General features: G+C 46.3%; 6 protein-coding genes and 1 long non-coding RNA gene across 15 annotated transcripts; 4 read left to right on the plus strand and 3 right to left on the minus strand.

Moving 5' to 3' along the window:
- The first annotated feature begins 4116 nt into the window (after window positions 1-4116).
- On the plus strand, window positions 4117-11211 carry ppm1ba (protein phosphatase, Mg2+/Mn2+ dependent, 1Ba). Of its 5 annotated transcripts, XM_061286071.1 has the most exons (7): window positions 4117-4488; window positions 6658-7586; window positions 7672-7789; window positions 8330-8444; window positions 8944-9001; window positions 9708-9724; window positions 10260-11211. In XM_061286071.1, coding segments are annotated over exons 2-7 (1209 nt in total). In that variant the 5' UTR covers window positions 4117-4488; window positions 6658-6686; the 3' UTR covers window positions 10261-11211. The 5 variants fall into 5 exon arrangements, 4 of the variants coding, with proteins under 4 accessions (XP_061142055.1, XP_061142054.1, XP_061142053.1 ...); XR_009715271.1 differs by having other exon boundaries at window positions 8944-9724; XM_061286070.1 differs by having other exon boundaries at window positions 9708-11211.
- A 1236-nt stretch (window positions 11212-12447) lies between these two features.
- Window positions 12448-17493, plus strand: slc3a1 (solute carrier family 3 member 1). 2 transcript variants are annotated; one of them, XM_061286057.1, is made up of 10 exons: window positions 12448-12585; window positions 13479-13957; window positions 14033-14212; window positions 14281-14426; window positions 14547-14672; window positions 14975-15094; window positions 15956-16080; window positions 16154-16355; window positions 16416-16598; window positions 16820-17493. In XM_061286057.1, exons 2-10 carry the CDS (start codon window positions 13495-13497, stop codon window positions 17432-17434), a joined length of 2160 nt encoding a protein of 719 aa, XP_061142041.1. In that variant the 5' UTR covers window positions 12448-12585; window positions 13479-13494; the 3' UTR covers window positions 17435-17493. The 2 variants fall into 2 exon arrangements, with proteins under 2 accessions (XP_061142041.1, XP_061142042.1); XM_061286058.1 differs by lacking the exon at window positions 12448-12585 and having other exon boundaries at window positions 12606-13957; window positions 16820-16924; window positions 17003-17493.
- prepl (prolyl endopeptidase like) lies at window positions 16592-22385 on the minus strand. 2 transcript variants are annotated; one of them, XM_061286056.1, is made up of 15 exons: window positions 22200-22385; window positions 21983-22102; window positions 21842-21908; window positions 21353-21500; window positions 21211-21272; window positions 21016-21142; window positions 20730-20946; window positions 20438-20629; window positions 20174-20377; window positions 19805-19974; window positions 19528-19744; window positions 19279-19428; window positions 18841-18967; window positions 18074-18156; window positions 16592-17613 (listed from the first exon to the last, which is right to left on the minus strand). In XM_061286056.1, the coding sequence occupies exons 1-15, from the start codon at window positions 22353-22355 to the stop codon at window positions 17521-17523; spliced, it is 2133 nt and encodes a 710-aa protein (XP_061142040.1). In that variant the 5' UTR covers window positions 22356-22385; the 3' UTR covers window positions 16592-17520. The 2 variants fall into 2 exon arrangements, with proteins under 2 accessions (XP_061142040.1, XP_061142039.1); XM_061286055.1 differs by having other exon boundaries at window positions 20174-20629.
- A 46-nt stretch (window positions 22386-22431) lies between these two features.
- Window positions 22432-70505, plus strand: camkmt (calmodulin-lysine N-methyltransferase). Of its 3 annotated transcripts, none has more exons than XM_061286087.1 (12): window positions 22432-22546; window positions 22662-22789; window positions 23198-23367; window positions 23436-23500; window positions 55075-55135; window positions 55549-55600; window positions 57064-57127; window positions 59928-59994; window positions 60769-60843; window positions 64196-64259; window positions 65826-65957; window positions 69471-70505. In XM_061286087.1, the coding sequence occupies exons 2-12, from the start codon at window positions 22694-22696 to the stop codon at window positions 69555-69557; spliced, it is 933 nt and encodes a 310-aa protein (XP_061142071.1). In that variant the 5' UTR covers window positions 22432-22546; window positions 22662-22693; the 3' UTR covers window positions 69558-70505. The 3 variants fall into 3 exon arrangements, with proteins under 3 accessions (XP_061142071.1, XP_061142072.1, XP_061142070.1); XM_061286088.1 differs by having other exon boundaries at window positions 22517-22789; window positions 69471-69558; window positions 69667-70505; XM_061286086.1 differs by having other exon boundaries at window positions 22517-22789.
- A 48964-nt stretch (window positions 70506-119469) lies between these two features.
- On the plus strand, window positions 119470-122570 carry six3a (SIX homeobox 3a). The gene is made up of 2 exons (XM_061286089.1): window positions 119470-120253; window positions 121576-122570. Exons 1-2 carry the CDS (start codon window positions 119562-119564, stop codon window positions 121766-121768), a joined length of 885 nt encoding a protein of 294 aa, XP_061142073.1. The 5' UTR covers window positions 119470-119561; the 3' UTR covers window positions 121769-122570.
- Window positions 122571-129539: 6969 nt separating this feature from the next.
- six2a (SIX homeobox 2a) lies at window positions 129540-135905 on the minus strand. Its single transcript, XM_061286083.1, has 2 exons — window positions 134932-135905; window positions 129540-132501 (listed from the first exon to the last, which is right to left on the minus strand). The coding sequence occupies exons 1-2, from the start codon at window positions 135489-135491 to the stop codon at window positions 132072-132074; spliced, it is 990 nt and encodes a 329-aa protein (XP_061142067.1). The 5' UTR covers window positions 135492-135905; the 3' UTR covers window positions 129540-132071.
- A 695-nt stretch (window positions 135906-136600) lies between these two features.
- LOC133158721 (uncharacterized) lies at window positions 136601-141433 on the minus strand. Its single transcript, XR_009715274.1, has 3 exons — window positions 141199-141433; window positions 137851-137932; window positions 136601-137736 (listed from the first exon to the last, which is right to left on the minus strand). It is a non-coding gene; the product is annotated as an uncharacterized LOC133158721 (long non-coding RNA).
- Between the last annotated feature and the right edge of the window lie 1351 nt (window positions 141434-142784).

Genomic DNA, 142784 nt, shown 5'->3' on the forward strand with positions numbered 1-142784 from the left:
ATCTGCGTATCTGTCTCCTGTCTGGCCTCAAGTCGCTCCGTCCCTAACCTATGTCTGCTACTCCAATCTGTCCGTCGCTCTCGTCTTCATCCTCTGGCCTGCTGTCGACGCGTGTGGCTACAAACATTCGCTCTATCTGTGTGTGTGTGTGCGTGCGCGTGTGTGTGTGTGCGTATAAAAGAGGAGGGGGTGTGAAGACAGCTGTCACGCTGTCTCAGGATCATATGATGGCTGTCAGACATGCTGTAAAGAAACTGGCATCCTACTATTCCCCCCACCCCTCCCTTCTTTTTCCCAGTAGTGTGTACACTTGTTCATACCATACACACATAAAGGCATCACTTTTTGTTTTTAGATCATTATTTAAAATGATCATTGTTATTTTAGATTAAAAGTATGTTTATGGATTGACTCATTTGTTGTGTTTTCTCACTGCCAGTCCAAGTGGCATTGGGTGAGCACAAACCTGGAGATATGAATAAGTGACGAGGCTGCGTATTGGACTCGTGTTGGATGTCGAGAGGAAAAGAAAAACACAACTGAGTGCTCGTTTGGCTTGACATATGCGCACAAGCGCATAGTGTATGGAAGACCTGCTGCCTTTCACACTGAGCTTCTAATTAGACACGCTCACGCACACAGACACACACACACACACAGGTAGGTCGCTGTGTAGGTAGATTAGAAGATTGGACGGTAGTTATAGGCAAGTACTGTAGTTGTGTCAGAAGGTCTGCAGGTCGGTAGGTGGGTGAGCAGAAAGGAAGTTTGGTCGCCCAGGTTATAGGTGGATGGATGAGCTTTGACCCCAGCGGGACTTTGAAGGACTAATAAAGTTAAAGTTATTAATAAGGCAAAAGAATGTCACTCTTGAACATTCCATTAGGAGCACATCATTAGCAAGCAAAACAAACATTCTTTCCCTCGAGTATGACTGACCGAACGCCACCAGCTCAAGCGTGAGTGAACAGAGCAAGACCACGAGCAAGAGGAAGACACGCTGGCCTTCTCCATGCCCGCTCAGGGAGAAGATCGTCCTTGCTTTGTTAAATGATTTCTTCCGGCTGAAGCGTTCCTCTCCCCGATATCGTTTGGGGACTGATTGCTTGTCCTGTACCGGTATTCCTCGGGTCACCTTGGCCTACAGGGCCCGGGCAGTCATCCAATCGATGCCCTTTATTGCCATCTGACTTGCCATTCAGGTTGTTCTTGTCACAAGAGATTGTGCAGAGTACGGCTTGAGTTGCTCTTCGACTTTGAATCAAAATAAACACATTAAAAGCCACTTGGTACAGTGAGAGTCTTAACTGAAATTAAAATGATCAACAGTCTTGTGCAATGAATTGACCTTTTAATAGTTGAATTTTAAAATTTCTGTTATCATAAACTGATTGTGTATTTCCCACTTTCAACTGTCTTGATATTTTGCATAAATATTTTACTTTTAAAATCAAATGTGGCCTTTGAGCACATCCTTGGTTCAAAAAAACGCCACAGTAAAACTGCACTCCTGCCTCAGAAAAAGCCAAGTTGCAGTACTGTTTATTGACACTAGGGGGTAGTGTGGCCCCACTTTTCCAAGCAAGCGGCCACCCTGTGACCCCTGCCCAGTGGGTGCACGAAAGCAGGACTGTTTATTTACCAAGTCAGGGCGACCTCTCTATGGCGGTGTATTTGATAGCAGCAGTGTAATGCACTTGAACCTGTATGGGGTTGCCTATGATAGGAAGGCTTGAAGACACTGCACACTCTGCCAGGATGCGTGAAATCTTGGAAGGAGAAGCACTGACGCACAAGACAAAGTAGGTAAAGGAAGGCTATTGCCGTTATTTTTCTAACAGAAGCTGAGGGTGTTTTGTTATCACTACAGAGAAGAAAACAGTACTTTATATATGAGGTTATATCATGGGGGTCAAATACAAGGTCGGTAGGTCATTAATGCGGGGTCGGTCCGGACAGGCCAAACATGTAAATACGTGCAGGTGTCGGTCATCGCTTGTACAGACAATATTGGCGTGCCTGCAAAGGGAGGCAGTAATCCACACAGCAGCTGCACTTCATTCATGTTCGCCCCTGAGGCACTTTGAGGCCATCCCGTTGATGAGGGATCAGAGAGTGAGAGAGACAGACAGACAGAAAGAGAGAGAGAGAGGGGGGGGTGACCTCTTGCATTCAGTAAACAGTTGGTTAATGATTCTAATCCCATTAAGAGGGAGGAGCTTGGCCCCTTCACATAACATGCCCTAATATGTATGTTACCTCGTTTTTTTTTCAAGCAAATAAGCAAGACATAAAAGATTTGCCCTCTCACACAGAAAAATACCAGTTAAGAGTCCTCCAATAGAGCAAGAACAAAAAAAAACAATACATACAGGAAAACAAATGGCATGCAAATGAAATGAACGTGGTACGTTTGCGGGCACAATTTGTTAACAATTATTGTTTTGACCCGTCTCCTCGGCGGACAAAAGCAAGGCGAGCCATTCGAGGAGGCAGGAAATCAGCTTCTCAAGAGCTCTTGTACTTGAAGAGCGAAAGGGCAAGGTGAGGCGGCGTGATTGCTCGGTGATTAGGCCCTGGAGGAAGGGAAGACTCACCATGGCATGTTCCTCACACACACACACTCACAGGCAGACTGGATGATAAACAAAGAAGCCCCACTTGACTCTCTGTTGAGCCACTCGATTGTTTTAGAGAAACATCATTAAGAAAATTGATCTGGCAGCCATTTTGCAGCCTGCTTCTGCACCCCGCGGTTCATTATAGCAAAGCAATGCAATGAGTAGTCAGTATTTAAATATTATAAAAATGCAATAGCAGGATTAGATAAATTCTAGCAGATTGGTTACCGCTACAACATAAAGGTTACAAACACATTTGGATGCCGCAAAAACAAATGGTGATGATGGACGATAATCAATAACATATTTTTGACAGTGTTATTATTTTGAAATTCTTGTGTTAATATTTGTGAAATCAATGTCTGGCACATTTGTGGCTTGCTGGAAGATTTTTTTTTTAGTTAGTTTATTGTTTAGCACATATTATTATATCAATAACTGTGCAAGGAGGGAGACGAAGCCTAGGGCTTGTAAAGAGCTCCACTCCAAGATTTAAGCGATATAATATATAGTGAACCACCGTTTTCTATTATTGATGCTCGCTCTACTTAGTGTTGCAAACAAGACACAAAGGCGCCAACAGGTAGATCCGCTCCGATGATGGCCGTATACTCTGATGTCAGTCAACGATCTGAGCATCACATAAGTGAAGGTTTATGACCGTGAGTGGGGAGCATAACTGTATTGCTGGAGCGGACCATTATTTTATGTGCGCTTGTTATCTGTCAGTCATCTCGCTCACGCAGAGAGATCCACTTATACCTTCCTTCCCGGTCGACCAAGAATAGCTCCATAGGCTTTAGATGAGGGATCTCACTTATCTTCTAAGTATTACAGGCTGACTGAAATAGAAAATGGAATATACTGTCATCTAAATAATGCAACAGATGGAAACATTTACACATGTGCATTTAGGGAAACACGGTTTAGCTATACACAGGCACTGCCCACGACAGTAGGTACACCTGCGCAATGAGGTCCAATAAAAGGAGCTTATTATTTCCAACAATTATATGAGGACCTTACATTGAGGGTGCCTCCCTGCCTGTCTATCTGTATACACACAAATATACGGGTATACTGCATATACAAATAAACAATATTGCTTGATTCTGTTTGATTCCTGCTGTATATCCTATTTGCTTTCAAAAAATAAATATTGTGCGACTGTATTTTGCCTATTGGCCTATTATACTGTGTCCGATAGCTATATATAGCTGTATATTGAAACACTGTGGGTCCATTGTGTAAAAAGTGCTATATCAACGACTTACCACTTAAAATTATAATATATCTTTTTAAACCGTTTTTTTATCTGATCTACAGTAGTTTGTGTACGTGTACCTAATGAATTGGACAGCCGGCCGAACACGCCAGCTGTGGAGTGTTTACAGTATCTACGTCAGACGACTAATGAGCGACATCCCAACCGGCCAATCAGAACGCGAGCCCAAATCAGTGCTTGTGCAATCAGAGACACTGCCCAAGCAGCTGGCAACGCCTCCCCTCTGGACGTTGAAAAAGAACGTCATCTGCTTCATACATTTAACTTAGCTTTAGCCAACATTAGCATACAGTTTACGTTGCGTCCAAATAATTATGTTTCCCGTAAACCGATAGTTCGTCTGCATTCACCTGACACTCCTTTCAAACATGACTTTGAAAGCCCTACGCCGACGCGGAGACGGGTGGAGAGGGAAACTGAGTGGATAGCTTTCAATACGTGCTAGGTGGCTAGCGGCCGATGGACGACAGAGGCTAATGTTTCAAGAGCCCTAAGCCTATCACAACAAGCCCGGCTCCTTAAACACAACCTGTCGCCGAAGTCACACGAACAAGGACTCGAAGACACCCCACATCTTTATCAGTAAGTACACGGACGGAGAAAACTCCCCGACATTACTGTAGGCAACATTCGTTAATATTTTTTTTGTGTACAATTTGACAACTGTCAAGTTAGCTACGTCTTAATTGGTGTCAGTTTCAGCCAGGGCTTAATTAGCCTGACATCATAACAGCTTTGCCCACAGCCATTGCTACGCCTAGTATAACGCTCCCTTGACAGAATTGTCCAAAAATTCGGTGGTTAAAGTAGTTATGTGTATGAGTGGCAGTCTCTTTCATACTTGTTAGTGTTGGCACGTTGAAATGAAATTCATGCAACCGTAGTAAAAGTCTGTGGCCATGTCTTAAAAGGCCTTTTATGTATTTGCATTTGGTTTCGTCTGTAGTCTCTATAAACTCACGTCATTAGTGGCAAAGGCAAGAGTAGGAAAGGGGGCTTGTTGATAGCTACCAACAAGACAATTCAGCAACACTGGCTAACCTCTAATACTGCTCCCACTGGAAATGGTGGCCATTGAAGTCATCTATCAAAGCCCTTGTAGAGTGAAAAGAAATGACTTTGAAACACCACAAATAAGTAGTTTTAACAAAGTCCTGCCAAATGCGAATGATTTAAAAAAGAAAAAGGCACATAAGTTTAGGGAAAGTCAAACACAGAACACAAAAAACACATAAAAAAAAGAAGAATCTGCTAATATTGGACATCACACCTGTCCTGTTAAATTGCCAAATACTACTTAATTTTTTGACTTAGTGATCCATACCCACTTTTTTAAATACATATATTGAGGCAATCTAGTTATTGTGCTTAGTGTTTTCTTGTTGCCACCAATTTTATTCACGCACGGTAAAGCAATTCAGGGAGAAAAACATGGCTGGTGCACAGGGTATCTGGACAGGAAGTATCCAGTCGCTAACCACTCACCCCGGTCCAAAAGAGGACAACACATTTGCCGCTCCCTTCCTATGGCCAGCTAGACTCCCGTCTCGCCGCATTTGACGTTTCCGACAGCGCTGAGCTAACGGAAGACTGACAATGTCCGTTCAAAGTGCTGCTCTTCCAGGAAATTGACCACTTCTGATGGAACTTCTGATGAGTCATCAACCAAGGATGGTTTAAGACATCCCTGGCGAGCTCTCCGTGCTTGTAAAAGCATTCAATATATACATTGATTTGATTATTTGTCCTGTGCCGAAGCCGAGATGTAAAGCTGGCTCCAGTCCAATTTGCCGGCACTTTAATGTAATGTACTTTTAATGGCGGCAAACATGCGTGAGAGCTGAGCTGGTGTAAGTGAACGCCCGTGTGCTTGGCAGGCTGATCCCGGCCGGCGCGCATCCCATCAGATGCTAACCGCTAAATTGACTTAGCTCGTTAAAACGACCCCGCTCGTCTGAATCCACCGACCCTTCTCGATCTGGCTCACCCGACTTTCAATCAAAGCCAGGCCTTTCATGACACTTTGCAGCGCTTACAAGGGCACGGTTGTCCGAGATTAGCCGAGAGTCAACTCCGACGTGTCCACCTGAAACAAATCACGGTAATCCCTCTCAGCTGCCACTCCAACCTGCGTTTCTATGGAGACGTTGGGCTCGGACTGCCGGGACACTTCTTCCGTAACTCTTCAGTCGATATTGGAAGTAGAGACTGAGGTGAAAAAGTGACGGCTCCCAAGGCTTTATTTTTGGACAGTTGCTGGTCTCGCAGTTAGAAAGCAAAGCGTCTCCCTCGCTTTGGGAAACCCGATGACGTTCATTCAGCTAATGCAGGTACGCAATGAACGGAGCAACGAGAAATCCAATGCTCGGTACTGAATGTTTCTGGCAACCAACGGTGCCAGGGAAGCTCTTAAGCTTGAGCGTAAACCAAAGTGACTCATCTGTTTCTGCTCATGTAGAGTAATTAGCGCCGCGGCTGTGTTCTGTTATTTCTTTGGTGTTGTTAAAATAACTGCTAAAAAAAAAAAAAATGTGTCGCTAAAGCAATATGAATCTGGGAACGGTGCTTTTAAAGCCGTTAGCGCTACTTTGAAATGTCTAGCCAAGTTGAGGAAGAACAAAAACCCGCAAGTCGTCAGTACAATTGAGCTTTTTTAAAAAACGAATGCCCATTTCGTTTAAGTAGCATACGTGGTTAAATTTGAGTTTCACGTTCAGGTTGTTTCACTGTCTTGCGTGTCCTCTCCTGCAGGCAGCCGCGGGTCTCCGCAGCGCAGAGTCATGGGTGCCTTCCTGGACAAGCCCAAAACGGAGAAGCACAATGCCCACGGCGAAGGCAACGGCATCCGCTACGGGCTGAGCTCCATGCAGGGCTGGCGAGTGGAGATGGAAGACGCCCACAGTGCCGCGCTGGGACTGGCCGTGCCCGGACTGAGCGACTGGTCCTTTTTTGCCGTCTACGACGGCCACGCGGGCTCCAGGGTGGCCAACTACTGCTCCAAGCACCTCCTGGAACACATCATCAGCGCCAGTTTCGGGGTGGTGGGGCAGCAGAGCTCGACGGACGCCTCGACGGGCACCTCGGAGAGCGCCTCCGACGCCCCTCCGGCCGAGTTCCCCCGTTCAGTGGAGGCAGTGAAGACAGGCATCCGGGAGGGCTTCCTGAGGATCGACGAGCACATGCGCAGCTTCTCAGACCTGCGCAACGGCATGGACCGGAGCGGCTCCACGGCCGTAGGTGTGCTCCTGTCACCCGAGCATTTCTATTTCATGAACTGCGGCGATTCACGAGCCGTCTTGTACCGCAATTTCGAAGTGTGCTTCTCCACGCACGACCACAAGCCGTGCAACCCGCGCGAGCGGGAGCGTATCCAGAACGCCGGCGGATCTGTCATGATCCAGAGGGTGAATGGGTCACTGGCTGTCTCCCGGGCCTTGGGGGACTATGACTACAAGTGCGTGGTCGGCCGGGGCCCCACCGAGCAGCTGGTCAGCCCCGAGCCGGAGGTTGTCGAGATGCTTCGGACACCCGAGCAGGATCAGTTTGTCATCCTGGCCTGCGACGGAATCTGGGACGTCATGTCCAACGAGGAGCTGTGCGAGTTTGTCAAATCCCGCCTGGAAGTGTCCGACGACCTGGAGAGAGTTTGCAATGAAGTGGTGGACACCTGTCTGCACAAGGTTTGCGTGGAAGGAGGGGCAGATCTTGGCACAAAGGCACCGACTGCGTTCTCACCCGTTTACTCTTTCCCGCCGTCTGCCTTAGGGGAGCCGGGATAACATGAGCGTCGTCTTGGTGTGTTTGCCCAACACTCCCAAAGTGTCACCGGAAGCCGTGAGCAGAGACGCCGAGCTCAACCACTACCTGGAGTCCCGCGTGGAAGGTGAGTTTGACCCAAAGCCCCCCCCACCCGCTTTTTTTTTTTTTCTTCAGTCTTTGCCCCTCTATTGTCTAACCGCCTCCAACCGAGTTAAACCTCATTCAATCCAGTGACCTCCCTTTCCATTTCAGCAAACATCTTTCTTCCCCCTCGCGGCCCTCCGACATGTTTTTCTCGTCTCCCTCGCTCAGACATGCAGCGTCTTCTCTGCTCTCCCCCGTCGGCCCCCTCTGTCTCTCGTCCCTCTCGAGGGCCATAAAGCCTTTTTAATTTGCTCGTTTGCTCTTTTCCGCGGCAACGAGGACTCTCCAACTGTTTGACATTATGGTCAAATCATCCATATAGATGTTCACCGAATGGATTTATCGGTGTCTTGGCGCGGAATGAAGTCTTTTAGCATTGCTTGCTAATGTAAATGTTTTGGCTTATTGGGCAGTTTCCTGCTGGTAGACCCCAAAAGAGAAAAAGGGAGAGGAATGTTTTGGCTGAACATTTGATTGGCAACTTGCCACCACAGTCAACTTTTCTCCACGTTATTTTCAGCGATGCTGTCGGGGCCGGCCGACGAGGGCTTTCCCGACCTGGCGACGGTGATGCGGAACCTGTCGGCTGACGGCGGCATGCCGGCTCTGCCGCCAGGGGGAGGCCTTGCCAGCAAGTAAGAGCCCCCCTCGCCGCCACCATAAGGTGTTTTCTTTTTGGGCAAACCTCAACACGCCAACACTTAAAGGAGACATAGCATGCGAAAAGCGTGACTTTTGAATTGCTTGGTTACAAAGAGTTAAGTCTTCTTTAAACAGACAGTTGAGATTATTCTGTTATTCTTCAGTAGTTAAGGTAGGATATTTTTTATTTTATTTTAGAAATGTTTGGGGGGGGGGGGGGCGTGGTGGGGGGGCGTTGCCTTTAAATGATGGCTCAAGTAATCTATTATTAACGGACATTCTCCATAACAATGGTTAGACTCTTTGGGACGCCATCTTAGTCAATTAAATTGTTGGTGCCTTTAACATCCTACTGATGTTGCCAAGCAGCCTGAGAAGAGCCTAACCTAAAAGTTTCTTCCCTTGATGTTTCTATGGAGTTGTTAACTATAATACTCAAAATGTGTCTCTTTTGGCTCGTCGTTTGAATTAATTGCACTGTTCTTCTTGCAGACAAAGCGTTATCGAAGCGATCTACAACAGTCTAAATCCGTACAGAGAAGAAGAAGGGGTCAGTATCCGCCGTGCTATCCACGAATTTGTGTCTTCATCATTTGACAAGTCCAAATGACTGCTGCGGAGGGCGGCGCTGTGTTCACGAGTGTGTTTTTGCAAGTGTCCCGTTGTCGCTTGAAGCAGTTTGTTTGTTCAGCGCCTCCATGATTGTAATGTCATTGTTTCAGAAGACCTTTTCTTTGATACTCAGGCTTTGAGCACGTTGCCGTATTGGACTAAGTTCCCCGGTGTATACTTACGGGCAACGTGTCACTCTTTGGACCGCTAACCAGGTCAAAATACTGAATTTGCACCCTCTTCCCCTTGCCACATTAAACTTAAGGACTTCTAAATGTTATGGTCCACAATTTTGCCCTTCTGACACGTTTTGTTTGTTTCTGCATAACCAATATAATACTTTTGTCAATCCATTTCAAATGTGAAAGACATGAAACGGGCCACGTGCGCAGATGCCCGAGTTGGGTTTCCGTAGCGTCACAAATGTCAACAGTGTGCAGTGGCAGCACACGAAACACAATAAATAAATAAATTGATAGAAGTATTTGAAGTTGGTCTAGGCTGACCCATCCCGGTTGATTGACGTGTGGATTACCTCCACGGAAAAATCAAATGCAAATTGGCGCTTGAAGTTGCTGTGCACGTGAAGCCATAGCAGGATGGAAAACGCGTGTCTAACTGTCTTCACCCTCTGATTAACGCAGCCCTCCTGTTTCATTTGGTAAGTGATGACCTAAATAATCGCACCGCCCGGCCCTCGACTTCCTCTTTTCCCGCCACTTGCTCTCACCTCTACGCATACGACCTCACGTAGTCTCGCAGGCATGTCGAAGGGCCGACCCACCTTTTCTGTCCACCTCCCCTCCGCGTCCACTCGACGCTAGCATGCGGAGGCGCGCTTTGTGTGCCGACAATGGACTGACCCCTTTATGTCAAACATGCATGCACCTACCAGACACCCCCCCCCCCCCGCCCTTATGGCAGCCTCTTCTTCAACCGCACGCAACAGCAGCAGTAGTTGCTGTCCGTCACTTCCTGTCAACAAGTCCTTCAAGTTCTTGCGCAGCCCTGAGAGAATAGAAATTGTGTCCCGCTTGCTTTCACTTTTATTTTGTGTTCAGGGTGCTCACTGGAAGCGTCTTTACATTATAACCACTTTCTCTTTTCCTCCCTCTGTCCATAATGTGACCCCGTCCTGTCCTCCTCCTCCTCCTCCTCCTTCTTCTCTCTTGGCGGGATGACTGTCCTCCCTTCAGAGCGGTGCCAACTTGGAGTGTCACTGGTAGAAGTTCCTGATCTGCCTGGAGGACTTAAAACAGACACTCTTACTAAAAAAAGATCCAGGATTGAAACTTTCTTTTTTTTTCCCCTCCATCTTCTATTTCTTTACATTTTCCTCCACTGAGAATTCACTCGTGGTTGAAATTGGGAAGATTATGATGGAGGCAAAAAGAAAGCGCACTTGTTTTGTGCTGCGTAACTGCCTCGCTCTTCCCTTCCCCCATTTCTCAAGGACCATAAAAGACGAGAGAACCTCACATGTTGCTCAACCATTTCCAATGCTTCCGAGTTCTCCCGACTCGTCTGATGCTCTCCACTTGCTTGAAACACTCAACGTCGTTTTGCCTCAAAGCCACTTCATCATTTTTTTCTTGTTTTGCCGCGATGTCCAAAGATCGCCACACCTGAACACCTCAAAGCCTCCTCCTCCGCAGTCCCTTTTGGGCAGCTGTGTTTGAAATGCTGCCGAATCCTTTTTTTTTTTTTTTTTTTTTTGCACGCGCTTCCTCAACTTGCCACTTGGTTGATCGTCATTGGACCCAACTCGCTTTGTTGCCATATGTAGAAAAACTGTCCAGAATAATTTATATCTGAATAATATACAGAGATATTTATATTTTCAGTTGCTTTTTCTTCAAACCCAGTCTTGTGCCCGAATCTGACCTGTGCGGGAGTGTGATCTGTCTTTGCCCATACGTCGTGCTGCACTAGTTGTGTGGTGGAACACAAACGCACAAGGCCGTGCTCAGTATTCCAAAACCATAATGTTCCAAAGAGTGTGTGTGTGTGTGTGTGTGTGTGTGTGTGTTTGTCTGTCGAAAAGGGAGATCCAGTCTCACCTTTTTGACACACACTGGATCCCATTTGTGCTGCCACTTCCCTTTTGTGATTTGTTAAATCAATAAACAAACAATTAGTTGAACATGAGTTGACTTCCTAAAAGCCTGTTTTAATTGTCGGTTGATGGGAAGCTGTTGATTAGTTGAATGCGTACTTCCAGTTCAAGCCTGGATGCTTTTTTAAACCGAAGTTTTTTTTTAATTTTTTTTTTTTTTATTAAATAAAGTTCTGGTGCATATACCTCATGACATTGAGCAGTTTTACGAGGAACCAAGACTGCGTTTAGAGAACTTGCTTGTAACGAGTAATACTTTTTACATTTGAGTACTTGACACATTCCCAGAAATGAGCTCAGATTCTGTAATGCCGTCGTCCAAAGAAAAACATGCATTTAAAACTTTTGTGGTCTTTTTCGCTGTCACCTTTTGAAGACAAAATTTGGAGACGCATGCTTTTCAACGGACAGTTACGAAAAACAAAACAAAAAATTCCCACCTAACAATGCACTGGTTTTTGTTTCCTATCTAAGAGTTATTTATGAGCAATGTGAAAATAAATGTTCTCGTCCTCAGAAGTGTTTTTGTTTTAGGCGGCGACGATGCCCATACAAAAGCAAATGAAGCACAATATGTACTGTACAGGTTGTTTTCTTTTCACCGCCAAATTTGTGTTGTTGACGTGAATCTCGGGATATGTTGTTTTCGAAGTCACTCGTCATCACTCGTCATCACTTTCAATTATCCTGAGATGACCGGTGGTCAAAAGATGCATGCTTGTTTAAATATTAGTGAGTTTTCATCAGTGAGAGATGTGACCACCAACCCCCACCCCCCCACATTTGACACCTGGATCCTTTATGCTAAAAGAAAGGTTTATAAGTAGCAGTCTTGGTTGCGCAACGCCAATCCAACACCGGGTCATCCGAGTCAGAGTGTACTATACGTTGTGACCGGATACATTAATAAAAAGAATTTCAACGTTAATAAAAATAGTTTCAAACCCAGCGGCGCAGCCACCGCTTTCTTTGTTGTAATGTAACAAAATGCACTTGCGTTGCCGCCATCTTGGACATGATGGCCCATAGTTACCATTTGTTTGTTTAGTCTGAACACAGAAGTCAAGTTTACAAGTTCCAGTGCATCCTCCTGTACTTTTGACCGAAAACATCAATAAAATTTGTTGTTTAAACCCTTTGAAAGAGCCTATTGTTTTGGGGGGGGGCGCTGTTCTCCTTTGTCAATGGTCCTGTAAAAACAATTTTGACTGTGAATATATATATATATATATATATATATATATATATATATATATATATAAAAAAGAAGTAATTTTAAACCCAGTAGGACTTTAGTTTATTGCCAAGAATTGTGTGTGCTGCTTGTTTGCTGTGTTCTCTGTGCACAGATGTCACAGACCATACCACGCAGTTGCCACCACGGCAAGTAGACAAGCACAAGACAGGTAAATGGAACAACATTGATCTTACACAATTACTCAATTTCTTTTGCTGTTAGAAATTACACACTGGGTAGCACATCCGCCTCACAGTTAGGAGGGTGCGGGTTCGATTCCACCTCCGGCCCTTCCTGTGTGGAGTTTGCATGTTCTCCCCGGGCCCGCGTGGGTTTTCTTCGGGCACTCCGGTTTCCTCCCACATCCCAAAAACATGCTTGGTAGGCCGATTGAGCATTCCAAATTGTCCCTAGGTGTGAGTGCAAATGGTTGTTTGTCTCTGTGTGCCCTGCGATTGGCTGGCAAGCGGTTCAGGGTGTCCCCCCCCCTACTGCCCGATGACTGCTGGGATAGGCTCCAGCACACCCGCGACCCCCGTGGGGACTAAGTGGTACAGAAAATGGATGGATGGATGGAAATTACAAAAACATATAGCTGCCAGAGCAGAATAAAATAGTCCAGAATAATTTAAAATTCCTAATGATTTACCTTAACTAGTTAGAATGTGAATCTTATCACATTGGGGTTAAATACAGTTTCATCCATGAATCGTAATCGAATCGTGTATCGAATCGTCTTTCATGAGAGATGCACAGCAGGTTTGATGGTTGTTATATGTTGTTTCTTTGGATTTAATCAATTTGAATAGTTTGGTTTTGTAATCCTACTGAATTAACCAAATTGCGTATTGTATCCCATGTATCGAGAGCTCTGTATCAAATAGTCTTATTGACACATGCTGTAGTGTGAACTTTTATCCCTGTTGTGGCAGGAATAGGCTTCCATAAAATAATTTTATATCAGTGCTCAGTTTGGATTCGTAAAGGCCAAGAACCTCCCATGAGTTTTTTCTGCAGGGATTGACCAAGCTAATCTCTAACTATTGCCCCGACATTCCTCAGGTTGGACTATCTGCGCATGTGTGTGGGAGAGATAAAACCAAAGGAAAGCATGCCGACCTCCACACTGATAAAAGACGGAGCACCTAAACCAAGTTTAGCGACGAGCATGGAGCTGTCGAAGCGCAATCCGGCCTTCCAGGATGTGGAAGGTAGCAAGCCCGTGGAGGACATCACCGCCGTGGAGCCAGAAGGCAAGTTGGCAGCGGACCCCCCCGATGAGGAGTACACGCAAATCAAGCCGTACGCCGGCATGCCCAAGGAGGTGCTGCTGCTTTACTCGTCGCAGGCTCGCTACCGAGTCCCGCGAGAAGTCCTGTTCTGGCTGATAGTGGCTTGCACGCTGACGCTGGTGGCCCTCACCATCAGCGTGGTGGTGCTGTCACCCCGCTGCCTCAGCTGGTGGCAGGTCTCCCCCATCTACCAGGTGTACACCCGCTCCTTCAGGGACTCCGACGGGGATGGAGTGGGAGACCTCAAAGGTGAGTCCCCATCAATTTCATTCCGAGATGGACGTGTGGATGTTGATGTCTCGTTGGCACGTTCGTCCTCGGCAGGCATTCGGGAGAAGTTGGCCCATTTCGAGTACTTGAACATCAAGTCGGTTTGGGTCAGCACCTTCTACCGCTCTCCCATGAAGGACTCGGGCTACGACGTGGAAGATTTCCGGGCCGTCGACCCGCTTTTCGGGACTATGCAGGACTTTGATGAGCTTTTGGCTGAGATGCACAAATTAGGTGAAGCTCTCAAGCAGTTCTTGGCGGTGGACCGCTTGGCGGCATGTGACCGTGTTTGCTTCCCCCAGGTTTGAAGCTCGTCATGGACTTTATTCCCAATCACACCAGTGACAAGCATCGCTGGTTCAACATGAGTCGTGGCAGAGATCCGCACTACCACGACTACTACGTGTGGGCTGACTGCAATGCGACAGGACCTAAACCCAACAACTGGGTAGGCTGAAGTCTAGTTGGCCCGTTACAAACATCAGTCACCCGTGGTTCGCCAGATTAGCAATGCACATTATCACAAAATTTGTTTTCCCTTTAAATGTTCCTGCTCCACTTCTGGCAGGTGAGCGTCTTTGGGAACTCATCGTGGACGTACGATGCTGTTCGAGGGCAGTGTTACCTGCACCAGTTCCTCAAGGAACAACCTGACCTGAACTTCAGAAACCCTCTTGTCCGACAGGAAATGCTTGTAAGATGGCGTGTGAATCTCTCATGTCTGTGTATGTGTGTGTGGGTGTGTTTTGATAATGCGGGACTTTTGAAAATATTGTAAAGACATTTTTTTGCTGTGACTTTCAGCAACTTTTGGCATCATGAATTTTCATAAAACACCAGGTCTCTCCTGGCAAAACCACTTTACGGCCTTTGTCAACTGCTGAGACATCCACTTGATATTACACATTAACTTGAGTTTGTAGGCTTTTAACTGCTTTCATGCAGCTCAAAGTGCAAGTGAAGATTGTCCCTCTTTGCATTTTTTTTTAATTACAGGATATCATCCAATTCTGGCTGGACAAGGGCGTGGACGGCTTCCGGATAGATGCGGTGAAGCACCTGCTTGAGGCCGCGCATTTGAGGGACGAGCCCCAGGTGGACCCCGACAAGCCACCTGTGAGTTTGAACACCATCTGCGTGAGAACATTGGCTCTCAGCTAGCAAATCAGTTTTTGGGGGATATTGTTATTCTACACTAAAAACTTTATTATTATCTACTGGTGGAATTCACTCACGTCACGAAAATTCGGAGCTAAACTGCACTTCAGTGGCGTGTAACACAACAGGCAGTATGTGTGTGTGTCTTCCAGCCAATCAGAGGCGGGCTATTATCTGTTATCATCACACTTTATAGCAGGCTGCTTTATTCTGAGCCAAATTAAGCTACAGCGTTCCAATTGCGGCGTCACACAGAACCCAAACAAGTTTCCTTAATGATCTATTTTTTTGCAGGCACATGCACTTGCGCATTTAATGTGATCCAATACTCGACCTTCATCAAACAAACATAAAACATTACAAAATGTCCCTGCTAAAATCTCAACACAACTTTAAGACCTTTATCTTTATGACTACCTGCTGCCTTTCCCTCAATCTTATTATACGTATTTGTGTAATAACAGAGTAAGTAAAACTAAATATAATAATAAAGTCTCTAAATAAGTAACAGAAATAACTAATTGTTGTGAACCAAAGAGGAAAGAAGGAACATTACCAAGGTTCGATGTGTAGCTCTTTACCTTGTAGGATTTTGAGGTTTTAGGTGGGAAAACAAAACAGATTTATTTGTCTGAAAGTATGACATCTCCACATGCTTGCCTGGGCTCTCTGGGTAATTTGTTACCTCATAAAAACTGCGTTTTGTGAGTATGTTCTGGGATTGACTGGTGACCAGCATGCACCTCTCACCGCAAAGTCAACTGTCCTTCCCTCCGCAACACACCACAGTAGCTGACAGTATGCTCCATTTCATTCCAGGAGTCCGTGACTTCCGAGCGGGACCTCCACCACGATTTCACCACCACGCAGCTTGGCCTGCATGATCTGCTGAGGGAGTGGAGGGCTCACATGGATGTCTTCAGCCGGGAACCGGGCAGATACAGGTACAGTTCCCCCCCATATTGCTGTTCAACTGGAAATGCAATTGTTCCATTTTGAGTCGTGTCTGCGCTTTAGGTTAATGGTGAGCGAGTCGTACGATAAGCCAGAGGTGGAAAAGACCATGATGTACTACGGGACATCTCTGGTGAAAGAGAGCGACCTGCCCTTCAACTTGTACTTTCTGGACTTGCCTCTCAATGCCAGTGGCCTGTGGGCCAGATATCTGGTGCATCTCTGGATGGCCAACATGCCCATCGGACGCTGGCCCAACTGGATGGTGAGTCGCATCGCTGCATTACTATTGTTCCACACTCACTGTCCATTGTCCTCGGACCAGGTCGGGAACCACAACACGCCTCGTGTGGCCTCGAGGGCCGGTCGGCACTACACACGGGTCATCAACATGCTGCTGCTGACGCTTCCCGGTACGCCGACCACCTATTACGGCGAGGAGATCGGCATGGAGAGCATCAACATGACCGAGAGTGCGATTAATGATCCGGCGAGCGGACGTAGTGCGGTAAAACATATTTCATTGTATTTCTTTTACAGTACATTACCAACAGGTTTGAAATCATGTTGAAGAAAATGAATGCTTTTACGGTAAAATAAAATAAATGCTTTTACGGGAGCAATACGTTGGACAGTCTCAAATTAAGGTTGCTCCAAATATTCACACTTGATCATTTTTGTATGACCTCAGGAGGTTATTGTCCCTTGAAGTTTGTTTTGTTTCCTCAGCGTTCTCCGATGCAGTGGAGTGGTGCCGCCAACGCGGGCTTCAGCGACAAGAGTAATGTGACGTGGTTGCCCGTGCACCCCAATTACAGCGACGTCAACGTGGAGGTACGCAGCGCCCCTCCAAAATCACTTTTTTTATTTCAACCGCACATTGATTCGACCATGCCGCACGTCGCCGTCCAGGTCCAGCGGCGAGACGAAGACTCGGTGCTGTTTCAGTACCACCGTCTGAGCGAGCTTCGTCTGTCGGAGCTGCCTCTCCAACGGGGCTGGTTCTGCCACGTCTACGCTGACCGCAATGTCTTGGCCTATCTGCGAGAGCTGGACGGGATGGAGCGCGCCTTCCTCTTGGTGCTCAACGTGGGCCGCAGCTCGGCCGTCACTGACCTGTCGACAGTGGCGGAGCTGCCCGAGCAGATGCGAATTCTGATGAGCACCGACCGGGCCAACGACGGAAAGGCGGTCACCAAGTCAGCGATCGCTACAGAGGCGGGAGAGGGTTTGACCATTGAGTTTTGGTCGCACGCTCGCTTTAATGCCAACCACCCGAGCCAGTGTTACATCTCGGAGAAGGCCTGTTATTTAAGCGCTTTGGACATTCTCTACACATGCTAACGTGCATATTGTTTCTCATCACATGCGCATGACGCTAAAAGAAATCAACCCTGCAGTCACATGGCCTCTTGTCTTGTCTTCTGCTGTCATCCACACAAGTTTGTTCTCTTCCTCCTGCGTGGAGGATGAGGAGGTTCCATGCCCAACTCCTTGTAGAGAAACGCAATCTGGAAGGCTTCCTGGGTCAGGTAGGAAAGACAGTTTGTCACATTTAGTCCTTTTTGGAGATCAGTGAAAACCTAAGCAGATATGAAGGTCTAAGTGGTGGGGACAGTCACAAATAAAAACAAGAAGGAAAATAAAATTGAGTCCAAGTGGGCAGGAAGGTTGTTGGTTTGACTGCTCTACGTGGCAAGCCAGCTAAAATGTTTTGGGTACGTTTTGTAAAGTGCTTACATTGTGTATGGATGTGTCATTTAACACAAGGACACTCAAAAGCCAAGTCGCAGATGATGATTTTGCCAATGTGTCAAACTTCTACAGTATTATATAGTATGTATATATAGCTAGATATGTATGTATGCATGCCGTCAGTGTTATTGGCTGGTATCAGCAGCCTCCACAGGCACCCGGCACCTTAGAATACGGCTGGTGTTAGACGCCCATCCCTCTATTGTCCCACTCAATTTGTGTTTTTACCTCCTCCAGCATGGAGTCCCAGTCAACTGGTCCCACGTGATTGGCTCCAGGTTGAATATTCACAACTAGATTTGGTTCAGGGTCTGGAAGAAAGTAAAGGGGAAGGAAGCAAAAGCCAATGTTAACAAGTTTCTCCTCCCTGGTTGTCCATTTCAGCTTCTATCCAGCTCTCACTCTCTGCTGTGCTCGTCCATCCGCTTTGAATTCAGATGATCTTTCCCCCCCGGTGCCCTGACCCCCACCTCGCCATCTCGGCGGTTGCGCCTGTTTCACAAGCGCGGTCTTGACCTTGACAGCTCCCAGTCTGTGGCGTCTAATCTCCCACTCTGATACACTATCTCTTTACCATGCTAATGGGCCTCCGCCGCCCGCCCTCCGCGCCATCAGCACTTTATCAAATAGACTCCGGAGAGCTGAGATTATGCGCGCGTACGCAGACAACCCAACCCCCACCCACTCTGCCTTGCGCCGCTGTGGGCGTATGAACAAGTGAAGCTGGGCGATGCGATGAGGTCCGATTAGAAGCGAGAGGGGGAAAGAGCCTTTCTGCGAGGAGATGAGCTCAATTAGCGAGCACACGCACGCAAACCAGACTGCAAGGTGACCCTGACTGTACGACGCTGGTGAACTTCAATTCCTCACGTGACGGACGGCTGACAGGCGCCGAACGGAACCGTGACTGTTTCTGACAGGAGCACAACTACCCATTCAAAGTACACAACGGCTCAATACCCACGTTAGCGTCGCATCTCTGTGTGTGAATGTACCCAATATGGCTGCCACGCTCAAGTGACTTTGCACCGCTTCCTTGAGCTTTTCGGTGTACTTGAGGACACCGGCCAAAGGCGCCCTGTTGTCGTCGGCGTGAGCCGTCAGCAGCATGGACGGGTAGCACTATAAGAGAGTTGGGAAAGGAGGACCTGCTTTAAAACACAAACTGCATCATAAAGTGGGTCTGTTAACACAGTCAACTCTTTCTGGTCCCATTTTGTAGTTCCAATCTGATTTTTTTGCCTGAAAAATAACCAATTAGACGCCGGCGGCGGGAACGCTCATCAAGTCCCACGGACTTTGTGGAAACTCGTTGACGCAGGATTAGCAACTCTACTCGACAAGTAAGTTCATCACCTCTCTTTTGCTCATTATCAAGAGATTGTACAGTCCAAGAAAAAAAAAAAAGAAATCAAACCCATCAGCGCTTCCACCTGAGGAGTGATGTTGTGAACTGGGCAATAGGAGGCGATGGCGAGCCTATGTTGGCGATTTCCCAGGGGGTCTCCCCACTCCTCCCTGTCCTCCATCGTGAGAGGCATTTTGGGGTCCTCCATTGTTCCCAGCACATCCAGGTAAGGACTCTGTCAAATGGTGGGAAAAGATTGAAGAGTCATTCAAGATTGCTGTGACGTGTGGAGTCCACTACCGCCGTACAGCGCGACTATCTCGAGTTTGCGTACCTGCAGCACGACCGCCCGCATCATGTTTGGCCGTGTGTTGCACAGCGCCCCCACTGGCACGGCCCCGGCGCTGCGCGCGGTCAGTGCGCTCCTTGAAGGGCTTGAGACCCCCGAGGAGAAGAGGTGATGGAGGCAGGCCTGAAGGTCCTCCACTCCTCTGTGCTTCCCCTGGACGCGAGCTTGCCTCTGCCACGCCAGCCCGCGCTCTCCTCCGCCTCTGCGCCACACATCTGTCTCTATGAACGTTTCTACTACTGGTGACGTCGGTGGATGTTACCTTATATGGCAGTAGGCCAGAGCCCAGCCCTGCTCCAGCAGAAACCTTTTCTCCGGGCAGAATTGCATGTCGACGTCCCGGCCGTAAGCCCCGTAGACGTGCGCCAGCAGAGGCATGTCTTTTGTACATGCCCCGGCGTGAAAAAGTGTAACAGGCACCAAGGTGCCGTCCTACCGTGGAGGCAATTTTAAAAACTATAATACAAAAAATACCAAGTACAGTCCCGGTTGATGCAATCAAAATATTAGAAACAACTCATAAAGTGTACTTAATGCGTTTGTAACTGAACCTTTATAGAGTTGTTGCAGTAGAGCATTAAAACGTAACTTTTTTTTTTAACAGTGAGCTTGTGCCTTCAATTATCCGTACCTGGCTGCGGGCCTTCAATCGCGCAGTGATAAAACTTTCCCGAGAGGGCCCGTCTCCCGTGTTGGATGAAAGGAAACCTCCCTCGGGGTGAAGACGGTAGGACACTGGGGGGCTGACCGGAGAGGAGATCAGGAACTGCAGTGTGCTGCGTTGCTCTGCAAGGCCCGGACGCTCGGTGTCGACGGCGCACGCCCAGGACGGCAGCTTCACGTGTAAATCATATGGATTATGGTCACCAATATTCGCCACTTTTTTTTTTTTTACCTGCAGGGTGTAAGCTTCCCTCGGTCGGGAAAGCGGCACGACGATCAGCTCAAGCTCATTGCTCGTCGTCAAGGCAACCAGTATGCAGTGGTCCCCGACCACGTCCATGTCTTTGAGCACAGTGCCGGGACACGGGGTGAATATGGTGTCCCATGACATCATGGAGGGCTCAGAGAGGGAGGCCTTCACCACCTTTTTTTAATCAATAAAAACTATCATGAGAAATTGCAAACTTTTATCGCGCATCAGAGGTACAAGCTTCAAATCATCCACATTTTCATCGATTGGGTACCTGATATTCCTGTCCAGGCCCCGTGTTGGCGAGTATGATCAAGTTGCGCCTCCAGTGTTCCACGTGGTACAGCAGCTCCGGCTGGCGCGCCTGAACCAAGACGGGCTCCAGATGGGGGTCGGAGACATCCACGAGCGACACCTCAGAGCTGCTCCTGCTGCTGCAGGTGATGTTCAGCATGTGGCCGTCTCTCGAGAGGGACACCTCTACAAAAACACTGAGGCGTGGAAAAAAAAAAAAAAAAAAATTACCTTAATGTCAGAATTGCTGGAGTCTTTATACTCACTCCGGCTGCGATTCCTCGTACACAGAGCGTATTTTGCTGGAATTTGGTGTCAGGTCCATGCGATATACACTTTGGCACTTCAGACCTTCCTGGATGGTGTAAAACAACACCTCATCTGTGGCCCATTCTTACAAGACACAAACATCACATTATACATGTGTTGCCATTGTTATCAAAACGATTCAAAGTGGTTACCAAAGCTGAAGACGTCGTCCAGTGTGAGTATGTTTCTTTGGTCAAGGTTCACGACCACGCACCTGGATTAGATGTCACGTGACCTCATGGATTCGTTCGAACAACAGACAAATGTGTCAGTATTCTCCTTTACGGTAATGACCTTGTTATTTCTGTATTGTGCTTCTTCACAGTGGCCGCAAGATGCTTCTCGTGAGGGGAAAGTCGTATTCTCTGCACAGTCCACTCTTGTGCCTCCTCACCCGCACAGATGCATCCCAGGTCGAGAACTCGCTCTGGTTCCGACTTGCCTGAGAAAACGCTGATTTTATTAGCAATAGAGATGAAATTCTATGAATTGAATTTCACATCAGTGAACGAAATAGTCACAGTTAACAGCGTTGTCATGATATCACTTCAGGAATCATGTCGGGGATTTACTAATTGGAGCCTCAAAAGTCAGAACATGCCTTGCGTCATCTGACAATAATGCTAAAGCATAAGCACAGGTATAGAAAAAATATACAACGATTAACGAAAATACAAACTTGAGTCTTACTAAATCATGACAAAAGATTATAATACATCAAATATAGACAGAAGTAGATACTTTTGATCCCCTGAAAATTGGCTGCAATTGTCAATATTATACCTTTTTTCTTTTCCGTTCTGTAGATGGCGTTTCCTTCCATAAAATAAACATGGTGACGACCGTACACCTGTGTCAAGACAGATCACATGCCATTGGAGATACGTTGAACTTTCTTGGAAGACCTTCAGGTACAATGATTACCGCTGAGTGGTCCGGTACGTTTGAGAACTTTCGGTAAGTTGCCTTCAGGTGTCTCTTGAAACACACCTTCAAGTCCCTGTAGCGCTCGAGATCACGACAGTGATGGTCCAGTGATCTTTCCTGAAAACAGAAAACAACTTCAAACTAGAACAAAACCGGTCTTGTTCCAGCTTCCAAGTGGTCCTTAAACGCAGCATCACTTTTGGGCCACACTTACTTTTGTATAGTAACGACAACGGGCACGCCTCGTGACACAAACATTCAGAAAATGTGAACGCAATGTCCCAAAACGTGCAGCTAAACGTTGTGCAGCAGGAAAAGCCATTGCACTATTTTGCAATTTATCCGCCGTTCTGTCCTGCAGGAAACTCATCGACGGACATGCTTCCTGAAACAGAGCCGGCTGGAGATGACGTAGTAGGGAAACTTCCAGACAATACTAATCGAAACCAGAATTGATGGTTAGCTTGTTTCTTTGTTGAAATCGAGGTTGACCGCTCCGAAAGCTACTAATATGTCTCAAATATGCAAAGTGTACGGAAGTGGTGTGGATTCTGATTCCAGGTGACTCCCCAATGCAGCTTAGGATAGTCGCGTCGGTGTACTTTTTATAAACAAGTCCTATTTTTTATATGATTGCGCCGCTGCCTTTATCTGACAATCCTACATCTTAATTTAGAAACGTTCCAACGCCGCTTTGAGAGGAGAACTATGAACGAGGACGAGTCTGGTGCTGCTAATTCCCAAACGTCTCACGACGGTGTTACTACAGATGTCGCCCGAGCCAGGTGGACCCTCCTCAGACAGGTAATGGCGACCTTTCAAACGCTGCCATAACCGTATAGAAATAAAGCTTTTTGTGTGGAGTGGAACTGTATTAATATTCCCTCTCAACGAGGACATTTTATTATTATAGTCGACATCTTAATTGAAAACAATTCTCTGCCTTGTGCATCAATTGTGAGCATTTGCACCTGGGCTCACTATTTTATGTGCCTATGCGTGTTTTAAACTCAGTGTACAAACAATAAAAAGTGCATTTGTTATAAAATGTTCAATTTCTGATATTACAGCTTATATATATATGTATACCTATAGCAACTTACCATGCATTTTAATTTTTTCTGGAATAGTTTTATTCTTTGTAATTGTGCTTCTCAGCTAAGCTAAAAATAGTCATTTTGAATAAGGCGTTCACTTTTTCTTCCGTCTCAGGTTTTGCGTCAGAAGCAGGTGGACAACCCAGAGGTCAAACAGGTGTCAGTGCGTAGGTTTGCCACTTTTGACCTTTTTGACCGGACGAGGCCCGCGGCTGGTGACCCCGCGGAGGAGCAGTGGGTGGAGTACAGGAGTGTGTTTTTTCCAGAGTACAGTGCCTTTCTCAGGTACACGTCAACGTACATCTCAATTGAACCGTGAGCGCACTGACATTCTTTTCGGTTTTGTTTATTAGAGACAACATGGGTCCTCTCCGAGTTAACGAAGTGCTGAGCAGTTTCGACAACACCGGCAATGTCTGTGAGTACCCTTTGACTTGCTTACTTGACAATGTGCGTTGCGCTCTCACATGCTATTATCCATCCTGACACACACTGTCCAAAGCCCAACGCTAAGTGAGCCTCACGCTGAGTTCAGCTAAGCAAATGATTGACGCTTTGATGTTGTTTGGCATATCATGTGCTCGCCTTCAAATGCCCTTCACATGGAAGTGGACAGGAGTTGCTTCTTATTGCTTGAGTGCACTGTTAGGATGAATGATTTGGATGCAAACAAGGAAGCCCTGCAAAGAGTGAGAGCGCCGTTTATAGACCTGGGTCCTTTTTGGCATTTCTGAAAAAAAATCACTTTGATTTTCAAACTTAGAATTTTGTTTACTGTTATCGTCTAACTGTGTCGCTACTTGCGATTAATACTGCACTTATATTGTGAGGCATTCTTTAGTTCATGCGTGTCAGACGTACGACCTGCGGAACAGAATTGGCCAGTCAGTGGATCTAACTGGACTTGTGGAGACAGAGCACATGAACTGGAATGAGGTATGAATTGTATCTGACAAAGATCCAGGCTAGTTTGAGGGTTAATTTTGGTACTTTAAGGTGCACCCTTGGTGAACTTCCATTGACGTCCAAGGGCAAGTGCACTTGACAGACTCCCTCCCCGTCCGTCCTTGCGATCCATTCATCAAGAGCCTCCATGTGTGCCCAGCCACGCTTGAAAGCCATGCCCTGTCGAAGATTATAGGTTAGCGTTCACCAGACAGATGGCACGGCAGGAGTCTGGGTCAAGGGTGAAGGTCGTGGCCAGAGGCGACTTCACCCATGCGGACGACACCAACAGTTCGCTCTTGTATGCCTAAACTTCGCTAAGGAGACACTAGCATCGGATAAAAAGACAAGAGTCGCCTTGCCTCATAGTGGTTGTTGGGACTTCTTAGAGTATCGTCTCGCTTGGAGTCTTCCCCCGTGTTTGTACTTTCCTCTCAGCTGGAGTCATGCTTGGCCAGATGGGTAAGTGAGTTCCTGACTCGACTGGTGGATTAGCACAGCCGGAGATGAGAGCATCTATTGAGCAGGGGGGAGGAAGTCCTGGGACGTTTGTCACGGCAGAGGTGATTTGCCTGTCTTTCTTTACCTCTGCATGGACGCGTCGTTATAGTCAAGTCATTTACAGATCAGCTTAAAAAGTGATTTGCTTGAGAGCACCCCTATTGCGCAACACACTTGAAATTGAACTCAGTGTATGCATAGTAGCAGATTGGCGAGATGTTCTCTCCATGGCAACAATCTTTGAGGATTCGCTGTGAAAAAGGAGGTTGCCTCTGCGGCATCATACCACGAGAGAAAGCAGAGTGGGCCATTTTTACGGGGCCATGTTGAAGCCACTCCTCCTGAGATTGCGCTGAAGGTAATGCACCAAGCTAAGGACGCTCCTCACACCTAACTGCCCATGTGTGCATTTGCGTGGAGATCTTGTTCCTCAGACAATGAGCCGCCCCCTCCTCCGCCGCTGCTCTCCATCCCATGTTTGGAACTAGCAATGCGTGAGATCAATTAGGACTGGTTGAGAGGAGCCTCTGAAAGGACCAGAGGTGACCCTGTCACAGCCCTGGGGTCTGCTTGTGTTTCTGCTGCAAATGGGAGAGGATCCCTTCTAAGTACACACATACCAACTGATGCGCTACCCTCCCAATGACATGCTACCTCCCCCATTCCACCCCCGTAAAAGTGTTACACATCCGCCAGTGCATCTGGTGTACCTTGGCCACCTTTCCCTCGCTATCTCGCTAATCCCTCACCCCTGAGGTGTGGACAAGCCCGCATCCTTAGGGGTCCCTTGTCCTGTTCAATGGCTGACTAAAAAGCCCGGCCGGATTAGCCCGCTAGCCCTAAAACGCCGACTCAGCTTTAAATTACTACCCCCCCTGTCGACATGACCCCGGTCTCTCTCTTTCTCTCCCCTCTGCGCTTTTGTGTTTGCGCTGCCGCCAAGCGTGTATGCGAACAATATGTGACGTCTTAGGCGACAATAGGCGAGCGGACGAGGAGTCGCATTCAAAGGCGACGGCGAGTGGGACGGCTCAATTCCACTTTAGTTGCCATATCCGATGCTTTGACTGTTTACACGACCGACCTGTCTCGGCTACCGGGTGTTAAATGTAGTGATTCATTTCGAGCCATGTGTTTTTTTTTTTTCCTTGACACACACACACACTGCACTAGATCACTGGATGGCACGAGAATTACTCAGAACTGTTGGTCGGGTCCGTAAGATGCGTCACTTGTTCTCAAATTCTTGGTGACTTCTCTGCCGTATGTGCAATTACATTTGGAGCTCATTACGTGTGAGCAGCTGGAGTTTTTCTTTTTTTCCACTGCATTTATCACATTGAACTTTTTGAACTCTGACCTCTCGGTCTCCCCTTGGCTTCTCTACCCCCCCGTCGGAGAGAGCTTGTTGTTGTGATGAGTGGTGGGGATTTGTCCTGGGTGTTTTTTGAGAGCTCGTTTCCTGCGAGCGATCGGGGTTTTTGCTAAACAGTTGTCTGGACCTGAGGTTTCGGCACACTAAGAATACACCTGAGGTGTGTTTTTGCAGGGTGTTAGCTTTGTTGACACGGCGAGGCTTTTGGAGGAGAGGACCTCAGCGGGGCTTTGGGGTGACTTCAGTCAAAGATCACACGCATGAATGTTGCCATGTTGAAATCGCTCACAGTAATCCATTGATGCCTTTATGCTCATTTAGTTTTGTCTTTCCGTCTGAAAGCATTCTAATAGACCCGTATTCGCCGCAGCTGCTATGTCCAAACGGACGTCTTTGTCCTGAGCGTAGGTGCCCTCATGCCCTTGCAAGAGGGCAAGGAGAGACATCCGTTTTGCACGGAAGTCTGGCAAGACGACTTTTAGTTAAGAGGTTTCGGAAGCAATAGTTTGTCATTCAAGAAGAAAAGGCTCAGTTTGGCGCACGTTGCACAGTTGGACGAAACGGCCATTGTGCACTTGAAGTGAGGCTCTGGAGTGCGCCGTGGCGGCTCCAGGGCACATTGAGAAACAGTTGGCCCAGTTGACTTAATTGAAAGTAATTGATTTCCTCCTCCTTACCGGGGGCCAAAAACATGTCGCCGCCGCGTTGTCCTCATACACTCGGGGATGTTAGCGGTTTAGCGCTGAATGTAACCTGAAGCCATGATACCACGCACGCACACACACACACACGCACGCACGCACGCACGCACGCACGCACACATGCACGCACACAACCTTAAAAAGTCCCTGCAGTGAATCACCACGCAGCTTTGAGCACAATAGGGATTGAAGGTGAGCTCTTGGGCGTAGCTTTGCCCTGGAGTACGCCCCTCCACCATCCCCATTAGACTTGATAGGATACATGGGTTGAGTGCATGAGAGAAGAGTATGTGTGTGTGCGTGTGTGTGTGTGTGTGTGCGTGCGTGTGTGTGCGCAAACTATTACCAGCAAGCAACAGGGAGTAAGGTCAGGAAATGAGTAGAGCGTTAAAGGGGGGGCTTCCCTTCCCCTCTCTTCCCTTCTCAGTGCTTGTATTGTGAGCACCCCTAATACTCAGCTAATTACAAGGACATACTTTAACAGCAAGCATGTCTCCTTCCTTTTCTTCCAGCTCGCCCATAGAAAGCCCACTCAGCGTGGAATTAGGTGGAGGAGAAAAGCAAGAGTAATAATAACAGGTGGTTCCCGCGTCTCTTGAAAGCAAGGCTCGCCCTCCCTCCGGACGGATACAATGATTGGCTTTTTTTCCATTTAAGTCAGCCAACCTCCTCCCCCCCCCCACACACACACACACTTGCTCGCCTTCCTGTTGGCTTCTAATTAGGCAGAGTGCTTGTTATGCATGGCCTACGTCTTCATAAACAGTGTGCGTGTCCGTGCCGTGCTATGCCAACCGATTTTCTGCGGCCTTTTCAGATACTCGACAGTAGGTGAGTTGGCAAATTGTGAATCGTTTCCACGACCAGTTGTTTCAGGAGCGGTCTAGCTTCGACTTGCATCTCGAAGCGCTCCCCTCACTCTTTTGCTGAACGGCCCCCGCGGGTGTCCTTAACTGTCTGTCAGCCGCTTGCGCTACTGTAGGCAGAAGTGCTAATGGCCTGCGCTAAATGCTACTGTGATCTAGCGTGGGCCTTCCGAGGAGGGAGGGGGGGTGGCTAACTGATTTTCAAGTGGCCCCCCGAGTGGGCACGCTAATTGCTAACTAGCGCTCGGCCTGTTGGGACTCGTTTGGATTGCGGCCATGCAAGCTGCTGAACGGTGTGAAAGCTTTTAAGAACGGTGCTATTAATGGACTTGCTCTGTGAGGGCATTCAAAGAAGTTATCGTCATTATTAGGATTGAATGACAAATACACACGCACACACACTCCTGGTCATGCTACCCATGTACAGGGCAGAAGCCAAAGAAAGACCACCTCGCTGGTTGAACAATAGTCTCGAGTAATAAGGAGACCGAATGACCAAGATGTCTGCCCTGTGCATGGGTAGCATGACCAGGTGTGCGTGTGTGTCTGTATATGTGTGTGTGTATTTGTCTCCATCTACCCACAGCAGGCCGTGGCGCTACATGCATTTAGATTTTTCGATACCTTTTTTGGCAACAATTTTTTTTTCCTGGAAAAAAGATGCTTTGAAATATTTGACTTGAGCTTATTACTTGAGACTGTTGTTCAACCAGCGAGGTGCGTCTTTCTCTGCCTTCTTTTTTGACTTGCGCTAGCTCTGGCACAATTTGTCAAAGTCAAGCAATGCGCGTACTGGCTAATTGACTGGCTAACTTTTGTTGGAGAGGCAAATGGCCATCAGGTTGATTATCTGTTGAATTCTCCAGCTTATCATTTTCCCCTTTTCATCTTTGCTGCCTCCTGTTGGCCGCTTTCAGCAGCCCTTTGCGCCACTCACTGCTGATTGCCACTGAAGTCTTCCATCACCGCTACAATCGCCACAACAGCATAGTGTGCCAGTCTAATAACACACACACACACACGCACACACACACACATACACACACATCGTGAAGAAACACTTTCTAAGCTTTTATGCGGTTTTCCCAAGTGCCTGTTTTTGAGCGCAGCCACAATGGAGGGCCTAATGCGGATTTGTTTAGAGAGCTGCTTAATTGGAGTGGGATGCTCTAATTGCACCTCTTTCGTCGTGTGTGTGTCTTTGTGTGTGTGTGGTAATAGACTGTCCGCGGCACATGTGCGTGCGCGCGTGCACGTGGAGGGCATCACCTGGCCTTTGCACTGTGTGTGGGAAAACATTTGCTTGGATGTAAACGGGCTGACGTGAAGTGTGCAATCACACCACGATGCGCACGACCACGTTTCCGTGACAATGGTGATAATGATGAAAATAAAAGGTACCAGCATCATCCCAGCTCCGCTCCCTTATGGAAATGCGCTCCTGCGTTCGTTTGTGTGTGGTCCGTCCCCCAGTGGGGGGCGCTGTGAGTCTGCCTTCAACTCTCACACTGGCCCACGTGTGTGTGACACACATCAGTCAGTCGGTGTAATAATTGTTGGGCCATTGGTCTACATTACGGTTGTGTGACTTTTGCTTGTCTTGGAGTAGTTGCGTCGTGCTGAAGTTGTTGTCGGAACAAATGCAGCTCTTATGGTGAAGAGTGGGATGTGTCCCTGCTGATACAAAGTGTGTCTTGCTCGCATACCGCAATGACACACATTGGATGCTAAACTAGCAGTTAGCATCTCCAGCGAGCTGCCGCCGCATTCAAATGCGTCAAGCACGAATAGCTTGCAACAGACTCATGTATATCATGACCAATGTTCCCTCTAATTTTTCAAATGTCTGTGCAAACACACACGCTCCCTGTGCACACTGTGGACCATTGTGTGCAACACCAGATTAAATAAATAAATGAATGACTGAACGAACGAATAAATAAATCAATAAACAAAGAAATCCATCAATAAAATCTTGCCAACGAGAACTTTAACACACTCAGAGTCGGAATTTGTTTTGTGTGACAGCTCGTTCCTTTTCTGTCGGTCTTTTGCGCTCTCCCACAATAATGTACCGACCCCCCCTGTCCCATCTTGAGTCTTTTTACAATTCCAACAGCTTTCAAATGTCGTTTCTGCTAAATGTGACGCTTGAGGTGGCCAAACTTCCATTCGGTCCCATATTTTCCCCTCCGTCAACTCGCCCGCCACTTTGGCTGCTTCACTTCATGTTTTGCATAGTAGACCATTCTCACTCCAAAAAGAGAAAATCCCACCCAGCTTCACCGTTTGTTCTTTTATTTGCACACACTCCGACAACCATTCCATCTTAAAAGAACCGCGGCATGTCTTCTTTACAGTACTTTGGCTTGACGAGTGGATGCGTCGCTGCTCGTTTGTTTTGCCATGATAAGGGGTTAGCTAACTTAGCATTTGCATCTCTTGACTCCGCCGCAGTGTTGTTAGCTAGCAAACCTGCACGGGACGGATGGGCAGGACACATTTTCAGGCACTGTCAATGCTATGATTGGCTATGTAGCATAAGTGAACCATGTAACATTGGCTGGTCAATCACTGATTTGCACTATAGAAAGGCACAGAAAAAAAGTCCACTTGGTCCACTTAATTCGATTAGATTACGTCTAACATTAGATACTGAGCAATTAGTGTATGCTGAATTTTAATTTGTGTGCAGCATGGAGTTTCTTGTGCGCCTAGACTTCGCGAGCAGTGCGCAATGGCGCAGCTGCGCAGCTTAGAGGGAACGCTGATCTTGACGCTCTTGTGTGTGTTCTCTTGTCTGTCTGTCTGAACAGCAGCGACATGCCTCTGCTAGTAGCCAACACACGCACACACACATGTACACGCACACGCTGTGACTCCAGTGGGCCTGTAATGGCGGGTGTGAGTATATTAGTCGCTACAGTCCAAGTGTTAAGTGCTAGCCTGGTGTGTGTGAGATCGATGACAGATGTGCTATCCTTCACACGTGGCCCCACACCCCTACCCAGCCACATACACACACGCACACACATGCACACGCACACACGCGCGCACACACACACACACGCACGCTAGTTTGTCCCAACCTGGGCGTAGCGCAACCTGGGGTCAGAGGTAACGCAACTGTCTCTCAAAGCTAAATTTGATATTGGTCTGTTTTTCTTTATTTTTGTATATGTACTCGCCATTTTGTGCACAATCCTTACTCAAACGCACACACAGCTATTGCGCATATGCCCATGCTGCTCGGCGGCAGCGGGGGGGCTGTCGAGCCCCGGCGCTCCATCGATACTCTGGCAGGGCACTAATGCCTGCTGTCTGCTGATGGACCTTGGCCTGCCTCCAGGGACCATTAGCCACACCGGGGCACACGCACACGCACACGCGCACACACACACACACACACACACACACACACACACACACACACACACACACACACACGGCCAGCTAATTATTACAGTTGATCAACGACTGCTATCTCACCATATCCATCTCTTCCGTATTCGTTCCTATCCGTTTGTTTTGATTCATCAAGCTTCAAAGTCCAGCCATAGCCACATTGGCCTACTTAGCGCCGGCCTCGGTTCCGAGCTCTTTTAACAAAGTCATGTTCAGTGTATACGGACATGGTTGTCCCATACGGCCCAGTGTCCTGTGGGGGGGGGTGTACGCAGGCGTGCAATTGAGCGTGAAACTAAAGCGGGAAGACACCGGACACATGTTGCCGTGTGGACTGCAGAACATAAATATTCAGGTTTCTCAAAGTGGATTTTTTCCATCAATTTTGACATCTGCAAAAAAAGAACGTCATCAAAATAATCCCAGCAGATTGTTATACCAAGATATGAGGGGAGAAAACGGCAGCGGGCGACTCCCATTGTGTTGCTTTGCTGAGCCCAACATAAAAGCGAGTAGCAATTTAATTGGCGCCATCGAGTAATTACAGCTTAAGAAACTATCCAAAGGTGCTCGTCAGCAGGCCCCAACAATGCTCCTATCTTTATTTTCTGTGATTCCCTCATTAGACGGCTAATTAGTCACACAACGCACTCTTTGTTTTACTGGATTTATTGAGTACTGTATTTAAGAAAAAAAAAAAAGCGAGTCCCCAGAGCGCAGCGAAACAATGGCAATATAATAACATGAAGGAATGTGTCGCTAACAAAGCCGCGGGTGGTGTTTGGACTCAACCAACGTGATGTGAAAGAATCCCGCTTACATGTTGCCATCTTTTGTTGTGCGGCGACGGGCTTTGTCTGTTCAGCCGTCTTTGTCTGTGCTGACGCTGCAGTCAAACCTTCTTCAGTACTCTGCCATGGATTGAAGCGTCCCTAATATATTGGCCTCCCATCTACACTCTTATTTTGCATTTGTATTTGCCACAAGGTGGTGTTGCCTCTGCCTCTTTTTGCGCATAGTCAGCTGATACCTGTCCAACAACGTCTTTGTGATTTATTGGATTTGAAGGATTATGATTCTTTACTGGTCTGTGAGAAAGTGGCAGTTCTGGGGGGGGGGGGGGCGATAGTCGCCATCAACAAAGTGCAGACGGAAGCAAAGTGAAGGAGGCTGAGTGAGCGAGCACAGGAGGACACCTTGAATGGAATAGTGAGAGCGAGATGGGCCCTGACAGCGGCGAAAGAAGCGCTCCGTCTACGCCTTTGCCGCAGTCGCGCCCAGGCGCCTGTGGGCATCATCACGTAGCCACATCGCCCCACAAACACACACACACGCACACATACATGCGGCCTGTGATAAGCCATCAAGTGTTGTTTAATCCAAGCTGACTTGCACTCGACTGAAAAAAGCAAATTCACTTCCACTCACAGTCTGCAAAACGGAGCACTCTTCACATAAATGGCAGCGCTCACAATGACTTCTGTTTGTGTGTGTGTGTGTTTGTGTGTGTGTAATCATTTTTGGGTGGCGCCGCTTGCATGTATTGGTGGTGACAGGCTCCTGAGCGGCCGTGTGACAGGCAGATAGCCGGCCTGCCTGCGCCGCCCGCTGCCTATTGTTAGGAAGCCGTCATCCAACCCGCCTCGTGCAGCCATTGTGTGTGTGTGTGTGTGTGTGTGTGCGCGCGCCTGTGTGTGTTTGCGTGTTCCACTGGCTTGTGCGCGCCTTCATGTGTGCTAATGTGTATCCCTCGGCGTGGATTAGTCAACTCCAAAGATGGAGCGCTTTGAAGACGTTTTGTACTTGCTTTTGCAAGACTACAGAAAATCGGTGTTAAGGAAACAAAAGCAAACAAATCAAACAATTCTCCCAACAACTCAGTGCGTCCTTGTTTTAATTGCGCAGAGGTTCCTTTTCTCCCCAATTTGTGGATTGACACGTAGATCGGCATTAAAGCGGTAACCCAAGGACGGTGTGTATTTGGTTCCAATAAAAATTAAACAATATTACGCTTTGTGCTGTTTACTTGGTGACTCTGCATCGTTACCTTGATGATCACATGATCGACAGCCCAACAATAACGAATCGTTTTAGCGTCGGCTCTTTTTGTGCTTGGTGTCATTTTGAGAGCCAGCTCACGTTTGATTTGTTTACCAAAAAGGAGAAGAGAGGCCAGCTATTGTTTGCGCCTCTGACAGCCGAGCACCACTGTACGCCGCCATTGTCGCGGCCACTTGTCGCCGAGCCCTCGTTGGCCAACGGGCGAACTCGCCCACCTCGCCACCGTTTGTCAAGAGCGCCACAAACAGCCACGTGAGGGAAGGCATTGGTGGCGGGTGGCTGCCGCAGATGAGAAAAGGGATCCCGAGCCCTCCCCCCTTCCTCTCCCAGTCATCCACAGCGCTTGCCTTGTTATTAACATTCTCACAGAGTCCTGTTGAAAAGACTCAAGCTGCGCTGATGAAATCGGGAGCGTCGCGCGGCACCAGGCGAGCTACGGAGAACATTGGGCGCACTTGACAAAAGATTGCCGCCGCCTCTGGAATCGAGTGAGATGAAAATTGCAATTTACATGAGAGCCAAATGCGCAGCTGCCGTGCTTTCTGGCCTCCGTCGCCAAAAGACTTCAGAAATATTTTTTTCTTTGTAAAGTTGTTTGCAAAAATTGCCAGTGGCTGCCCTTTTGACTGCAATGCTGCGTGCGGCCTTCGGGTGACGACGGCGAGGAAGACGGCAGGCCATAGCTTGCGTTTTCTTAAGACGGACTCAACACTGGCAGTGTGATGTCATCACCGGTTAACCGTCCACTTCATGATCAGGACTCGGTTCTCACCTGGCTTCCATTTTGGATCTCTTCAAGTCTCCTCTAATGAACGTAACAAGCGGGAAGTGAAAAAGGCGACTGAACACTTGATTAGACGTTGTCGCCCTCCATGCATTCGCCACGCTCTTAATTGATTGACCTCTCGTCATGGATTTCCAAGTCAATACCACCGGGCCTCAGAATTCCTAGGTGGCAAAGAGGCGGCCTGTGTGTGTGTGTGTCAGTTTAAGAGGCGGAAGATATTGATCATGTGTTGTCGTGTTGCCGAGTTTACCCGACCTTCCAAACTGCTGCCATCATCAGCTGCGCACAAGCATTGCTGATGTCGCTTTCCTTCTCCTTCTCATCCTCTTCCTCTCCTTCTTCTCGTCACTTTGTCCTTTTTGTCTCATTCCTCGTGTGTGCGTGTCTGTGTGTGTGTGTCTGTGTGTGTGTGTGTGTGTGTGCGTGGTTATTTGCATGGCTATTTGCATGCCTGAGCTGCAGATAAAGCCTAAATTGAGCTGTTTTGATTGTTCAGCGAGAGTGCCTGCAGCACATTGCAGACCCCACGGCTGAGGAGCACACACGCGCACACGCACGCACGCACACACACACATGGGGCGGGGGGGGCAGCTCTGTGTATTTTTATTATTAAGTGGTGTTGGCAACAGCGGCGGAAATTCTTTTAATTACTCGTCAGTCGGTGTCTGCGCAAGGCAGGCAGCTCGTTTGTTCACACCGAATGCGCACGCACACTCGTCTCGTGCGCGTCTTAATGTCTCAGCGCGGCTAATCTAGCTTTACGCGTCATGTTGTTGCAGCCAAGATTAGCTGCCGGCCTTTTCTGCGAGGACCTGCGCCGGCACGTGAAGCCATTTTGAGACCTGAGACTTGACGCCGCATTCGCCACTTTGTTGTGGGTTCTTTATTTTAACGGGGATAAATAATTTTTACGATTCATGGATCGTACGTGATGACTCGGAAGAGCAGGCTGGGCCTCATGTTAATTTCATTTGTGGGCCAAATTTGAGTTTGTTGTAGTACACAGTGCAAAGCCAAGCTAGCAAACCAAAACAAGTAATATAGTAGAAAATAAAATGCACAAATAACAAAAATATTAAAAAATATATTTTGCAAATAAAAATATTTTATAGATCAATCAATCTAAAAACAATAGCTATGCCATCCAAGTACTGTGTATGGAGACAAAACGGACAATTGGATGATGCAAATGCACACTCGAAATTCAACCGCAAACGATTTGGCTCACACTATTAACGAGAGACAACGTTTTGCTTTTTGTGTCCTTGTGCACGTTGGCCAAACCACGTGCCGGACATTGCTCTGTGGAACACACACGTGCACACACGCTGGGGATGATGTCTGGCGAGGTGGATAAAGTGGTGCTATTGTAATTCGATAGATTGCTTTGCCTCAGATAATCTGCTTTAAACAGATGATCATTTGGGGAGTAGATTTGATTGATGTGGGACAGGAAGTGAGAGAACACGCCCTTTTGCTTTCGGTCTCCCTTTGCTTTTGTTCGAGAGAGACTCGCCAGGCCGGAGAACATCTGGCAGGACCGCGGATGTTGCGGCTGGCCCACAAATGAAACGTCCGAGTCGTCTTTTGGAAAACTCACTCAATAGCGTTCCCTGGACTCTCGATTGATTCAATTGAGGAGCTTCAGTTGGACAAAAGTCGTGCTTTGCCGCCATCTTTTGGCACTCGTGGCTCACCTTGGAAGGATTGAGGAGCATTTACCTTCTCTTTGCATCTTGATCGTCATCCTTCCTCTGGCTCTCCCTCCGTGGCTGCTTTTCTGTCTTTCCGCAGCGGCATAATCCTCTGCTCCGGGTTGCCGTAGAAACGTCAATAACATTCCTGCTCGACAGCATCTTAGCGCTTCAAAGTGCTCTCGGAGCAAAGCGTAAGCCTTTTCCGCCACGACAAAAATGGCAAGCGAACTAATCGGCAAGATTTTATTTCAGCCAAGGCATTTCGGTGGATATTAATAGTCAGCTCCCCCCCCCCCCGTTCAAATTCTAGAAATAATGTATTTTAAAACATTTACCACCATAAATGTGACTTTTACACGACTGAATTAATTTCTTTACAAATACTGCTCTTTGGAACTGTTCGTAATTCATTCCAGAAAACTTGACAAAGCACGTGCTACCGTAAATTTGTAAACACCCGCTAAATAAATAAATAAATAAATAAATATGTGAGCACAATTACAACTAATTATAAGCATTATAAGCAATATAAAAACATGGACAAAATGCTACCATAGAAACTTGAGTAAGTTTAATTTGACATTGCACCGTATATTAAAATGTCATTTATGTCATGTTATTTACATTTGTTTATACATTTGTATTAATTATTTGCGTTGTAGTTTTGTCTGTAATCTGTTTTAAATTTTTCAAATTATTTTAATTCAATTTTAAATTAAAAAAAAAATACATATTTATATTTTCAATCAACTCATCTTGAAAAAAGATGAAAAAAAGGAGGCGCTTTCCTCATTTTGTCATGTAGTTTATAGTGCGTGTAAATACATTTTAAAAATATCATTCTCATTTTTCCCCCTTGTATTGTTTACGTTGTAAATATCCTCAAATCAGCGTTCATCAAATGTTAATTTTGTGACACGTCTTTCCCATCTGTACTTTTTCTGTGTGTGCGTGTGTGTGAGTGACAGCATCCACTAGAGTCCACTCTCGTCTCGTGGAAGCATCGCTTTGTGTCACCGCCCTCCTCGGTCCATCTCAATTAAGGCTCTGGCCCCTCCCCCCTCGGAGGGCCTATTATACATTAGCTCTCCCAAACGCAAACGGCCAAGACGACCGACCTGTTTGACTGTCGCCTTGCCGGAGTCGCAACGGAAGCAACGCAATCGAGCTGCCGCGTGAAGCGAGGATGCATATACGCTAATGTCAGCGGCAGGCCGGCGTGTGTGTGCGCGGGGCGATAACAACGACGCTCTTCGGGTGTTCAGATTGTCCTGTAGACAGACCTGTCATCATCCCAGTCAAATTATTCTGATTGGCTGCTGATTTCCCAGCGTGCTGGCATTTGCGCATCCGCGATTTGCCGCCTTGTGTGATTTCCTGACGCTTATCGTCTTGTTTTGGCGTCCCCCAAAGGTGTCTCGGCGGCACCTAATCACTTGATTTTGTGTGGGTAAAACAAGTGCACCTTGCGCTGATGAGGGACACCCCCCAGCCGCGTGTACGCGCGGGGGTGGCTCTTTGATTCGGCGGCCTGCAAATTAACCTTGTCAAGATCCCGCTGTCCTGTTTATCCAAAGACGAAACGTTTTGGTTGACACCTTGGAGCACGAGCGTGTGCCACTTTGTGCACTTGACATATGAAGAAATCAGGGCGGCTTCTGCACGAAGCTCTAGCAAGGCAGAGCAAGGACATTCTTCTACAGTTTAGAACTCGTTTCGTGCTGCCTCATGTTTGTTTTGGGTGTAATTCCACTTGCAACCACTGGATGGTGGCACACGATTTGAAGCTGTGACTTTGAAAGGAGTCGAATGACAACAGGAATTTAGACTGTACATCTTTGAGCACGACGGCTTTGTGGCTTCCTTTACCGGCTCTCCAGAATGTCAGCAAACAGACGTCGTCATCTTGTGACTTCCCTTCCCCCGCCATCGCACGCCTCACCCAGGAGACGGTATATGTTGCCAATCTGTGCCAGGCTGTCAAACATTAGTGCCATGCAATATTCACAAGGACTAAGTCAGGCTTTTAGGGTTGCGTGGCGAGGCCCGCCCGCAGCAAGAACAATCTGATTAACAAGCGAGAGCTTTCTCGATCGCGCGCCTGTGCTGAAGAGCGCTTTTGTGGCCCTTGAAGGACGCCACACATGCTAGTTCATTGCATGCTATTATGCAAGCTGCAATTGGCGAGGCTGCTGGTACCAGACTTAGGTTCCTTAGATGCCCCATTAAAGGCCTTCAAGCGTGCTTGTTCCATTTCCAAGGTCTTGAAAGGTTGTGTTTTGCGACATGGCAGGACACGTTGGAATGTTCATCCAGCATTGAACTCACATTCTCAAGTGACCTTTTTTCATCATCACTTCTGCACTAATCCAAGCACGGATTTGCGGTTCTCAAACCTCAGAATCGGTTGGAGTTGCCTCCAAGCGAGACCATCACAATATTTCCCCGATTTAAAATTCAGCCGCATGTTTGACGCTGGCAGAACCAAAAAGCGTTTGGAAATCAAGCGTGACCCGGCACGGATTCCGTGAGAATGTTTGCGCCAACGAGGGCCACGTTCTCAAGATGTGCATCCTTGCACACGTATTTGTTGCCACGACCTGTGACACCCCCCTCTTCTCGCACAATATTCCCTCTCAGCGATGCAACAATGCGGCACGCCAACAAAACTGGCCTCAAACTCGCCCGGATAATTGTCGTCTCTTTGAAAGAGACAGCTATAGAAGCTGCAAACGAAACCTTTTGCCTCTCGTTTTGGCCGGAAAACTTTTTGCTCGTGAAAGGTGCCGCATCTCGACTGAACTGATTTTGATTGTCAATTTTCTGATATGAAACCTTTGTCCCTTGCTTCTTCTCTCCGCCGTAGCAGCCTTTGAATGGCTCGTATACATTCAAGGTTTTCTCCGCTCGCATTGTCGCTCGCGTGCGGACAATGTTGTGCCTCGACAACACTTACTCGCTCTAAAAAGTACCCTTTGACCCTCTTGATGGGAGGTAAAGAATGAAAACGCAGAGCTCCGCCAAGGCCGAACAAACGGATTTGTTTGGAAGAAAAGATGTCACTTTGAACTCTGCATCTGACTTTTATTATTTTTTGCACATGCTCACTGCGAGTCTTTGTTTTCTTCCCTGCCACCTGTTTTCGGCTATTCTGCATCATTTGGTGTGTCCCCAAAACGCACGCAGCGGCGTTATTATTCATCGGTGGCGGTCAGCTGGCAACGCGACGACCCTCGCCAAGCTCACCTCGCTTTAATCCTCCTCCCACTCCACTCGGGCTCTTCACCGTTTCCTGTCCAACAGCAGCTCTTGAATAATTGCAGTGAGGAGGATTTCCCCCCCCCCCTTCTTCTTCTTTTCAATGCATACGTGATGGGCTCTCTGAAGCGTCGCTCTCGGCGCTTTTAATCCCACCTTGTCCAACTGAAGGGTCCGCTTGCAGACGCGCGCGCGCGCATCACCGACGTGCACGTGCAAACACTCCGAGGTCGATTGCTGTTTGTAACGCGACCTTAATGCCAGCCGGCTTTCTGTATAACAAAACACTCGAATTGTCCGTGGCGCGGTGTTGCCGTGGCGGTGCGTTTGACGGCGTTGCACGCGTGGAGCTTTTTCCGTGCTGTCATTAGCGCCGCTCAAGTGGGGAGGAGTCACTTTAATTGCGTAAACAGGATGGCTTTTGGAGCATGTTTGCGCACAATGCACATCCCACGGCATGCTCGTCGAGTGAGGCTCATATCACTTGACAAACAATACGTGCAAAAATCAGTGCGGGCAAAGTGGCTGGTTTTACCCCGGCCGCGCGAGTTGGAGTGCTGGCGTGTACGTCAACACGTGTTCGAAATCCTTGAGTTTCCTTTGAGAGAATCAATTCGCAGGTCGAGAAGGGCAAAACATGTGCCCCCCTCGTCTAAACGTGGTGCTGTGATTAATATTGTGTTTATTGTACCGATTTTAAGAAGATTAATTTATCCATTTTTATCCTTCTGGGGGGGGGGGGCTTTTTTGGCCTTACATCTGCCCTCGACTGCTGAAACTGCCTTCGGGCTCGCAACGCAAACTTTGGTTTTCTGGATCCAGTCACCATAAAATTCCTCGCTTGTTGAATTTTTCCACACAGTTCATTTGCCGCATGTCCACTTGAACGTCGCCGTGATGCCGGTAGCTGAAGTCCTCATTCAGATCGTCAAGTGTTCTTTTGTTCACCGAGAACTGGATACAAAGCTTCGCTTCCGACAGGCTCGTTTATGTTTCGCAGTGTAAGCGTTAATACAAAAAGCCCAAATGCTCCCGCCCCTCCCCTGCAGCTGTGCAATCATCATTTAAAGGCGTCTAATTTCTTAGGATTATGCGATTAGGAAGCTATTGTGGCAGATGAACGTGTCAATGAGGTTAGCTTTGTGATGAAATGGTTTTTGTCAGCCCCTCTGCGGCCTTTTGGGATTGTATGCCGTGCCGTGCCGTGCGGTGCCGTGCGTGCCTCAGACAGGTGGGCCACCCCAAAGCCTCCTTACCTAAGCTGCTGTATTTATCGACGATCATATGTGTCCGTTTATTCCGTTAATGCGCCGGCTGTTCCTTGGCTTCACCTCGCATAAACTCCCACTCGTCACGTACGGCGCGGCAGCCTGGATGCCGGGCCTGCGCGTCGGCGGCGCCACTGCCACAGCCCCGAGCCAGCTGTCACAAACATTCGGTTTAATAGCGTCTCCCGCTCTCTCTTTTCCGCCTTGCGCCGAGCTGGTCCGCTGTCGGCTGGGGTCACTCCCGATCGGACTGTATCTTGGGATGATCTCAATGACAGCACCCACTTTAGACTAATCACTCCATTTAGACTGGAGTGGCCCTGCGGTGGGGTGGGAGCGGGAGATGCAAAAAAAAAAAAAGAAGAAATGACAGAGATGAAGAGTTAGCAGCCCGCAGGAGCCGAGGCAAATGAGGGAGGGGAAATGTAAACTGTGAGAGAAGGGAAATTTATTTTTAAGTCCTTCATAACTTGGGGCTTAATTTACACAAGGTTGTCTGTTTGTATTTACGCAGACCCGACTCGTGTTTTATGTAAGCTGGAGGAAAGTTTTCACCACGTTCCAGTTATATGTTGTTCTCCTCAATTTTGAGGCTTTTCATCTCTCTAAAGTCAATCGGGTTGATATTGCTCGACGCGTGAGCTGCTTACGGACCGATTTCTACGCTTTGCCTTGCGAGAGCCGACACGAAATGCAAGCACTGTGAGGTGGCGAGCGTACTCCACTCACAATTGTTCCCAAAAGAAGCTTCGAGCGCTGAGCTGTTATTTTGAATCTCAATCGAATTCTCCAACGGGGCTCGTTAAACAATAGCCGCTGAGATTATTAGCGATGCGCTCTTGTGTGATGTCAAAGTGACTTTAAGGAGACCTTGCGCCACCATTTCAAGTACTTTTGCGAGGTAAATGCACGAGCTGAAGCTGCTTGTGTTTGTGCATGTATGAGCCCCGCTACCATACCCCCCCCCCCCCACCCCCACCGCCAGATAAAATTGCACAATAGACTCTTTCTGTCCCTCTATTGCAAGATAACCTCCACCTGTCCCCGCGCTGCTTCTCCTGCACCTATTTTTGCCGTTTCCCTCTCCAGCCATTCATGCCTCGGCGTGCCTATTCAGTTGCCGTAATGGACTCGGGCCTACCCGCCGGCGCGTTTCAATGCGGGCTTTTTGTGCGGGCCTGACTCAATGGCTTTATTTTGACGCTCTGGACTGACGGTTGACTGGACAGGTGGATGGCTGACCCGGGGCGGTCCCGCTTTCTCGCGGACATGCTCGCCTGGCACAATGGCGCTTGGCCTCTTTGTCTCCCGCGCAAAACGTGACATGAAAACAATCATTACTTTTTCCCGATGCTAATAAATAAGCGTTGCACAGACATTTAATTTAGCCTGTAACACCTCAGGGTTGGTCGCTTGTTGTTTACACAAAAGCGAACTGGATTTTGCCAGAAAGACCATTTTCAGGCAATTTTGGTCTCTGAAGTGACAGCAGGTATTTATTTGCTCTTCTTCCATGTGGCAGAAGGTCTTCTGTGTCCAGGCAAAGCAAGCCCAAGGGAAACAAATTAAGATTGTAGTTTATTTCCTGATTTATGTTAGACAAACACATACAGCATCAGATAAAGGCTTATTTTCCGTTCATCGTTTTCCAATTTTACGGAAGTGGGATGGGTCTTCCGACACATGGATGTCTAGAACCTGTGTGTGCCTGTGTGTGTGTGTCGTTTTTTTGTATTTCAACAACAAAATGTGCGGCTAAGACACCTGGGAACTTAATGGAATTGAATGAATGTAAAAAAAGTGCCAAATCTATCTGGTGGCAATATCAAGCGTCTGCTCAGCCCCCAAACCGAAAGGCCCCAGCATGAAGTGCATACCCGATCCGTATAACGGTCCGGTCTCAACGTGGCACGCGCTCACACTGTATCATACACGCCGATGCATTCGTCAATAGTCGGTGGGCCAGATCTACCCCACCTCGGCTTAATCCCTCCGAGATCTGCTCGCCGCCGGACGCCACTCCTCACATCTCACACCTTGGCACTCGGGGGGTTTGCATGTCAGGATAAGTGGAAAAGGAGAGGCAAACGCACACACACGTACAGTATGAATACGTGGATATGCACACGGGCAGTGGGGCTCATCTGCGCGCCGCTATCTGTCTCTATTTTCTCCGCAGTAGGCAGATAAGTGGCCCGACGGAAGCGGCCAGGGAGAAAGAAACGCTGCGCATGTTTGTGTTTGAGGCCACCGGAGCGCATGTGAATAGCAAATGTCGGAAAGGAAAAGCTGTCTTCCTTAACGCCGGGGTGAAAACCCGCAAATTAATATTCTTGCATCTCACAACCGTACGTCCTCCTTTGACCAGCAACTAAAATTTTTGTTCTTAATCAAAATCGTCTGCGGAGATATTAGTGCTGTACTGATGAGCTGAATGGAGTTGCGACATCATTTTGTGTGCACATACACATTTTATTGTAAAATTGTGGAGATATTAGTGCTGTACTGATGAGCTGAGTGGAGTTGCGACTTCATTTTGTGTGCAAATACTAATTTTATTGTAAAATCGTCCAGCTAGTTGATTTTTTGGCCCCAGAATGGTTCAAGCGCTTGAACAACTGTTGAAGCTTCTTGCCAGCAGCGTTCATATAACTGTGGCACCTCGCATTGCCCACATTCGCTCTCAAAATCGTTTTTCTTTCTGCACGCAGATTAAAAGGTCGCGTGCGGACGAGTCGCGACTAAAATCCAATAATAACGCTTGAGCACGTGCGTTGATATTTCAAAGTCCGTTCTTTGTTTTTGAGTCGAATCGACACGCCGGCGCAGATTTGTAGGAGGAAATAGCATTAGCATTCTTGTTTGAGTTGGGGTTGGGACAGGGTCTTTCTTGAGGATTTGTGACCCTGTGTGACCCAACGTGTGCTACTCTGGGGGGCACCTTGGCTGTTTCTCCGAAGCACTCTTGAGTTCCTAAAAATAGCGTCATGCTGTTGTCTTTATATATCGCGGTTACTTATTTTCAGAGCAGACAAACACTTGAAGTGCATAGCTGTGTGTGTGTGTGTGTGTGCGTGTGTGTGTGTGCGTGTGTGTGTGTGTGTGTGCGTGTGTGTGTGTGTGTCCAACTCAGTGCTTTGGAGCATTGGGGATAAAAGCCTTTCAGCTGTGACTGGCCGGCCAAATCAGCCTTCTGCCGAAGTACTGCAGCCCCGCTCCAGCACCGGTTAACCGTCTCACTGCTGTCATTAGAAGCAGTGTGTATTTGTGTGGGCGTGTGTGTGGATGTGTGTGTGTGCACGCAAAAAGTGGAGGATGGGCCGGCAGGCTCAGCGATAGCGGGCTGCACGATTCGGACGAGTGAGCAGCAGCGATACGTTTCTGATCCGGCTCACTTCTTCTGGACTCCCTCGGCTCACTGCGACGTGAGCAAGACAATCTGACAGAGGACACGCCGATTTAGGGCCTGCCTGCCCTGTCCAATCCAAGTTATTGTAAACGTAGGCTCCGCCCACATATTACCGGATCGATGACGTGTGCCTTTTGTTACCATTGCAAACCTGCAGCAGCTTCATGGAAAAAGGACAATGAGATGGGCCCCTTACTAACTGTGACTCTTCCGCCAGAGCCTGGAGCTACCACCAGGAGGCGCAATCTTAGGCGGCTTCTTTGAGCGAACCCCCTGAAGAAATTCCATAGGCCCTCTCGGGTTATGATTGTGCAGTGCAACCGTGTAAGCTATTGGACAGGAAATTCATCAGCACATTAGTCAAATTTGCACTCTGAATCAAAGACAAACATCATACATACCATGTTTGTGTGCGTGTGTGTGTTTTTGCCAGTTAATCCAATTTTGAAGACTCACAACATTAAACATTTGTTTTCTCACCGGTTTCCTCTTGTTTCATCTTCAACGAGATGGATAAAGATGAAGACGTTTGTCAAAGTTCAAAAATGAGTTTGAGGGTGGGCATGAACCAATGTGTGTGTGTGCGTGTGTGTGTGTGTGCGTGTGTGTGATGTAATCAGATGTAATCAGCACCTGTGTAATTCTCTTCCGCAAGTCATTTCTCTGTTTGTTTTTAATATTCTGCCGCTTATTTATTTGACGTCTGCGAGGGAATTGTTGTACTTAATCTCCTGTTGTGGGGGCGCCGGCCGGGGTTAACAAGATGCATTTGCCAGAGGCTATCGCCGCGCTTGTTTCCCCTTCTCCTTTTCCAGCAACCTTTCCCCTGCCCTGTCAATCATCACAGTTGCCGCGGTGATGGGGAGGCATTTCATTAAGATGGAAGAAACGCGTTAGGCGCGCTTGACTTTGAGTGGCGCACGTACGGTGGATGTTACGCTGCTTTTTCGGAGTTAACTGTCTCTGCAGTGTGGCGGCATGGTGAAATGCGAACGCGGTGTCGATCTCAGTCAGTCGGTCAAACGAGGCAGTTTGTCACAGCACTTGTCGTGCGTGGCTGCTTCATCTTCCACTTCCAATACTGCGCAGCATTAGCCTGACTGTCTGCGCTTCTATCGGCATCCATCCGACGCCGGCAATCGTGGTGCTTCGGGGGACCACGGGGGAAGGCAATTTGAGCGAGAGAAAATGACACCTCCGGGAGTTCGGCAAGCGAAATGGAAAGGAAAGCAAAGAAAAGAAAACGAAATGGTGATTTACGCAAAAAATCCAAATGACATGGAATTGGCAGAGCGACACCTGCCTGTGTTATTATATCAGCGTCAACAACATCTCATCTCGCGGTGGGGGAGGGTGGGTGGTATCATGGCGGGACGCAAGCAGGAAAATTAAATAAGAGAGCATCGGCGGGCGACACAAACAAAACCCAAACAAAACCCAAACAAGCGTGTTTTTTCTCGGCCTATTCAAGTTGTGCTTTTTTTCTTCCCGTGGCGCCGCCGTGGCTCTGCCGTCTTTGTTGTCTGGCATTGTTTGTCGGGGTCAGGCGGAGGAGGTGGTATCAAGACGAAGAAGGGGCAATTTGATGGATGTTTGTTGATATCTCCACCACTAGGCCTCTGATTGCCTAACATTAAACCGGCAATAACAGAGCAATCATCCCACTTACACCTCGGCACACCCGGCAGCCCAATTGGATCAAAGCCTCCCGTCCCCTTCCCTTCTCTGCCGCCGTCACGTTCGGGCTCAGTCGATTCCTTGCTCTTTTCTCCTCTCGGCTGACATGCTTATTAGCTGATATTGATCCAGCTTGGTCAATTGTCAGCTCTTCTCATCCGCAGCGTATTGACGGCATAATCAGCCGGAGAGGAACGCTCTCGGAGATGCGGGATGGGGCGGCGAGGGGCCGAGCGACGAGGCGGCGGATGATAGGCAGATCAAACGTTCCAAATGATCCGCCGTTGGCCTGTTGAGCCACAAAGCTGCTCGGCGCGTCTCCGGCCGCCTTGTACCGAATCATTTTTAAATGACAGCAAACGGTTCTTGTTTAGCACAAGTGTGCGGGGCTCGTCTGGGTGAAATTGCTTTTGTTCTCAATGAAAGCACACTGATTATAAATCAGAATTTACAAACTGGTACAAAGCAACATTTTTGCCCATTTCATGATGTTACAGGCCAAACCAGTTAGTGAATCATTAAAAATCGAAGAGTTTCTTTAGAATCCGATTCACCAACAAAATAATTGATTCGTAAATGAACTGCTAGTTACGACCCTAGTTTGCAGTTTTTTTTTGTTTGTTTTTTAAAGGCGGTTAAGTGGAGTCGAGGGTTGTGGTATGATAAGGGGATAATGAAATGCGCTTTGCCAAGATGGAGCCTCACAGCATCACATGTGCCACTTGTGCCTTGTGACTGCGGCGGGGCCCTCATCCAGTCCTCTACTGACGATGCTGCCTCACTGCCCAGCTTCGGGGCTCCGTCTCTGGGGAGCGAAGCAGCTGGCATGGCCCCTCGCTCGCTGGAGGGCTGACGCCCATATCCACACAGACACATACGCCACAAGCGGCACACGCTTCTGCGCAGCTCGTTCTGCACATTAAGTTTTAATCAGGCACTTAGCCGGGCATCTGTTACGGCTCTGTCCACGCATCGCTTTAAGGACCTGTCGCCGCAGGTTATGAGCCCAACAGATCCGCTAACGGATCGAGCCCTGGCCCACTTAGATGTTGACGTCACGGGCCGTGTGTCGTTTGTGCCCGCTCGGAGGAGCCGCTCCAACGCCAATGGTAAAGGTGGCTTTGTAACCTCCAGTGAAAAAGTGAAAGTTCACTTCTTGTAGGGATAAGTTGATATACACCTACCCACTCGACTGAATATAAGAGGGTGTGCACACTTTTGCAACCATGTCCTGGCAGTTTATTTATTTATTTATTTATTTTTACTAGCCCGCTCTAAAATATGTTTTTTTTCTTTTTGAGCTGGATAGGTGATAGGTCACATATGTAAAACACAGTTTATACATGTGTGTGTATATATTTACACATTTGTGTAATTATGTATATAGTGTATGTTCCTCATCTTTGCGCCCAATTTCTTACTCACCACTTGTGACAATGCAGCGTTAAATCGAGCAAGATGGCGGAAAGCGTGCGTCTGTCGTGGATCTCCCGTGTCTTTATTTCTTCCCCTATTGTGCAGCGAGTGTCGCCCGCCGAGTGGCCTGCCGCGACTTATCTTGACACCGGCGCAGCAATCACAGGCCAGGAGATTGAGCTGTGTTTATTTTGTGTCAAAGTGTCGGGGCGGGCCGCAATGCAAACACACAAACGCGCGCGCGCGCACGTGCACCCACACAAGGTCTCTTTAAAATGAACGGATGATATCTAACCGTTGACTATTCACATGGCTCTTTCTCTTTCTCAGCACCGGGACGCCTAATCTTGGTCTATTGCCCGATACGGGCGGCTCAGATACATTTTTATTCTCTATCTTTTATTACTTTTTTTCATTTAAAAAGAAGCTATGTTTTTTTGTTGGAGAAATTGTGCACATTCTTTCTGCCATTCGGACCTAAAAGCGGCCCTGTTCAGCGTTCCAGCAATACAGTAGACACGCAAATAGTGGCATGACAAAAAATGCTATTGTATATTATTTTGGTACCCCCATCTTCTTTCGACAATGCAATCTGACAAAATGTGTTCTTTTTTTTAAAAGCTAGGAGAAGAGTAAAACGGCGTGAACGCACTCATGTGAAAGCTGCTGTGTACCACAGCTCTCACACAGACGCTCACATGCCACGCCACCCCACCCAAGAGCTGCCTCTTAAAGGCTGACGCTCCAATATGACAAATATTTTGGAGACATTTAAAGCCTATCATTTATTTTCGATGTATGCCGATACGCAGTTTTGAAATGATTGCTGTGAATGCTGTACTCGCTTACCACCAGACAGCTGCGATTTCCACGTTTGACACTGCTCTTGTCACGCTGCATGGATATTTTGTCCCACCCGCACCCGTCGGACAAAAACAAATCATGGTATTCTTGCCAAGCGGCGAGCGAACCGCGAGCGGACCAATCGCAGACCCCCGGTGGCTCTGATTGACAGTTGACATTGTCTGGGGCGCCGCTGGTAACCGGTGGCAACAAATTGGTCTTGTTCTGAGGGCTGATACGCGTAAGTGGGAGGGAAAGGCAGCCGGCCGCTGATGGGGAGGGAGGAGCGCACAAACAGAAAGAGAGAGCTGCTATTCCTCCCACTCAATTACTGACCCGCGTCGCGTGTGTGTGTGTGCGTGTGTGTGCGTGTGTGTGGTGCTCCCCCGCCTTTCCCACTTATCTCAAGGCTCTGACAGTTGTCTATTGTCTGTTTGCTGTCCCGACCTACCACAGCTGCTCAAAGAAACGCAGGAATGACATCAACACTACTTCCATTTTCTCATCTTGTAAAATATGTACATCGATAATTTGGGAATTTTCTGAAATAATCGCATCGGAAAATAAAGGCTATAAGAGTTTGTAGTGGGAGAAGCAGGAATTATAAGAAAATGTGAATAGAAAATGTTTTCTTAACCAGCATCCGGATGATGTGTGTGTGCCTTCCAACATTTTCCACAGGGACAAAAAGTCCAGCTCCGGTGAGCCCCATGAAGCCCCTCCTCTCCCCGCCCGACCCGGCCCATTGAAAAGAGCCATTGGAGCAATGAGGAAATGCTCCGCTCTTAGCCACACGGCACGCTAGCTTTGCTCAGACAATCGTTGAATGGACTCATCGGGGAGCCGTCGGGGGCCCCTGCCGAGACGCGGAGGTCCCCGATGGAGCCCGTTGTGCGAACGTGTGTGTCCTTAGGCTGCCCGAGCACGTCCTACTTCCGATGCGCCATTGTTTGCTCGTCAATAACAAGGTCACACTGCAGGCCTGGACCCGCCATGTCGGTCGAGGTTGAGGTATTTAGTTTATAATCTTTCGTTTCAGCGGCTAGAAGTGACCAAAGTGAGGCTGAGCTGCACTGTATTTGTTTACTCAATCAAAAAGCAAAACTCCAACCGAAATAACGAGTCAGTGCAATCGAAGGTTTTCTAAGCCGCTGTCTGACTTGTTCTTGTAATGCAGTTGAGTCGAAGGGGGTCTTTGGGCTCCGCTTGCAGGGTAACGAGTGGAGGCGGAGTCAGCAAGGTAGCATCTTGGCCATCCACCCGTTGCGATAATGCCTCCGCTGTCGGGATGGTGCGATCCGCTTGACGCTCGTCAGCGCCGTGTGCGTCGCGGCCTCCCGCTAGGATAATGCAAGGGAAAGCCGCCTAATATCAGTGGCGGCGTGTTGCACCGTACTGCGTGACAACATACCAACTCGCATTGTCTGGCCGACATCCTCTCCGCCAACGAAAGCGGGAAACTTGCTCTTTAAAAGCGCATTCGTGATGGCTTCACGTGGCCTCCTAAAATGCAATCCTTTGTCACTGCATATTCATTTCTTCGACATCAAGAGAAGAAATCAATCCTGGTCTTTCTTCTGGCCACAACATTAGGTAGACCTGCTGTATTGTAAATGAATACTTTAGCGTCGATCTGGTGTCGTATCTTTGCGAATAAAGCTGTGCGAGTGGCTCGTACTAACAAAGGCTCCGTAAAATGACAGGAGGGAAGGAGAAGGTGAAGGCAAGAAGAGGAGGATGACGGCCGAGGAAGGTGACTGCACGTAGGGGGACATTGCTTCCAGGTTCGCGCTCCAAAACGGAGTGCTAAAAATCATTTCAGCTTCGATAAAGCTCTGAACCGCCCGGGGATGTGTAACACACGCACACACGCACGCACACACACACACACACACACACACACACACACACACACACACACACACACACACACACTCATCTGCCTCTCCGGTGAAACGCCAGCGCACTGGCGGCCTTAAGGCAGACCCCCCGCCCCCCATCTTCTTGCGAATAGAACACACACACACGCGTACATGCCAAGATTGTTTGTGCTGCTTGGCTAAAGAGCGAAGACGCAGATCCAAGAGCCCCTGGGTCTCATTTCCCTTCCTGACATGAAAACACTGCCGCCCTTGTGCCAATCCGAGCCTCAAGGATTGGGTGACGACTTGAACACAACAATGTCAAGAGCTGCAAACATGACAATTAGGTTGTGGCCACATTGCTAAGTGCAGCGCGAAAATACTTTTTATTACATTGTAAATATAAAAGGCCCGATCTATCTTTTTTTCCTGCATGTCTGCATTTTTCCTTCTCTAGTTCACACTTGACTCGGGTCACATCCTCTCGTCTTGGCTCGAGTCGTGAATGTACAGCCAACAAGAAAATGATGACTTGGTCGGTGTAACTTCAAGATGCACTTAAATATAGGAGGTCCTATTTGGAAGGTACTCAAAGTGTTAGCGCCGTTTCAAACAGCTTTGGAAAGAGAAATAAATGAACTCAAATGACTCGAATGGCACTCAGACATCTGCCAAGGCCAAAAGGATCGGCAAATAGTGCACCTTGGTCGTCGCGCACCTCCTCCAAATCAGGAAAATTCTTACTTTGAAACATGTTTTCTGTCTTTTTGTAGCTATATTCAATTTAGCAATCTTGACTTGACCATCAACTCAAATTAATCTATGTCGCGCTTTCACAACAGATGCCAAAAAAATACTTCAAATGTGGGGCGGGGCAATTGAAATAGTGTCATTGCACATCCACTACAGTAGATGGTAGTGGCGCTGTCTTTTACATATCTACTTATTTTTGAAATTTCAGGCGAATTCAAATCTTTTTCATTACGGAGTAAACATGTCATGCAGAGGCACACCTAATACTATAAATTGAGAAAATATGAGGGGTGGTACATCACAAGGGACTTCCTTAATTCTATCAAATATATATACCTAGTCCTGACAGTGCGTGTATACGCAGTACTTAAATGTGAACTCTTTTTCTGCAGTGGGGAGAAGCGCCGCCTCGTGAGAACAAAATAAAGCGAGACTGGTGTGGACTGGACAGGCTGGCGCTGGCCAGATAAAAGCAAGGTGCACTTATGCGTCATCTTTTTTATATATTTTTTTGACTGACAGACAGACAGGCAGGTGCGTGGCAAGGCAAGCCACTGCGGGGACATTCGGTTGGGACAGTCAGCCTGAGCTGGCATTTCGCTGCCGATAAGTAAGCTATCAGAGGAGGGGGAGGAATAGCAGAGTAAAGATTGGTGCCGGCCCCCTCGGAGAGGAGCGGGTGGGGGGGGGAGGGGGCACAATGCCGGCATGGCAGGCAGATAGCCCCCCTGCTCTCATTATACAGGTCCTAATCCAAAACGCTGTTTACTCAGAGAGGGAGCGAGCGAGCGGCCGCGCTTATCGAAGGCGTGCACGGGCCTCCAAGAGTGGGCGGCGGCGGCAAGCGTCAGAATGAGGCTATTCCAATGGAAAAAGGGATCAACGCCGTCTCCCGAGCACTCGCTGTCGGCCGCAGTGTCGATGCTTATCGCCCCCCCACCCTCGACCGCCTTCCCCGACGAAAGGCGACGGGGCTATCTGGGTTGCCTGTTGGCGCCACCGCCTCATAATTGCCCCCATTGTTGCTTTTATGAAGAATATGGCGGCCCGATTGGCATGACCGGAGCGACCCCAAGGAAGTGCTGGTGGACGACGCCACACAATTATTGGGTTTTATCCATCGCTATTTTTCGTTACTGTATAATAGAGGTGTGAAAAGTAATCCATTATTCAACAACTAATTGATTTGACGGGTCATTTTCATATGTATCGTCTTAAGGTAGCGCAGTGGGATATTCTGTTTCCGTGGCAATGGCATATTATGCACGACTGGTCGCCATCGCGTCCACTCGTCGTTGGGCCCCATCTGCCCTAATCAAGTGCAAGTCTTCATGTTTTTCAAGCACCGCTTTGGCAATCCGTGGCGCAGCAACGCAACGCACTCGTCAAGTGTGTGTCCCCCGCCCCGTGGAAGCGGAGCGGGGTAATCCCGGCCTCCAACTAAAGTAGCCGTGTGAGAGGACAGATTGTCAGTTGATCATGGCCAGCCGAGAGCCTTATCCCTTATTGGATCGGCCGTGGAGGAGGCTTAGGAATTATCTGAGGCCTGGCTTAATGTGGAGTCGGATGAGCGCCAGGGAGTCGCACGGGCCCCGACGCACACACCCCGGGCTTGAAGTGAGCCGCCGTCGTTTGCGTGTGTGTTGGGTGGGCCGACATGAAGGTGCACGTGCACAAAGCAACATCACGACACACTTAACCCCGTCTTGACAGCATCTCGGCGGCGACGCCCCCTTGTCTATGTTTGGCCAGCCAATGGCGTCCCCGTCCCGAAAGGCCCCCCCACCTCGCTCCCTCCCCTTGCTCGTCCTCGCCTTTTCTCCTTTTCACCCACCGCTGCCCGTTTTCTCCACAATTTACTCTCCACTCGCATCAAAATGTCTCCCGTGGTGTGACACCGTATCGTCAAGTAGCCCGAGCCGAGCGTCTCTCTCAGGCAATCTTTCTTAGTTTATTTATTTATTTTTCCAGCAACTTTTGAAATTATTTTTAAAAATCCAATTCCTGCGATCATTTAATTTTGCCACCGATAATCATCATTTAAGAAATATTATTTTGATTTTTAAACATTTTGTTTAGTAGTTTCAAACCTTGATTACATCATACAATATTTTTTTAACTAAATAAAATAGGAGATGAACGCAACTAAGCGGCCAGCATTGACCAAGTGGCTTAGCCGCCAAGTTATTTCAGGCACTAGTCCTCTAAACTGTGGCCGGATCCCCTTCGCTTAGTGGCTAATTCCCTCACCTGAGAGGATGTCTGGGTTACTGGGTTACCTCGAGTGCACAAGCGCAAGACAACAAGAGGGATGCTGGTGATTAGCGACAGCTAGCGAGGCTCGGATTAGCTCCGGGCCGGGCCAAGATGTGAGTCCTGCGGGGTGAGCAGCGGGTCAGCGGTCCGTGAATGGCTGAGGCAAGCTGACCTTTGCGTTGCCTGGTTGAGATTCCGTAACCCCGCCGACACTTGTTTGCAAATGTTGTTCGCGGGACGACGTAGCTGCCGCAGTCATATTTGAACGTTTGCAGGAACGAAGAATGAAAATAATTCCAATTCTGGCTGGCTTTATTCATTGAGGTTCACCATCACATTGATGACCACACAAATGTTGAGCAAGCACACTCATTAATACTGTGACCGCTAGCTCAAAATAACAACTCTGGCAATTACGCTAGTCGGCTATCAAAATGTATTTGACAATGTGACTTCTGTTGCTGGGTTGGAGTCCTTCCTCAATTAAAACTTTGTCCTTTTTTTTTTTTTATCCCTGCGCGCAACCTCATTAATCCACACATATGCTTTTCCAGCTATAACCGGACAGGTTGGAGCCTGCCGCTGATTACGTTCTATATTAAGCCGACACACACAAACACTTTCCTCATCTCGTAATTGAAGGTGAGAAATAATTTCATTATCCCCAGCAAAGAGTAATCTGCTCTCGACTCCTGATCCCTTCATTTCCTGCAAAGCACCTCTACCTGGGAGGTGAACGCGCACACACAGGCACACGGATCCCTGGGCTATTAATGTTATTGGAGTCCAGGATTTAGCATCAGCTTGACATATGCTTTACAAAGCTTTGCAACGTCGTGCTGCTTTCACACGCTTCTGGAAATAACTGCAACCGGCGTGATCTTTTAGTATCTGCCCTGGTCTCATTCTTGCGTTTCTTTACCACCCTCTGCTGTTGGCGCAGCGGCCGTCTGTCTCTGGGAGCCGCGGTGACGCTCAGGCAGAGCGGATGGAGGAGGGCGGGGGGTCAGAGGTCACCGTCACTTTCCCGGACTGCGGGACAATAGCTGACATGCGCTCGTTGTCGAGGATGAAGTGTCAAGTGTCGGCGCAGAGTCTGCTTTGAGCTGTTGAAGCTTTACAACTCGCAGCAATGATTGTTTGAGTGGCTCATTTGCATGCCGACATCCATCCAACTTGTCAGCAGGTTGACATTTCCAACATGCAATATCGCACTTCCACTGTTTTCTCATTCCTCATTATGGACGTAGTCTTGTAAAATTTCAATTATATGTAAAAATAATAAAACATTCGCAATTCCATGAGGGTAATCAAGATAGCAAAACATGATCATAATATGAATAAAATATATATATATATTTTTTACAACTTCATTCAAATAATTCTTTAAGTATTCTTGTAATTTTTTTCATGAAATGACAGCTTTTTGAGTTGTATTGCATCTCTATGTTCTTCATATTTTGATATTGTTTGCATAAAATTACTTATTTCTCCATATCTTTTTCAACTAATCTGAATGATATTAAAATCAAGGGCAAAAGGTGTCTTGTTATTCATGTATGATAACAATGTTATTCTTCTGAAATATTTCTGGATCTTATGCTGTAGACTACAACTTTTTCTCACATAAGGACCTCATTCTCATAATTTGTTTTTTCTTATAACCATTTCTGTCACAATATAATGACTTCATATTCTGGGACTTCTTTTCACATAATATATTTTTAATGCTCATAATATTACAAATAAAAGCAATACTCTCAAAACGGCACACGTTTGCAATAACAGAGCACGAGACTAACTTTGTGCACTGCTACGCTGGTGCAAAGGTAAGATGGAGGGCTTTCAGAAAATTTGGAGCTCTTACTCTCGTCTTTGCAACTTTATTCCATTTGTGTTGCACATCAACAACAAACTTGTGAGTGCTTGCAGTAATCGGAGAGCCGCTCGTCTGCGTTGCGCCGCCAACCGATGGCCAAAAAGACACGACAACATTTAAAATGTCACCGTCCGTGCTCAAGCCCTACATACATTTCTTGACACTCGCTAGATATGTGTGTGTGAGTATGTGTGTGTTTTCAAAAAGACATATTTGGACACTTTATCAATAGGCGTTATTAAATCCTGCTTGCTTCAGCTAATCTTGGCAAGCAGGAGCAAGTGTGCCAGGATGACACACACATCACTCACACACACATACACACGCACGCATGCGTGCACTGATGTCCGCCCCATGACTTGAAGAGCGAGCGTTTGTAAGCCGCTTATTATATTGACCAGCTCCTTCTCCGGCAGACGGTGTCTGCTTTTTGCTCTCCTCTTCTTCATTCTCTCACTTTTTAAAGCAACTCCCCTTGCCTCCCACAATCTTCTTCTCATCCTCCACAACTTCCTCACACGCACACGCACACAATGGACACACAAACACGCCGATGCACACGGCGCCAAAGCTGCAGCGTCTCCTTCAAAGCCAGAAAGCTGAAGGTTTATTCAAATGAATGTTTGCTTCTTCTACTGCCAAGGTGTGTGTTTGTGTGCGTGCGTTTGTGTGTGAGTGACATAGCGGGCCTGAGCATCCAAGTGTGCGTTACATGCGCAGCAGAAGGAGAAGGGCTGACGGCAGGTGATAAGCCAGATAGGCCTGCATGCTGTGATTATCACCCAGTGGACCTCCTGACACACACACACACACACACACACACGCACACACACACACACACACACACATGATGAGAGCGGGAGTGTGTTGCAAGGATTAGGACAGACGGGCAGAAGAGTAAGACTTGGATGACGAGGTGAAGCCACCAGAGAAGCAGGCTGGAAAACAAACGTCCAATCGGCTTGCGTCTTATTGGAATCGATAATAAGCTGCTTTTGCTGTGACTTTTGTGTGTGTGTGTTTGTGTTCTCAGGTGTGTGGCCGTCAGAAGAGGCCATGGCTCATTACTGCCTGCACAACCGACACATGTTCACGTAAGTTCCCCATCACGCTACGCTACAGTGACATATTTCGATATTCATGAATCGGCAACCTTTTGGCTGACTCAGTTGCAAGCGCTCGTTTGCTGCCATGTGCCACGTCATTTTTTTTACGGCTCCCCGAAGGCAGTCTTTGATTTACACCAAATGTGGAGCGTCACCCTTTGATTTCCTGTTTTAACATTCAAGAGGCAGGTGGTGGGCAAGGGGGGGGGGGGGGGGGGCTATTGATTATCGGCGGGTGGAGTGAAGGTCAGAGAGACTGAAAGAGGAGGAAAAAAGAGGGAGGGATGAAGGCGGCTGTCATGAAAGTAGACAAGATGGGGGGCAAGGCCAGATGAAGAGAGGAAGAGAGTCAAAGTGGCATTTTCCACCAAATGAACGTCTTCCCCTGTCTGTCCTGTTAGGGGCGCCGTTTGCGAGTTAGGAGGAGGGATGACCTGTCTCGCTGGACTCATGGTGAGAAAAACACACACAGAGACACACACACGATTTGCGCTGAGGTGGAACCCGGACGCCGTTGCGTGGTGACATCACCTTCTCGAACGCACACGTTGACACGTCTCACTGTTATTAGCCGAGGTCTTGAGGGTTGTCCCATCGATCTGCTGCGCGCTCGCGTGCGTGCGCGTGCGAAACAGCAGCATTTTATCTCTGGTCAGTCGATACCGGCGTGTTTTGACATTGCTGGCTGGAGATGGAATCCGTCGTTCACACGTCTCCTTTTTCGTGGCCTTCCCGTGTGTGCGTGAGCGTGTGTCACCGACACTGCAATCATGCGTTTGATCTTTTTTGAAGGGTCATGTGGTCAATTTGTGTTTTGGGTCTCATACCATTGCTCTCAGTTCAAGGGCTCGATTTTCGTGACCACTCTCAATCTTGTGCAAAGAGGGAGGGCTGCACTGCTGTGGGAGTGATCACGACTTCCACGATCCAAATGATCGCTGTGAGAATCGGCCAATCTGATGATCGGCATCGCAATCGGCAGCATAAAACCACGATTGCAACGCCACCAACCAAATGTCAGAGATTATGCAGGTCAGAAATGGTGAAGTGCGGCCTTGGTTGATGGACGGTGGATGGGCTAGAGGTGAGCAGGCCAGGTCGGATTCCGCATCTTTCGGCCCGATGCCCCGTTTCGGCCCGTGGGCCACTTCCCGCATCCGAGCAGATGGTGGCACATGCGTCGTTCGTTGGTGCCCCGCACACTCACATGCCCCGCGGGCCGTGAACATGTGTGTGGCAAAGCATGAACATGTGCGCGGTCTTACCACGCTTGACGTCCAACTCGCCGTACGGTGACAGATAACGCCGCTTGGGCTTTGTCTGCATGCAAAGTGACAGCCCGACAGAGTGAGCGACGCCTTCAAAAATGAAGAGCGGGAAGCAAAAAGGGCCTACAGTTAAGCGCACACCTCTTTATCTCTGTCACGCGCACACACACGTCATGCACGCATGCTCCATCCACTGCCACGTTCTCCCGCTCCCATTTTTTTCCCCCCGTCTTCCACGGCACCTCTCGCAGCTGCAAAGTTACGTGAAGGGCATCAGGCAGGCCCGGCGAGCGGAGCGCAGAGTGACAGCGGCAGGCGGGCGGGCGAGCGAGCGAGTGAGCGAGCGAGAGTGATTGCTCGGCCCGATAAACAGCCGGCCGGCCGGCGTCAAATGAAAAGGCACGGCGCTTGCCATCATCCCCCTGTCACAATGCAATTACTGAACAGAGCGATAGCAAGATAGCGGCCCCCACCGCTAGCCGCCCTGATAAAAGTATTGACTGATTTGATTGAATGATTAAAATAATGCAGACATAGAAATGGGCTGAAGATAGAAAGGGAGGGTGGGGGGAGGCCGTGGCGGGGCGTCTCGTGCAGATATGTCATTATCATGCAAGTTGCCCTCATCCGAGGCCGCTTTTGTTTCAGGTTGCCATTTGTGCTGACGCCGAGCAAGTGCTGCTAACCGACGGCAACGACAAGTGCGTTCAAAGTATCCTTTCATCCGACCGGGAAGCTTCCGAGTGCCGCCGCCACCGCCGCTGGGCTTTGATTTCATTGCGGTGAAAGCCGCAACTCCAGCACATCGTCTCTGCAACGTTGTGGAAAACAGATGACGCATATTGCGAAATACAACAAGCTTAAAAAAGAACTACAATAAAAAAAAAATTTCCATTACTCCCTCACCAAATCAGTCTTTATCTGGAAAAAGTAGTTTTCATTAAAACACTTCAATTATTATTCTTTTTATAATCTATTTTTTCGACAATCATAATAATCACCAAGGACATGCATTTTGAAGTCTAATACTTTTTAATCATATACAATAATATAGTTTTAATATGATCTATTTTTCCATTTATATTCCACTTTCTCCCGATTCCAACTCAATATTTATTTTCCAAGGAAATTATTTGCATCTTTATGTTATTTTTTAAAATATTTTTTATATTCTCGAATTTTGTCAATTTTTCCCAGCAACTTGCATCATTCCTGCTCCCTTTGCCCTCTCCGGCACTTCGCACAAACAAGAAAAGCAAGTTTTTGTGTGACAAAAGCAGGAAACGTGCAAAAAAGCGTATTTCTTCCCCAACCACCAATTGGGCGCTTCCATATTTAGCCGTGCTTACAATATCTCGCAATGTCTCGTCCGGCAACGGTCACAATGAGACCAAACAAAAACAGTGCGCAGACTGTAAGCTGCGCACACTTGTAGCAACAATGCACAGTTGACCCACCCGCTTTGTTTCAACAGAACAAACACACACAGAGAAATTCGAAGGCGGATTTTGGCTCTCATGCGAACGGCCGCCGGTCTACAATGGAAGCAGATTCGTGTGAATGGTGGTGAGATCTGTACTCACAGTTTTGACCTCATTCATAACACACACACTCTCACACACATACACACACACACACACACACATGTGGAGGCCAGACTGTGCTACTTGCGCGACCTTCAATAATCGTCTTGAAAAATCAATGGAAATATTCCTTTAAGCATGATTGATGGCTGCTACTTGGCTGCAACTTGACTGATTTGAAAAGGTGGCTGCATATATTCCTTCACAATTTCCAAGAGCAACTTGAAGCCTCTCAGCTCAACTGAAATGCACTGAAATTCACGCTAGCATCGTTAGCTGTCAAACTAGTGTCAAACAAGTTGGTGCAAAATGTAACAACTCACTCATTGACTGTGTGTATGTAGCGTAGCCTAGCATAGCGTAGCAGGAAGTGAATAATGAGGTTTGCTAAAGCTCATCCTTCGTTACGCTTTTAACGTTCTTAAGTGCCCCAGAAATGTATGGCTAGACTAATAGCCATAGCACAGCGTAGCTGTTGCAAAAATGTTGATGCATGTTTGCTAAAGACAGCCCAATATTGTCTTAACACAAACAAGACTTTCTGATTCTGACATTAGAACTTGTCAGGTCAGCCATATTGTGGCGTATGCCACTTTAGCCCCTCCAGCTGTATCACAATACGATGTTACTCCTATGACGACACCAAAAATGCTAAAGAAAAAGCAAACACTTCTTCAGCCTAACTCTATCACCTTTTTAACTCAGTGTGTGTGTGTGTACGCACACTTGCTGACCTCTCCCCTAGTGGTGTGCTGGTGATGGGATTACAGTAAGCCTCTGTCATCGCCATGCACACGCTGATGCACAGGTGTGTGTGGGGTGGGGTCTGTTTGTGGTTATGTGCGTTAGTTCAAATGTGACCTCAACCTACATCCTATACAGTCATACTTTAATTTACCAGTGCCCCATGTTTTTATTATTTTTATTCCAAAGTAATATGATTATTAATATTTTAGTGGTATGTTGTAATAAAACGATAACACTTGACAGCGCACTCACACACTAAGAGGAAAATAAATTTGAATGGAATAAATTGCAGTTGCAAGTCAAGGCACCACTGTAGTTTCTGTGTGTGTCCCTTTCAAAGAAGGCCTCTTTATTTTTGATGTTTGGCTCTCGAGCTATCAATCCATACTGTATCAACACCTCGCTCTCTCTCCGGCTCATCGCATTGCTCTCTCTTGCCCTGGCGTCTTCGTCGATTGGATTTGTCTCTTTGCGGGCTTTAAAGACAAGCAAATCCTAATTGAATTGCGGTGCAACTCCACAAGCCAGTGTATTAATAGACACGTTGACATCAATCGGTCCGCCTTTGTGTGCGTGCGCGTGCACATGCGGGTTAAAAGCCTTTCAATTGATCCGCTGAGGGGGCGGCGACCTGCTCGTCCATTCTGCATCAAGAGTGGAAGCATCGCAGTGTTTGTCCTCCAGATTGGCGTGTGTCCAAAAGCTTAGACAATGGGGTGGGGCAACAAACAAAAAAAAAACGATTTGAATCGGAAAATCAGTTTTGGGAGTGGGAGTGCATCGAATCGAATCTGTGCACTTTCGAATGAACTGTATCACGTTCTGTGAATCCAATCATCTGCAAGTGGACATTTTGTGGCCTTATAAGCTAATTCCCGCTCAGATATACTCTTACTGGAATTTTTCAGTTTATTTCAGAAGCTCTCATGTGATAGAGACTGTCCTGCTGGCAAATGGTGTTCCGTCATGAAATCTGTTCTGAAGGCTTTTGTCTTTTGAAATGATCAATACAAAAGTATCGATTGCATTACACTGCGCAAGTGTTCCTAATGTTTTGGTCGGTGTCGTACGATGTAAGAACTCCAGTAAGGTTGCAGCTTTCTTGGTGCGTTAGGCAAGCTGTGCTCAGACGCTCGAGAGGAGTTCAAAATGAAGGTCCCGTCCTTAACTGTTGCCCGTCAGATGTGCGAGGGATTGTCGAAAGAAACGAAAAAGCGGGGAAGTTCGGCTCGACGTGCGTCTCTACCAGGTGAGGATACGTTTTTATTTTTTTTAATACAAGTGTGTTGTTCTTCTCCAGCATCTGCAAGGTCACATGTTTGGCGGGCCGAGGGACGGCGCAGTACACAGTTGTCATCGTAAATCGGGACCTCCAGCCATCACGCTAAATATCTTTGAATTGTCGCGGCGCTCTCTCCACAAGGCGCGCTTCTCCTCTCGCTCGTCCCCCTCCCTCCTGCGCATATTTACACAAGTGGAAGATGAAGAGAAAAAGTCAACGTGTAATTAAGCCACATTACTTTGATGGTTTTCGGCGCAGATTACGGCAGGGTGCGATGCGATTGGACGACGGGAGGAAGGGGGGGCAGGGTAATGGTGTGTGTGTATATCTGTGTGAGCCCCCCTGCCGTGATTCGGGATTGTGTTTCTAGCGGAGCCCAATGATTTGTTTACAGAGTGTGATTAATGCCTAATTAATAATCCCCGCAATCTGACAGCGTGAGTGAGGGGAGCAAGCAAAGAGAAAATGGCTTCACGAGGAAAGAGAAAATGGCTCGATCCTGACCCTCCGCAAAACACTTTACAGCCTTGAGAGCAGAAGGAAAACATTGCACAGTACTCGTTAGCACCAAAAGCTAACCTCGCGTACAGCGACTGAGAAGTGGGGCAGCGGTTGAAGCTGCCAAATAGTGAGCCCACCGCTGACTTAAAGTTCTGTGGCTGATGAGACATTGACATTGAGAAGATGTTAAACTTGGTGTCAGCTCAAAGAGTCTTGAACTTTGCCATTGTTTGGTTTCAGGGTGCTGAGGTGGGACTGCGAGCTGGACATCTCGAAATTAGAAGCCCATTTCGACGTTGTCATGTGTGCAGACTGGTAGGTGCTCACACGCGCACACACGAGCACTCTTTTATCTTGGCTGTAGGGTGACAGTTCTTGCGTGCCCCACCCCCCCCCCCCCATCAGCGCCGGGACCTTCCCCCTCTGCGGGTCCACCTCACCCGTTCCATTTGACACTAAATTGCTTCGTTTTCATGCTCGGTGTCCCGGCAAATGGATGACTTAGGCAAATTGCAAATAATTGCGTCTGGACAAGAGAGCGGACACGGGAAGATGAAGAGAGAGTTTGAGGGGCGGAGAACAAGAGCCGACTGAAATGGAGCGAGGGCGATAATGCAATCATGGCAAACAACACTAAAAAACATGGATGGCACAAAGAGAAAGACTCACTGTTTGACGTCCCCAAATTGAATCATTATATTTCGAAATATCGTACATTGCAAATGTCACCACAACATTAACATGTCCACCAAGACAGAAAAATAATAGCTTTCTGGTCAGAGTTACTTTTTAAGACAAGTTAGCAGTAAAGTAACTCCATAAATTCTGTTATCTAGGTACCTGCGGCAACTCGATTTCATGGAAACGATATTAGAATTTCGCTTATGGGTGTTGAAGGGCGACCGAACACCTGCCGCCTGCGTTAAGTGCAGCATTAGCCGACGCTATTCTTGTAATGTCACGCTTGTTCCAGGTAATAGCCGGCTCCAAAGCCAAAGATTTGACATTGACACGCAATCGGGCGAGAAAGGAATCAATTACACGTAAAGTTGAGGACGTGGGTGTGTGTGCGGCGCTTTCTGCTCGCTCCATCCTCGAGCGATTGTGCGATAATTGCAGCGGCGGCGGTCCAGGAGTGACGGCTGACCGATTAATGGGCGCGTCATTGTGATGATCACCTGGGAAAAGGTCAACAAGGCGCCATCCACTTGGATTAATTAGATCTCCAACTGTGAACAGCCCGAGTGTGTGCGCAGAGCAGCGTAGCGGTAACGCTGCGTGTCGTCGGGCCACGTTCCCTTTGAATGTCATCCGATATCACCCGGCATCTTCTTTCATTCGGACAAAAGGGACTATTGTCTTAGCTCATCTCAAGTGGAAACATGCAAATTGCTCCACCGTTACAGCATGTGGACTGTCCAAAAAAAAATCAGATTTTTCAGCAGATTTTTTTTTCATTGGTTTGTTCAGGAGTTTTTTCAATTTGATTTAATCCTAAGAATTAAACAGATGAATTAGTTCAGAAAAGTGGGAACACTGGTTAGAACAACCGCCTCACACTTTGGGGGTGCAGGGCTCAATTCCGATTGTGTGGAGTTTGCATGTTCTCCCCGTGCCTGGGAGGAAAGATGAATGTATGAAACAGCTAACCTAATTGTAAAATGCAAAATAGGAGTATCTCAAAAGAGTGAAATTGGAAAAAGTCAGCACTAAAGCTATTCATTATTCTTCCTGATGAAAGATATTTTCATGTATACACTAAATATGTATTTAGCAACAAAATTCTAATGACAGCGGGCTGACGTCTGTTGACTGTCTCAATTGTTGCACCGATTGCGTTGTCTCCGTGACTGAATGTGAGCGTGCGTGAGACGGGAGCAGGCATGCCTCCGGTGGCACAAAATACTTGGCGGCGCAATTTGGCCTACTGGAGTCTTCCAAAAATCCCGCCATGTGTAGACACCGAGATAAAAGCCTGAGAATGTGGCGATTGCTGAGCTACAAGACAACGGCGTTGGGATGCTTCGTCAAAGCGGAAGGTGTCTCAAAAGCGTGCGCACTCCACTTACGAATTAGACCACCAAAACGCTGCCCCTGACCTGCTGGTCTGTTACAAAAATAGCTCACCGGTGACGGGACATTGTGATTTCCCAGTAATGTTTGATTATTAGTCATTTTTTGACGAACTGAAGCCACAGCGATGATGTCATCTGTTTGCGCCGTTTCCCCCGATGATCCTCGTCAACGTGACAATTATAGACACACGCCCCAGTGGTGCACTTTGACCTTGTGTGCGTGTCCCGGTCAACACGAGACAATAGGCTGGTCGTCAAGGCCGAGGCCACTCAATTTGCGAGTTCATAAAGCGGCGACGCCTTGTTGCTTTGCATGCACTTGTTGAAGTGACGTCACAAAGATCCAGAACCTTAATTAAAACTGCATTTTTGTTTAACATTTCTGATTTTGCTTGACAACCCAAACTACCCCCCCCACCCCGGCCCCCGTGCTAATATTTTTTGGCAGACATAATAATGACTCATTTTGTCCGGTGGCCTCTCAGTGACACTCTGTCCTTCCCTTGCACTTTTGTGTGTGTGTGTGTCCGAGCCAGCGCCTCCACCCAAGCCGCTGGCTTCCTTGTTGCTCCTCGCCGGCCGCTCTTCCTCTCCCAGTCGATACGCGTGGCAAAGTAAACCAAACACAAACTTCTCACCTTTCAAGGCAAATAAAGCTCAGCCCCGCGCCGACCTCGACAAGAAAAATAAACTCCACTTAAGTCCAACGTGCGCACATCCTGCTTTGAATTCAAGCATTGGAAATATGTACGCCATGCAAATGAGAGTTCAACAAAAGGAATTTGACTTTTTTTGCCGGTCCACAATGAAGCCACAAGCTCCAGTTGGGCGTGTGGGATTAGGCCAAATCTCCATTGTTGCATTTTAGGCAAATTAATCAGATCTCATCTGGCATGATAAGCAAATGTATTTTTGGGGGGTGGGGTCTTTGGGCTGGATTGTACTGATTATTTAAATTCTTGCTCTTTCTCATATGGCTTGACTTACTTACAGGGGTAATAGTGGGCTAGCATGAGTTAGCATCAAAAAATATTTTTGGGTTGTATGGTGCACTCAATGATGTACTGCAGCAATTTGAACAGATTTTATTTAATTACATGACCTTTTTAAATATAATTAATTTTCTTTTTTTATGACTAACTCATTTCATTTGCCACATCGCAAATATGCTCCCCTCTTTTGAAATGATGTGCTACGCCAAAACAGGCGTCATCTCAGCGCGATGGCTTTGTGTATGCGCGTGCACGTCTTTACTCTCTTCTTCATTCCTCTCAGTGCTTCGATAACGGGCCGAGTTCAATACGCACTTGGCGCCCTGCTCGTAAACTCATGCAAATTGTTTTTTGCCTTCCCGTCATCATGCGAGTCGATTTGTCAACAAAATCAAAATAAACACGCAGCTGCCTTATCTGCAGCTGCCATCACGAAAATGCGCACTAACGGGACTCTCTGTCTCTCTCTCTTTCTCTCTGTCTCTCTCTCTCTCTCTCTCTGTCTCTCTCTCTCTGTCTTTCTCTCTGTCTCTCTGTCTGTCTGTCTGTCTCTCTCTCTCTCTCTCTCTCTCTCTCTCGCTTCCCTTCTCCCCCTCCCAGTTTGTTTCTCGACCAATACAGAAGCAGCCTGGTTGATGCTATAAGGAGATTACTGCAACCCAACGTAAGTGTGTGTGTGTGTGTGTGTGCGTGCGTGTCTGTGTGCCTGTGTGCGTGCATGTGTGCGTGTCTACTGTATGTATCTGTGGCTGTGCTTATCCACTCTCCTCAATCATAATTAGGCCTCAGCACACATTAATAGTGTGACAGGATTAATATCATGTAATGCTTTAATGCTTATGCAGCGCTCTGATCTGTGGGGCTCTGCTTCCTGGCCTCCCCTTCATCATAAATCCCGGGCAACTTCTCCCTTTTGGCCTCGCGATAAGACCCCATGCTGCGACAGCCAAAGCAGATGGCCAAGTGTGTGTATGTGTGTGAGGGAGAATAAAAGCAAAAGGCTGGAAGAGATAGGCTTGAGATTTCGCTTCATCTGAAGGAAGCAGGTCGCATTTTAAGTACAGAGGCCAGGAGTTTGTAAAAAGGAGATGAAAACGCCACTGATGGAAGACCACGAAAGGAACGCACACGGACAGGAAGGCAAACCAGGAATTGATGCGTGAATTACACACAAAAGTTGAGGACGAAGTAGAAGGCAGATCACACATAAAGTATTATTATTTTCATTAAGGTTCCAATGATTTGAAAACAATCCATCGGTTCTCTGATATGGCACTTTGTCTTTTCTCATAAGAAACAAACTCCTGTTGCAGACCACCCGCTAGGCTTTTTTATTTATTGCCATGGAAACTCATCTCAATAATTATTATCTCATAAATCTCACAAACAAAAGCAAAACAGGGAAACGATGGTGTCGTGCGGGGAGTCTGAAGTCTTGTTGTAGCTTATACAAAAGAACCTTGCCAGAAAATAGAAGAAGTAAATGTGTTTCCAGTCGGACGTGGCGTCCCTCTGCGCGCTAACGACGACGTCACGCCGAGCACGCGTGCCGTCGCCGTCTCTCACTAATATGATCATATCTCCTGCTTTAATAAGAGATAATTCGTCAGCTAATGTGATTTGAGCGGCGGCCATCAGACAAAACACGAATGCCACCGAGAGCCCCGCCCAATATTGAATCATTTGCTAAGCTGATTAAACAATTCCGCTTGTCTCGGGTAATGGCATTCATTTGTCGTTTGGGACAAAGGTGCGCCATCCGGGTGGCCCGATCCTCTTCATCAGATGATTTGAGTCTGGCTCGGGTTGTGTGAGTGTTTGATTTCTCATCGGAGGGGGCTTGCACATAGAGCACGGCACGTTTGGATCAAACAAGAACAACACAAAAAGTGTCCGACTAACCGAGCCCCCCCGCCGTTTCCTGCGCTTGTGTGTTAATTTGCGTGTTTGTACGTGCTTGTCTCGGTGCTCCGTTTAATTAGAACAATAACAACACGATCAGCGTGAAATAAAACTCAAAGCTGGAGGATTTCAAAGAAACTCTGAACCTGTTGGTAATCCTCTTAGTACTTGCACGACGTCTCACAAACACACGCAGACATACGCACGTGCGTGCTCTCATTTCTACGCAGCTTTGATTTGTTTTGTTGACGAAATAAAAGGATGGTGTATGTTCAGGACTGTGGTCTTTGTGTGACAAGTTATCATTGACATTGTTTTCCTGGCCCAGGGTGTGGCCTTGGTGTTGGCCCCGCTTCGAGGCGACACCCTGCGGATGTTCTGCCAGCTGGCCCGGCAGGCCGGACTCCTGGTGGCTGAGCAGCGGCAGTACGACGCGCACGTGTGGGATGTGCATCTGAAGGTACGACCCGATGGCCGTTGATGCTTTTTAGACTTTTAATCGGCCGGCCAGCCAGACATCCAACTTTGGAAGTTGCGGCTCATTCATCACCCGAACCACGCAAGTCCCAACAAAGAGCTTGAGCTGCCATTACAATGGCGTCCGAGTGAATAGATGGCGACTCGGGCAGCCGAGCTCCGCTCTTATTTTCAAGCCTTGTGCCACTGATAACCGTTGTCAATAAGTCTGTCATCGCACCTTTGTAAGCATCTAGAAACTAACCGCTTTAACCCGGCGCGTGAAGGGAGGCGGTGGCAGAAAGCAGCCGAGTTAAAAGAAGCGGCGTCCTGCTGGCGACTCCATTGACACAACGAGTGGACAGCGAGCGCCGCGCCCAATTGGGCCGGCGGCTGCTCGCCGACACTGCTGCGACAATTGCTGCGACAATTGCGCCGTCAAGTGCGCGCGGCTTCCAGTCCCTCACTGAGACACCTTTGCTCCTTTCAGCTTATCACACGTGCGGCACGTAAAAAATGTACCATTTTCATATTCATATTATCATGTCATATTCATGTTCAAAACACGTAAACACGCAGAAGCTGCTGTCTGTCACAGCTTTCACCCTGACGCTCCCACTCAGACTCGTCATCATCACACCGCACTCCGCTAAGCTCCGCCTCTTAAAGGCACATTTACACAAACATCATTTTCTAACTATATGCTTTATGCTTGCTATTTGTTTAATTACAGAATGTTTACTCATGTTTTAATAAGTCAAAATAATTTATCGCATGCGCAGAGTAAAACTATAGGAAGAAAAAAAAACAATTAATTTGAACCAATTTAGGGGTTCACTCCATTTATGTAAAAATATATTGTAGCTGTTTCTAATATTCTGGTCTTCTCATGCAGCTGCCACTGTGTTTTGAAAATACCGAGGAATGAATCGATCACGCACACACACACACACACGCATGCACACACCACATCTAGGGGTCAGGTGCTGCATACGAAAACGAAAACAACTTGGAGTGTCCCCCCTCATATCTGAAGGTGATTAAGTCTCCTCTGCTTATCTTCTGTTAAACATACCAAAAAATATCGGTGTGGTGGATTTTTAAGTGTGTGCGTGGCTCCGACTCATCATGCTAACACACACAAAAAAGCAGAGAGAGAGAGTTATATCACCAGCTCGCACAGCCCAGACATCACTTAGATGGCATATTGGCCAGACATGACACACAAACGTAGCATGTGATGATATCACACCCAAACATGCACGCAGAAAACACACAGACACACACACACACATGGCAATGAGCAGCTGCTCCTCATTTGCGCTACAGATTAGCTTTCCTTAACTAGATGTGTTTACTTGCAGTGGGAGCACCAAGAAACAAGACAATATCGCAACCTGCAGCCCAACACGCATACACACAATGTGGATTTGCATGTCATGTCAGTTTACGACCATCAAAGCAGAAAGCCAAACGCTTGAGTCTGTGGGAGGCGTGACACTGAAAAGTCTCCTAGAGAAAAAAAAAGCTAGTCTGGAGCCCTGAAGTTGTTTTACATACAACGTGTAATTTTCTTTGTTTTGTACATTCATATTCATACTTGCTAAAGTAAAAGAAATAATATAGCTAGTTGACTTTTTGTGTCTCGAAAAACTCGAGTGTGGCCCACTTATATCTCAGATTGCAATGTGCCAGGTAGAAAAACATTCATTGCTATATTTAGCTCTAATATATCAACTTGAAAACGTCCCAATAAGTGGTCAGAGGATTATTTCCATAGCATTCATTGCCTTGGTGTTCCTCCTAGAATACATTTTGAATGTTATTTATGGCACACGTTTTCATCTCGAGAGAGAAATTCGTAACTTAATTTTTTTTGGTGCGCAAAATGCTCCAGTCACAATTGTGGCCAGCTGCAAGCTTGCATTTTTAGTTCCAAAAGTAACCCCCCCAAAAATTTGAGAGTGTGTGTGTCTGTGTGTGTGCGTGTGTGTGTTGCGACAGGCAGCCGACAGGGCTAGCGCGTTATCCTCTTATCCCCACTGTTGTGGAATAGAGAGGCAAGCAGCTGGAGGGACTGCAAGCAGCCTGATAATGCCGCCGCTATTTTCTAACCCGCCATCTTAATCTTGTTACTCAAATGGTTGTGAAGAGAGAGTCATGAATTTTAATTTCTCTTTCACACACACACACACTCACACGGCGCAGGAGTACATCCTCCGTCTTTTGCACATCCATAAGCAGAAGCTTCCGTCCGCCGCTGCCTCCCTCACTCGGAAAACTACATCTTCTTGCGCTTCTTCATTCACACAAACACGATTTTGCAGAAGCGTTTGGAAGAGTTTGTTTCACGACTCGTTTTTTAAAAAATGAATGACGCTCAGATAAGAAATCTGTCGATTCCCAACCAACGAGGTGCCAAAATAGAGCCCAAAAGACCCAGGCACTGGGGATGCAGGGGAGGGGGCGCTGCTGAACGAGCCAGCTACTAAAATAAGGGAGTATTTCAAAACTCAGGTAGGACCGAAACAATCTGGTGCAAAAATAATAACTGGCTAGTAATAAATAAATTAGGTCCCTCAACAATAACAATTAGGGATTGAAATCATCCGAAATGTGACATGCTACTGTGGCCATTTGGTGTAAACGTGACTTTTCCTAGAGAGACCTCCAAATGATCCCCCCCCTCCCATCTGTAGTCCCATCTCATCCACTTCCTCCCCGGCGTGCCCATGTGGAAATGTAGAGGCCACACAAGAGACTGGGAGGGGGCACAGAAGCGGCGGCCAAAGTGCCACCAAAAGAAACGACTTGCACCTTGCAAAGAGAAAAAGGAGAGAGACAGAGAGAAAAGGTTGGGGGGGGGGGGTTGAGAGGCAATTTCGGCAGCCACCCATGAAGCTGATTAGGCAGCCTGCGATCAGGAGGAACAGCTTTGCTTGTTAAACTTTTCACCTCTGCCAGCTCTCAGCCGTCCTCGCCCCCTCCCTCACCTGTTTTCCTTTCCTTCCCTTCCTCCGACATGTATCGCCTCCCTGGCAGCATTTCAATGTGACTGCTACTCCACACAGGGCCCATCGGAGAGTGTTTTTTTGTGGGGTGGGAGGGGGGCCTATCCGGGCAGCTGCACCTCCACGCCCATCGGCCCCTTCGGCCGATGGCGCTCCCTCTTCTTCCTCCTTCTCTCTTCAAGGGAGGGGCGGGGGGTGTCACAGGTTCAACCACCGGCTGGTGCCTGGAGGGGAGATAACGCAAGTGCAATGGAAAGGGAGGGGGGCGGGGTCAAAGTCATCAGCTACAGCCAATAAGTAGCTACGGAAAATCTTTGGTACGTATGTAACAAGAATCGAGTCCCAAAGTAGCTGCGTAAAACCAGGTACTGAGATCACCAGTCACCAAGAAAAGTGGACAGAATAGAAGCAGGTCCAAAATGAGCCAGAGTACTGGCAAATTCAACAAGGACCGCCAAATACAGATGCTGAAATGTCAACTGAGCGTGTATTGTGTCCGTGTTCAGATGCTGCGAGAAGGCAAAGAAGCGTACGACGAGAACATCCACTACCCTCTGCTCCTCACCTTGACCAAAGCATCTCCAGCTCAGTGAAGTATGGGCACTCACATCGCCACTGGTTCTGGTTCTGCGGGTGCGCGCGGTGCCTTTCGTCAACACTGTGATCGGCTGCTGAGCGACCATATTCCTCTTGACTCACCAGATCTGTGAACTGTGACATGAGACACTAAACTAAAAGAGCTGCTCAAATTGGGTCCGAGTCACTGTCGAGTTCTCTACACCCATTCCATGGTGAGCAACACAAGGGGATGTTTACATTCAATTTCCTTCAACTTCAGCACACAACAAAACTGTGTTCGAAATGCGCAATTCCTGACTTCAACCCAAAAATAATAAGCCTACCTTTGAGTAAATGTAGCCCAATTTCCTCCAAGTCTAAAAGCTGAGTGGCTTGGTAAAACATCCATCCATCCATCCATCCTTCTATCCATCCATTAAAACCAGAAGAGACCATTCAAACTTTAACTTTAGCTATTTTGCTAGTTTTCAAAATGGCCGACGCTTTTAGCGCTGTTATATCAACATGGATTTTCAAATGGAAGGAAACGTTTCTTAGGACTTCATGAATGCAGCTAACGTGGAAAAAGAGAAGTTCTAAAAAAAACTCTTGTTTCGAGCCTTGCTTCTGAATTAGTTGCCCCGAAAGGCTTAGTGAATGTGTTCACGCAGTCAAACCTTTTTGCCGTTTACAATGTGAAATGATGTCTGTATGTCCAAACACTCAACTCTTGAGTACTCAACGATACCGATACCAAATAACCGACACATTTGGCCTCCTTTTTCTGACGATGACAAAATATTGTTTACCGTGTTTGTCTAGAAAAGTGGTTTTGAAATTCAAAATCCTGCCGACTGTAAAGTTTTCACTGTGTTTTCCAAATGGCCTTGAGACCAAAATTGTTGGTTTCTTACCTCGGCTTCACTGTTATCCATCAGTGCAATATCATCTTGCCACTCAATAAACGCAACGATCGACACATTCTCAGACTATTTGGATTTGATTTCTCTCTCGGCTTTGGCATTGACTGGAAGCAAAAGAGCGAGCGTTTGTCATCGCGGCGCGACGTTCTTGTGGCCAAATCAGCGTGTCGACACCTCGTGTGTGTTCTTATTGTCCAGAATTAAGGCGTTAAATGCTTACAGATGTAATAAAGTTTCCTCGGGCCCCCCCATTGGCTGCGGCCTGCCTTTCAAACACAATGGCCTCCTGCAGGCTAAGCTGGTGCCAGACAAGCTAACACACGCACACGCACATACATATCAAGCCCAGTCAACCGTCTTCCCCTCCTCAGGAATAAAAGAGAGAGGGATAAAGACGGGAGGGAGTGCAGCTAATCCTGCAGCCTCACTCTTCTGTTTATCAGCGAGGAGGAGGAAGGAGGAGGAGGGCGAGTTGTCAGAGAGGGAGGGACTGCTAGCGAGGCCTCTTGATCGGTTCTCCTCCCTTGCGCCCATCACCGGCCACGGCCGAGGAGACAAAGTGCCAAAATGGCGAGACGAGATCGAAGCAGTCGGCCTTCTACAAATAAAGACATGTGAGTGAAAGCGAGTGATTGAGCGGCCGAGCGAGTGATCGAAGACGAAGAAAAAAAAAAAAAAAAGAAGGGAGGCAGAGTGGTCCCCGACTCCACACAAGGGCCCCATTAACTTGACCACTTGCCCTTTGCACACAAAGGCAGGGCCGGCCCACCGCCACTCCCACCCAATTATCCACGATTAGGCTCAGTGCACTGTGTCAAGATGGAGGGGGAGGGAGCGAGCGAGGGAGGACGGAGGGAGAGAACCAGAGAATAAAGCGGCAACCAAAGAGAGGATGGACCACGAAAGAAAACACAAAAGTAGGCGAGAAGTTTCCATGTCAGCCAGTGTCGGAAGGAGGCTTACAGGACACTTCATTAGGTACACCTGCTTGCTTATTGATGGCACGCAACAAGAGATGCAAAATTCTAAAATATACTAAGACATTATTTTATTCTTTTGAAGTTTGACCGCTAAAAGCTTGCGCAATATACATTTTACCGTGCCTCGTCATATACAGCCATGATGGCCTCCAACTGTTGTCAGAAATATTACAAAATAGTACATTTGATAATAGAGTTGTGTTCATTAAAACCTGATGACAGATCCAGAATCAGTGCAAGAAAATAGCTAGAAAAAATTACTTGCATCTCTGATTTAACATTTGTTAATTAGTGATGATGATGATGATTATTATTATGCTCATGATAATATTGATAATACTTCAAATGACTAGCAAGGCTTGCCAATACTTCTTCTACTTGCTTTTAATGAATGCTATGCATATGATAAATAAGATGCACAATAATAAAATGATAATTAAAATAATAGTATCAATTATTATTATAATTATTATAAATAGTCATTCAAAAATCCAGTTGTTTTTTTTTAAGCACACACACACAGTAGCGTTTTATATTCTAATAAAATTAACAACTAAGTTAAAATGGACACTCAAATAGCACACTCAGTATGCAACCTGAATGGATAATTACTTTTGTAATATAATCGAATGGGTGGTACAGAAAATGAATGGATGGATGGATGGATGGATGGACGGACGGACGGACGGATGGATGGATGGATGGATGGATAGATGGATGGATGGATGGATGGATTAACTGTAAGAATGTCCCTCGTTAACGCTTGTTGAAAGATGAATCAATAAATTAGTTTAGAATGTGCTTAACTTAACGTCGTGACCAAAACAACTAAAACCAAAAATAAACTCAGAACTCAACTAAATTTTTTTTTTTTAAAAAAACCCACAGTCATCTTACAAAAATAAACTAAACATTTTAATCAAATAAATCAAATAACACCTAGTCTAAAACAAAAATGGATACTTGCTATACTAAACTTATCTAATTAATTGTGAAAATGAAATCAAAGAGAAAAACACATGACACTTTGCTATTAGAATGTGTATATGTGCATAATCAAATGACCAAGAAGCCTAATGACAGTTTGTGGATAGTTGATGCACATTTATACTAAAAAAAACATTTAAAATTATATTTAGAAAAAAACATCTAATGAAAAAAATACACTAGAAAATGTAACAGATTTTATATATACATTTATAGTAAACACATAAAAATATATATATCATTACTCTATGAAATGATAAATTTCACATTTTTCATGTGATACGTTTCGCATTTGACTGTTTTGAGATTTATCAGGTAGAAATGAGAAATGTAACCTTCCTTTTTTGTGACGAAGAAGCAATATTCTTCAACAAGTAAAGCAATATCAATGGCGTATTTGATATGCTGTTTATAGCGCCCATCACTCGAAAATGTTTAATTAATTAATTTAAATAAATAAATAAATAAATAAATAAAAATAATACATGAAACTAAGTTCATCCAAAACAACAACAACCCTTGAATAGATTCCGAGTAAAGGCCACAGAAGCACATTTTTAACCTTTTCAGGCTGACAAAAGTCTCCCAATGTCATAAATGACTGTCAGTGATGTCTACTCCCATCCCCGCCGTTTTTCCCCTTATCTGCCCTCCACAGTAGCCCCCACCCACCCCGTTCCGCCCCTACCCCTTTCCCCACCACTACAAGCAGCATCCTTTCCCCTCCGAATGGCTTTTTGCTCCGTTTGTTTGTGCTCATGAAGTGGAATGCAGAAAAGTCCCTGAGAGCATTTTTCCTTTTCTTCCTTGCTTTTTTTTTTTTAAATGCGAAAAGCCATCGAGTTTGTTGTTCCGGCCCCCGCCCCACCTGCACACACACGCACACACACACAAAATGTAAGATGGTCCACAAGGCTGGCCTTGATGACAATAACGTTTTCCATTTGGGCGGCGTAAGTGGAGGTGAAATTCTGTAGCATTAATGCAGTAATGGAAGGGCTGCCACCCTTCCAGCCACTGCTGGAAAAAATGCCACTTTGATTGTCATGATTCTGATCTGTTTTAAACAAACAAATAGCTTTTTTTTGCGGGGCGGCTCGTCCACGCTTTTACGGGACATACGTTTCCGTTTCCTCATCTTCTGCGCATGGAAAAATCTGTCTTGACAAACAAGCGTCATGCTCACCGAACAATAGCTTTGTTAGCCCTAGCAAGGCGATTAGTTTCCAGCCTTGTTATTTATCCAGCTTTCATTTGATTGTTGATTAAGTTGAAAAATGTTTCAGGTTGTTTAGCTAGTTTTTGTTCTTCCGTCTCCGCTAAACAACCAAACATAAACAGATTAGCCCATGGGACTGAATCCCATCCTTGAGGTCAACTCCCCATCCAGTTTTTCCCTCCATTTTTAACATGTCGCTCCTTTGCGGTATAGCCATGGTCACCAAGGCAACGGCGTTTCTTGCGGGCCATTTGGGGCCAGTCAACGAGCTTCTCCTCCCGCTGCGAATGCCGCTGGCGGGATGGAGAGGGCCCTCGTCTGCGTGTCGAAGGTCAACGAGGCTGTCGCCTTCCACTGTCTCTCGCTGACTCTAACTTTTGCAACCCCACCACCACTGCCTCTCAATCTCAATCTAACCTCACGCCAATATGTGAAGACACTTGTCGCAATTTTGAGTGTACGTCCTTGCTTGTAAATGGCGGTTGGCCTTTGACGTTGTCATGGTTCAAAAGTGCCCTGATGAGCACTCGACGCTGATCTAATCAATTAGTGGTGCATCAATGAGATCTGTCCTACATGAGCTTTTATTGAGGCCACAACAAGCCTCCGCTGACCTCTTCTTGGTAATGGAAGCTACTGTTAGCTAAAGCTAACATGCGCGTCCAAAACATGGCAGCTCTGCTTCACCTTTGGCTTGGACGTGACGTTTTGATTGTTGCCCCTACTTTGACATTTGTCGAGACGCTGGCCGGCCTTGCACCTGTTCCAAAGAATGTTGTCCGTCTGTCTGGACGGGTGTCTGCTTGGGTGGGGGCGCTCCACTCCTCCAATAGCCACTTGTGTGTCTCCTGAGGGGGCAAATGTACATAGATTATGTCCACGCTAATCCTTGTGTGACAAAAAGGCATTTTGCTTCAATGACTAAGTGTTTCGGCAGATACGCTCGGCCCCCGCAAACACGCACACACGCAGGCGCGCGCACACACTTGCCGTCCATATGTGCACAAGGACTCTGGCGCAATTAACCTTTAGCTGATTCGGTCCTCGTTGGCTGATTGAATAGAGTTGGAGTGTTCCCTAAGCCACGAGCACAACCTTGTGTGTGTGTGTGTGCCTAAGAAAGTGTGTGTGTGTGTGTGTGTGTGCGTGTGCGTGCGTGCACGCCTTTGCCAAACATTGAGCTCTCTGTAACGAGCAATGCAGGAGAGGGCCTACTTCATCATGTCTGTGGTTTGCCCTTAAATCCGTCTGAGTGCGTTTACCCTCAGATCGCCGTCGTTTGCGTTGGCTTCGTCGTCCCGGGCTGTTCATTCGTAACTTTACGAAGCTAAGTGTTTAGTCTCCAGCCACCCAGTTTGCTGATGTCAGTCATGAAGCTCCACAATTACCATGCGCTCCCTTTTGTTTGTGAAAAATCTTCTTGATGTTGTGAAAGTGCACCCATGCTGGATGTTGTCGCTCTTTGATTGGACCACCTCACTTAAAAAAACGGCAGCATTTGTAACTGCTCGAATATTCCATGTCGACAAATTGCCCCTGCTTTTGTCTTTTTTTTCGTTGTTTTAAGAAGCTTGCGGTCTGCGTTCCAAAAAGTCCATGGTCCACTCCACCAAAGAAGCTGACCAACAGCTTGAAAATTAAAACATGCAAAATGTCAGAAATGCACAAATTAACTGTGTTTATTTTGGCTAGGAGGAAACGCAAGAGCCTTTTTTTTTTTTGTGCGTGGCGAGCTTGTTGAGTCTGTGTCTCTGTGTTGTGCAAGCATAGCTAATTTCATGGCAGCATGATGCTAATGAGGCAGCTCCTGAGTAACATTAGTCAGGCAGGCCAAGTGTTGAACGTGAGGCAGGACCAGAACCACGCGGTCGCTATTTGGCACATTTCTTCCGTTTGATGCACACGCCCAGGTTAATTGTCGGAGCACTCGTCGCCACCGTGTCTGCTCCAGCCGGCTCGACTCAGCGGCGGCGCGTTTCTCACCGCTCGCGCGGCTCCATTAATTAGCTGTTTGATGTTGTTAATTGAGCTCCCACTGCTGCGTTAATTGATAACGCCATTGCCATTGACGACGGCGCCAACACAAACACGGGGGGGAAGCCATTCAAGCCGGGTGAAAAGCAAAGGATGGGGGGAAGGATTTTGCGTTATGTGTGTTTTAGTGCTAACGGGTAACAAAATACAAATAGTTTGTAGCATTTGTACTTCTATACAGTCTGAGTACGTTTGCCAGCGTGTTGCGTATTAATGCTCCTCATGTTTTCCAATTTTCACGTGTTCTTCACGTTTGCATATGCGCCACTTGTGGCTGAGAGTGATGCGTTTGGCCTGCAAATGTAAACGCAATCTGCTGGGCTGCGGCGGTAATAGCAATATCATCTTCCTATTACGGCTCGCGTGCGCATCACCTTGCTAATGGCACTGCTCAGCTATTCATGGAAATGTCGCCTATCACAAATAACAGTCGGCCGGCCGCCTGTCACCGCTTCACGCCACACACAAGGACGAAAAACAATATCGGAGCGCCTAGCTCATACAAAAGGCGCGGCGGCGGCGGCGTCTTTTAGTACTGACAAGAGATGTAATTGTCTCAGAAAGGAAGAAATGGCAACATTTCAAGGGAAGGACTTTTAAAGTCGAGTTGAGATCAAACTTGTCATATTCTAGCAACTGGAACAGAAAAATGTCTCTTTTGTCTTTTGTTTATCGTTGAACTTCGATTAGCCTTTGATTACGATTAATCATTTTAACATGATTAACTGTCATAGACGTGTGAAACGTTAACGGATTTTTAGTCACATCACTTATTTGTCGGATGACATCACATGGTTGATTTTTGGTCGTTGCTATGCATTTCATAAATGCTATTTTAAGTCCCTGGATAGCATTTCCCATTATATGTTAGCCTTGACCTAGCTGGCTGCAAAGTGGAAGTTATGGGCTTGTTTGATATACCATACATGTGCAAATCTTTTTTTTGTTTAGTTTCAGAGTGAATGTCAATTTCTGAGTGGCATTGAACAGCAATGCGGTCTCCTTTTTGCTACTCTTTGTGTAAAGTCGGTTGACTTACAATCACTGCTTAAATTTTTGCCAACACCGTATAAAAGAAATCAGCTTAACGATGGCTCGTGTCTTGAGCGATTCATAAATGACATTATCCACCTTTTTGTACCCTTTTCTGCTAAATTCCAGTGATATCGCGACACTTGTGATCCTCCCGAGTGTCCCTAATGGGGGTGCCAGTTGCAAATTACACTCCGCCCATTGGCCTTTTCCCCTCCTGGCTGCAGCAAACACACACACACACACCACTGACAACATCTGGACGTACCTGTTACCCACTTTATTTTGCACTATAGACACACCCACACACACACACACACACCACTGACAACATCTGGATGTACCTGTTACCCACTTTATTTTGCACTATAGACACACACACACACACAGAGACGCATATTTTTTTCTCCCCGGTGAAGGCTTTTCATCCATTTTCTAAAGAAAAGTACTCTCACTCTTCAACTGGCATATGGCCTTCTTCCTCGCCTGCTATTATATGCCTTTCCATTAGGAGCAATTACTGCTCAGCCTCCAGCGTCAGCTCCGGCGTTTTTTTCACTTTTGGTCAAAGAGTCGACTCGCTCGTGTCAAGTAGGCTTTGTGGATGCCGGAAAACAAGTTTTTTGCCATCCATAGATGAATGAGAATTGGATTACCTGTCGTTAGCCCCCGTGGCATCTTTGAAAATCTCGTCCGACAGTAAATAAATAACAAACTAAAAATGCAACAATGTGCTAGAAAACACATTCAAATGGTTGCACCTGCACAATCGAATGACATCCAAAGGCTGCATTTAATAATAAGTATCACCGCATCACCCCGAGAGCGCTTCCTGACATTTGTACGCGCTTATCATGCGAGTGTCACCTCAAGTGCGCCGGAGCTTCCGTGTGAACTCCTGAGAGACTCGTAAACCAGCCGTGACCTGCCAAAATGGCCGTCCGGCGACATGAAAGACAACTTCCTGTATTTGGCCCCCAATGACGAGTGATGGCCGTTGCACATCAAACGACAGCCCAATCTGGAAGCCCCGCCCCCCCCCCCCTCTTCCTCCCCCCTCAATCACACAGAGACAATAACAACCTTGGCGGCGCAAACAGTGCACGCAATGGCTGGGCCGATCCGGATGAGCTGCTCTTATTATGTTCAGACTTCAGACGGGAGAACACGCTTCAACTTCCTGTGCCGCTAGAATGTCTTTCCTGGGTCACTTGTGCACTGGTTGAAGACAGGGAGGTACCTTGAGGGGGCTCAGTCAAAAACATTCAGTGACAATGGAGGGAAATTGGTCTTTTGCTTTCCCTCCATTGAGTTGCAATCGACATCATTCTGACAATCTTTGTGTCAGGTGACGTGATCGATTCTGCCACTACGACATCAAATCGGAACTAGTGGTGTGTGGTCATGGCCTTCGAGGCCTTCTGTGCTGTCAGAAGCACCGAGCGAAAGAATTCTTCTCATTTACGTCCTCACGACCATTCCAATGTCTTCAAAATGGAGCCCCTCGACCTTCTTGTGCTTGGGAAAGAGGTTCCGATAACATTGAACCAGGTCAACTGGCCGTCCAGGAACTGTCAGATGCTCCACTTGTTGTGAAACGGCCACTAATTGTCCCGCCTCCACCCTTGCACACAAGGCAAGATCTGTTTGAGAACGTTTTTGCTCGATCATCCAGCCTGAAGATTTGTCTTTCTGAAAATATCGATTTTTGTGTTGCCGGCCCTCGGACTTTTTGACAGAGCTTGTGTTATAGGCACTCAGGTTTTGTGCAGGAAGTTGCATTTGCTGCCATTCTATTAATTTGTAGCGTGATGAGGCAAGTAGCTCAATGTAAGCGCTGGTGAAGTCCCGGGAAGCTCATTTGCATAAGCGGCCCGCCTCCCGGCAGCCACGGCGCCGCCGTTCTCCTGACAGGCTTAATGAACTCGTCGTTTAAGTGGTCAAATTATGCACTCATCCCTTTGTATCTCTCCTCTATCATGTCTATGCACAGGTGATGGAATGGAAACTTTGCCCATTCATTACAGACCATACCCCCCCCCCCTCCCCAAGCTCAGCAGCCGCTTCCGCCTCTCTCCGCCGTGACATTAACGGGAGAGTGCCAGCATTCACAGGAGGGAAAAGGCAGCGCTCTCAGGCTCTTTTGTGGAGAGGAATCATGTTGAAAAATAGAGCCGAAGGCGAGCAAGCGAGCGAACGGGAAAACGGTCACGGACCTCAATGGCGGCATTATGTAAATGGCTGACATCCCCTGATGTAAAGCTGAATAGAGACACATTAATGTCTTGTGTATATTTAAAAAGCCTGGGCCCAACTCCTCGGGATTGCGAGCGGCAGATCCCGTAATCATGTTGACGAAGTAATGGCAGAGAATTAGTTGTCCATTAAAAGTGTATTATGTGCAGCGCTGGCACATGAAATTACTCTCAAATCGGTTGGGGGGGGGGGGGGGGGGGCTTGACGATGTGTGTGTCTGTACGTGCGCAAGTACAATTCCCAAGCAGGGCTGGCAGTGGCAGGTGATTGACATCTTTAGACTTTGCCGAATCAAAGCAGGCTGACTGTGTGTGCATGTGTGCACAGCGGGACCAGAAAGGTTCTAATGAGGTTATGGAGGGCTGAGTGGCACATGCATGCTTATTAGCATGCGCACGCACACGCCTGCACATGCACCAAGTGACAAGTTAAAAGTCTGTCGCCGTCCCGTTGGGAAGTTTTTAAGAATGTACTCAAAATTCACACTTAAACACATTTAAACACGATAGATTGAGTGAGAGCAACTGATGAGCCAAAAACATGCCTTTTTCTTGACAGTAAACAAATTCCATTTTAAATTAAATTATCCTTTTACAAAATACATCAACAATCGTACCAAAAAGTACAATTATAACATGAAGCAAAATAATCTTGAAGAACGCTAGGCTGAGCTGAAATATGCACCAAAAATGACATCATTTTCATTCTTCTTTGAAATTCACTCTGTTAAGCTAAATACCGTGCCACCATCGAGTGGTCAAACGTGGAATTACACCCAAAAAGAGACGGACCGCAATAGAGAAGAAACAAATCTGCAAATGAACTAAAATAGAGTACGATTTTTGTCTTATCTGTTGTGCTCGATCGCTCGCACTCAACATGTATGTTTCTAAACGTGTTTGTAATATTTGTTTTTAAAAACTGAGAAAACATGGTTTAAGAACATCCTTTTTGAAGTCGGGTCTTTCTCTTCGGTGGAGGCCGTGAGTCTCGCCAACAAGTGTAAGAAGCCAACAAAGCGCAAGAGGCGGAGTCTTGTCCAGGTGCTGTCAGTTGGGACTCCCAACTTGGGAGCTATCAGCCGCACGCTGTGAGTGGCAGTCTTTCTAATCTGCTGTCATATTTGTCACACCGCCTCATGTGTGGCTGCGTGCGTGTGACCAGCTCAATTCTTCTCCATTTGTCACTTCTTTTTCCTTTCCGTCATTTTGCTGACTTTTTTGGGGGGAGGGGGACGTCAGACAAATAGGGTTGAAGTTAAAATAAACATCTCAGGCTCCCCTCCCCTCGTCCGCCGCTCTCTTCCTTTCTGTCCTGTAATTCACATGTCAAAGAAGGCGCCCCGCTCGCCCGGCTCATCCTCTTCCTCGTCTGTCCTTTCCCCCCCCCCTCTCTTCTTCTGTCGTTCGCATTGTTCCCAGCAGCCGCTCCTTTATCGACGTCGCCGAGAGCGGCGGGAAAAAAAAAAAGAACAGGCACTAAGATGACATGCTTTCTTCTCAGCCCGTTGCGGCGAAAGCGTTCTTGTCACGCCGCCGACGGCAGGACTGACAGCTTCCACTGTCGCGGGAACACCCCTGCGCCATAATGGCTGCCAGCCAGCTGTCACTCAAGTCAGCTCGCGACGAGACGACGACCCATCTCTCCTTCCGGCGCGGCCGCTTTGCCGACCCATCGTCGTGTTGAATAACTCAGCAATCACTCCGACAGTGAGAAAAAGTATCGGGACAGCCATCTAACTCGAGTAGAACATATGAAAGCTACGCGTATCAATGCATTTTTGCGGCATAGTTTTTAAATAAAGATGTCGCAAATCTGCTGAGCACACGGGTATTAAACGTATGGCCCAGGGCAGGGAGCAATTCCTCCTGTGTTCTTTTTTTTTCTTTCCGTCAGGCAAAATCGTTCATGCAGAATCTTATTTTGAAAGTGGTGCTTTTATTTTGACACAAGCACCAGAGAACAGCAAGTGTAGCAAGTAAATAATGATAAAAGATGGCTGTCCAAATGCGTGAATCGTATTGACAAAGATTCCGGTCTCATGCAATGTATGGGAATTGCCATTTGAATGGCTCAGTGCTCCAGCGAGTTGAATCCATTAAGACTCAGGTGTATCGCCTGAATGACTGACTGTCATCTTTTCGATGATCTTCCTGCAGCCTCACTTGCAAGCAAATTCCATTTTCCCCCCTTCCACCACCACTTAATTGTTGTGACATTTTGCGGTATGTTCCATTGTGCCCACCCACTTGCTGTATGTGACATATGCAACAATAGCATGCAGCCCCCCTACACACACACACGCACGCACTCATCCCCCTTTCCCAATCCTCCACTCGTCAGAAATGGTGCAAATCTCACATGTGGCTAAAAACTCTCACAAACGGATGACGGTGAACGTCACCTTCAATATTCCATCGTGGTGACGCAAAGCTAAAATATATACTTTTGTTTAACATTTGATTGATTTAAAGCTTCATACTTGTCAGTCACATGTATGTTTCAGTTGGGAAGTTGCCACCCGGTAGGAATAAAAGATATATATACATACTATATATATAGATGTGTATATGTATATGCTCTCTCGCTCTCTCTCTCTCTCTCTCTCTCTCTCTCTCTCTCTCTCTCTCTCTCTCTCTCTATATATATATATATATATATATAGGGGTGTAACGATACATCGATACACATCGATTAATCGATATAATGCTCTACGATTTATTGGGATCGATGCTAAACGTAAACATCGATTTATATCGCCGTGTTTGACCTCGGACATTAGCCGCGACTTTATTTTGAAATCCAGTTCATTGTTGCTTGCTTCCTCTTTCCGGGAGCAGTGCGCCCGGTGTTGTTGTGTTGTGAGCAGAGCAGGCACGTGAAAGGGGAGTCGACAACTAGTACGCGGCTCCTGGGCTGGTGCGATGGCTAGTGTCCAAAAAGACGAGGAAATTTGCTCCCCTTTAGGCTTCAAGTCATTCGTTTGGAAGCACTTTGGATTCAAAAGAAAAGATGGCTCAACGGACAAGACACGTGCAGTTTGTAAATGCTGCCATGCGGTGATCAAATATTCAGGGAGCACAAATCTCGCCGCACATTTAAAGAAAAAACACGACATCAAAGTTCAGTGTTAAAATAAGCACTTTGTATACTGCAATACTCTTGTAATTTCCTAAATAAAGACTTTGCAGTACCTTGTTGATTTTGCGTATGAATTGTTATAAATCAGCATATTGTTCTATATTTTTCATTTAAAAAAAATATATATATATATCGATCGTAGAGCACTATATCGTGATATATCGTGAATGAATCGCAGCAGGCTTCAAGATATCGGCAAATATCGTATCGTAGTTCTTTGTATCGATATTATATCGTATCGTGACAAAACCCATGATTTACACCCCTAATATATATATATATATATATATATATATATATATATATATATTGATATTTATATCAAAAATATATACCTTTTTTTCCATGTATAATGCGCAAAATTTAACTAATTTATTGTCCTAAAATCTGGGGTGCGCATTATGCATGGGTACAACAATTTTTGAAGACAATCTCCCTCGAAATAAAACTTGAAATCACCTTTCTTCTTGTTTGTTGTCAATCGCGCATCGCATTCAGCCATCCTGCCCAACACACTTAGTCAGTAAAATTCATAATTGCCGACACATCGTTTGATGCGATGATGCAATCCTTGATGGCGTGTTATTGTCAAATATTGTTTGTTTTTTAATCTCCATCGCGGACCGGATATCATACGGAGGCCGCCATTCCAGATGCGCAGAACGGATGTGCAAGACACGTCAGCTATATAAAGAGCGAGAGTTCCGTTTTCTTCCTATTAGTTTCAATTCACAGTTTAATTAACAGTTTCAATCAGCAAATAACAAAATGCGTATTACAGGTAATATTTTATTTCACAACACTTTGCCTTGTTCCTTTCGTCTCTGCTGTTCACTTCAAACACGCTCCATACGAACGCAATGCTCTCGTATCAGACGCTTGCTCGATCACCTGCTCGTTTGCTGTCACAATGTACCCTACACAAATCCGAAACATTTGCTGCGGCTCCGAGTCACGACGAGGGGCAAGTTTTGGTTTCCAAGGGTGTTTTTATTCCTCTTCAACTTCTCTCCCATACAGAGCCGCCTTTTTCACATTTCCGCACGTCACTTTCCTCTCTTTTCATTTTAACCTAACTGATCGCGGTGGTGCCTTTCTGGGCAGTCGGAGAAATCAACGCCAACAAAAGTCAAGTTTATTTATTTAAAAAAAAATACATCCAGCCTAGTTAAGAAATCACCAGAAAGATCACCATGACAATTGTGAATAATAAATAAATAATTATTATATATATTATATACGTATATTATTATTATAATAATAAATAATTGTGATAAATAACTGGAACATCACTCAAATATTGGTGAGCCCGTTGAGAGTCTCACATATTTCTTCGCTATCGAGTTTGCTACTGCATGCGCAGTGATACTGACCGGTAGAATAACATCCGGTTGATGATCTTTTTTCTGAAATAATTTTACGTTTACGGACTTACCGTTTTTTTCCGTGTATAGTGCGCCCCCATGTATAATACGCACCCTAAAAATGGCATGCTGATGCTGGAAAAAAGCCTGTACCCATGTATAATACGCACCCAATTTTTATGAATTCTTTTTTATGAATTTTTTTTTTTCTTTTTTTTTTTTTTCTTTTAAGTCCCAATGATCGTCACACACGCAGGGAGGCATCGGGTCCCATTTTTATAGTCTTTGGTATGGTCTTAACTAGGCTGGATGTAATTTTTTTTGTTGGCGTTGATTTCTCCGACTGCCCATAAACGCACCACCGCGCTCCGTGCGCGCACGGGAAAGAGGCGTGCGGACGTGAAAAAGGCGGCTCTGTATGGGAGAGACGTTGAAGAGGAATAAAAACACCCTTGGAAACCAAAACTTGGTGATTTCAAGTTTCATTTCGAGGGACATTTGTCACGTCTCGTCCCCAGTTTTGCTATGTGTCTAGGTTGCCATAGTTTCTGTTCGCGTCGCCCCTCTCTTCCTGTGTCACCTCAATCGATGTAACGTGTTTTGTATTTAAGTCCTGTCTGCCCCTCGCTCACCGTCGGATCATTGCATGTGTTACTGTCATGATGTCTGTTTGCTTTCTGTTCCTGTCTTTGGTAATGTCACCCTGTCTTTTTGTTCCACGTCTTTGTCGGTCAGTCCTGTTGTTGGTTTTGTTTTCTAAAAAAAAAAAAAAAAAAAAAAAAAAAAAAAATATATATTTAAAAAAAAAAAAAAAATTTTTTTGTACCCATGTATAATGCGCACCCCAGATTTTAGGACAATAAATTCGTTAAATTTTGCGCACTATACACGGAAAAAAACGGTAAGTAAGAGTCAAAATTTGGGTGCGTATTATACATGGGTACAGGCTTTTTTCCAGCATCGACTTGCCATTTTTAGGGTGCGTATTATACATGGGGGCGTATTATACATGGAAAAAAACGGTATGTATATCAAAAATATATATATATCAAAAAATATTTCAATTATATATAGATATAGATAAATATATATTCTTTCAAATATGAAGTCAATGTCCAATTAAGTACATAACATATCAAATAATTCATACAAACATTCTATACAATTGAAATCAATTCCCTCGATAAATACATTGTTTATGTATATTAACAAAAATTCTGACCTACAATTGAAAACAGTACAAGGTCTCAAAGTAATTATGTCGGGTGAATGAATACTTTTTTCCTTAATTTTAAAAGACAAAATTCTTTCTTTTTTGCAGATGAAACCCGATCCAAAATAGTTTTGGTTTTTTTCTGGCTTGGCCATATCTCCCCTTGTTTCCCGCTCGGTCGGCTCTCAACCCGGCCTGGCCCGCCTCGCGGCGACAATGGTCGAGCCGAGGGTGGCCGTCGGGGCACAAAAGGCAGGACGGAAATGAGGGCTAACTTGTGGGAAGTCTGGCCTCTCCTGCTCATTACCTCCCTGCCGCCCGCTCCCCATTTCTGCCCCCTTTTGTCTCCAACTTGCGGGTCAGGGCGGCCAAGCTGTCCCTCCGTCCATCCGTCCATCCATCTTTATGCAGCCTGCGTGCTGCCTAACAAAAAAATTAGGAAAACTTTGATCTATGTGGGGACATGTGAACAAGCCAAATTGAATTATTAAATGGACCAGGTAGTTTGCTTCTACTCCTTCTTTTAGTCACTGTGGTAATAAGTTGTTGCTTAAATTCCAGAGGTCCTCGAAGGCACCGTCCACAATGTCTGGGCAGGGGTGAGACTGGAAGTGTATGTCGATGTACGGCTTTCGACACGTAAGCAAAGTGCCAAAAGAACATTTGTTTTATTTTGTCTTTGTGCAAAGACCCCCTTGAAAGGATGCTACGCCGTTTATCTGTGTGAGGGGTGAGAAAAAGACGACAAAACGTATTATGAGAGTGTTATTCAGTTGGAGGACACTTGAGTAAATACGCAGCGTTTCCTGAATAGACGGCGCACTTGTGCTTTGTCGGCTGTTTTGCACCCAAAAGAATATTTTGTCCCAGTTTGGTGACAAAAGCAGAGATGCGTCGTGGCGGCAGCGTGTGCTGAATGCGTCGTTTCAACGCCGGCTTCCATTCTTTGCCGCTTACTTGCTCTCTCCAAGAGCAGTGAGTCTGTGCAAGGTGTGTGTGTAGGGTTTGGGGGGGGGGGGGGGCATTAATGTGCCGCATATGCTGGATCTGCAAACGCCACATCCTTCATGGTAAACATTGACGGACGGCGTTGCGCTTGTTTCACTTGGCGAGCTGGATGGCCTCACTTGTGCTAAGTGCTCCGTCCGAGATGCTGTAAATGGGCCAGGAGAATGGCGCTCAGAAAGCTGCCCGACGTAACCCGGCAGCGCCCCAACCGAAGCGGCCCCATCTCCACCTTTTGTCCCAGTGGCTATTCTGTGCCGGCAAGCGCCTCCCCCGCCCCACCCCCCGCCTTCCCCTCTCGTCTTTATGCGGCCCTTTTGCTTTTGGCTGAGCGGCCATGTGAAGAGGTTCATTACGGCCCCACTCAGGTATGGCGGCTCTGTTCCCGCTCTGGCCCTGCCGGCTCCCTGGAAAAGGGAAACATGGCACACAAAGGTCCTGTTAGCACTTCCTACCAAATTGCCCGTTCTCTCCGGAGTTACAACGCGCCAATTACCCGGGGGATGTTAGACACTCCTTGCCCCCCTCCCACATAACATAAGAGCCTTTAGCAAAACAAAAAAATGTCCCTATGCTAGGTGGCTAATTAGCACTCTACCGTTTTCATTTACGATTGTTGCCTTGACATACTGTCCCCTCAGAAAGGGTGGGGGCGAGAGGCTTGTACCCCCTAAAGATGCATCTTGGGTCTCTGGGCCTGTGGATGAATGCCCCCCCCCCCCATGCCTGATGCAGACATTGCGCACTTGTGGCTGACCCCGACAAGAACCCAACCACCAATCCCAAGTGAAGAGTCCAACGATAGCAAATGTCCCGAATATGCCGTGAAAAGATCATTTGTACACTTGCAAGGGAAACTAAAGCAAAAATTGTCTTCAAAGTAAAACAAGTAAAATATTTTACTTCGGAAGCCACTTGCGTTTGACATAAAATGTTTTCACTCTGATAAAAATGCATTTGATGCCCCCTTTCAAGCTACAGGCCATGTTAAATATTCATACTCTTCCTCCCCCCCAAGCTGTTGTTTATTTTAGCACTGAGGGGTTCAATCAATAGTGAATGATTGAGAACTGCAATCATCAGAAAAAAGCTCGTTTCATGGCATCTATCATAGTCTCGTAATCGTTTCATCTTCCTGCTCTATCATCACGCGCTAACGGGATTACACAAGACTGGCCAGTGCATGCATGCACATAGTGGCACTAACCTACGGGTCCACGGCAGCGCCGCGTTATCGTTACCGGTACCGGTACCGGCGGGAACGTAGCCATCTGGCTTCCTATCATATCACTCGATGGGATTATGCGCGGATGAAAGTGCGCCTCAGCTCGGTGCGCCAGATAAAAACGTGCACCTTTTTCAAACCGGGGGCCGACACTTGGCCCATATTTCTAGGTCCAACTCTCACCGCAGGTAGCATTTGCTTAATTTGTCGTTTGGGGACATTCTTATTGTACGTACTTGCTGTGTACTTAATTTGATGGCCTTTTTTTAACTTCACCGCTTAATTCCCTAATCTGCATTGCTACATTACTTTCTCTAATCTGTATTAAGATCTTAAAGGGGCCTCAAAATCACCATAAACTCATTGTGTTTGTTAAGCACCAACCGCGTATTTTGCAATATAGCAACAAAACGGCTACAGAATACGTATTTCACCTTTCCTTGAAGGTCTCACGCCTCACTTTTAAAAAATATTTTTTTGGGATGACCTATGAGTCCATTTCTCAGGTTTGCAATCTATTATTTCATGTCAAGCAGCTGGCACGTCGGGGAGTCGGATTTCCTGATGGTTTTTGATATATAAATAAGCTTTGCTCAGATTGGATCAATTTAAATATGGAAAAGAGCTTTGCTCTGATGGGCGATATCTTGGCGAGTCTTGTGGCGGCCATGTCGGGTCTTCATTATCAGCATGAAGCAGAATTTACCAAGTGCTAGCAACTCACACAAACACAATGAGCAATTTGATGTATGGGTGCAAAAACAGGTAAAAGCTTGTACCCTTAGAGCCATTAAGCATCTCGTGACCTCGTATCAAATACCAAACAAAAGGACAAATACCACAGATGCCTCCATTATTCCGCTCGTTCAAACTCCGGCTGTATTTTCCCGCCAAACTGTCGTCATGAACTTGTGATGTTGGTTATGTTGGTCCTTTGCGGTGTTTTGGGCCCCGGACTCTTTTGACGTGCCGGCAAACGTGAAGAAATGCTTTTGCGGCCGGGCGGCACAAGCGATTAAGCGGGAGAGGATTATTGTGAATGAGGTCAGTGTTGCCGCGAATTAAAACGGCGTCTCCACCGGCAGCCGAGTCAAGCAGGAGGAGGCTTGTATTAGAAGAGGAAGCGCTCCGGTCCATTTCCTCAACACACACATACATACACACACACGGCCGCGCCGTTAAATATTGAAGCGAAAACACCAAATCCATATGAAAGATTAAGGGTGCATGAAAATAATGAAGGATTATGTCGATGGAAAATTCATGCGGGGTGTAAACCTAGCAGTTGATGATAGGAACAATGCAACATTAATGGTGTGAGTGCTGCAGCCTCATTAAAAGGAATGTGTTTGTGTGTCTGGCCGCCCCGCTAAGCTGCAAGCTACTGATACCGGATCACACCGGGTCATGCAGCCACCAAATTAAACAAAGTAATGAGAGCATGCTGGCCAGCCAATAAGGAGAGGAAGTCAACATACAAAGTATTCCAAAGCATTTGGATTTAGTTTCAGAAAAACAAAATAAAACAAATTTTGTGTCTTATCCTAGTTGTTTACGTCGTTTTTGAAAATCTTCATACTGTTGCAGAATGTGTCTTGTGAAAGAATTTCTACTGAAGTTGCTTTCCTTGAAGCGGAAAGCACATTTCTTGCTCTGTCGTAATGTACTTGGCTGGAGTCGACAGAATTCACCCCGGTTGATTGAACTCAATTGCTGGCATTGGACTTCACTTACTTGGGTTGAGTAAATTTGAATTTATTCAGGATAGAGACGTTTATTTAATCAGGTTTCGTCTCTTAAAGCTAACGCAGGCTAAAGTGACACCCACCCGGTGTTAACCACTGGCACACCTTGCGGCCCCAAAACATGTGGTTCATGTTTTGTAAAACTGTAGATTTTTTTTTTTTTTTATGTCCCCTTGCCAAGGCTCAATTCAACACAGGTGAGCCGCAGCAATAAGGAAGACTGCAATACCTTAAATATCATTACTGTGAGGAGACTCCTTTTTCTATCTATAAAAGAGACTCATCTATCTTTGATGCACGTGGCCCCATTTTTAAGGCGAGGCGTTCTCCTTTTTCCTCCTGGGGACATTGATATTTGAACAGTCTTTTAATTACTATGATGAGCGCTCTCCCCACATGGCTGCGTCGCCACAAAGTCAGCTCTCTGACACATTTCCTCTCCACTCGGCCATGAATGAAAGACAAATGAAAGCCATCGCCTGTATAAGGTATCAATCATTGGCAGCGGAAAGGAAAGGAGAGGAGAGAGAAAAAAAGGCCCACGACCGAAGAATTTGGGAGATTGACCTCTTGTGAGAAGCGAGGATTAGAGACCCAACATAATAATGGGAAAGTCATTGTGTCAGCGGATTACGCAACTATCTTTATTTGACAGCCACGTCCCTTGTGTGTAAATGTGTGTGTGTTGGGGGCAGTGTATAAGTGTGTGCGCGTGTGGTTGCGTGTGCATTTGTGTGTGTGTGTGTGTGTTTGGGGGATAAAGTATGTCAAATGGGGACACAGTAACTTTTCTATTCATATTTGAGAGGAGAGACAACTCTGTATAATTTTGTCTGGCAAAAGTGCTTAATGCTAACACACAATCCAAAACGTCACAGGGTGGATAACAAAATTAGCATCAGATGAGAATGGATTATTCGAACACAAACAGTGGCGCATTACATGTTGACAGACACTCACAGGCATATATTCTTTATCCTCTGCAAAAACATTTTCATTAATTAAAGGAAATATGAATAGAAATGATTTAAAAACTATAAGTAACAAGTAACATTTATTAATCAAAGCAATTAGAATTATATTAAAAATGTCCTTTGTTTTTATTTTTGCCAGCTAATGTCATACATGAGCGTTTTGAATGTACTTATTGTGGTATTGCTGGAGAAACAATGCACTGCTTCCATTGTGTAGACACCTCTTCCCGCCGCCCTTCCTGACAGAGCGGCCAGAGATGAGCGCCAGATTCCACAGCCAATCTCTATCTAATGCAATTCTGCCATGATTGAAGGGAGTCATTACAATAGGTCACGGACCGCCGCCGATAATGGCGCCAGCGATGGCGCTGACAGAAGCATATTGAACAGAGGTTAGAAGTTAACACAATGATCAAATGGCCGAGAGTCGCTTGTTTGATGTGATGTGATAATAAGCACGCCGGGTGGCAAGGCAGCTACACGCTGTTGTTATTTTACCAGCAAGTCCACAACGGCTGCGTGGGAATGTAGCAAATAACAATTGGCCGTTTCTGTCGTTGACGTTTATGCTTAGAAAGTCGTTGAATCGAGTCAAGTGTGTTTGTATAGCGTGCCGTCACAAAAGCATCTCGAGGGCTTTCACGGGCTCACGATTGAAAGATCCATGACAGATCCAAAGGCTCCAATCAGGCAAGAGAAAAAATCTAAAAGCAAGCCAAGATGGACCAAATTGAAAATGTCAATTATTGACATTTATGGCAACAATGTTAGTTATATCATGTTAATGCAAAATCAAGCTAATGGAAATTAGGATAGCAACTCTGAAGCCGGTCTTGCCTGTCTACGGTTGAAACCCGTTTGAGTGATGACCTAAACCTAGCGTGGGGTTCACTCTTGTCGTATGGCATCATGTGGATGTACCTAATAAAGTGGCTTGTCAAGTGGCTGTGTGCCTGCCCGCTTGGAGTCCAATGCTTTAATGGCTTTCCGAGCGGCGGCGCTGACTGTGTGGAGCTTTAATAATAATAATAATTGAGTGTGCTCTTTTTTTTTTTATAATTGTCCTAACCGTCGACGGCAAACAAGGTGAGCCTCCAGCGATGGAGACATCACACCCGGTGACAGCGTCCCACTTCCAAATATTGCTGCCAGATGAAGTCCTCGGCGGCGGGACTCCATTAAAATGTCGCCGCGTGATAGCAATCGGCAACTTTATTATTCGCCACCGCAGCCTCCGCCAGCGCCACGCTCTGTTCGGTATTATCAGAAAACACAGTCATTAAAAAGCATTTGACCTTTTTGTGCCGAGCGCCGAGAAATTAGCTCCCGTGTCGGCCCTCCTTTCTCCTCTTCCCCTCCCTCCCTCGCTGTTGTGCGAATAAATCACTTGACTGCCAATTGTAATGAAACTCCTCCTTTTTGCTCCGAGTGGCGTTACGTTGCAGCTCTGCTTCGACGGCGCCCGAGGAGATAGCGCCGTAATTAAATGTTACATCTGCCAATTGTCTCACTGCGACATCGAGGAGGGGGAGGGGAGGAGACAAGTGCAGGTGAGACAATGAGAAGGAAACAGGTAGAAGGAGGCGGACAAATGAGACTCTTGGCCTCGGTGTCATTGCGCTAGTCACTATTGATTTGTTTGTGCTCCTTTCTGTGTGTATGAATTGAAACACATTTGTTGTTCAGGGCTTGGAGGGGAAATTTTTTCTTTGCAATAATGTGCTTCGGTGTCTCATTCTGATGAATATTGTGTTGACGGAAGAAGAATGAAACAGATAAGGACGTCCATTTTCATCCGCTGTTGTTGCCTAATAGCACCCTCTGCTTTCCACTCAAATTGACGTCAAAGTGCCCTCAGGCTCGCATTAGCAAACCCAGAAAACATTTTAACGGTCAGTTATATACATTAGCATTTTGCTACCTTGCAACAGCGAGAAAAAAACTGTCGTTCCTGCCATTTTGGAGCTTACAGTATCATCTTGAAGAAAGCAAAATTGTTACGTCGCTCGGGCTAGCTTGCGTCGCCTATCGAAACAACATTGTGAAGGACACAACAAGGAATGCTGAAGTTGTCAACGGGGATTTTAGGATGCAACAAATAGCTCCCAACTATTTTTGTCTCAATAGACAAAACTAATTGGCATTTTGGAATTTGCCACCGTCGTGGTTCACGTTCCCCCGTGCCGCTGCCATCGTTATTTTTTCCAGACTCCTGTTCTGACAAAGCAGACAGAAGAGAGGGACCATTTTAAAATATAGAGAATAAAAGTAAAAAATTGCCAGTAAGGATAACCTGGAAAATCAAATGAAGTCCGGCTGCAAGTCCTTTCTTAGTTTGGCAATGGTATGCTCAGGGAGGCTCTCCGATCTGGGCCTGGCTTGGCTGCCCAAATTGCAATGATTTGCATATTTCTCGTCTTGCAGCCATGTAAGCGCCAACGCGGCGGCTCCGCCACACCTACGCACATTTTGTTTACCCCACCTACCCCCACCCCCACTGAAATGAGTCGCTACAGAACTGCCCGAGCAATTAGCAGAGAGCGCCTGGGGGGCAGCAGCACACACACACACTATAGTATATCCTCACCTCACCCTATAGCATCTACTTATCTATTTATTTATAGATTTGTGTTAATACAACTGGCGTGTGTTGGATTATTTGTAGGTTACCTTTTTTAGTATTTTGTCATATTCTGGAGCTTTTTAAGTATTACTTTCTTTGTTCTTTGGTTAGATTAAACGAAATATAAAAAGTGCAATAATATACATCTGTATGTACAATTCCTAAATACCATGATATAACTATAATTATTTTTGTAGATTTTTTGTTGCATTATTAATGAATTTGACAAAACACACCAGCCATACACAACATATTAAATCTATTGATCCAGCAGACAGAAAGGGAAGAAATAGCTCATTTATAAAAAAATAAAAATAAAAAATAAAGAAATTTGTGACCAAATACCAAACACTCATAATTTAATAAATAAAGTGTATATGAGGGAATGGTGGGAGAGGTTACCATATATGCTTCCTTATTGTCAACCAGATGAGTACAGAATAAGTACAAACATAACGAATGATGTCATAAATAGCACTTAGATGATGCATCCTTCTACTTCCTGTTTGACTTTCAGCATGACGAAAATGAAGTGACTGCTGGGATTTTATGTTCTGCCTTCCGTACGCAACACGCGTGTGGGTTGTTTGTCGAGCACGTTGCAGCACGTCGACGGGCCTGTCGGCCGAATCGTGCCAGCGTGGCGAATGAATGAAGGGATGATGGGAGGATCAACGGAAGGCTGAGCCAGAGGGAAGACACGCATTGCCACTACACAACTAAATTGGATTTAACGGCAAATCATAGACAACAATGGTGGAGGTCTGTCCCTCCCTGAAGGCAGCGCGTGTGAGTGTGTGCGTGTGTATGTGTGCGTGTGTGGGTGTGGATGTGTCTGCTTATAATGTGCCTCATCTTGGCCAAGGTATGAAATTGCTGTGACTGTAAGCACCTTCTCTTAGCAGCCGTGACTTGTTATCCGTTTAGCGGAGGGGTGTCGGGGCGCCCGCGGGCACATGCCAACACCGGCGACATCCGGAATGAGGCCCGGGGAGCTCGCCTACAGTCCAAAAACCTGTTGTGATGCGACAGGCCTACAGGTGCCAAAAAGTCATCGCTTGGTAGACTTATTTGAATTTAATGATTTACTTTTTAAGCAGGTTTAATTTTACCATCAGCTCTATTTTGATGTTACTCCATTTAACAGATCATTAGAAAAAATGTCTGATTGAAATTATCTTTACTACTTCTGATTGGCATTTTTGTACATTAATATTATGCACAATTAATGAACAATTAATCAATTATAAAATCAATTGACAATTATATTTATAAATTCACTATATTAAACTAAACTATATTGATTATTCAGAGACCTGCTTTAATTATTGAGTAGTTTTAATCTGATTCATCAGTTAATTAAAAATAGTCTCCAGATTGATTGTTATAGTCATTTTAGTTGCAGCCCAGAATAACAGATCATTGTATTATTATTATTATCATCATTATTATTATTATTTCTATATTATTATTATTAATCATTTAAAAAAAGATATTATAAATATATTGTACCATTTCATTTTTTAATGTTTATTTATTTTAGTTGTTGTGAATTGTTGTCACTACTCGAATGTTAAATTTGACCAGAATGGGCCAATTGTTAAGCGGCAAATGATGAAGTGTCAACAAGCTGTAAATGGCAAAACTACCACACACACATGCACGCACACACACACGCGCACACACATACACTCTCAACCTCCCACCGACTGTGATCGCAAACAAGCTATTAGCATGTGAAACACAGCTCAGATGGGGTGTAAGCAAGCAGATGTCTTTTGTCTTAGAGGACGACCGTGTGTGTGCCTTTCCACTTTCTCACTCAATGAGACACACACCCAAGCCCACCCTTGCAGATCCCAACTCTTCCTCATGCCAACCCCCCGAAAACAAATACACAATCAAACAAAACTAAGCCCATTTCCTCCCTCGCTTGCTTGGGCTTAGACTCACGCACGTCCCCAACAAACACACACCTCCTTTCCTGGGGCCGCCGTACTGGCAGGGAGCACTAACAGAGCGGTGTGTGTGTGTGTGCCTGTGTGTGTGTGTGTGTAGACGTGCGAGTGTGTGACAGGCCCAGATAGCTTCCTTCACAGCGTTGGTTCTGATCCAGCCTGCAGGCCTGCAGCCAAACTATTTTATCTCTTAATGCATTAGCGTGATCTTCCAATTAGGCCTATGCTTATAATACCGCGCGCACACACACACACACACACACGCACACACACACACACTGATACTTCGTGTGTGTGCAGATGTGCTAAATGTGTGTGTTTTTGTGGCTTGATGGCAAAGGAGGAAAGTGAAGTGGCGAGGGCGGGTGCTAGGTGGTGGTGTTGTGATAGTTCTGCTCCAGAGGTGAAATGAGGCGCTTATTGTGTGTGCGTGTGGTGAGGGGCTGCGCGGGTATTAGTGTGGGGGGGAGGGGGGGAGCATGAGTCCGGGGCTCCTGTTGTAAAGTTTGCTGATAAGGAGAACCCGGCCCTTGAGCATCCATTCTCCTCGGTGTATTAGCGCCGCCTTATCAGGGGTCCAGATAAAAACCAGCATGCCATTTGCCTTCGGTGGAATTAAGCCCTCCTCCTCCTCCTTCCCCTCATCTTCCTCCTCGTCTTCCTCCTCTTGTCTGCCTGGGCTAAAGCGGGTGGGCCGCGATTAACCTCGACACTGTCCAATATCCTCGGCAGACTCCCGGCCGCAGATTAGCCGCCATTAGTTATGACCAACTAAATTAACCACCGCCGGCTCTCTGAGAGTGCAGCAGTCTCACACACACACAACCTGACTACGTGTGCGTGTGGGGCCTCTCTTGTTCGATGCATCCCTGTATTAAAAAATGGCGACAAATCAGCCACAGGACTTTGCTTGTCGTCTTGACACAAATGCTGTTTTGATGACGTTCATTCACCCTGAATGTGATGCAGTAAAATAATAATAATAACAATTAGTATATAATAAAAATAATAATAATGTCGATAGAAACACAACATTTTATTTCATATTTCCACTTCCTGGCCACTCGATTAGGTACATCGGCACAATGCCTTCCAGCAGACGTTCAGATTTTCCGTCAAATCTCCTGGCAGCATAACACGCGCGTGATGGCTTAGAGTGATGCCACAACTGCAAAACATGTTTTTGGCTTCAAAAGTTGCAAATGTAATACACTTGTCTGTATTCACCAATATTTAATATAATAAACAAATGCAAGCGTAGCTACATTAACAAATATTATAATACTGTTCAAATTGAGTAAGTAATATTAGCTCCGCGTGTTTGTTTGAATTTACACTCATCAGCCTTTTGATTAGGTACACATATGAAAGGAAGGGATCCCCGAGCAACATATATATATATATATATATATATATATATATATATATATATATATATATATATATATATATATATATATATATATATATATATATATATATATATATATATATATATATATATATATATATATATATGTGTGTATGTATTTATGCATATATATAATGTATTATAATGTATGTTTTTAATGTATTATTTAAATGAATTAGCTAATTAATCCGTTTTCTGTTTTTTATTTGTTTCTGAGCATGAAAAAAAAGGTCAGCTTGTAAGTTCTGAATCAAATTAGTACGTTTTGATTTGTTTTCAGTGACTTGTAATGCAGCAAAATTTAGGAGGAGTGCATCTGTTGAGCCACAGTCGGGCCTTGTTCAAGGTCCCCGCACATGTCATTCCATTAGGTTTACCTGAAGAAGCATTTGTGGCACGAAGCCCGCCACGGCGGCGGCGGCAACAGAGCATCCGTCAGCCTGACGGCTTCCTCCTTAAGAGTAATCGGCAAACCGGCAGCCATTTGCCGCCTGTCACTCAAAGTACCCCCCGAGCCCTCCGCCACTGCCGTCGCTGCGGCGCTCGCTATCACCCCTCCGCCCGCCACCGAGCCCCTCGTTCCCCTCCTCTCCTCGCTTCTAATACCAATTTAAATCGTTCGCGACGTGCCTTTTCCTCCCGCTGCCATTATTCAAAAAGATCATAATAGTTTTCCCTCTGCCCAAAGCACAAAAAATCAATTATTTCCCCACAAAGACTTGAAAGTACTTAGCTGGGGCCTGCGAGGGGAAAAGCTGTGGGTTATATCAAATTGAAACTGCACTCATTACACAGGCAGACAATTAGTTACCTCTGGTCCGCCCGCCGCGCTTTAATTTGCGCGGCCGGCATATCTGTATTATAACAGAAACAAGCATGCAAATGCCATTGTTGGGGATTTAGAGAAATCAATAGGATGGCTGGCGACCGGCGTTTGGTGGCGCTGTCACTCAAAATCTGCTGCCGGCGACCGATAAAGGTCTGAATTCAAATTAGCGCCCGAGCCGGCCGCTGACATCACAAGTGACATCCCAATAAAAGGCAGGGCTTCATGATATGTGTCATTATTCACCCCGCCATTTGCACGCCATTTTCTTCTTTGCTGGCTGCCTTGCTTTCTGCTCATTGTGCGCACTTGTGTAACTGTGTTTTGCATAAAGGGATTAGGAGAGCCTTAACGAGAAACTCTAATTGTTTTTCTTCTTCTTCTCCCTCCTCCCAGCACTGGCATGGACACGGCTTGTTTGAGACGCCATGAAAATATGTCTTGAATGAATGTTTAATGCGCATTGAATGCGCCTTTCAAATCATATTGTGTGTGTGTGTGTGTTTCCATATATCAGAAGAGGGCTGTTGTGAAAGCCAGCAAGGTCTGTGAGAACATGGATGTTAGGAAATACGTCCAGTAATGAGCCAAGAGTTGCTAGTGAACAATGGACGCCGGCTCCTCTTGTCCTCTTGTGTGAGTGTTACCCGGCTCTGCTTCACACACACACACTCACACGCACACACGCACACACACACGCAGCTGCTGATTTAAGCTTGACCAGTGTATATTAATACACACAGATTAGCCCACGAGTCTCTACATAGGCCGGTTTACAGTGTTGTTTTAATGCAAAGGAATCTGAAATGTTGCTCACAAAATTCATTGAAATACAATTTATTTCCCTTCTTTAGCATATATGTGTGTGTGTGTCCGTGTGTATGTGTGTGTGCGTGTGTGTGTGTGCGCGCGTGTGTGCGCGTGTGTGCGCGTGTTTGTTTGCGTGTGCATGTGCGTGTGTGTGTGTCTGTGTATATATGCACAATATATACGTATATATATATATATAGGATGGCTGGCGACCGGCGTTCACACCAGCATCACACTTGTCAGTAAAAATAGTATATATATATATATATATAAAATAGTATATATATATATATACGTATATATATATCTATATTTATATTATTTTTTTTACTGACAAGTATGATGCTTTAAATCAATCAAATGCTAAACAAAAGTATATAATTTATATATGTATATCAGTGGCGGGCGGTGCATTTCACACCTAGGCCTTCAGTAGTGCTCCGTCTGAATCAATCCAACCCTCAATAACTATTTTATGGCTATAAAGCTTCTATTGCAGGTACAGCTGCGACACACATAAAAAAAGCATAAAAAATAACCGGATAAAATTGCAATATTATTTAGGAATATAGCACCATTTTATTCACCAGAATCCTGATTATTTGTACACAAAATCCATCCTCCTTTCTTTCCTCAAGAAGATTTCAATTACTCTGTTGGGCAGATTATCTGTACGTTTCAGTTCAATCAAGAAGTCATTTTCTATCGCCACCGAAGCTAATGCTGAAAGTTCAGGCTTGCCCTGCCATATGTCTGGCATAAGATTTAATTCACTTTAGGGCTGGGAATGTCCGTTCAACATATATCCATCCATCCATCCATCCATCCATCCATCCATCCATCCATCCATCCATCCATCCATCCATCCATCATCCATCATCCATCCATCCATCCATCCATCCATCCATACATACATACATACATACATACATACATACATACATACATACATACATACATACATACATACATACATACATACATACATACATACATACATACATACATACATACATACAACCATTTTCTATACCGCTTGTCCCCATGGGGATTGCGGGCGTGCTGGAGCCTATCCCAGCCGCCATCAGGCAGTAGGCCTGAACTGCTTGCCAGCCAATCGCAGGGCACACAGAGACAAACTACCATCCGCACTCGCACTCACACCTCGAGGCAATTTGGAGTGCTCAGTTGGCCTACCAAGCAAGTTTTTGTGAAATGGGAGGAAACCGGAGTGCCCGGAGAAAACCCATGCGGACATATAATGGATTGCACGGGTGTAGCTAATTAATTGTCAGGCAAGTGCATAGCGCTCCAACGCAAATATAGGTTATCAATAACGACTTGTCAGGGTAGCAACACATACACACACACACTTTGCTCAGCCCCTCCCCCTGTGCCCTTTGACCTTGTGTGCCAACAAGATGTTCACTTTGGCAGCCATGTTTGAACAAAAGCGGCACGGCTCGGGCTGAGCCAGAATGAAGTGGGCCAAAGTATGCAGGGGAGGGGAGAATGTGCCCTTTGTTGCCCCCTGGCCGATTCTCTCCATCACTCATATCCTGCCCCCCCCCAACCCCCCCCACTCCCACAGCAGCGTGCGGACTGGGGGGGGGGGGGGGGGTGCATTAATAAACAGCGGTTAAAGGTTTTCACGGCACCACAAAGCCGGGGCGGAGTAGGCAGGTGCGCCTGGCCCAGAGAGAAGCCCAGGCGGGCAGAACAACAGGTTGACCTTCCAGGGACTGTAATCATGTAGCGCCATTAACGCCCCGAGAGCACTCGCCCCCTACCCTTGCTCGCTCTCCTTCGTGCCTTATCCCTCCTTTCTTCCCGTCGCTCACTCAGCGGCACACACGCCGCTCACACTGGCCGGCCAACTGGCCGGCCAGAGAGAGCAACCTCACTGGCGCTCATTTCACATCAATCGCAAGTCAAAAGTGCAAGTAAACACAACAACTGCGTCCGACATAATACTGCAAATCACACATGCTAAGCTAAGCACTCGTGTCATAATATGGACACATTCAGGTGGGCGCACACATTGTCTTACTTCTCGACCAACTGAGTGTGTGATGAGCAGGTGTGCATGCATGCGCACGTATTTGTGTGTGTGTGTGTTTTGTATGTGTGTCTGTCATTCAATTTGCACTTGAGCAGCAAATCTTACTGGCTTGAGGCCTTTTCGAGTTTGCAAATGATTTGTCTGGCCAACTGTGCTTCTATCCGTCTATCAGTCTGTTTGTTTCTCCATTGAGGAAAAAGTGCCTCCCCTCTCGAAAAAAAAATCAGCAAACAGGTTAATGTGCAGGGGCCAAGCTGCACGTTTGCGAAGGTCCACTGGGCCACTCGGTATGTGGGCGCAGACCACTCGCTGCTCGTGGGCCGCCATTTTCCCATCCCTGTCGTCTTCTCTCTCTTTCATGTCTCTTGATTATCTCTCACTCTTCCTTGAATGTTCCTCGTAAACGAGCCACACGTCATCTCCCGCGGGTGATCGATGGTTCAGCAAACATGAAATGTCCATTAAAGCCCCATAACAAGGTTAGCCGACTGTACGCTCATACAATTGCTATTGATTGTCGGCATATTTCATCTCCAATTCTTCTTTTCCGGATGAGGAGAACCTTCTCTCTGCTGTCTTTTAGCAAAGTGAGCAAGCATTTTGCTGTGTAAACACAACATGATCGGGTGCATTATTTAGGGAAACTTTTGACTATGGATGTGCCGTATTCTGTTGCACGTGCACACACACACACAGACACACGCACACACGCAGAATGTCTTTGCAGACAGTCCTTCCCCGTGCAGTCCCATTAAGCAAAGCAAACAGAGCTTCAAGTCCCTCACGTCTGGTCGATTCTGACTTAAGTTGGTCGTGACAGCTGCGACGGGCACGCAGCCCACCTCGCGCGCCGTCGCCCAGTCGTCCTCCGTACAGAGAGACGACAGACACCGCGCACTCGGGATCATGGACTTCATTAAGGACTCTGCGATGTTTGGAAATGAACAGTCGACGTGTGCCATATTTTAGTTGGCTAGAAGCCCTCATGCTGATTTCTCTGAATGAAGATGATTCCTGCTGTATTTCTATTTGTCCAGATATGAAAATGCACTGTCATGGCCTTCTCAGGTGTGCATGCTTGTCCTCTATGTCAACCTAAATGACACACTGGAAGGAACCCTTCTCCAATGTCTTTCTTTGAAGATGCTGAGCATCCAGTCAGGTCCAGGTAATTGTGGCCCTTCCTCTGGACGACAGCCACAAACTAACCATTAATAGTAGTTCACATCGGAAAATATTCCCAAATTGGCTAAGAGGGGATTCCCGCGGTCCTAAATCCCATCCGGCTGGAGCCATAATGACTTGTTCTCGTTGGTTCTCCAAAGTTGTACTTGTGGATTGGCATTTAAAGGATTAGCTAGTTTACATTCCTGTGTAATTAGACACCACAGCTGTCTGTCAAGCAGAAGCTAATAGCTGATTGGCCGAGACAGACCCCCACCACCCCCGCCCCGTAGGCCTTTGAATCAAGAAGAAGTCGCTCAAGCGGAAGGAAGGAAGCGAAGCTCGTAACGAGAGCGACGAGAAGCCACCGATGTCAACAACAAGGAAGCTAAAACCAAAAGGTTGTCGCTGAAGCGCGCCTCGCGCGGGCGGGGGGCAAACGTGGTTTGTCTGATCTGGATCATATCGTCAGTGCCGATGAATGATTGATGAGTGGAGCATTACCAGCCCGCCACTGCAGCCTCGAAAAACAACACACACACAAAAAAAGCAGTCAACTCCATCTCACAGTTGACCCATACGTGACCGAGATTTTCGACACTCGCCCTGCATTCGATCTTGAAAGAATAGAAATACGTCTTCATCCGTTCAAGTCATGATATTTTTCTGGCGACATTTTAAAGTGCTTGCTTAAGCTTTATTCCTGGAAGGAAATGAGCTCTGATAACTTGAGCGACAAATGCGGAGATTTCATGGAAACATCCGTGACAAGGTGTGGGATTACGCGCTCACATAGAAACCATTATCCCCCGCCGACGTGGCAAAAACCAGACGTCTTTTATGAATTCATGCAGACAACCGCTGTGATTTTTTTGCGCCGTGACATTTAAAGCAGAGACCGACATTGTAAAAGCTAATGGAAGCTGAAAAAAAACAGTACAAGCGAGGCTGGAATCCAAGAAAGAAATGGTCCCTTATGTCATTCTTCCTGTCCACAAAAATCTGTGTCGTGCTCGTCAAAAGAAGGAACAACGGGCACAACGGTAATCGCCCCATTCCTGGGCTACCCGGGTGGTCCTTGGGGGCGCAATTGCCTCAAAGCCAAAAGGTAAGCAGAGCTGCATTGAGTTTGGTCGGATGCAAAGACTGACGTTGACTGCCGATTAGCAATTGCTAGGTGAAGTTTGATTTTATGATCTCCGCAGGCGTGGCTTTGCTATCTGATTGGCAAGTGTGTGAAGTGCTGCTTCCACGAGTGAAAAGACGGCCGAAAAAGATCGTCGCTCACTGACAGGTAATGTTGTTTTCCTCACAAGTTGCTTCAAGTGTCTGCACGATAAAAGCCAAAAGTTTTTGTGTCGGTTTCCACTTGCCTTTGGCCGTACTTGACATTCTCATGCGAGGCGCTAATTACAATACAGCCGAGAGTGAGCGGCGGCAGCAGCGGGCGGCTCGAGAAAAGATCACTGATTGAATAACAGCGGCAAGATGGCAATGAGTCACCACGATGCCCGTGATTACGTGAGACCCACTAAAGGTCGTTGAGATATGGCAGCATTAAGATGAGGGCTCAAATACACGGCGGGGGTGGAAATTAAGTTGGAGGGTTTTTCTCTTCCTTTTTTGTGGCCTGGCTTCTCTCTTTCCCCGCCAATCTGCTTGTGAAATCTACTCTCGCCACCAGTAATTACAATGAATGACTTGATCTGGCTGCGCCCCAGATAAGGCCGTCCCCGCGATCTTTATCGCTGTCATCACAGGACAAACGCCTGCTAGCCAATTCGGCCCTAATCTTCTGCGTAAACAATACCGATATTTCACCGCCGCCAAGGAGGAAGAGGGGGAGGGAGAGGACGGCAAAGATGCGGCTGCAAACTGGTAGCGTGGCGACCTGATTGAAGTTGCCTTTTACGTCGCTTGCATTTTTTGTACTTTGGATGAGGTACGCCTTCAGTCTCTATGTGCAGCGGAAATGCTTCTGCGTCGTCTTTGTTGTCATGGCGACTAACAACGAGGATTTAAAAGGCGCATTTAGCCACCAGGATTGCACCTTTGCTTATAATGCGACGCAGGATATCAGACAAGCCGTTTTAAAAGAAAAAAAAAAACGTACCGTATAGCTAACATATTTGTCGTATGACACCAGCTCATGTCTCAAATGGCCTGATGTGTGGCTAATTAGGGGAACTAGGTGTGGTCTGGCCTGAGGAGGATTCGAAATAAAAGTTGACCGACTGACACAGTGCATGTTAGTGAGAGGGCCACCGCGCCAAATGTGTGACTGTGCGAGTGTTTCAGAGTGACACCTTCAACGGCGTCCACTCAGTCAGGAGTGGCCAAATGAGCCGCAACATTTCGATTGTCGTCGCAAGACAAACGGCGGCGCTGAGGCCGTCCGTTTCCAGGGGAAACTGTCCAACAAGCAGCTCCTCATCCACTTACTCATTAGTTTGACTCCGCCTTCTTTGTGCCAGAACAAGAAGGGACAAGAAACTCTGAATTGAATAAATTCAATGTGTACAGCACTCCATGATTAATTCAGTGCAATGGCCACCGGGGGCAGTATAATCCAGTCATGAAGTCACAAACAAAGACGACTTAAACAAGTGACTCAGTCAAATTCAGTTAGTTAGAATAGTCTCCATTTCTCGCCGTGCTTATCGATGCTATTTGTTAGCTGGTTACTGATTAGAAGTTACAACTACAAATACAAATTTTCCCATGTTTCCTTATTAGGAGTGAAAAGTGGAGACAATGTGAAATAAGATATGAATGAGAGACCAAGATCCTGTTACTGTGTTTCCACAAACGAAATGAAAAAGAAATCAATTACTAGGCCATTGTAGTCTTATCTGGAAGGAAGTAAAATGCTGAGTGTGCAAAGTGAGAATTGTTTTAATGGCCGGATAGTGTTGAATGTTATTCTAGATTTTACACTTGCATATTAAAGTAAGATTGTTGTTCAAATGCCACGCCCCCTTTGATTTTCCTCTAATTGGTGGTTAAAAAGAGATTACATCGGAGGCAGTATGAAATTGGACGTCACGTGATGATGCGTGTTTTGGTCGCCAATCACGTGATCAGAGTTTAAGCCGTGTGTGTGTGCGTGTGCGTGCATGCGTGCGTTGCTTTGAAACATCACAACAGGCTTACAACACAACCGACTTACCGGCCGCCCCTTGAGGGATGGATGAATGGTTGTTGCGTAAACATCACACCCACGAGACACTTCATTAGGTACACTTTCACCTATCTGCCAGATGACACGACTGTGGTGGACCGAGAAAACGCTTGACTAAGATGTTTTCCCACAAAGGAGCTCACGTCGGCCCGACAATAAAGGAGTCACTGTGCCGTGATTTTCCTGCTGACGTCATGTCTTTGTTCGCCCGGACACTCGCGCTCGGTGGCCGAGGCGGATAGACGAACCCCCTCGCAGCGCTCTGCTTGCGTTTCATAGATGTGTCACCATCCCTGGACCAAAATGACTCATCAACATCCCGGCTGACTCTGGCTTTCTTGCCGGTCCACTTTCAAATGTGACTCAGTGGATTGGAATGGAGACAAAAGGACAAGGGTGGGCTTGGACGTCTGTCTGTGCTGTGAGAGTGACGACTCAAATACTTGAATACTCAACTGTTGTAGACTTTTGTTCTTCACATATCTGTATCAGGGTTATTAATAACCGAGATTTGTCATTAATTCAGTGAGTCGTTGTTAGATTTGAAGCTGCGTTCAGAAATGATCCGGCAGACTTATGGTTCCCACCACGAGGATTTCATGCCAATTTCAAAGTTCCATTTGTTTTGTGTAACAAGTGTTTAGGAAGGTGGAGACCATTTGTTTGTCGGTTTTAATCCAGACTTGAATCTCCTGCCCAGAAATTTAACCTCTAATTTGCAGAAATTGTCAGATGACCCCGTAACGCAAACTATGATCTCTAATCCACAGCTGCTATCAGTGGGAAATTGTCAATAGTGAGTCCAAAGTTGCAAATTTGGGGGAGCTGAGGGATGCAAAAACGCTCCAAATTCCGTCTGGTTCTGGAAGGACACACCGCAAGGACGTCAAAGTGTCCATCCGATTGGAGAGTGGGCGTGTGAATTATTCACAGCTTGCAACGGTGGGGAGCCGAGCGATCCGGGCCCGAGACGGCCGAGCTCATTAAAGCGTCCGTATTCAAAGTGCGCCGCTGTCTCATCCGGCTTGGGAGGAAAGAGAGATCAGTGGTGATACCTTTCCTCTCCTCCCGCCCGCCTCCCCCGCTCTCACTTCACTTATCCTCCGCTCCCCTCGGCTTTCTGGGGAAAATTACAACCTGACTGCTCGCTTTAATATTTCAGCATCTAAGTGAGTGTGACAGGCTCTTCTTTGTGTCACCCCCTCGCTCGCTCGCTCGCTCGCCGCCGCCTCGTCCACACCGCCCAACCTCCTCGTGTCGCTTTCTTATCATTCGCCCAGTGCCTCAACTTTTACCGTGTGACAAGACAAGTGGGTTTGGAGGACGAGGGCGGGGGGAGAGGGTAAAAACAAATCAGGCTCAAAGCCGAGCTATCAGCCTGTCTCTCCCTTTCCTCGCGACACAAACACGACAACGAGCCCGCAATGAGCAGCGCCAGGTAATGGCGGATGCCGCTCCAGTGCGCACGGACAGCGCTCGCCCGTGACAGCCCGTCAAGTGATCTCATCCGCAGAGACAGACACGCATTCGGCAGGGAGGAGGAGGGGGGGGGGTGTATGTGCGCCAGTCGCCTCCTGGCCCTGAGACACTTGTGCTCAAAAGACTGCAAATACACCAAAAACGCAGAGTCAGCCAAGTCAGAAACGTGGATCCTGAAGGATGGGACGACGGCTGCTTTGACAACGCGGGTGGCATTTCTGAGCTGTCAACGCTTGGGGGCCACCGCATTGTTTTAAGCAAATTAAGCATGTCCACTTTTTTTGCATTTCTTTTAAACATAAAAGGCTGACGTCTCACTCAGAGTCCAATGCTTGCGAAAGTAGCAAATTTCGTCAGCGTTTGTGAAAGGTCTCAAAAATTGACGTTTTTTTACACCGTTTTCCTCGTCGAAATTTGTTGGGGTTTGTAAAAATCTTCACAGGCATTTTTTACTTGTTGCCAACAGGTTTTGAAATTTGAACACATTTTCTTTGCGATGAAAACTCAAACTCGGCTGCATTTCCAAGTGACCGCCTCTCAGTGAGATACCAAGCTGCAGCATTCAAAACTGTAGACCCCAAAGCGTTTGAGATCAACTTTTTTTTTACATTTTTTCACGCCCGGGAAGCACAATGACAAACCTGGATATGAACGTAACATAGATTTAATTCTCCGACCTTGACTTTATTGATAACCCGCCGCTAACTGTTCCCACGTGCGCGCATGTGCTCCAGCAAGAAGCGGCGTGTTTTGTGTGGTGCGCTCAGCGCCATTACTATACGCCGCCTCAATAACGGATCTGCTCGGTGCCGCCCGCCACCTCTTATTTCAATCTGTGCCATTTGATAGCCCGTCCGGCTTCCACCTCCGTTAACGTCTCCCCGAGGAAGCGTGTCTCTTTTCTTCCAATAAGCGAGCCGCCAACAACGCCGCTGGGCTGGCGCGCAACTCTTGAAAAAGTCACCATTGATCATATAATTTACTCCCCTCTATCAAGCCACAATGCTATTGATCAAATAATTCCATATGCGGGCCAAATTGCTAAAATGGGGCTGTTGCGCTTAAAGCGCGCGGCGTAATGGCTTTGCCATTGATCGCGCCTTGTCCCGGCGCGCTTCCCCACGCAAACAAACCCCGGCGAAGGCAAAAAGGACGCCGCTTGGACACGCACTAAGGTGTGCCAGGACCGCGGCTCATCGCTTGATTTGTGCGCTCGCCGCATCTTTTGTGTTTCCCGAGCGGTGCCGCTGAGTGGCAGCCGGCTTTTTGGTACTGACAGAAAGATGAAGCCCCAGTTGAGTGGCCAATTTGACCCCGTTTTCATTGGCCTGACCGATTTCCTGCCGGCGGTCGCCTGCGGTCACGCAAGCACACACACACACGCACATTGACTGTTCGTTTGTGTGTGTGTGCGTGTGTGACACAGGTGCTCACATCAGCATAGTGTGCGTGGTACCTGTAGACATAAACACACACGCGGGTCTCATTCGCTGTGTTGATGTGCTGCATGGAGTTGATGAGTAGGCTGACCACATGTCCTACTTTTTACGTGAGTAATACAATTTGTCAATGGGGGTAGGAGGGGGGGGGGGGGTAATTCAATTTTGCAAAACTGCAACTTTGACATTTTGGTTCAACGACCTAATTGAAAATCAACACAATTCCACATGACGTCAAAATCCCAAAACACGTTTTCTCGCGTTTACAGCATGACGAGCAGCTCCGAAATTAGCGACTGTCCGGTCGGGTCCGCCGGGAGGAAGATGGAGTGTGACAGAAGAGGAAAGAGGGTGAGAGTCCAGCTGGTGGCGAGACGTACGAGTGTGACGCCTGCTGTCTCGCTGTAGCGGGTCCTGGCCGGCCCGTGCTGCAACATACATGACAGCACTGTCACACTCTGTTAGCATCCACGGTGTCACCGCAACACTTGGATCGCCGACCGAGCAGAGGAGCCCAGGAGCCGAGGAGAAGTATACAAATAAGACAGGTCTTAAATCATATTTAGGATTGACGAGTTAGCTTCAAGAAATTTTGGTCAGAATACGTGGTCAAATTTTGATTGTGCAAGCCTTTGTCGGTTAAATTTAAAATTCAAAATCCCCATGTGCTAAATTTAAAAAGTGACGACTCTTTAAAATCAGCATCAAAACCACATTTAGGGACACCGTCACAGATTAAAATTTACAATGCTAATTTCTGTTAGCACGCGTTTCACATTAACCTAGCACTAAACTCGCGGACAGTTTGGCTGAAAATGTGGGTGCATTCATGGTTTCATTTGTGTGTCGCAACTGTTGGGGAGGAGTTTTTGGTTGTTGTTTTTTTATTTTACTCACGAGATGTTTTGTGTTTTTGTGGACATGTAGCCTGCAGCACATTGTCGAGTGACACGATTTATGTGTCGCCGCTGTTGTTCTGCAAGTCACGTGCCCACACAAACACTACACTGCTGTAATCTTTGAGGCATTAATCTGCTGCGAAAACAGTCGCAACTTTTCTGCAAGGGCTTTCCATGCCATTTCTCAGCAGAGGATTTGCATCCATTCAGCCTCAGATTATTTCCTCCACATTACAAAGTTAAACCGGGGAGAAAAATCGTACACATGCGAAATATGCCCGTTTGGCAACCCCGGAGGATTAGAGGACACTTTGAGTTGAGTCTACGCAGTTGTTTTGTTGTTTTTTTTATTCTAACTGAATGCAATAGCTAAATCATGTGCCATCAACGTACATGAGCAAGTGAATGACTTCTTTTAATGCAGCTGTATTTATTATTTGAATCATCTAAGGCTCCTGACATAAATAATTTATTACAGTGATAATATCAAGAATCACAGAGCACATTACTGTCAAATTATGTCAATATTTTAATTTGTTCTGTATACAATCAATACAACCAATCAATTCCGAATAGAATATAGGAAAACAAGCAAGACTATATAGTTTTGTTCTAGGTGTCCATTTTGGCCTCCTTTCGATCCTCTCCGCATCAAGTTTCATGCATGTGGAAGCAGCAGAGAGATGGAACATCTCTGTGTCTCATTTGCATCTGACAAATAAATAAAACTGGCCAATCAAGTCTACCTCGCGCGTGCGTGTGCGTGTCATGGCCTTGAGCTGGTTAAATTTGCACGACAGGAGGCGGACATGAATGCAGATGAGACTTGTGATTGGTCCAGTCAGTTGGGTTTTTTCTCCCTCCTTTTTTACGTGAGGAGACAACAACGAGCGCCATGGAGAGGGAGGAACAGGACGTGCTGCACATTGGAGACCCCTCCCCTCCTTATCTGCCCCCACCTCACCCTCTGCCGCTGCCCTCCGCACAATGATGAATTTCAAATATGTTGTTCAGTTTAGGAGTGAGTGGCAGCCACTCCTTAAAGCTGCTTTGTGCAGATAATTGATTTTCAAATAGTTTGGAGGACGGGAAACCTCGTGAGAGGAGGAGGGCGGCGGGCTACCGGCTTTATTTATGTGTTGATTGTGTGTGTGTCTATGTGTGCTGGAAGGATTCCTTCATTCACGTAGGAAGGAGGCCGAGGCCGGGGCGCCAGCTGTAATTACACTCATACGGCTCTGGAGACACAAACGCGCACGCACATCAAGAAAGATGAATTTTTCACATCTTACACGTTGGTTTCATCTGCAGCGTCTGAGCCAGGCCGACCGCTGCAGTAAACATGGCCGCCCCGCCCCACCGATAACCGAGCGCGCGGCACGGCGGCGACACGGACTCAATGAGATGCATTAGCGGCCGGATTTGAATTGACAATGTAATTTGCCGCCTCTTCTTCTGGTCTCTATCGGAGCGCGCCACTCAGCCCTCGTTTAATTCGGAGCCAGGGCGGGCAGCCGCGAGGCTTTCCGTCATGAATATGTTTAACGCCCAAACAGCGCACGGACCACAGAATGAGATTTCAAGAAAAAAAACATCAGCGGGTATTTCATTTTGAAGTACATAATCAAATGTGTGCAGTTAGAAAAGGATGTTTGCACCGTTGGGGGTGTGAACAGCCAATTAAGCTCAAATCCACCAAAACCATGCTCTAAAGTCTTGTCTACCTTGCCAGGTGCGCCAGGAACGTGTCGTGGAAAACATTTCATCACGACCCATTTGTGCAAGTGCGTGGGGTCGCCACACGTCTGCAGCACGTCGCCACATTGGCGCCGGTGAGCCGGAGCCATCCGCCAGGTGAGATGCGAGAACACGCCTCTCTGCCGTTTCCACCGACTTGAACTTTTGTCTGTTGACAGCTTTGGCCCGGGGCCTCATTTGCCCGCATAATTGAGCTATATGAGCTACATAAGCTAAAACAGCTCATCGGCGTCACCTCTTGTTTAGTGCCTGATTGTTCCTTCTTGAGTGTGTGAAATTCAAACCTGCCCATTGTGCAAGAGGTGGAGCGAGACGCCGGCCGCTTCTGTGCCGACATGCACGCTGTCTCTGCAGCTAAATTCTCACGTTTATGTTGAGCGTGCGCACACACACACACACACACACACAAACACATTTGTAGACACGAGCGTGATGATTGCACACACTTGACAACACACACTCTCAGCACAACTTTGTGTTTTGCGTGCGTGCGTGTCTTCCAATCTGATTCAGATTGACAGTATGCTTAGGAGGCTTGCTGCTCACTGTAATTACACACACTTGAGAAATGTCGGCTCTCGCGTTGAAGAGGAGGGTGTAATCAACGCTGGCTCGCTCGCTCGCTCTCCGTCTCACACACACACCTGACATTCTTGCAAAGATTAGCAACACACCTTTTTGTTGCTGTGGAATCCAATCTGGAGGACCAAGAGAATCAGACGTACATGCCAAGGAAGCATCAACGGCGTCATTGTCGGCTTCCCAGTGAACCCGGTTCTTGTGCCCCCAAATTTAAAAGAATTTTTTTTATCAAAGACTCCAGTTTCAGACTAAAAGGTAGAGCAAATTATTATTTTATTAAAGTAAACGTGTCAAGCAGTAACTTTGATGCTCATATTTTGCACTTTTCATTGCTCCAACGCTAAAACAATCTAGAAAATGGCTTTTGACAGCAAAATAACGTCCAACCAAAAAATGCGCCGTGACTGGCTGACTCTGCCTTTTTCGCATGGCCTGCTTCTTTATGGACCCACGGTGCCGTGTTTCCAACGGGGGTTGAGTTATAAAGCACTGATTTGAGTGTCTCAAGTCCAAAGTGAGCGACACTCGCACTGCAGGGCATGATTTTTGTTTTCAAAGCGAAATCAGTTTACGTTGCCGTTCACTCAACAAAATCTAATGCGACTTCCAACTGAGCCCCGAATGGAGCGCAAAAAATGCCAAAACTCAGTCGCCGACGTCTTTGTCTTGATTGTGCATTCTGGTCAGCGATTTGATGGCGGCCATTTACCCGAGCTTATTAAAGTCCAACGTTGCGTCCCCTCGCCGTGTTTATGCAAGTCGCTGCCCTCCCGCCGCCCTGAGGCGACCGCGCTTGCCTTTTAGCATAACAGGCATGCGCCTTGCCGTCCGGGGTCCGCGGTCATTATACGGCCCCCCGTCGTCCTCACATTCCCAAGCGCCTCCCGGATGTCCCGCTGTTGTCAGAGGCATTCTCATTAAGGCCTCCATTTTGCGCACCACTGTCATTTGCATGCGCTCTTTTTAAATAGTTTTTAAAAGGCCGGGCCCCCTTTTGTATTAAAGAACACCCCGGCAGAACTATTAAGTAGAGGGACACAGCCAGACCAAGCGCAGCTTTGGTGCCTTTTCAATTCTGTGGCCACGGGACGGCGGCGAGATGCGGCGACGCGCCGCCTTGGCCCCCGTGGCGGCATTGCATCACATTTCCCGGGCCTTATTGCTTTCGCACAGCATTTGTGATTACTCCGCCCCCCCTCCCCTCTACTGGCTCTCAGAGTAAATTAATTGCGGCTCTCTTGATCTAGAAACAATTACCATTCTGCCGACTTCTTGTCAGACTGTCGCAGCGGCCGCTCCCGACGTCCTTGAAACAGTGTGCAAGCGTCTTATCACCGTGACCCCTCCAGAAGTGAGGCCCTGCTCCGCTAATCATGAACAATTACATAAAGTAACTGCTTCCTCCCTCAAGAAGAAGACAGCACATGAAGGCACTCATTTCATGCCAGTCTGCTGTTTTGCATCGTAGTAGAAATTTCTTTCTTTCTTTCTTTCTTTCTTTCTTTCTTTCTTTCTTTTAAAGGCTAAATGTCGTATAAAATTGGTCATTCAAAAAATTTAAACTGGATAGTTTTACAGTTTACCCAAACACAAAAAAACCTACATAAAAATCTCACACACAAAAAAAAAAATCTCACAACAAAATCCAAAAACCTATAAATATATAAATATTCCAAGTTAATGGAATTTTTTGTGTGATTTTTCTCAAATGTGTTTTTTTTTTTGCCTGTAGGCTTGTCATGTTATTTATTCCCAGTCACGGCCGCTTTTCACACTTTTTGCACACTGGCAGCCATGTGTGCGCCAACACTTTGTTAGCGGCTGCCTGTGTGACAGCACAAGTCAACACGTCCAAACATGATTGCCCGCTGTGGACGACGTGGAAGGTGAAAAAGGATATGAGCCCGATTAACGGTCTCATCTTTCGTTATTGTTTTCCATGCTGTCCCGTCACACGGCTCACTGTCAATCATCTGCCGGTTCGCTGGCCCAAAAAAAATGTCACGCTGATCTTGGCTTTCTGTTGTCACAGCGGCCATTGTGACACGTGCGTTTGCAAGGAAGCATTTCTGATGATTTGGATGAGCTGACGGCTTACGGTGCCGTGTTGAGGACGTGTCGTTGGACTTTATAGGAAGGCTTTGATTTTAAAAATGATAAAGTACAGTAACGCTTTTAAAAAAGACCATGTCGTGAAAGATTTTTAAAGATTGGTCTTCCAACTCGTATTGCTTGACAGGCTGATTAGCAGTGTGGCCTTTGAGGAGGGAGCCTCAGATTTGCCGTCACCTGACAAGTCGCCGCTGGAAAAAACAACATTTAGCCCATTAAAGGTGTCGGGGGGTTTTTCTCTCGCTTTCTCCACCATGACATTTGAGGGTTGCTATAAAAAAATATGCCCCCCGCCCCCCCCCATTCACGTGGCCTCCACTTAGGCCAGGTGGGGGCAGCTGGCCCATCATGGCCGCCTGGTGAAGTGTACGACGCTGGTAAATGCATTTCCTTGAATGTCAGCAAATGTCAGCCAAGAAGACGTTTGTACAGCCTCTCCCGGCCACGGAGTGGCGGCAGAAGGCGGAGTTAGAGAGGCATGTTGAAGAATGAAGGCTGGCTCATTTGTGCCACCTGATACGCGGCTACGTTCTCATAAATCACAACGACGACATAATCCCGCCTTTTCTCAACCTCGCCAGTTTGATACCCTAATTTGAAACCCTAACTCTAGTTTGAAACCCTAACCCGTGTGTGTGTGTGCGTGTGTGTGCTCGCGTGCGTGTTGTTCTAATCCACCATTCATTTTCCACAAGCGGTTGCTAAGGTTACAAATTACCTCTGGTGCGGCTAAGTGGTTTCTTTTATGACACTGGAAGGCCTAATCTCTCTTTTTTTTTTTTTTACACTGATGCCATATTTTATTTGGGATGAGCAAAACAACCGATTCACTCATTCTCCGAATATTCCGCCCCATGCACGTCACATGTCACTTTAGCCTCAATGCATTGCTGACAATCAAACATTTCACGCTGCGTTCTCTTGCCTCGCGGCAGCTCGCTAGAGCATTCGCCTACGGTCGAGCTCATTTCCGGGTTTTGGTTCTTGATGACTTTGAATGAAATGAGACTGAGGCAAGAGGAAAAGGGCGTGCAGCCATTACTCATGAGATCCGGAACATGAGCTTCATTCCCCAAAACCCACAAACGTTTTTGGCCTTGAAGAACGTTTGTTTCAGAAAACAGTCATGGCTTGAAAATAGCAACTCTTCAAACTTTCTGGATGATTCGCTCACGTGTTCCTGAACTTTTTTGGTTTTCATATATGGCAGCGATACGCTGGCTTTGATTAATCCAGTTCAATCAAAACATAATTCCGTCAAGTAGGGCTCCATGCACGGACTTTGTTCTATTTTGCAATCTTACACATTACTCAAGACCAAATTTATTTCAAACACTTTATGAAAATTCCAAGCCATCAACTTTTATGCTTCGGGTATCTTCAGGCGCACTCAGACAAAATGACACCACGCAGAATTGTTGTTGCATGTTTCCATTTGTCCATGAGGCTATCAAGCCTGACTGGTTCTGGTGCTGGTTCTGGTCTTGACCTGTGTGTCATCGTCACAAAGCGATCATGACCAGATTCCGCCTCACATTCACAGTCAAGAGTAGTAATTAAGAGTAGATTTAATCATGATGAAATGGAGTATTTTTTCAACCATTGTGAATTGACAGGCAGGCTAAAAATAGCAGCAGCAAACATACTAACGATTTCTCGAGGAAGTCAAGTCTGTTGGGGGGGGGGCTTTTTTGGTTGGTGAGGGAGGTGGGGTACGGGCAAAACAAACTGGCGGGCTGGGGCTGCGCACATCCTCTTGTATAGGAAGGAAGCCCACTTGTTTGGGTTGTTTGCGTGCTTTGGGGTGGTGAGGGGGAGTCACATAGGAGTCGTGGCCATCTCACTTTAACCTCACCGCAAACCCGTGACCTCACCTTTCGACGACTTCCTGCACGACATTCGCAAGAGAAAGGGCGGGGCTTGAAGGGTATGTGGGATAGGGTTGCGGGGGTAGGATGTTACCGGACTACCGATCTGTTTTTAGTAAAAACAGATATTGTAACAGATATTGTGACAATTGTAAAAAGTTTTTAAAAAACTTTTTACAATTGTCACAATATGACCACTACAGTAAGAAACCAAAAATCCAAATCATAATTGATGATCAATTCAATAAATAATGATTCATACAAATGATGATTTCCTCATAATTTACAAGAATGGATCGTCACACTTGTGCGCTTCTTTTACGAATGATGGTTTTATTTTATGATTAGAATGCGTGTTGAGGCCTTAAAGTGGGGAGGCACCAAAATACACAAGCTTCTTAAAAACCTACTGCTATTATTAACTCTAAATGCAATGTCCAGTCAAATATTTATTCTTATTTGCTAATTATGATTGATTATTTCTGGTTGTTCTTATGCGTGAAGTAAACTTATGTGGACTCGTGGGGCAAATGAATTAGCCGTTTCAATTTTGTTTTGTTTCGTTTTATTTATCCATTTGATGCCCTCGCTTTCAGTTTGAAATAATCGCGTGAATTTAGGCTAACTTATTGACACTGGAACAAGTTGTTTTCTGATTTCTAACCAAAATTGTCATTATCGATCAGTTGCACCGGCAAGGTTTGGATGCAGCTTCCGCATCGGATAGGATGGGGCAGGTGTCCCTCATCAAGTATCCGTCCGTGTACGTGTCACACAGACAGGTTGTTTACGTGTTCAAGTGTCAAGTGGGTTAAAAAGGGGTCAAGGGCGCCTGATGATGAGACGTGAACGTGAGGTGGGGGATGAGGTGAGGTGGGCTGGGGGGCTTCACCGTCTACGAGAGACACACACAAGTGCAGCTGCCATGCATGAATGTTTGATAAGCTTGCTTGCTTGCGTTCTCAAATCAACGTCTCCATCCTCGGCCGCGCCGTGACATCTGCCACGCACACACACACACACACACATGCAGGCAGGCAGGATGGAGGAAGACCTGCAAGAACAAGCTTAGCAAAGATGCCAATCAGCCCTCAAGATGCAAGTCCACGTCTGGTCCACATTTAAGGTGCCTTTCATGACTCATGGTCTGGGATAGCCTACACGCGCACGCGTGGACGAGACTCACGTGATGTGGAGGAAAACGCCATGCTTGCTTTTGACGATGGCACGTGCATGCTGATAGGAGAAAAGACAACAAGAAATACACGCATGCGCACGCGCAAGCAACCATTATGCAATTCAGACACACAAGAGGAATATTTCAAAAATATTATTATAGAGAATTTGATTTGTGTTATTGTTACCTAAAAACAGTAAGATCTGTTTATGTGCTGCAAAGTCTGTTAAATTAAGCCATCATTGTTAATAAATTTGAGTTAGCAGCTAAAATAATATAAATTATTAATGGTTTTATATTAATTATTATTTTTAATGAATAATGTTTTGTTTGGATAGATGATTGGACGCAACCTGTAGCAAAAGTTGCCCAGATGATTAGACAGTCATGGAAAATTCTTTTAACAGCATTAAAATGTACCTATCCATTTCAACATAGATATTGTGATTTAAAACATCAAATAAATTATTATTATGATTATTATTATTATTATTATTATTATGTACTGTATCACTATATATATATATATATATATATATATATATATACGTGCTATATATATTTATATAAATTGAACATATCTTTATTACGGCATTTGGTGTTTGCATGCATGGGGGCGAAGGTTTCTAATTTTGTGACCTTAATTTCGGCACCCAAAAAGTGCATCAATTCTTATCATATTGTTAGATTATTCCCTCATTGTAATTCTAGATTTTTATCTTTTATTGATCGCAGGACCGGGTCAGCTTCCGATTGGCTAGTGATTGTCATGACCTCGCTTCTGATTGGCTGCTCTTACAAAAGACATTTGAATGTATTTGGAGACTTGGACTGTGCCTGTTACTTGCAGCTCAGCACATCGTTCCTCATGAATTGTGAGCCAAACACATTTGGAGGCCTACTCAAATTCATTCATTTCATTTTCATTCATTTTCAGTGCTTTGAAAATCATAAACTCATTTTTGCTTATTTGTATGAAGTATTAAATCCAATTATTTTAATTTAGAACACTTCAAATATTTGCTTTGCTTCACCTTTGTTTACATGAAGTTACAAATTTCATGATGCACTAAGTATTATTTACATGAGTCGAAGATGGGATACTAGTTTTCTATTTCTGTCAAATGTTTAATTTGTTCAGTGTGTGCGTGTGCGTGTGCGTGTGTGTGTGTGTGTGTGTGTGTGTGTGTGTGTGTGTGTGTGTGTGTGTGTGTGAGAGAGTCTTCATCCTTCCATTGAGCACAACTTGGAGACAATTCTCCAAGGAGCTTCATTAGAAGTTGACACAAGGTAAATCCTAATGTTAAGGAGGGGAGTTTGGTGTTTGGTGGTGAGGGGTGGGGGGTGGTTGTCCCCTCATTAACTATCGCTAACAAGCCGTGTAAATACACTGATTGGACAGCTCCAATACAAGCGCGCGGCTCTGCCAGGAAGTGCCCCTAATGAGAGCGCACAATGCAAACCAGACAGAAGAAGAGAAGGGGCGGGGGGTGGGTGGGGGTCAAGAATAAAAGAGGCATGTTAGAAACTTTTTGGGCCAGTTCTGCTTTTACACACTGCATTTTTTTTAAGTCTCATAATTATTGTTGGGCGTTAAACCGTCAACGATATTCTTATATAGGGTTAATAAATCTGACATAAAAAAATAGACACGCACTTGTTAATTAAAAAGCATAAAATGTAAATTATTCATCGGATAATCTAAAATATTAAATATACAGACACCATTATAACGACAATAATATATAATATTAACAAGAATAAAAAGTGAAATTTCGACAATGTTAACAGCAGCAATTCAAAACGACAATTTTAAAATTATATCCTAAAAGTCTACTTGTAAATTTGGAAGGCATAAAAGACAAAACAAAAACGTTACAAAATCGTATTACAAACCGTAACTATTACCATAACGTTCAATTACGTGTTACTTCTTGTCATCATTCGTAAATTTCCGGAATTAATTTCATTCAAGCAATCAATCATTTTTTTTGGACATTTTAGGTGATACTCACAAATTGCCGCTGTTGAATTTCGACTTTGTCCATACGCAAACACTGAAGTACAACCGCAAAAAACTCAATTAATCGAATTAAAATTCATTCATAATAACTAACAATAAACAAAATGTGGAAATTTAAATTCAAACTTGCACAAGAAACATGTACTTGGATGCCCCCCCCCCCCCCATTCAAATAAAATCCAAGTATGACCCCCAAATTTTGGCGAGATGTGTCTTACCGTCCCTGCATGCGTGGCGCTCCAGTGGTCAAGCAGACCTTTTGCTCCTGCATGTGTGCATAAGGACAACATACGCACGCGCACGCACAATCACACACACGCGCGCACGCACGCGCACACACACACACACAATGTGAGAGGTCACAAATACAACTCCCTGCTACCTTCTTTTTTTCTTCCTAACGCTCTCTCTCGCGCGCTCTCATGACGTCACAAGGCCCATCTCATCCACCTCCCACGAGCAATATCGTAACGTCGTATAACGTGGTTAGCTTCTGTCCCGAGCGCGTGTGCAGTATTTGTGTTCCTCGCCATACAAACGCGGTGCGTGCGCACAGAGGACTGACAAGACCCCCCCCCCCCCCACACACACACACACACACTCGACAATCTGCACCACCCCGCTGCTCGGAACATTGAGCAAGCCCTCGGATAAACACACAATTAGCGGCAGGTGAATAAACTTGTTTGGAGGGGGAGTGTTAATTACATGCTTAACGTAAACAAAAGGCGCGTAGAAGAATGTGAATTAGCGCTAAATCCCCCCACCACCACCACCACCACCACCACCAAAGCCAGCCTTCTCCATTCAGGTTTTACATTTCACCTCTTGTCCGTTGTCGCGGCGATTTCCGAATTGCCTGCGAGGGCTGAACACAGCGACCCCCATCCCTCCCTCCCCACAGTCCCCATTAAAACCTCAAGCTTAGATAACACCTGCAGCTTGACTTTGAATAGCGCACTTTAAATTGGTGCGCCAGGAGAGCCGGTCAGGTAAGGAGCTCGGCTTTGCATTATGCGACACTGCTAAGCTCTTCACTTGTAACTTGGTTTGGGCGAGGCGCATTGAAGGCTTGCGGGCTTTAACCCCAGCGTGAAAATACCAGCATTTTACTTCCACTACACGGAGTCGCCATTGCCCCCCCCCCCCCTCCTTTCAAACCGCTTGGAATTACTTCCTGGGACGAGGAACTCACCCAAATGTTCCCGTGCACGGCCTGAAGTTCAGTGCGTAAAAGTCGGTGCATGCGCAAAAGTGGCGCTTTTACGCACGCCGTCCAGTCCAAGCTCGGCGCTCATGAGTGCCGAAGAATGTGCACATCTAGACAGAGAGAGCGAAGGAAACGTTTTGAATTCCACAACGATTTGCAACAAAGGCGGCTTAGGATCATTATGTCAACTTTCTACAGGTCAGATTAGGCGTCTCCAGTCGTGCGGCGGCGGCGGCGGCTCACAATGCGCGTCACTATGCCTCCATCGGCGCGATTTTAACACCCTCGGTCACATATGAGCCGCAAACATGAAAATCACACCGCCGGCCGCGGCTACCGCACTAAGCCGATCCCTGTGACCGTGGATGTGGACATGGATCGTGTCCTTAAAGCTTTGGATCATGCTGCAAGAAAGAAAGAAAAAGGGAGGGGGTTCGGTGTTGGCAGAAAAAGTTATACGTGAGCAGGGAGCTTTCTTGTTGATATTGATTTGCCGTTTCTTGGGAGGAGTGAGTTGAAGGAGGCGGGACCGAACGAGGGAAGCGGCATCACATCGAAGCCGGGACCACCACCACCACCACAGCCGATCCGGAGCACCTAGCGTGACAAATTCAGGGGGGAGGGGGGGGGGGGGAGGCGAACACACACAAACAAACTAACAGTAAATAAATATTAGGTGAAACAATTTGGATTTGTTGACAAAACTAGTCATCCCGAATTACTCCACTCGTCCCCCTCGTTGAAAGTCTTGTGCATGCCGCCTCGCCAGCCGCCCTTGCAGCCCGTCCACATGCAAGTCGTTCCATTTTTGAAGGGGTGCTTTAACGAGCTTCGTCAAAGATGGCAATAATATTGGCAGCCGAGCTCTAATTGCTCATTCCGTGCAGCAGATAGGCTGCGATGCAGGCTGGGATGTATAAAAGGGAGGGAGGGGCGGACGAGGGGGAGGGGCGTTTATGCGGGGGGGGGGGGGGGGAGTTGCCGTGGCGATGGAAGACTCTGATAACCCCCCGTGCACGCGGCACCGGTGGTGAAAGCCTCGCGCTACGTACTGGCTAATGATTGGCACGCTTGACAGTGATTGGCAGCGCTGCCATGGCAACGGCGCGGCGACACCAAGAAGACCAATAGAAAAGGGAAACAAAATGTTTCAATGCTACACTCAACGGCGGATTTAGGGGGGAGATATTATGAGGCTGGTGTCATTAGGCGATAGCCATTGAATCATTCGATCTGCTTTTTTTTTTTTTCTCGTCAGGCAGGCGCGCAACTCGGCCGTGCAGGCGGCGGCTGCCGGCGTCGGGCTCGTCGCCCCCTCTTTTTTCTCGGTAATTTGGCTTTCCCTCTCAGGTCATTTCCATGGTTTTCCGATCGCCCTTAGAGCTTTATCCCTCCCATTTCTTCCTGCCCAACTTCGCTGATCGCCCCCTGCTCCTGGCGAACAGCGCGCCCGCCGCCAGGTCCCCGGAAGACTTGTCCATGTTCCAGCTACCCACGCTCAACTTCTCCCCGGAGCAGGTGGCGAGCGTCTGCGAGACGCTGGAGGAGACCGGCGACATCGAGCGGCTGGGCCGCTTCCTCTGGTCCCTGCCCGTGGCGCCCGGAGCCTGCGAGGCCATCAACAAGCATGAGTCCATCCTGCGCGCCCGCGCCGTGGTGGCTTTCCACACGGGAAACTTCCGGGACCTCTACCACATCCTGGAGAACCACAAGTTCACCAAAGACTCGCACGGGAAGCTGCAGGCCATGTGGCTGGAGGCGCACTATCAGGAGGCCGAGAAGCTGCGCGGACGCCCGCTGGGTCCCGTGGACAAGTACCGCGTGCGCAAGAAGTTCCCGCTGCCTCGGACCATCTGGGACGGCGAGCAGAAGACGCACTGTTTCAAGGAGCGGACGCGGAGCCTGCTGCGGGAATGGTACCTGCAGGACCCCTACCCCAACCCCAGCAAGAAAAGGGAACTGGCGCAAGCCACCGGACTCACTCCCACGCAGGTCGGAAACTGGTTCAAGAACCGAAGGCAACGAGACAGAGCCGCGGCGGCCAAAAACAGGTTGGTGCCAAGGACCGACACGCGCTGAGATTTGACTTCGAGACGCTACTCCGAACCGGCCGGGCCGCTGTCGGAAAGTCCCCGACGCGAGAGCGGCTCGGGGCGGACGGCCGTCGATTTGCTGACGATCGTGCAGGCAGGTCGCCTTTGCTCGCCTGCAAATGTCCTAAAGTGGCCCAAGACGCACAGTCGACAAAACGCTGATTTTTCATTTCGCTTCAACTATACGTTTGATTTAATTAAATAGAAACAATTAAGGGGACAGTACAAATTTTCAAACAGGAATTTATGATCGGCTTTGCACTAAAAATGCAATTATTGTTGTGTTTTACTCTTGTTTTGATGAAACGATCAAATATGGAATTACGTTAGTTTTTTTTTTTTTAAACTGTAATTCGACATTTTTTCACAGTAACCTAAATTACGTGAGATTATTTATATTAGCCTATACTACTTTTTTAAAAGTATATTTGCAATGTGTCGAAAGGAGTTCACAAATACTTCAATAGAGGGCTTTTTTTTTTTGCGCTTTAAAACAAATTGTTGGTGAATCCGAACACAATTGTTCAACTGAATTTTATTTATAGAGCACTTTAAAACAACAAAAACCGTTCAAATATGAAACCACTTTACACGACATCTTATTGTTGTGTTCAATAAAGCCTCCCATTTTCGTTACTTTGCCTCGTTCTCAAGCCACACGATTTCGTGCTGGGGATCAGCGAAAATATATTTGCTAGATTTCAAAGCAATGGCAGACTAGGCAGAATTCATAACGTTAAGTGTGCTATCACTGTATTCATAATTGATTAAAAAAACAACGACAACAAATCTACAAGCAGATGAGCTGGAGGCAGTTTTCATGCCGCACACACAAGCGCGCATGCAGTTATTATTTTCCAGGCTGATATTTTCATCCAGCACGCCGGCCAGAGTTATTATGGTGAGTGGATTGCAGGGCAACATTTTAGGAGGATTGCGACCACCTCCACGTCACTCATTCGTGGACACGCACACGGGGCAAACGAGAGAAAGTGGTGGACAATCACTGCAGGCAGGCAGGCAGCCAGGCAGGCAGGCAAATCTCACCACATTTGCTGCCGTGTTTTGTGCCCGAAAAGCGCTTTACTGAGGCAGCCTTGCCTTTCCTTGCCCTGCATGGGGCCGGTTGCGGGGTTGCATGGGCGGGGGTGGGGGGTGGGGGGAGCAAAGAAAAAGCTTTGCGCCCTCATTTTGCAAAAGGGGAGCTCGGTGAGGAGGGGTGCTGCTGGTGAAAGCGGCTTCTTTTTGCTAAAGGCTAATTGCCGTTTCTGCTTTTTCAGGCTGCAGCACCAAGCCATGGGAGCGGGCGGCATGCGCTCCCTGTCCGAAGCCGGGCTGACCCCTCACAGCTCGGCGGAGTCGCCGTCGACGGCGGCCAGTCCCACCACCAGCGTGTCGAGCATGACGGAGCGCGTGGACACCGGCACCTCCATCCTGTCCGTCACCTCCAGTGACTCCGAGTGCGACGTATGATAACCACCACCATGCAACAAAACAAGAGAATTGTTGGCAGGGAAAATGGACCCGAAAGGGGGGGAAAAAAGACTCGGATGGAGGAGTGCAAAGGACCGTTATAAATATGACATAAAAAGAGATAAAGCACGTGCTTTTTTTTTATTATTCAAGGCGCTTTCAAAAAAAGAAAAAAGAGCCAGGCTATATACGCCTTCCCTCCTCCTCTTCATCATACGCCAACAATACTAGACTTGCATGAAAAGTCCTTTCTTTTTTTTTCTTTTCAATTATTTTGCATCCAGAGGAGCATCGAGCTGCAGAGGGAATAAACACATTTGGACCAGTTATTTTTGTGACGACGTCACGCAGACCAGATGCATTATTTCGGTGTTGTTCATCAGACAATCATTTCAAGTCGTAAGCACCTTTTTTGTTGTCGTTCCTCAAAAAAAAGTGAACAATAATATTACTTTGTCACTGCCTGTGTGGGGTCAAAACAATGTATTGTTTTTTTTATTTTCAATTTTTATATATACGGGAGGATGTATATCGGAAGAAGAAAAAGAAGGAAGAAACACAAACAAAACAAAGGCTATCTTTCTCCCGCGCTGTATTATAAAAAGTGTAGAAATATGCTTGTACATAACGAACCCCTCATCCCTCACTCACTTGGTGTTCCTCCTCCAATTTGTCCCCAGACCGAAAACACTCACGCGTGCTCAAGTTCAGCCTGTCTGTTTTGTATGTGACATTTGCGCATATCACTACGTGGACCTTTCTCCTCCTCCTCACCTTCAAATCATGTTTTTATATGTGAATATCATAGGATCTTATGTTGTTGTTTTTTTTTTAAATAATCAAATATAATATTTAATTGAAATGCTTTTGGAGTGAGTGTGTCCATAAGTGGCTCAACTTCTGCTCATATTGGACGATGATTGGATTGTGCACGGGGGCATTAAGGCTCATCTCAGCAGGCTTAAGGTGGCTTGCAGCAGGTTACAAAACTCACCTAAAGCTTTTCCTCGCGCACGAGCAAAAAAAAAAAAGTCATGTTTGCTGCGTTAAAATAGGTACACCGCGCCTTCAATGTAAACGACCGCCACAAAGCCCCAAAACCAAACCAAAAGCTCCGAGTGCTATTTGCACCTTTTGTTTATCGTTGTGACTGAATGCCGAAATTAAGTAAACGCGCCATTAAATGGCCTAATCGCGATGGGGCTCCTCCCCTGTTCCAATCTGCTATTGTGGACCTCTCAAAAGATCTTTTCTTCCCGGAACCACAAGCACCCCTGAAGCCCCCCCCCCCCACCCGCGCCAAAAAAAGAAACAAAAAAGAGGGGGATTTCTGCCCAGCAAGTCTCTCCCTCTCACTCTCTTAGCCAAATCTTCAACATGTGTCACAGGACATTTTTAGGATTTGGGGGAGTTGCTTGAAGTGTGGCTTGAAGAGCCTACTGTCCTGGTGCTACCGCTTTTTATGGGGGGTTGGGGGGTCCAAAATGCAAAAAACACATGCACGCACTCTGCTCTGAAGAGACAAAAAGTGGGTGGCATCTTGGGTCAGTCAGTTTGGGGAACGCAAGAGAATAGTCTAAAAAAAATGGTCAATAATTGCTACAGGAGGCAGCGAGAAGGCATAACGTATCATAACAATAAGAAATTGTTTTTATAAAAATATTATTATTATTATTATTATTAATAGAAATGATAATAATATGACTGATATATTATTATTATTATTATTATTATTATTATTATTATTATTATTATTATTATTATTTATAGATATAATAATAATAATAATTTAGCTCCTAATGCATTATATTCCTCATGTACAATTAAGAATTTTTTGAGTGCATGCATGTATTACTTAAAGTATTACTATCCCAAATCTTTTAAAATAATTTCATCTATCTTTAGGATTAGAATAAAAATAACAAATGTTCTGTCCGAATTAAGCAGCCTTTTTTGGAATAAACATGACACACGTCACTTTTTTTCGTCACACGTTGGTGAAGTCATTTTGACAAAAATAATCTTAAACCAAAAAAGTGTTCTCTATATAGAAACAAAACCTCCGCACATGTGTTACTCAATTATATTATTTGTTGTGAAGTTAGGCCGCTGCGTACGCAAAAATATGTTCTAGTAGGCTACTTAAAGGCATGCAGAAAATGTTACATTCATTAACTTGACAATTTAGAAAAGTTAAAACTTTCGTTGTTAAAAATTTGAGAAGCATTAAGAAAACAGGCACGAGGGGACCCCGCCAGATATACGTAACAATTTGTATATATTTTTTGACGTGCATTCGTGCAGGTCTTTCTAAAATATTGCTCAGATATATTCATGATTCGTTCAACATCATACTGAAGTCCAATTAGGCCTTGGATGTTTGGGGCGTGTCAGTGCAAAGCATACGTGGGTGCGTCTCTGCATGGGGTCACGGTGTGCGTGTGTGTGCGTGTGCGTGTGTGCGCGCGTGCGTGTGTGTGTGTGTGGCGGGGGGTGGCGCTCGTGTTCGTGATGTGTCAAGTCAAATATGGATCAGCACACAAAAGAACTTAGCGAGGAGTAATCTGTGTGTGTGATACTTAGACGACAAGAATGTGAGACGATCACACGGCGCGCAAGCACACCTTTTACACCTTTGCCTTGAATTCCTGCCACTTCAACTTGTCACGAGACATCTAAGTGACGATTCGGGCTTCTGCGTGTTATGTGGATCCTGTGCGAGACATTTTCGCCCAAGTTAACAGTGGGGGTGAGGGGGGGTTGCATGCAATGAGGGAGGAAGGGAGGGAGGTGTTATTATGAGGTAGGCCAAAGTCTGGCGCGGAGAAATACTTGCTCCGCCCTGGTTTTCTCGACCTCTGCATATAAGTTGCAAACTGGACTCGTTACTTCTCAATAGCGTGCATTTCCGTTTTGTTTCTAACGACATCAACGCACAAAAGCATCACGCACACCTGAACAAGCCATTCGAGCGACGAAAAGCCTTGAATGACGCTTGTCTAACGAGTCGTCTCAGACTGTCAGTTGTCTCAAATATCTGCAAAAAAGGACCATTTAGAACTCAACTGTTCAATTGCTTTAAATACAATATATAATATTCGTTATTATTCTTTCATTTAGATGTGACCAGTGATCTCATTCATGCATGTTACACTTGGCAAGTTAACTCAGGATCAGAAGTGAATTACACGCGCCGTGCACCTGCTGCTGTCCACCGATCGCCCCTCCACAGACCTCCAACATGACGCGCACCCGCCTCCATCTACAGTTTGAAGATCCTCTCCTATTATTTTGATGCTCAGACTTGACGGTATTTACTCTCAAAGTGTGCGTATGCGCGCGAGTGTGCTCATGGCACACACGAGGCTCATCTTTAAAAAAAAACAAGCAGAACATGAAAGTATCCCAACACAGCAGCAGCAGCAGCAGGTTTACTCGAGCGAGTGCATGTGTTGAGCTGCACGTGCACGCGCCCGGCTTTTGCGTGTGTGCGCGCGCATGCGTTGTTGTGGGAGGCCAGTGGGTGAAAGCTGTGATCTCTCGCCCTGTGCACACCGACTGGACAGAGGGCTGAGCAGCTTAAATGCAACCCGAGCGAGCACCTGTGTTTTCTCCCGCCGTTCTCAGGGCTTCTTAGCCAACGTGTACGCGCACAGATGCACGCACACGCGCACGCCTGCTGTAACACAAGCATATGTTTAGCATTGAATGGCAAAACATGTTGAGTGTGTTTTCCTGCCGCCGCCATCTGCTTTGCGGCTCTGTTTGTGTTTCTCGCACAGAACATGCAAATTAGCTTAGTGTTAAACCATATTGCACATTTTTTAAGGAGCGTGTGTATGACGTCACAAAATCACCCGAGCCAAACAAGTCTGCACTGGGAAGCCCGACGTTCAAGACATACTCCAAGTTTTAGAAAAAAATGAAAGTACTTCGAACTCCAAGATGTCAAGTTGGTTTCACACCTTCTACACCTTCACTAGGAATTCGAAATGATTATTGATTAAATCGGGTTAAACATAACTTAAAATACAAATAAATTGTAACTTCACTAAATGAAGTCATCTCATGGTAAATGTAAATTATACAGCACAAAACAAAAAAAAAAGCAATTAAAGTGCTTCTGTGAATCAGTCATCGATGCCAACAGCGGCAACATTTTGACTGCAAGGTTCAAACTGTTTTCCTGCAAGCTAAAATGACAAAACGGGCCTTTTGCGTGCACACGTTTCACGCTAAACACACTAAAACCAACATAGTGGACCAAGTCATTTTGAGCCAACATATTGCTTCGTATATGTCAGGCGTGGACCTGCACGAACAATCTGCTTAAAACGCTTGATTAGGAAGCTAATCTGTAGAATACACATTGCCCGATATTACAGAGCGGCACATTTATGGCATCAATAGCAGAGATTGAATTCATTTCAAGCCAGGCCAAAAGCTTCCCCTGGTGTGACGCAGCCTTTTTGTGCACTAAGCCCAAACAAAAGGTCAGGGATTGACCAATGCTCGCTTGCCCTTACCAATTCAATTCCCATTTTCGAGGCGAGATGGGATGGATAAAGGCGGTTGACACTCCCAGTTTACACGCACACGCACGCGCGCACACACGCTCGGACACCGTGAGGGCCCTTTGGTAAACCAGAGAAAAGCCAAACGTGTTCCTTGACTGCCATCTAGCGGAGATGTCTTGAAGTTTGCCAATTGACTGACCGATTTTGCCCTCACTGGACACATCATTAGGTACACCTGCAGAGCCAGCTAAAAACCCACCAAAGACCAACATAACGGAAGTTACAAATAAATAATAGTCAAACCATGTTGGAACATTTAATGAATTTTGCAACGTCTGACAGCCCAAATACCGTAAAGGTGTATCAAACTGAATTTCACAGACAAAATTGCGTCGCATAAATGGTGACGTAAACGCTTTCCGATCTGTCTCTCTGAACTCTCTTTTGATTTGCAACTTGTAATGCGGCTGCCCAACATGCCCGGTGGCCTTTAAAACCCGCAGATGTTGTGTGCGCGCTTGTATGAGGGGGATTAACATGTCACCTCCTCACACATTGATTCATTCAGTTAAATGTCAGGTGCGCGTGTGCGTGCACGTACAAACTTGCAAAGTGCATGAATGCACACACAGGAAGATATTATCTTACACACCGCACAGAGCTGCCTGTCTATTTTATGGATACTCACAACTTTATACTGCCATCTAGCGGTAACGGAATTTTCACATTAAATTCCATATTGATGACAATACATTCAAACAAAACAAACAATATAAAACAAACTCAACTGGGAGAACAGAATGTTAAAATAACAGCTCCTCTAACACCTAATAAAGTGTACCTAATAAAGTGGCCGGTTGCCTGCGTAGAAAAAAACGTTAACGGCTCCAGAAATTGACCTATAAAACAATTCTCGATGAAATGCAACGACCAAGTAAACCAGCAGAGGGCAGCATTGGAATTCGAAAAGACGAGTACGGTTTTTAACACGAAAAGTAGCTTAACACAAGTTCTGCCAAAATGCAGCTCACCTCTACGTGGACTTTCATTGCATGAGTGTGTACGTGTGTCATGTCAAGTGTGCAACGACGCTTAAAGGGTGGATAAGGAATCTTGATGGTCACTGACACACCGCATTCACTTTTTTGCTATGTTCAATGCAGTGTTTTGCAGTGTAATTAGTTAGTGGCATTTTTGCTGCATGTCAATAAATGCCTCAATTGCTTTTGGATCAAGCCCACAAGCATGGCAAGTGCGAAAACGGAGAAGTGCTGGAGACTATCCTAGCTGTCATCAGGCAGTAGGCAGGGGACACCCTGAACCGGTTGCCAGCCAATCGCAGGGCACACAGAGACGAACAACCATCCGCACTCGCACTCACACCTCGAGGCAATTTGGAGTGCTCAATCGGCCTACCAAGCATGTTTTAGGGATGTGGGAGGAAACCGGAGTGCCCGGAGAAAACCCACGCGGACACCGGGAGAACATGCAAACTCCACCCAGGGAGGGCCGGAGGTAGAATCGAACCCTCACCCTCCTAACTGTGAGGCGGACGTGCTAATCAGTGCGACACCAAGCCGTCCGCACATGCACACAGTAAATTATCAAAGGCCCAATGAGGGGAAAGTAAGCACAAATGAGAAACGGATTGACTTTTTTATGAAAACGTGCAACTAACAAAATCTGCCCGGAGCATTCATGGCAATTGGATTACTGTGTTTGTTGTTGTTGTTGTTGTTCAATAAACCAAAGTAGAGAAGGAATGCAAATCTGTTTATTTGAATGTTTAAGAAAATTACAGTAAAAAAAAATAAAAACGATCAACTTTCCTGCACTGAACATGTTTCCCCTCAGTGGCCACTAGATGAAAGTAAAATTCACGTCCTGTTTGAGTCACTTGAATTCACACTTGAATAAGAAAAACAAACAGTTATTGCTGTCTTACTGGTTGTTATTGTTGCCCCCCCCTCCCGTGTATTTTTCATGTCAGATGTTGGAGTAAAAAATTATAAAAGAAACAGAGCAACTCATTTTAGGTAAAGTGGAAAATAATCGCAGGATTACACACACACACAAAAGAAACGCACTTTGTAGGAATAAGTGGGGATGGCTGCAGGCCAACAGAGGCTGCCTGGGCGCTGCCAAGACACACACAGACGACATGGGGAAAATAATCCTACAGTATCACGATTGTGAAATATCTATTTTCAGACGAGCCAGATGAATATAATGAGTGATGAGACATTTGTGATGTATTTCCGGTCTGGAAACAAAATTTCAGGCAACTGGCAACCGACAAAGGCTATCGATGGAGTCGCTCAGGAAAAGTGGAGTGGAAGTCATTTGAAGCAGTGCCGTCTTTCCTCGTCTTTTTGCCTTTTTGAAATCGCCGGCCTTTCTTGCTTCTCACTTTGGCAGCAGCTCTTTTCCCTCGCCGAGTCCCATTCGAAATCACCTGCTGGAATCAAGCGGCTCCATATTTGAAGTGGAATTGCTCATCGTATTGTAATTTTGGGCGATAAATGTTAAACAGAAAAAATCTCTTGCATGAGTAGCAACAAGTAGCTCATTTGTACCTTCTGACATCTACTGCAAGAACATTTTGTCCTGAAGAAAAGTTTGCCGACCGGATCGTCTGCTTTCTTGTCAGTGGTTGGGAACACTGTCGCAAACTAGCAGAACTCCACGCTCGTAAAGTACTTGCCGAGCTTGGGCCTCTCTCGAGGCGCCGGTGCCGACGCTGCAGCCTTTAACAGGCCTCCTCGAGTGAGCCGACACACTCCAGAAAGGTGGCGGTAATCGTCACGGCCGACTTGTTTTGTGGGACGCTATCGAGTGACAATGGCTGTAAAAGTCATCAGACGGCTTGAATGGCATCCAAATGGAGGTCAGACGTGCACGGCTACCACGAGGGAAAGCACCTCCACTTTTTTCTTCCTGCAACATTCAGCAGCCGCCATCTTGCTCCACTTTTTGACTGTAACACAATATATCACCACACACACACACACAGACACGCACACACGAAGACACACACGCACACACACACACACACAGCTGTTTTATAGCCTGCAGTCAAAAATGTCTCCAGGCAGCAGCAGAAGAGATGGAACTCGTTGTGCGGGTCTATTAAGGTGCTGCATGTGCACCTCAACGTAAAGGTGGACAAGGAGGACGAGGAGACGGGAGACCACCACCATGTCCAGATATTCCCTGACAATTCTTCATACAAGTGAAAAGGGACACAAAATTAATTAAAATCTTTACACCAAGTGTAATGCTGAAAATACTTCTCGGCGGGACAAACATTTACTACATTTTGTACAGAATTAATTGTTATACACCACACACATGTAAAAAAGTAATAGTAGGATTTTTTTCTGATGTTTTGGCTTAGCTGCTGTCAGCTAATTAACACATTCATCCGCAGAGGAATATCATTTCAGGATGAAAATAATGAGCCAAATGTGATTAGAATATGCTTAATTTAGTTTTATTTAATTTGGTTATTTGACACTACGCATTGAACGTAACAAAACTGGAATAACCAGCAATCTGTTTTGAGCAAATGATGGTTTTAATTTGATGTCGTGTGATGTCAAAGTTTATTGTGCATAGGAGAAACTTTCTGGTACGCACAAGAAACATTCGATTTTTATTTCCGCCACTTCAGGGGCTCTACAACTACAAAATAACAATTATCTTTTAATCAGTGAATGTACAAAAAAGTTACCAATTTTAAATTTGGAATGGTGTCCTTTGAAATTATTCAACTAATCTTAGTTATTCCTATGTCTCTAAAGAAAGAAAGTTGGCAACAAAGTTGTTGGGCAATTTAATGAAATATTTAGTTGTGTGAAAATAGACTTTTGTGCATGTTCAACACACAAAAAACAAGTTTCTTTACTGTTGCCCAACTAAAAAATAGAAAGACAAATTGTTTTGGAGCAAACAACTTGCTTGCTTTCTTGTGCTAACAATGTTGCCATAAACGTCACGAATTGATATCTTAAAGATTTGCCCCTCCACACACAGACATGCAGACCTTTGATGCTTCTACCATGAGCCATTAATCGTCAGTCAGTGTGAAGTCCTCTCCGTCTCATTTTGAGCTGCTAGGATGCTATAAACGTTTGACCGCTGACCCCTGTGATGGGGAGCTAAGTGAAGACTTTCCCCAGCGGAACCAGAAATGTGTCACACTCGAATGTTGACGTGCTGCACCTGACAGCGACCAGTCAAAAACAACAACAGCAACGACAAAAAAAAAAAAAAAGTGTACTCAAGCTATCTAATTGCCGCTCAAGTTATCTTGGACGCAGACGGAAAGTTGAAGCTGACACCGGACAAAATAGCTCAAGTCAACAACAACACAAAATGATATTTGAATGGCAGCTTTCAAGTCAAACACAGTAATGACTTTTAAATCAACGAAAGCCGTGTCGCACACACACACACACACACACACGCGCGCACACACACGCACAACCCACACTGATTTTAGTGTTTTCCCGGAAGATGCATTTCCCCTCCATTGATAAACATTTGCCGTTTCACAGGGAGACATGATTGAAAGATTAAAAAAGTGTCAAAGTGTTCCTGCATGGTGATTCTTCCCATGCACACGAGAAGCGTTTTGTGGCTTTTACGAGAGTTTTTACACGCTCATTTGCGTGGGAGAACATCGCGTTTACAACACGCTGCCATGGTGACGCGGTTGACGTCAGCGTGTTATTGACAATGCTTCTTTTTTTTTTTTTTACTACGAGCTTCTACAAAACACAAGATTAACATTTACACCAAAATGGGACAGCGGCGACGTCATCGTGATTTCGGGATTTCGTATATATTTTCAAGTGAACAATTTTGATTAAAAAAAATGAATTCAACTCATTCCTACAATTAGAATAAGTAAAATAGAACATTAGCTAGGCTTCACTCAATTCGTTCAGTTTACATTTAATTCATTTGTATCAAATATTTGTGTTACTTTCAAACAACATTTGGGAAATTTCACATTTGAATAGGACATACAAATATAGCTAACATCTTTCATTTAGGCTGAATGGAAATGAATTGAAAACTTTCAAATTAATGTTTAACTGATCTCTATTTAGTTTTTCTTTTACAAGATAAGACATACAAAAGGGACAAAATATCGTAAAATCAAATAGAAAATCCAGTAATTTCCCGTGTGGTTTGTTTGTGAGCTTTGCTGAGATTTATCAAACAACGGCGGGTTGGGGCGTCGAATGAAAGAAATGGTCCAAGTTAATGCACATTTCTTGTGTTTTTATTGTAAAGGCTATAAGAAACTATAGGCGACCCCTTTGAGGCTTCATCGTGTCAACTTCACATGCAGTCTTTTTTTTTCGTCCAAACAATATTAATAATAATCACCATCGTATCAAGAGATTACTCACACTTGAGGAGGACGTACGACTCGCATTTCACTCCCCGCATGAAAAAAAAAAAAAAAGTTGGGCTCTCTTGGAAAACCCTGTAAACGAAGAAAAACAAAACTAATCCACCTACCAAAAGAATTAGCAACTATTAAGACATTTTGTACGATTTGAATTGTTTTGAACAATTTGGCGAGTTACATTTTGCTCTTCGGTCTTTTTCCACCGAAATGGACCCGCCTCACCTTTGTAGCCAATTGAAGAGAAAACGGTTTCCTTTATTAAGTGCTTTTCCGTCGCCCACAAAAATCCCACTGGCACATTTCTGCATATTTTATATTTAAAAATGAAAAAGGGTAAACATGTGTCCTCCTTTGCCTTCCTTTACGAACCCAGGTCCACCAAGTTGGACGACATGGGGTTGAGGATGGTGTCATGGTGTAACCCGTGGTGGTGAGGAAGATGAGGATGATGATGAAGATGATGATGGGGAGCATGATGGTGGTGGTGGTGCTGGTGGTGCTGGTGGGCCGAGTCGCCACCGCCGCCGCCGCCACCTCCGGACACCAGGACGGCGCTGGGTCCGGGTGGGGGCGGCAGGCCGTGCAAGGGGGCCAGCTGGCCGCCGGCCGAGCCAGGCAGCAGTGCAGGGCTGGGCGACGTGTGGTGGTCCGGCGTGCCCGCGGGCGTTTTGTCCTCGTCCGAGCTGCCCAAAAGAGTTTTATTTCCGTTCAGCGACGAAGTCAGTGCGTTACTGCTGCTGCTGTTGTTGCTGCTGTTGTTGTTATTGTTGTTTGAGTTTTCGTTGTTCTCCCTGTAAACACAGAAGGGCGCTGAATGTTTGGTCATGACGCACTTCAAATTACATTCAAAACATCGCGAGCGCTATTACTAATTATAGTAAAAATAAAATAAATAGACAAATAAATAAACGAATTAATAATAATAATAATAATAATAATAATAATAATAATAATAATAATAATAATAATGATAATAATAATAATAATAATAATAATAATAATAATAATAATAATAATAATAATAATAATAATAATAATAATAATAATAATAATGTAACAGCGGCTCGGTGACGCACTGCATGGTTAGCACCTCCGCCTCACAGTTAGGAGGGTGCGGGTTCGATTCCACCTCCGGCCCTCCCTGTGTGGAGTTTGCATGTTCTCCCCGGGCCCGCGCGGGTTTTCTCCGTGCACTCCGGTTTCCTCCCACATCCCAAAAACATGCTTGGTAGGCCGATTGAAGACTCCAAATTGTCCCTTGGTGTGAGTGCGAGTGCGAGTGCAAATGGTTGTTTGTCTCTGTGTGCCCTGCGATTGGCTGGCAACCGGTTCAGGGTGTCTCCCGCCTACTGCCCGATGACGGCTGGGATAGGCTCCAGCACACCCGCGACACCCGCGACCCCCGTGGGGACTAAGCGATTCAGAAAATGAATGGATGGATAATAATAATACACCCCAGCTATTGTGAGTAAGCTTTCCTTTTAAAGTTTTTTTTTAACCGAAACAAATGAAACTTCGCGTTCTTAATGGTTATTACTAAAATGTTTTTTTCTGGGGAAAAGTAGGCCTCCCTAGAATATATAAATTTGAACCAGTTGCACGCATAAGAACAACATTTATTTTGGAGGTTGCAAATCACTTTCAATCATTTGCAACTAATGTACACGATGAAAGTACTCCCCCTCCCCCCCTCCACTGTTAAAAAAAGTTGGGTCAACTCAAAATTTCAAGGCAATATAATTTACAGTGTATTGTATTGTATTCGAATCTTACTAAAATTGTTTTGTAATTATTTTACACGTCTTACAAAAATTTTACCGGTATGTAAAATGTGTGCAGAATTGTACAATAATTAATAATAATAGTTACGTTACAAACAATTACATACTGAAGGCATTTAGAAAAGCACAATTATTAAACAAAATGAAAATAACGTGATGGCTCTGTAATCGATTCTATTAAAAAAAATCTGCCCGATCTTTCACCAATTCTGCTAAAAATTTGTTGCAAAAATTTTTTTTTTGCGTGCATTATGATTATATATATGATGTTACGTATTATAGCAAAACACGTACATGACAGAGAATTGCTTTAGGGATGTTTGCATTATTTTCTTGAATGCAGTTTTTATTTAGAGTATCTATCTGCTGTGAAAACTCGTATAGGAGCAACTTGTTGCTCTCTCTCTTTCCCTTTCTGTCTCTGGGAAGACGTGATTGATTTGCAGCTTTCAGCCTCGAATTAGTGGCCTGGGGGTGAAAGAAGACACCCAGCAAGCATGCATGCAGCAAACACCTGACAGCAACATGTCTTCTTCCACTTGGCACACACAACTGGAGGTGTTTTCTGTGTGCTCCATCTTCGGCAAGAGGTTGGACTTTTCTGAATGCCACGCGTGACCTTATTTCACTTAAAAAAACAAGTCAATTCTACTTCTAGCAGCAGCCGAGAGCTTGGCTGGCCTCTCATTTTGGTTGCTTTCATCCATTCCAAGCACTTCAAGAAGATCTCAAGTGTATGTCGACTTGGTCAAAGAAGAGCTTCACAGCAACTTCTTACAAGGAAATTAACTTTTGGGGACGCAGCCACGCATACGAAATGTATCAGGTTGCTATAATGCTCTTTTTATGGACTCGTTTTGGCTCGGACAAGAATAAAAAAGCACCCCCCACTCGGTATCTTAAATTTATGGAGAGCTTGGGTGCTTATAATGAGCACTCTTTCAATGACAACTGGACTGGCTGTGGGGTCTCAAAGTTCAGCCAGGGCCCCAGTTGTGGTTGGAATGGCTCGTCAAGAGTAAAATATCGTTTTTACAATCAGTGTCTTCTGTGAACATTTTGGTTGTGTTGATGTTTCCACCTTTATGGCTATAATTTCATATAGGCAATATATGCAAAAAATAAGTATCCATAATGTCCACAACAATGCTATCATTATTATTATTATTGTTGTTGTTGTTGTTGTTGTCAACAGTGTGTTCTTGCCCCATAGTCTTACAAATTTGTAACAAGCAAGGGTCTTTTTAGCTTGCGCTCCGAATGATTTTGACAGGGACTTGGGGGAGTAAAATGGTCAGTCAGGAATTGATGTAATCGTTTGAGGATTTTTACGCGTCTACTGGCAGATGATTGCTGATTTTAGCGAGGTTGGGAAGGAGAGTTTCTCGTGTTGACGGCGCGTCCTCGCTCGCTGCCTCGCTGGATCGCTGGCTCGCTCACCTCTCCTTGGCCTCGGCGGCGCGGTCTCGCTGGCGTCGGTTCTTGAACCAGTTGCTGACCTGCGTAGTGGTGAGTCCGGTGGCTTCGGCAAGCTCGCGCTTCTCGCGCGGGGACGGGTAGGGGTTGTGCGTGTACCACTCGCGCAGCACGCTGCGGCTCTTTTCCTTGAAGCAGTAGCTGGTCTCCTCGCCGTCCCAGATGGAGCGCGGCAGCGGGAACTTGCGGCGCACCCGGTACTTGCCCACGGCACCCAGCGGCCGCCCGCGCAACTTCTCCGCCTCGATGTAGTGCGCCTTGAGCCACAGCTGCTGCAGCTTAGGGTGGTTGTGCGCCGAAAACTGGTGGCTCTCCAAGATCTTGTATAGCTCGCGGAAGTTGCCGCGGTGGAAGGCCACCACCGCCTTGGCCTTCAGGACGCTCTCGTTCTTGTGCAGGTGTTCGCACGCCGGCAGCGACCACAGGAAGCGGCCCAGGCGCTCGATGTTGCCGCCCTGCTGCAGCACCTCGCACACGCACGCCACTTGCTCCTGCGTGAAGCCGAAAGTCGGCAGCATGGACATGGCGGCCCGATTTGTGCCCGCGGGGGGGACCCCGCTCGCTCAACGCCCAAAGTCCGCGATCAGGTCACGCTCCGCTCCGGCCATGGGGCGGGGGTGTGCGCGAGTGGCGACTGGCGAGTGAGGGAAAAATTAAATAAACAACAAAGTCAGTCCTTGCTCCAGAGTTGCTGCATGCGGGAAAGAGCTGAAGAAAAAGTTGCCGCTCTTGCTCTTCTCGTCCTCCTGCGCCTCTTGTTTCTCATGCAGCGCTCGTGGCGGAGCTCCCTTTTAAAAATATTATTCCAAGCAGGCAAACACGCGTGGACGCGGAGCCTGATTGGTCGGTCACCCGAGCCCAGGGACGGCGCGCACTACACAATAGCCCGGCGTGGAATTATTCGCCATGGTGACGCTGTCACTAAAAAAAAAAAAGTAACCTGACGCGTGTGGAGGTGGAGGTAACATTCTTCCCGGTCGACACGCCTACCATCCAAAACGCTTTTTTGAAATGTTCACCCTTGACGGACACCTGGAGGAGCCAAAGAACGTCTGGTGACGGGGGCGCGCACGTCTCTCTTAGGAGCGCGCAAAAGGACGAGGTGCTGCGCTCACCTAAAAAAGAAAACTTCAGCACTAGCACAACTCTTCATTTAAAAAAAAAAGAAAAATTTCTATGAAACTGGGATGCAGTCAAGCGCTTTAAAGTCTGCTTGGATTTAGAAAACTCCTGTTGATTTTTCTTTTTGAAGTGCATGGAAGTACAGACCAGAAAGTTGAGAAACTATCAACACTTCAATCATTTCACGTCACTCAGATAAACACTTGAGTAGGATTTTTCTTTAGAAAAAAAAAAAGGAATCTAATCTATTGTCTTTATTTTATATTTGTTTTGGTCAGAATGATTGACGGATTGAAATAAATTACCGCTGCCCGAATCTATTACAGTCAGAAATTACAATGACTACATAACACACGAATAGCATGGTAAACAAAGTTATATATTTAAAAAGAAAGAAATATATAGATTATTAATAATAATAATAATAATAATAATAATACATAATTTAATTGTATTTCTGAATTAAGGGTTCAGCAACAGGTGATTTATCTGAAACGTCATAGGACACTGAACAAACTTGAAGAAATAAGAAAAATATCTCAAAAACCTTTTTTGAACTCCTTGTTGAAAATACATTTAGGGACAGATAAAACTATTTCTGAATAAAATTTGCGGTGTTATAAAAAAAAACCCTGATCAAGCCAGTTTAAAAACAATTGTGTTCCTACATTGCTGTGGCAAATTTGTTGCTTTCCAACCACTTGAACTAGTTCATTGTTTGAGCGTTTTTACAAGAGGAGCTTTTTGTGTTTCATTTTTGCGTTAAAGTGACTTAGCCACGCAGAGGCACAGATGACAGAATGAGCGTAAATAAATTAATTAAATCCTGAGCGAGAAAAACAATGCCGTGTCCACACAGCATTGCAAACATGAAAAATAAAAAATCTAAGATAAATCCAAAAGTTTCATTTCATTATACAAAACTTGGTAATCCTTCCTTACCAACGGAATTCAAACTCGAACACAAGCAAAAAAACAAAAGAGCAGGTTGTCTTGTGACGAACAAAACTATCAATTTTAGCCAATCAAAGGCAAGAAGAAAGTCGTACTTGGAAATCATTTCAAGCTTAGAGTAGTAGAGCACATTTTGAAACAAGTTTAGTGATCAAACACAGCTAACGATAATATTAATGGGGACAACAATGCACACAATAGTAATATATCATTAAATCACTTTTTTAAAAAGACTCTCCTGTCCACACTGTTGAAAATTAAAATGTCTCCACATGGCATCATTTTCCTAATTCATTGGCCTAAACCTATTTTGTTGTCGCAAAAATCAAAAAATATACCAAATGAATAGTGCGGACACCGACAAAGATGGTGGGGCGAGTGCAACGGAGCACCCCAGGGTGGCGTGCCGGGGCCCCTGACAGTGTTTGTAAACATCTCTTGGCCACAAACGAAGCCTGATCAAAACTCTTGAGAAGGAATTATTGCCAGCACTGATGAATGCAGCTCGCCTTTCCCTTAATAGTCTCGCCGCCTGTTTTCGCAACCTCCCGCCGCTCGGCCCTCCGCCGCGACCTTTCGCCGATTCGGCTGATTGCTGCAAGATGTCGCCGAAGCCTATGCTCCATCGGGGGACTCGAGCGACGCTGGAAGTCCTGCAGCGAGCGTTCCACCTGATACGAGCACCACGAGGGGCTGATTTGGGACGGGCGCTCCGTTATTAAAGCCAGAAGCTGGCCGTCCGCAGCGCTTAGCCGGACGCCAATGACGGCCCGGCCAATAATTGCTTGTTTACATCTATCCTGTTACCTCAGAGGAAGAAGCGGAGATGAAGCCACTTCCAGACTCATCCAGGCGTCTTTCACTTTGGATGCCTTTAATACTCATGAACCTTTACAGAAAATCAGGAAAACAAAACTGAATTAGTGAATGATTATCTTCGATTGGAAAGCAAGAGGCTGGCAATTGTTTATTCTTTAAATCAACAGTAGGTGGGCTCTCGGATTTCAAGGCACATCATACATTCATGAGACAATCGAGTGGATGTGTTGCCAAAAGGGCATCTTGCTGACAGCAAAAACTTTTCTGACATGTGTGTGTGTGTGCGTGTGTGAGATTGTTGTTGTGGTCAATCGCCCCCATCTTGATGCGTGATTACTTATGCGCGTTTTAGCCCTCCACACTACACTTCTTATATGCGTGCGTGATCCCAGATGTTTTTTTTTTCCTTTTGCCCCGGGCTGCAATTCGTAGCACTTCTCATCCACACATTTCACGCTAGCTAAACCGTAATGGTGAAACGCGACCTCAGCACTGCCTTTCGTCAAAAACTGCGGTGCGGACGGACGGACGGACATGCGCTTTGCTGTGCGGCATCATTTGAAAACCGCCTTTATTGTATGTCATTTGAGGGCTGGCCGAACTAGGAACCGCATGCCAGTCTTGTTAGCCATGCTACAAAGTGTACGTCGCTTTTTGCTTTGCGTTGCTTTTGCACCGAGCGTATCAGAGAAAAGTCCTGCTTGCACATAGTGAGCAGAAGGCCGGCGTTGCCACTGCGCGTAACTGGATCACGATCACCAATTGGTTCTGATCTGGCTCCATTGAAAGCAGCTCTCAAATGGCTCTTGAGGGCCCGTAACATGCGGGACCAGTTAGGTCGCCGTCGCCTTTGAAGGAGCAGTAAGAGACGAGCCGCTGCCGTGGGCCGCGATATGCGGCGGCTACGAGCCAGGCGCAGCAACTCGTTTTGGAAAGTTAACGCGGCCGGCGAGGAGTGACGATTTGATATGTGGTTTTTCGCCGCCAGTTATTTCCTCTCAGCAAATGCGGCATGGCTGGAGTGAAGACTTCGCTGCTGCTGCTAATGACAACTCGTGCATGCAAGAATGGAGAAATGTCTATTTATTGACATTTTTGGGGGTGGCTTGCATTAAAAATGTTTTCAGGGGTCATAAAAGTGTCTCCGACGACTTTGGGTGTGAATTGTCGATATTTTCTACGCTGTGGCTTGCAATGAGTCTTTTTTTTTTTTTCCAAGTGCTGGAAGTCGTACATCGGGAAGGAATTTATTTGAAAAAACGAGTGGCAGTAATTGGCAAGGTGCTAATGCTAGAATTTGTACCATGCCTGTGTGCAAGAATTTTTTAGGGCCTGCTGGTGGTTTTACTTGAAACGCAGCCGCGACCCGGTGTCATGGGCCATATGGCTGTAAATAGTTTCTGACACTGCTGTGGGGAAACTTTGGAGGTTCATCACCACACGCGGCATTCTTGGAGAAAGTGGCGGATGTTTGCTCATGCTTCATGGCAAGGATGCCACTTTGCTAACTTAAGGAGAAAACTCGCTTCCAGAGTCTGGAAGCCACTGTGATGCATTAAACAAGAAACTTCCGCTACAACAACTTCTTGAGCAGATTTGTAAGCGACCATTTTAAATGTGGGTTCGGGTACGGTTTACAGAGACGTTTGAGTTGAAAGTTTTGGACCCGTGGCGAGGACAATGATGTGCAGATAGCAAGCAAGTTCCAGCTAGCCTTAGCAATTTCTGCTAACAGAAAGAAGCGTGTTCCTTAATCTGACGAAGACCACCATGAACAGGCAGAGCATGAGCCGATAATGACGTACACAACCAGCTCTGGGCCGTCCAGACTTTTTGGATCAGTTGTAGAGGTCACCTCCAGCCAAAGCTGCCGTGCAAAGAGGGGCCGGGCAGGAGTAAGACGATCTTTCCTCTCCAGCAAACAGAAGGGATTACTGTCTAGTTGCTTCCAAATTACAATAATAGCCCGACTCCCTCCTCCGACAAGGCCACCCGCACGTGTGTTGCCGAGGCGGCCGGCCGCGCATTTGCTGCACGTCGTCGGGAATTGCTCAAGTGTGCGACCGCCCGTGCAAAAATTCAATCAATCATTAGATACACTTGCGTTCCAAAACAAAATCGGGATCGGAATTCTTGCCCATATCAAATCGATTTAAGGCATTCGTGTGTTCAAAATATTTCGAGTCTCACTCAACCCAGTGCATGATTTATGCAGGCTATAAGAAATTAACTCGAGATGTCAATGAGAGTTGACGATGTGAATCTAATTCCATCGTTCAGCCTTGTCCAAACCAATACATACTTTGGACACTCAAGGCCTTTTTCGACGCCCGCTAATTCTTTTTGATGCGCCTCGTGCCAGCGAGCCCGGCAGATGGCTAATCCGGTTCCTAACGAGAGAATAATTTCATAAGAGGGGCTCGGAAATTCATCACAGCTTGGAAACAGGCCACCGTAATAATAGACACGTTTGCTTCCCGCTTGTGTGTGTGCCAGCAAGGCTCAGCCAAGCTAATTGACGCGTCATTAATGGAGAATTTACACCTTTGGGTCAGGTCAAAGCTAATGGCGGCTCCCCATGCAGCTGCAGTCCACACAGCTGTTTCCCTCCAGACGTTCACTTTTCATTCCCACCTTTCCTTTGTCTCCATGATGAAGAGGCCCACGAGCAGAAGAGAGGGAGATGAAAACGAAACGCTCGTAAATTCTGGGACACCGCCGTAAAAATGTGGTAGCCGACCACATGGGGACATGGCCCGTCTGTGCAAAGATAAAATTATTTACTGCTCAGCGGGCAGTTGCAGTCCAGCCTTCAACAGAATATACATCTATATACGTGGAGAAGTTTTTTTTTTGTTTTTTTTTTAAAAGGACCTTCTTGAAGTTTGAAACCATTTATCAAGTCAGTTCTCATCCTCATGCAGTTTCCTGCCTCAGGGTCAGGAAGTTAATATGACACACAAATGCACAAAGTGGTGTAGCAGGTTGAAGAAGGGTGGGGGATGGGGGGTGGCGGGGCAGGGTTGGGCAAGTCGTCGAGGATGTTGCAATCGAATTCACATCAGCCAGTGTTGTATGATCAATAAAAGCCATAGGCACAACGGCCCACTGCAACTCACAACACACAAAGTGGGAATGAAACCAAATTCTTGAATGGGCCGGACACAATTCCAAACAAAAATTGGTTTTATGTAATGAAAGCCAATGCAAGGACACGCCAACAATGACGGTGGTCGTGGTGTCAAACTGTGTTGGACTGAGTAAAAAATGTACAAACTTGTTCGCAAACAAGTCATCCAAAAGCACGCTCAATTTATTTGAGAAAATTGAACTTACTTGGGGCGCGTGAGGCAAAAGGTCAGATTTCTCCCGAGCCTGCCACCGATGACGTTGGCTCAAAGCAGGCGTCGTGTTTCATTGATCAGCGAGCGCTCTCGACTTCACTCGGGCCGACCTTTGCGGGTGACATCAAAGTGGGCTGCTGATCGGCTTCATCAGGGGACCACCGTGACCAGCGGCCAATCAGCTCGCATGGCCCTTAAGGGGAAACAGGCCAAGTGGGAGTTCCTCAGGCAGGCTGCACACATCAATGGAATACTTTGATCAGACATTCATTCTTGTATTTTGGTGGGGTGATATAAATAACCTCATATTTGATATCATTACAGAGTGCCTGACAAATGAATTAGAGCAGCCATTCAGCATCATCAAGTGCTTTGACGCAGACTATTTCGAGCAGAAATCACAATTGTAGACACATATATGCATTAAATTCCACCACAAAAACTCACTTTTGTGATCAATAACACAAACCTACAATTTGCTTGATGTGCCTTCCAAATCAACATTTAGCTCAAAAGACTTGAAACGTTCACATCCGTCCGCCGATCCATCCATCCATCCATCCATCCATCCATCCATCCATCCATCCATCCATCCATCCATCCATCCATCCATCCATCCATCCATCCATCCATCCATCCATCCATCCATCCATCCATCCATCCATCCATCCATCCATCCATCCATCCATCCATCCATTGCATTTTCCTGGACAGCTTTTGGTGACATTTTGCGTTCTTAGTCTCCAGCCCCGCCCCGCGCAGCCCGCGGCCACTAAACGGGCTTTATTGTAGCGTGACTTTTCTTTTGATTACAGGAAGGTCTCACTTTACTCGTCACTCAGTAGCGTTGCGGATCGCGTTACCCACCGGGAGTGCATCTGAGTGCAAATGCGTGTTCAGAGACAAGCTTGCCTATTACCCACTAGAAGACGTTTGGACTTGAAACCAAGGCCTTGTCTGCAGTTTTCACTTTACATTCGCTTGATTAATTTTGGCTTCATTTGTAAATACTCTGTTTACTCAGAGTCTCACTCTGCACCACTGCCAAATGGTGTTCCACAGGGTTCAGTTTTGGGGCCCCTGCTGTTCTTGTTTTTTTTTTGCTAAACCTGGATTCCATCTTAAGGAACCTTGGTATTTCCTTTCACTGTCATACAGATGACCAAAAGACGTTTTCTCCTTAAGGTTAGTTTTGTTCTGTCTGCAGGAAATCAAACACTGGATGGCATTAAACGCCTTAAGCCAAATGGTAATATAGCAGGTCAATAGCAAGCTAGTTGGTCAGTGCCTGCCTCTAACATCAACTGAGTGGATGTGTCCGCTATCCATTTCCTCTTCTGCCGAGCTGACCTTGTTCCTCGCCAGCTTCTCCCGACGGTCTCCAATGCTCTTCGTCCGTCTTTGCAGCTTTACGTTTCCCTCCTCCCGCATCCTCGCCAGTTGTGCCTCCGCAGCTGGCCGCGTTTTAAAAGTTGCGGTCCCGGCCGGCGCAGGTATGTTTGAACCAAAATCCCCCTCCTCTTCTCTCCGGGCGACAGGCCAGCGGCCGCGTCTCACTCGACACCCTTTTTTTTTTGT

The sequence above is a fragment of the Syngnathus typhle genome, linkage group LG8, assembly GCF_033458585.1.
Source record: "Syngnathus typhle isolate RoL2023-S1 ecotype Sweden linkage group LG8, RoL_Styp_1.0, whole genome shotgun sequence".
Lineage (NCBI taxonomy): Eukaryota > Metazoa > Chordata > Actinopteri > Syngnathiformes > Syngnathidae > Syngnathus > Syngnathus typhle.

Excerpts from the sequence above, each read along its gene's own strand:
- camkmt (XM_061286087.1), top strand. The coding sequence starts at position 22,694 with ATGAACGAGGACGAGTCTGGTGCTGCTAATTCCCAAACGTCTCACGAC. Across the intron at positions 55,136-55,548 it reads CACAACCGACACATGTTCAC|GGGCGCCGTTTGCGAGTTAG; the intron begins GTAAGTTCCCCA and ends CTGTCCTGTTAG. Across the intron at positions 60,844-64,195 it reads GTTGTCATGTGTGCAGACTG|TTTGTTTCTCGACCAATACA; the intron begins GTAGGTGCTCAC and ends TCCCCCTCCCAG.
- six3a (XM_061286089.1), top strand. The coding sequence starts at position 119,562 with ATGGTTTTCCGATCGCCCTTAGAGCTTTATCCCTCCCATTTCTTCCTG. Across the intron at positions 120,254-121,575 it reads GCCGCGGCGGCCAAAAACAG|GCTGCAGCACCAAGCCATGG; the intron begins GTTGGTGCCAAG and ends CTGCTTTTTCAG.
- ppm1ba (XM_061286068.1), top strand. The coding sequence starts at position 6,687 with ATGGGTGCCTTCCTGGACAAGCCCAAAACGGAGAAGCACAATGCCCAC. Across the intron at positions 7,587-7,671 it reads TGGACACCTGTCTGCACAAG|GGGAGCCGGGATAACATGAG; the intron begins GTTTGCGTGGAA and ends CGTCTGCCTTAG. Across the intron at positions 7,790-8,329 it reads CCTGGAGTCCCGCGTGGAAG|CGATGCTGTCGGGGCCGGCC; the intron begins GTGAGTTTGACC and ends CGTTATTTTCAG.
- six2a (XM_061286083.1), bottom strand. The coding sequence starts at position 135,491 with ATGTCCATGCTGCCGACTTTCGGCTTCACGCAGGAGCAAGTGGCGTGC. Across the intron at positions 132,502-134,931 it reads GCCGCCGAGGCCAAGGAGAG|GGAGAACAACGAAAACTCAA; the intron begins GTGAGCGAGCCA and ends CTGTGTTTACAG.
- prepl (XM_061286055.1), bottom strand. The coding sequence starts at position 22,355 with ATGAGTTTCCTGCAGGACAGAACGGCGGATAAATTGCAAAATAGTGCA. Across the intron at positions 19,745-19,804 it reads CTGGCCTACTGCCATATAAG|AGGCGGAGGAGAGCGCGGGC; the intron begins GTAACATCCACC and ends TGTGTGGCGCAG. Across the intron at positions 17,614-18,073 it reads GGGACTCCATGCTGGAGGAG|GAAGCCTTCCAGATTGCGTT; the intron begins GTAAAAACACAA and ends TACCTGACCCAG.
- slc3a1 (XM_061286057.1), top strand. The coding sequence starts at position 13,495 with ATGTGTGTGGGAGAGATAAAACCAAAGGAAAGCATGCCGACCTCCACA. Across the intron at positions 15,095-15,955 it reads TGGACCCCGACAAGCCACCT|GAGTCCGTGACTTCCGAGCG; the intron begins GTGAGTTTGAAC and ends ATTTCATTCCAG. Across the intron at positions 16,356-16,415 it reads GACGCTGGCCCAACTGGATG|GTCGGGAACCACAACACGCC; the intron begins GTGAGTCGCATC and ends TCCTCGGACCAG.